The 114,269-nt window shown below is 41.4% G+C and overlaps 1 protein-coding gene across 1 annotated transcript; it reads left to right on the plus strand.

Annotated features, from left to right (window-relative positions):
- Positions 1-2,427: 2,427 nt before the first annotated feature.
- LOC121621899 (disks large-associated protein 2-like) lies at positions 2,428-113,921 on the plus strand. The gene is made up of 13 exons (XM_041958604.1): positions 2,428-2,542; positions 71,480-72,627; positions 80,807-81,024; positions 83,519-83,672; positions 85,061-85,280; positions 93,961-94,005; positions 100,140-100,196; positions 106,537-106,895; positions 108,265-108,350; positions 108,450-108,892; positions 109,163-109,254; positions 111,044-111,196; positions 113,706-113,921. The coding sequence occupies exons 1-13, from the start codon at positions 2,428-2,430 to the stop codon at positions 113,919-113,921; spliced, it is 3,306 nt and encodes a 1,101-aa protein (XP_041814538.1).
- The last annotated feature ends 348 nt before the right edge of the window (positions 113,922-114,269 follow it).

Genomic DNA, 114,269 nt, shown 5'->3' on the forward strand with positions numbered 1-114,269 from the left:
ACGTTTTAAACGTAGGCTAACGTAAGAGGCATGGGGGTGAAGAAAACAAGAGGAATATGTGTTAAAACATCTGCTGAGCCACATTTTCCCTTTGCTTGTCTGTTGGCACATTGTGCAGTAAAATCCAATAAGGTTGACAACAGCAGAGTAGCGGAAGTGAAAGTGACAGAGGAAAAAGTGTGTGAGAAGAGAAAGAGGATGGAGTAGCTGAGAGATGAGAGGAGTGGACTGTATGTTGCCAAGGAAAATAAATATAAAGATATTCAGATATTGAACAGATGATGGCAAAATCATATTCTGACCAACAGAATTTAAATGCAAATCAAATTAAACAGGCAAACGACTTTATTTGTGTGAGTTGGCTTATCAGGAAGAGAGTCTGGACTCTGGAGTGCTGCTCGTATGATACCGTTGAATGTTTCAGGACCATGGACAGAGCACAGGGAGGATGGTTGTCTCTGGCGCCCCCCAGTGACCAAATTCAATACTGACATGATAGAGGCAGTATTATTGCATTTATTCTGGAGTCGCTCTCACTATTTCTGTAAAGAACAAAACCGATTAAGTCATTCACAAAGATCAAAATGTTAAAAAAAGAAAAGAAATACATTCTTTAATTATTGCCCAAATTGATGGTTTACTGTGATGACTTGTTTAAAGGCTGAGTGAAGTTACTTAGCTGAAGTAAGTTGTGGATTTTACCAAACTCTTTTCACACTACAGTATTCTCAAAACTTCCCAGCTTTGTGTGAGTTTTGTAAGCTTCATGCACAGAAACAATGTTTTGGGGAGTTTTTTCCCATGAAAAATGTGTACTATCATCCTCGCACTTCTCGCCACATGCTGCAGTATCTCCGATTTCTCACTTAGTTGCTCTTACCTTCCAGACAGATACAGTTTTCTTACCATCTAGCTGAAATCTACTCGCACAGACTTGACATTTTCTGACTGAGGCAATCCATAACAGTGTTTTACTGTTGCCAAGGTTCTGTCATCCATGTTTGGGAACGTTGTAAGCGCGGATTGATTTGCGCTGTGTAAAATCTACTTGTCTCTGCACTGCGAGCAAAGGTTAAGAGATGCAGGCAGCTTTCAGCTCCTGGCTGTTTTCTGCACTGCACCCACATGAGTTCCCTGTGACCTACACACCACACCACCCTTCAAAATCAGTTTAGCATTAGAAATCAATCTCACCATGTTTCTTCACACTAATCCCACTCACTTACACTTCCATAAACATTGTCTCCAAAGCTTAAGGCACTTCAAAACAAAACTTCTTGCCCTTTTTCCTCCTCTTTTTGTTAGGAAACTTTCACAAAATTGATTTATTTATAACTATTAATATTGAGGAGGAAAAACAGGAATGAAGAATTATGAGTCTTTAGCTCTGGAGTTCTGGGCTGTTATCCTCTGGGAGGTGCCTGCAGGTAAAATGCAAAAAGAGAGGTACAGTGATGAAGGTGTGTAGGAGGAGACTGGGTGTAAAGGTGCAGTTTAGGATGTAGATGTCAATTATGAGGAGCTCTTTTTGAGGAGGCGCTGAGCTTGTGCTTGTGCCATTTCACTGCTGATGTGAAACCCAGCAGTCAAATCAGCACCGGACTGTCGTGAAGCGCTGCTGGAGGAAAGCGGCTCGCCTGAGGTCACGCCACTGGCGGCTGCTGGAGGACGGCACAGTCCAATCCAGAAGTATTCAGCAAGATGCTCACAGGTTGATTTTCACTTATTTCAATCAATCTTCTGAACTAATTGTGTATTTTTGGAATTGTTTTAATCATTCATATCTTTATGTTGTGGCTTTTATTAACTTTTTGCCTCTTTGACACTTTGTAACTTAGTTTAAGGGAGGTGTAACTGGAATAAAGTTATTATTCATACTGATAATAAGTTCAATTAAATAAAGTGACGAGCTAAAGGATATGCAAATGGTGTAACGATTATTTTACTTATTTTGTCTGTTGTTCAAGAAGTAAGAGAAAACTGCTGCAGCAGTGTAACATTTAATACATTTGGTTTATCAGATTAAATAAACCACTTTGGTTTTCATTGTAAGAGCCACGTTTGTTGTTATCCAGCAGTAACTGGACCGCATGTCATTCACCTGTGCTCTTTCACTCTGAATCATGTGCGTCATCAGTTTAAGTTGGCATGTTGAGAAGTTGCACGTTTTTTCTCTGAGCTCCTGTCAGTGCAAGTAGGATAGTGTCGGTGCAGACTTGGTGAAAATGGCGTCTGTTATTGGCCGCCTTCGCACGAGGAGCTGTGCCACCAGTGACCACAACAACATCAGTGCATTGTGATCCATCTCCAGAGAATGAAGTCTGCCGCCGCATCAGGGCTCGCGTCGGACAAGAGGACACAGACACGCCGCCGTCATCATGGGGAACAACGGCCGCTGTGCTGCAGATGTTTCTAACGAGCAGGGCAATGGACATTTTCACGGCTGCCAGGGGACATGATCGCCTTCCACCTATCTATCGCCCGTTCACCATCGAAGAAGAAGTGACCTTCTCTGAGGAGGAAGATGTCAGCGCTGAAAAAGGTAGGAGGGAAGATGCGCGGCTTCGGGTGCTTGTGCATGAACCGAGCCTGCAGCGGAGCCCGTTGTTCTTATTGACACATCTCAAGTGCACCTACATGGGGTGTGATGGAGGCTGCAGCCAGCGCGCCTCACCTGGTCTGAGTCAAAGTGTTAAACGTGGGAAAGTTGTGCAGAGCGTGGCTGACTCACTCGCTCAATGATTTCTCACTTGTCGGGGTGTTTTCCCTGCGCGCGTCAATCAATGGCGCCGAGCGATGCATGATGTGTGGGTGAGAATTAGAGTACATGCGTCCAGGAGGCGGAGGGAGGGTGGAGGTGCGCGTGGAGGGCGAGGGCGGGGTATTTGTTCCCGTGCTGAGAAGTCATTGTGAATGGAGGGGAGCCACAGCTTCGCCCTCAAGTTTCTTCTGTCTGTAAAATGCCCACACGTTCCCATTGTGCTGCTCCCCTCCATTCACTCTCTCTCTGTGTGTGTGTGGAGTGACTCAGCTGTATTGTACTATATCTGTCATCCATCTTTTCATCTGTCACAGGTGTTACCATGGCTACTGCAGACTCACTGCTGTCTTTTCTTTGAGAAGGACTCAGGTAAGAGGTGGGAGGGGTGATTAAGTCAAACATAATGAGGAAGATGTCATCCTCGCTAATGGGCAGCTTCCTTTTCATTTACATGTTGTGTAACGGCTTTATGTGTGCTGGCAGCATCCTCGTTCCCTGTCAAGCAAAGGGCTTTGCAGAGGAGGGTCAGGCCACTTTGCTTTGTTGACCATGTTTGTGTAGTTGGTCACAGTGTGAACCTTAAAACACAAATCTGGTGATATTCTGTGTTTTTTTTTTTTCCAGCAACAAATCCCATAAAAAGGCAAAATTGATCACACGAGATTCCCACGTAAACCATAGGCCCCTTTTTTGTCCAAAAATGATTAAAAATACATGTTCATTAAAAACACAGACTCCGTTTGATCATATTTCAAATTTAGCCTAGTTTTGACTCTCAGCTGTGTAATAAATTAAACCGACGTACTCATAAGCCTTGGAGGCAGGAAAAATAAAGTCAGCAGCAAACCAAATCCCTGTTAATCAACAATTGCACTTTTTAATCCTTTCTGAGCCATTTTTGCTTAAAACTACAATGCCCAGCGGTACATGAATAATAAATAATATAGCCTCTCTTTTTTTTTATTGAAACTATAGATTTGTGACCTGTTTAAAAGTGAGTTCTTTAGCAGGAATCAACAGGATTTGGGCTGTAAAGCTACAGACAAGCCAGGGAAGTCACGAAGTATTAAGAAATGGTTTAACACATTGTTGGTTTTGGTCTTTTCACGGGACACGGCAGTAAGAAAAACACAGAACAATGCCAACTTTACACTTCAGATGTGTTTCAAACTATATCTTATAGGTGCATTAATATATTTTTTGGCCACTTAGGGGGCAGTACAACAAGAAGTAAACTCAACACTGACCTATTATCACCTTATAAAGTTCATCTCGTGAAAATGTAACCAGACAACTGCCTATTAACACATCTTGCACACTTGAAAATAGGCTCAGAAACATTAGCATTCCTTCGGCGTCGTGTTTTTATCCACCTGACGGATGTAAACCCCAAATGTTTTTCTCTTCACCGACTCCTGAGAGAAATATCTGTCTCCAGTTCATAACGTTTCCATTCTGTTGACCAGTTGCTAACTTAGGAAGTGTCCAGCAGGCCTATCAGAGCTTTTTTCACGGTAAATATGCTGATAAAGGGAGCGAGTCAGAGCCAAAACAGTAAATTTGTTGGCTGTAAACATCAAGCTGCAAGATGCTAAAATGCTCCGTAGGTTTGAGGAGGTCACCTGGTGCATGATTAACACCCATAAAAAGAACAGGTAGGTAAAGACAGCAAATCAATCTCACATAGTGTGATGGAGGCGGAGGTGGGGGCTGTCATGATGTGTGGAGACTTTGGGCACAGAACATGAAGGAGATCATCGTTAATTAGCTGAACTCAGCGGGACTCCTCCTGTCAGCAGAGGTCAGAGCGCCGAGAACCATCCAGAGGAAAAGCTCGGCAGGGGTCTGCTGCCTTTCTCTTGGCGTTTTTTTGGGCATCACAGGTGATCAAATGCTGCCTCACATCAGCACAAACCTCAAATACTATCACTGTCACTGTGATGCTTTTTGAAGCCAAAGGCCAAGATGAAATCATGAAAGCTTTTTTTTTTCTTCTCATTTTAATTTTGTGAATTTTCATTTACGTGGTTATAAATACCACAGACTGACACAAAAGTACTCCCGCGACTTGTTTGTGTGTAATTCACCAACGAGCAAACATTTTGAGGTCAGGCCGGCTATTTTTACGCTGTTCTGCTCGTTCATATCTCAGGTACGTTTTGCACATTTAGCCCAACGTTAATTGCTAGCTTGCATCTGCAGTGTCGCAGGTTCGTTCCAAGTCACAACACGGAGATAAAGACCGCAGGATTATCAGAATTGGCTGCTCTCAGATGATCACATACGTGTTAATTGTGCTCTGAAAACGGGCTGACGGTGGAGGTTCAGCACAACCCATGAGAGATTATCTGTGAGTTAATCATGTGTAGGGTCCTACTGTGCTTTTACAGGCTTTGTTAGCACGGAGGCTCCAGCTGAAGTAAATGTGGATACAGGAGCGTCTCTGCTTGTTTGATGTGCATAACCTAAAGAATTGTTCCAAGTTTTTTTTTTCTACTTTATCAGCCATCTGCAGAACTTGCTCTTCATCGTACCTTACTCATCGTTTTCTCAAGGTTGAGGCAGAATGTTAACGACTGCGTGGATCACTTTAAGGGATGTAAAGCGAGCAGGACAAGTCGCAGGAGCAGTGAGGCCGTTTGGGACTTTTTGTGCAAGCGATTAAACTTTAAGAATGAGCATGATGAGGATTTGAAATGTCTGCTGTTTCCATGGCTTCCTTTTAATCTAGAACAGGATTCTACCATAAATATGTAAATCTCTGATATTTCCTCAAAGACTTCAGATCAGAGTCACACCACTAGGTGGGACTGTTTACTTGGTAACATATCAAAATGCTGCCATGACAAACATACTGGTGTATTTCAAAAACTGGCCATTTCAGAATCCACTACAGACCCTGCGCTGTGTTACTTTGGAAACGTGTATTTTAGCTTTCGTATGCTGCAGCTTGTGTGAGCAGCAGTGCAAGGGTGCATTTATTAAGACTAAATGCAAAGGAATCACTCGAGCACAAAGACTGTATCCTGCAAGGTTTTAAATGAGGAATCTTTTTATCCTCATATGCAAACTGTCAGAAGTATTTCAGGGCAGCAGCAGCAGCTCTTCTGTTCAGTCTCATTATTGGCTGTTGGGTGAAATAACCACCAGCAAAGTGTTATTCCACTATAGAATGAAATATCTGCCCATTTGCACTCTTTAGATTATGCTCTCAAAATGTAATACATGATACAGTATTCTAATGGCATTTGGCTACTGTACACATTTTTGAGTCTTATACCTATCTATAGTGTCTAAAAGCTCAACATGAGGCATAATTATTAATTTGAACAACTTTGTTCTTTATATTTAAATTATATGTCTTGCTTCAGGCCTCCAAAGTCACTGAGACAGTGATGTACACAGCTTTTTTTTTTTTTTTTAAATTTCAGCTTTATTTGAGTCATGGGAGCAGAGGCAGGAACAGATTTAAACAATTTCAAAACCTTCAGATGTAGCTTTAACTCATTAAAATCTGGAGAGGCTTGATCTGCTGGTTGGTGAGACTCCAGAGAGATATGCTTAAAATGTTTGTATATTTTTTAAAGAGAAAAGCCTTTGTTCCATAGGATACACACATTCTTTGACTGCAGCACTGTCAACACACTTCATGGCCCCCACCACACAAGAACTCCAAGTGCCACCGATCCGTCACAGCTGTTTGACTGCGACTGTGGGTCGAACGCCCTCGTCTCCGCAAACGTTCACCTGAAAATTACTGATCTGACGATACTCCGCTTATCAAGGGTTTGAGATCTTACACACACAAGGTTTGACATCTTTGTGTGTTAGCTTTGTGTTTCCGCGTCCGTGTCCAGTCCTTCTATCTGCTGATACGTCTTTTTCTTCTAGTGGAGGAGCAGCCATATTTCTCTTGAGTAGCACCTGGACTCCTTCAGAATGCCAATAAGTCTTACATTAGGCCTGAAATCAATATGATCCTTTCCAAATCTGTATTTATTCCTCTCTCGGATTGTCTCTCAAACCTCTCAAGCCGTAGGACGGTGAAGAGGCTGGTGGAGGAGGGAGGACGTGAGGGGAATGTGACCCGGAGATCAAGTGGTCTGCTGGTCCTTGGAATTTGCGGTTCTAGTTTGGATAAGAGGTAGTCTCAGGACTCTGAAAGACTGAAATGCGTTTAAGTCTCGTTGGGATCGCCGCAGTGTTTACGAAGTGGAAGCATCACTTTTGGCGAGCTTCTCTGTGCATCCTGTTAAGTTTCATGTAACTTTCTAATTTTTTTTTTTTTTGTTGGATGCCATTTAAACACCTGCACATGGCCCGAGAAACGTGTCTGATATCGGTGACGTCAACAGGGTCCCGACAAGACCAGGAAACGACTCCCTCCCTTTCGGCCGGAGGAGTGATGTCATCGCAGGGAGAGCGTGAGGTTGGCTGCGGCTTTATTGAGCTTGACGTTTTATTACCAAGACCACCAGACGTATGATCACATGCATCAGTCGGTACGAGGACACAGAGCAGGGAAAGTGGGAGCCAAATGACATGGGAACACATTTGTGACCTGTTATAAACCCCCAGAGAGGGAAAAGGAGGCAAAGGCACACAGAGAGACAGAGATGCAGATAGAAACCTAGAGGGGAAGAGGGACAGCATGAGTGTGCATGCTGATGGGGATAGGAGCGTGTGGAGCTACAGAGCTGCAGAATCCTGAATCCAGCAGATGGAGACTCCGTGTCCTTGTTTTGCGGTGAACTGTGGGAGCAACATGCAGCTCGCGCCGCTGCCTCGCACTGCTGCAGTGGAGGAGTAAATGCGGAGCCCAACACTGCTCCAGGTGATCCACAGCAGCCCAGCCCGGCAGACTGCTCCCTCCTCAGCCTTCCCTCTCCTCCTCCTCCTCCTCCTTCTCCTCCTCCACCTCCTCCTCCTCCTCCTCTTCCTCCTCCTCCACCTCCTCCTCTGTCAGTGCTCCGTTCCTCTGAGGGCTTTGAAAAAAATAACCAGAAAGGAACAGAAAAACAGAGGAGAAATCCTGCCTTCCCCCTCCGTTCTCAGATGTGAAACACCTCTGCATGACTGTCCACCGCTTCCCTGTCATCGCGTGAAGAAGCGCCGCATATGTGCTCCAATGTCTCCGGAACATAGACTCACTGCAAGGTAAGACTTGGACTTATCTGGCAAAACGTCTCTACTCTTTGCTTTTTTCCTCTTTTTTTTTTTGCTTTCTTCTTGAGACATTTTCTATGCAACTGTTTCAGCGTGTGTGGATTTAACAGGTAGATGAGAAGTTGCCACAGCAGGTTAGGTAATTAGTATTCATCGCAACGGATGGAAACTGAAAGAAGCTCTCAGAGGTAAATCTTTGTCGGATATGACCAAATACATCTGTTTCGGTTTGGGAGGAAAGGCATCTGTTCTCCCCCTCAATCACAGCGATCCGTGCAGGTGTGTGTGTGTGTTCTTATGTGTGTGTGTAACAGAATCCAGCAGGGTGGGAGGGAGCGCTCCTCAGCCAGGCTTCTCGATGGGCAACAAGGGGATTTTCATCTTGACAATGTGGCCAAACAGCTTTCCATCGATCCTCCTATGGCCACTAATGTCGGCAGAATCTCTGGCTTCAAAATAACTGACAGACTTGTCTTCTTTAATGGCACCAATCGTTAATCATTATGTAATCAATTCTGTTTAGTTATAGAGGGAGCAAGAGCCTCCTCCTGACAATTTATGTGTTTGTATTGATGCTTTATTTTTTATATACAGAATTAATTCAGGATGACAGGAGGAAACAAAGGGGAGATAAGGATAACGACAGTGGGTAGATGGGGACAGGGGCATGGGGGGTTGGGGTTGGTGGTGGTGGTGCTGGTGGGGGGGGGGGGGGGGGGGGGGGGGCTGGTTGTGCGAGAACTTGCTCCATCACTCTGTGATTTCGGAAACCTGCTAGCCAACAGCTGATGGCTGCGATTCCCCTCAAATCCTTCAATCTCTCAATCACATGTTGGGTCTGAAGCCTCAAAGCCTACACCTGTCAGTGACCTAATGAGGGTTCATCACTTTCTCCTTACACACACACACACACACACACACACACACACACACACACACACACCCTTCCTAATGCCATATTAAGAGATGGAGACTAGCTGGTGCTGCAGCGATAGCCAAATCCTGCATTCTGCTAGTTGACAGGGCTTTTTGTGTGTGTGTGTGTGTGTATGTGTGAGTTGAAACCTTTGACAGTGTCTTGCATTCCCGTTTAGCTCCTGTATGTGCTTGCCCAGAAGAACACAAATGTGTTGGTTATTTCCTGAAGTAAAAAAAAATTGTACTAAACATACCTTCATGCTCATTCATGCTTGCATACAGATCAGATAGCAGGCCAGGCTTTTTTTAATAACAGTCCTGTGATACGCAGTGGATTGACAAATACTCTGTCACTGGAGGCATTAATCCTCATGTCTCGACACATGTAAGTACACGCACAAGCTGTATGTACAGCATTTGCCCTTGCAACATTTCCGTCTCCTGACACACTGTACATACAGTGAGCTAAAGGCACACCTATTTATGCGGGCGCACTCGGACAGCTGTGTGGACCGAATCAGGCTGCTTCCATGTGTAGCAAGGTGTCTGGCTGAGGTGGTCGTTTGTCATGTGTGGCATTAGGATGCAGAGGAGGATCTCTGAGGAGCAGAGTCTCAGCTCCTCGCACCTCCCAGGCGGCGTCTTACTGCTCTGATTCTCCAGCAGATACACTGGCAACCTGCAACGCCTCATTTAGCCGCTATCCTGCAAAAGCTTGCAGCTCCCAACAACAATAAGAGTGGAGAGCCCCGCCAGCAGCCCCTAGAGGCTGCGATGTTTAGTACACACAGCAACACGGAAATGTTGGACAAAATGGACAACGTAGTCATGGACTGATTTGACTGAAGACTCACTGCTACAACTGTTAATTTAATTGTTCAGCATTTTGGGAAATATGCTTATTTTTGCAGAGACTCAGATGTGAACACTGATACCACTTTCCTGTCTGTACAGTAACTCTGTAGCTGGAGCCAACATATGGTTAGCTTAACTTTGCATAAAGGTTGTAACCAAATGTAGAAATGATAACTTGCGGTTTTATAGAGGGAGGTTTTGTGCAGGATTATTTCTTGGCCGGGACTGGTAATTAGACTTCAGGAGTGTTTGCTGGTTGCCTGCCAACACTTTAGTTTTTGTACAGATTAATCAAACAAGATAAAATCTGTAAGTCAGTGAGCTTCAGAGGTCCTGGTAGATTGATTTTGTTACCCTCGGACAGTGTTTCAAATACTATAATTTATTTTATAATTTCCCAAAATATAAAACTATTTAGTAATTTGGTGCCATCTAGTGGTGAGGTTGCACGCTGCAATCAACTGACAACCCTTTACCAAACCATCACTTTACCCCACCTTTCTATGCAAGTAAGAGAATCTATGGTGGCCTTCAGGTGACATAAAAACACAAATGCTCACTCCAGCCAGTGTTTGGTTTGTCCATTCTAGGCTACTGTAGAAACACGGGGGTGCAACATGGTGGACTCCTTAGAAGAGGGCCTACTCCCCCCTTAGATCTAAAAAGCTCATTCTAGGGTCACAAAAGCACAATGTTGTGTTCCATTTCTGGCAATAGGTTCCCCTAAATCCTACACATCTTTAAAAACATGAAGGGGTCAGAAGAAAATGACAATCTGGTCAATGACTTTAAAATGGTTTATCTCTTCGGGAGCATGAATGTGTTTAGCAAACTTCAAGGTAATCTGCTTGTTACATTATGAGATATTCTAGGTTGATGCAAAGCTAACATTAGTGCCTGAGAATAGAAGAAGAAGTAAATTTTGAGATATTTAACAGCATCTTTTTGAATTTTGAAAGTGTTGGTCAGTGGGATATCTCGGCACAATCATTTAGAGTCATCCCCTGAGGATCATGAATATCCAATCCAAATTTGGCTACCTGGCCAGCTGTTGTTGACATCTGGACCAAACAGCTAGACAGGCAGACAGACGAATGGTTCGACTAAGACAGAACTAATCGAATATTGTTAGAGCTCTTTTCTACATCATCCTTCATTGCTGACACTTGGCACTGGATTTGACAGTGGTTCAGTTTGGATGAAAAATCCTCTGCATGTTGAAGATCCTTTTATTTCACGTTCAAGATTTCTGTAGGACACTACTGTTTGCTTTTCGTGTCCTGTCTGGACAAAGGACGAGTCAGTCATTTGACAGTTTATGAAATGGCTAATTTGTTTATATACCCTCATCGTTTGACACACAGAGAGAGTGTGTGTTTGTTTTTAGGATTAATGCTGCAGTACATCTTGGTGTTGATGGCATCTTTTCTCTTTGTTTTGCTGCGGGGGACTGGAGGTCAGGATGGAATGATTAACCAGCCATTAACTGACGAGCTGATTCATTGCCGGGTGCAGAGTAGGACAACAATAGAAACACTAGTCATGTCTGTTGAATGTAAACTGACAATCCGCACAATCGTTTTTAACACAGCTTGTTGTCTTATCCACGCTGTTAAAGCAGTCAATGCTGTGCTGCATCGGTGCTGCATGATCAAGACATCACCTGAAACTCAACCTGGCACTGCTGGAATGATTTCTTACTCACATTTTCTGTTGAAGAAACTTGGCTTTCCGATGGTGGCACCATTTCTTTGTCTCTTCATTCATGGCGGCGATGATTGTGCATGTTAACCACAGAAGCTGGTGTTAGTTCTGCAAACATAAAACATTTAAAATTTGCTCTTTATTACGTCAGTCTGTCTACTGAGCCGCACAAAATTGCCGCCCCCCCCCCCACCCTTGATTTCAACAATGGAAAAAAAACAATAATTGTTTTTCCGTAACAGTGATAACAGTGAGAAATGGGGGTGTTAATGACAGCCACCTCAGGGAATGACTCTTTCCTGAGATCCTGCAATTAACTCATATTTTAATGATGCTTTCTTTTAGCAGCATACCTATTTAGGTACTAAACAAGTGACACCTTGGCATTTTCTCTGCTTAATGTCAGTGTCAACATTAGAAAAAGTAAAATTGAATTTCAGTTTAAAATAAAGCGAGAGCAGGAAACACTCACTTGTACTTCCAGCGTTTAAAATCAGTTTGTAAGTTTGTCTGACACATTTTTCCTGGTATTTGATTGTAAATATGACAAGTTAACTGTTAACAATGCATACTTGCATATCTTAAAGCCGAGTAGAAAAGCAGCATATCCTCACATTTGAGAAGCTGGAACAGAATATTTGAGTTTTTTTTTTAAAAAAGGGACTCAATCGAGAGTCACTTTACTGAGCGATATTTGTCATCTGTCGTATTCCTGTCTACAGTGTACCTTTATTCGGCTGCTGCTGCAATGACCCCAACGGGGATCATTTAAGTTTCATCTCAGTTCATCTCTGTTATCATAATGTTTCCCGGACACCTGATGTTCAGACCTGTAGATAAAAAAAAAAACCCAAAGAGAAGCTGGATGAAAATGACCAGAATTCTACGTCCCAGTTTTAATCCCTCCTAGCGGTGCTTGGTACAATACCATGTTAGGTAGCGAGAGAAGCTGTGTGGGTGTATGAGTGAGTGGAAGAGTGAACATGAGTTTGAATATAGAGAGCATTCAGAGGAGAAAGCTGGATATTGGCAGCAGAAAGCACGATTGACACTATTTATTTCTACGAGTGCAAACACGTACTCTGCTGTTCACATTTGACCGATGGCGATAACTGTGAATTACATACATTCCATGAGATGTGGTTCAGTGTTTTGGAGGCCATAAAAATGCTTTGTATAAACATGCATTTTGACAACAATGGTATACCATGAACGCTTGGTACCACGTACTACATGTGAGTCAACCTTGAATTTCTCTCTGTACTGTTAACACACTATATCTTATAGCACATGACCTACAGTGAGAGCCACTTGATCCAACTCTCAAGCCTTGAGCTCTGCGGGATTTCAGCAGGCAGCATCAACAGCGAATTCTTAGAGATTCAGGGAGTTTATTCAAATTCTAATTTATCAGTGCGTCATCAACGCTTCTGACTCCAGAATAATTGCGGCTTTTCACGTCAGCTGTCAGTTTACTGTTTGCAGGAGAATCAATGACAGGCAAAGACGACACTGCGTTAGCCGGCATGAAAGTCATACAATCTGGCATTGATCAGCCTGAGGAAAGTCTCTCCTGTTGAAGTCCAGTGAGCTAGTTGCAGTGTATCAGCTAATTTAAGTACGAGGAAACCCCTCATCCAGGTGTGTGTGTGTGTGTGTGTGTGTGTGTGTGTGTTTTCTGTGAAAAATCTGTTGCAATTAATAATGGAATCAACCTCCTGGTGTGTGGTGTGGTTTGGCTTCCCTAATGAGGAGTGGATTCATCCTCAGTCTCTGACAGTACGCCGAGTGGAATATGCTGCTCTCCAGCCTGTTTCCATGGAGATACTCAGGAGCTGTAGCGTTTTTTTTTTTTTCTCTCCCCCCCTTCTGCTGTACGTTCTACCAAACAGTGCTGCTTCACAAGAGGGATCTGGGCCAGGGTGTGCATGTGTGTGCGTGGGATATAGCGGCGCGTTAGCGGGCACACAAACACGTATCGCGCCATTGACGGATATGCTTATGCTATTGTGGTAGTATTAACGGCAGTGAACGTGCAAGTGTGCGTGTTGCAGCTCAGCACCTCCAGCAGTGCGATCGTACAGTGTGTTAGTGTGTGTCTGTGCGTTGTACTCTCTCTCTCCTGGTGTGTCATGCTAGTAGTAGCTGCTAATCCTGAAGCTCTGCTGTCGCAAATGCCCAAGTGTGAAGGTGATTGTGTGTCATAGTGTGTTACGAAGGCTGAATTATCAGGCGTGCATGATACTCTGAGTGGCCATTGACAGATTATTTGTGTGTGTGTGTGTTGTGTACGTGAGATAGTGAGTCAGAGTGACAGAAAGAGTGAGATCAGGAGAGAGGTTAGGAAGAGAGAGACGGAGAAACAGGTGAAAAAACATGATGATTTAATAAATGCAGAAAATGTTGGTTGTTGACTGTAAACCGTCAACAATGTAATCTCATTGAAAAAAATTGTCCTTCAGCATTCTGTGAGCCACATGTGTGCATTACTTTGTGTGTAGTTACTGTATGTATGTATCCCCACAGGGCTGTGAAGTCAGAAACTCAGGCTTCTGTGGTTCTTGCTTACAAGGTGATAAAAGTGACAAGTGATTTCTGGCCAGACAAAGAGACCACCACAGGGACGGAGCGTGTCGAAAATAGCAGCGAAAAGGGTCCTTTTGTCTTGGCAGAATGATGCAGTGCAGACCTGAGCAGAGAGTCCCTGCTGTATGGAGGCCAGGGCAATCCCTGTAGCAACAGGGTCTCTAATCCTGAAGCTCTGCCGTGTCAATACACAGCCTGCATCTGTTTGAAGGGTAGATCCGCCCTCTGATTCATCGACCGTATCTGGTCGTTTTCTGGGTGTTGCTGCTTGGTTTTGTCAGGAGGGCATGGTAATTAAGCTATGGCCTGTGCAAACTTCTCAGATGAACCTTTAATTGGTTACTTACTTAAACTGCTCATGCATACAGCTGCTAAAACCCAAAGATATTCAGTTTGCTATCACAGAGGAACCGAAAATAATCATATAGTGGAAGACAGAGCCAGGGAACTTTTGGAATTTCGCTTAAAATGATGAAATCAGTATTGTTACTCTTTACTTTTCTGTTGCTCGATTAATTAAGCAACATCAATACTGATTAATTACGCTCTGCATGTTAGTGAACATTTGGCCCAATTACACATCCAGCAGACACGGAGCAACATTTGCATTCATTTGGAGTCATGTTTCTGATCACCTGATTAATGTTCGTCCAGCATTCCCTCTCTTTTAGCTCTGTTTTTGGTCACTACCAACTTCTGAGAGAAATATCTGACAATTTAGCTGCAGCAGGTAGCAGTGTAAACTACCTGCTCAGCACCAAATGGCAAAGTTAGCAACACGCTGAACATAGTGGAGCCTTTAGCAGCTATTTCTCTCAGTAGCTGGTAGAGACCAAAAACAGAGCTAAAAGAGAGGGAACTCAAGAACCCACTCTAAAGCTTTGTAAAGCTGAAAATCAAGTGAGAATTCTCTGTAGGTTCATCACTATGGGTGACCCAAAAACACTGATTATAGCTGGTTTTAAAGAATAAATAAAAAGCAAAATTGTGTGATTATTTAAATAATTTGACAGTTTGTTTGGTGGCTAGTTCATTCTTTGTGGGAGTGGTTGGACATCTGGGTGAATAAAGGTGGCTACGGCCCTGTCTACATTACACAAACGCCCCCAAACAAATAGAGAAGATATTAGATAAAAACAGAAAACGGATACATAAAGCAATTATGCTCTTGATCTGGTACTCGATTTCACATTTAAAATTCTAGCAAAAAAAAAAAAGAGAATCAGCTTTTTTGACCTATGTAGTTTTAAACTGTATGCTGTCATGCATGAAATTGGTTTGTGTGTGTGTGTGTTCTCCCTGGCAGCATCCATAGTGAACATCTCCATAGCTGATAATAGGATATACAGTATGCAGGGTTGGCCTGTAGAGAAGCTGGGCGGCAGAAGTCATCTCAGTGTATCGCACTCAGGGGAGGGCTTATAGGATCAGTACCAGCCAGAGCAGGAGAGGAGCTGTGTTTGTGTGAGTTTGTGTGTGTGGACACTAAGGTTAACACTGCCACATGGGCTTGATCCTTCGCCAGTGCCATGGTACCTGCCGTGCGTTAATGGCCAGGGTGTTCTGACTCATGCGGCGCGGCGATGCCTGCCAGGTGGTACATGTCCACACAGGGACTTCAGAGTGCTAATACTAATGTGCTAAACCAGCGTCCAGTCAGGTAAAGGGAAACTGGTGGGGGCAGGGCATGCTGAGTGCCACGGTCAGGATAAAACCCACCAGCAGGGCATGGCAGGGTGCACCGCTTACCTGGTTTACTCAGCTGGAAGCTCACATGCTCTCTGTCATGCTCTGCCTCGTGTACATCGACATCTGAACACACATGCAAAGCGACAGACAGAAAGTCACCATCACAAAAGCTCTTTTCGCAGATGTTCAGTCAACACACCTGTTGAAATGCAGGTGTTTTTAGAGAAGAAACAACCGGTTCGTCATTCACTTTCATCGTAATAACTGTATGATGTCTAAACTTCATCACTTCACTGATAAAGTGGAGCTTTACTCTAAGCTGCTGTCCAGCATTGGCAGGAAGAACAGAGCCGCCACGCACAAACAGTGTTTCAACTTCTTTTGTATTTGATTTCAAACAAGAACGGGTCACACTCTTCAACCACTCTTTCAACTTTCAAATCACTTTGGCAAATCCTTACCTAGCCTCTAATCAGCAGGCTCTGCCCACTTGGAAACAGCCTATGTAAGAGGTTTTTACTTGACACTAGCAGGCTGCTGGCATACGGCACCCTCAGCCTGGCCTGAATAGCAAACCCTTGGCTCATCACAACTTGAGCATGGAAGTGGAATATTAATAAAGTTGGGATATTTCACTCAATAGGGATCCATCAAGCCTCTCATGGATGTTCTTGAGTTCACTTTTGAGTCCATCTAGCGTTTCATTTTCAAATCGTGGCTATGAAGAACTATTAACAATTTTAATAACTACTGAGATCTCTGCTCTCATGAGGTTTGGTAAAATGGACTTTACAATGTGGCGATGTGAATACAGCAATACTGTTTTCCCAAATGTGGCACATGCATGAAATCTAACTGTTAAGTTTGAAGCCTTTTAGCAGCCTCAGCATTCGCTAATCGTTTTACTTGCGTGGGATTAGATGGAGCTGTTTGTCACCACAGAAACACAAGAGGCTTAAAGATTGTGGCCTGTGCCCTGATGTGTCACGGCACACAGAGGTGAAAGCAGTGACAACGCAGTCTGGCATCCCGCTGGTGGTGACAGTTTAATTCAAAACTAATTATGGAAAATTCTGGGGCTTGTCTTAGTTTCATCAATGGAGTCTGCATGAGGTGAGAAGTGTTGACACACGCCTTTCAGTGGTTAGGATCCGACTGTGGAGCAATCTTTTATAACACAAATGACAGACCGCAATAGAGATTGTCAGCAAGATCTGTGACGGCATGCTGTAGTTTTTTTACATCCAACAAAACAGCAGTAAAAAGTGAAGGTTTGTGTGCAGCTGACCAGAATCAGAGCAGTCAAATCAAAGCGGCATTGTTGCTTCAATACTGGAGTCTAGCCAGATACCTCTTTGCTATTTTTCTTTGAGACAAGAAAGCTACCAGCAGAGGGCAACTCTACCACTTTCCTTGTCAAAATCTGCCAGAAAAAATCTCACACAATCCTGAGGAAACAGTGTTGATTTAGTAATAGAGAGTATTTGTCTGTCCACAGGGCTTTTAGATTGACCACTTTAGAGACCGGGCATGTGTGTGCTATGTGTCACGCTGTGTGCTGAGAAGAGGGAGAGATGAGTAAAAGCACGCACCTCCTCTCCAAGCCATTATTCCGTCAGCCCATTAAAACCAAAAATCAAAGCTCTCTGCTCTTTTGAATCAACACACTTGAGGTGTTTTGGAGCACAATATCAATATCCCACGATGCCGTTCAGGAAATGAAATGTGTTGAGTCGGAAGTGTCACAGTCAGCCAGTATGAAACCATCCAGTTTATTACCTCCTGGAAGTAGCTATGTTTTGTCGGTTAGTTAGAAGGATATTTCTAAAACTACTTCATTGGATTGGAAATTATCCATTGGATAAAGAAGCAATGTGTTGTTTTTGGTGTCCACACCATGTGGTCATCTATTAAGTATACGCTGATCTTATTAAGACTGATATTTGCACAGGGGCTGATGGATTGATATCTGGACATTCACCCAGAAAAAGCAAAAAGTCAATGCTTTTCATTAACCTTACCAAACTGCAACTGTTTCACAATGTTAAATAGTAGTTACTGGATGTAACTCTAGTTCTATGAGTACCAGCACCTGTTGCTCGTACACATTGTTTTTGTAGTCAAAGGCAAATGACCTATTCTGTCGTTCGGGTATGAGGACATGTTGCTCTCTCCCCTGCCTTTCCTGTCTCTATTTTAATAAAGCAGAAATGCCCCATCAAAAAAATCAAGTTTGGGAAAAGAGAGCACTTGGAACTTGATATCTGCAGATATCCTGACTTATGAGGTATCGGATCTGTGTCTGGAGAGGAAAGTTGGATCGGTGCCCACCATTTATGAAGCTCCACATTTAAATTCATTACTCTTGAACAGAGAGGCACACAAGCAACATTTGAGATTTTCTGCCATTCAAGCGTTTGGACTGAATATTTCTCACCACTTCTCTGGTAAATTCCATACAGTCTTCATACAATTTGGCACATACATGTTTGAACTTGAAAAGAAAATGTCGTTTTTTTAGTCGTTTGTGGAAATTGTGGAAAGGCCTTTTTGAGATATGCCTCCATTACCCTTGAAAGCACAGTGCACCTGCAGCCAAATTCAGAAAACGCATGCATGTATCGACTTCACGTGATGGCCATGTATCCACGGGTGGCAGTAACATGATACATTCAGATGGGTGTAAACCAGTGGTTACATTACATTATGTTCATTTAGCTAATGCTTTTATTCAAAGCAACTTACAGTAAGTGCATCCAACCATGTGGATACAATCCAACAATTTCAGGAGTCAGTGCATCAAACTCCATCAACTATGCTGATTGCTTCAAGGGCTACATTTAGAACAATAAGAGAATAAATACATTTGTCAGAATCTGAATTTGTGATGGATGAACAGTTGTGCTTTTGTTGGCTGTGACTCACTTGAATCTTATACAATACCAACTTTTACAAAGTCTCAATATTTGTAGATTTTGGGCATTGTCAAGATCACGGCCCTCATCAGCCAATCAACATGACATCTGGAGGTCTGCTTAGCCATTGTGGAGGCTGCTTTTCTCTGAGTGCTTTCTAGTTATGAATCACTCTCCTAGAAGCACAATTAAGATACAGTGTGTGTAGACATACTGTATTGATGCCAGATACTCGAATCATCTATTGTTTTGTGTGGTCTACATCTGAAGCTCAGTTTCTACGGCAGTATTTATTTGTAGAGGGGAAATGAAAATGCTTGAGCATCCTAATAAAATCTTATCTGGATCCGTCATATGAGCTGCTGCTCAATTTTGTTTGCATGAAAAAAGCAACTGTAGAACTACCTTTTGTGCTTTTTCTGAAAAGTTTGCATCTTTTACTTGCAAAATAGCCATTTAGACGAATCACTTAATGCCCTGAAGGGTCCTGATTGGATTTTAGTTCATCATATTTGCCTTTGGACCAGTTATGCAGGCTGTTATCCCCACATAAAACCACTCACAACAGCAACGCTACCACCCCAGGCGCTCTGAAACCAGGACAAAAGCTTGCTATTGTGACTGCAGATGGGAATAATAAGAAATATCGCTGTGTGAAATACCCAGTTTGTGCTTGTGTAATCTCCCTCAGCAGCATCTTTATTAAAATATTCTGTCACTGCAGTGTGCTCTTGGTGTCTTAAGAAGAGACAGCTTCTGTTGAATGTCAGACTGCTTTGACAAATCATGCTCCAGTGTGAGAACCATACTCCTGCTTGTGTACAGCGAAACACAGCTGATAGAAACACCTCAGCAGGGCATCAAAATGCTCATAATCAAAGTAAAAGCAAAAGAAAATAAACAAGGTAAAGCCACTGTAAATTTTAAACTAAATATAGACTTAATGTGCAAAATCTGTTATAAGTCTTTGCCTATAAACGACATGAATACCTCAGTTTGCAGACTAACCTCAGCTCATTGGTGAATAATATCGATATTGCAGACAAACAATCATAGAGAAAAATTCAAATGGATTTAAATGACCAGAAGTTCTGACTGACAAAGCACCTGCTCTCTCAACTACAGGTTCCTACCTGGGAATCTGTAGTTACACTTACTTTCGTGTGTCAGTCACCTGGCTACAGAAAATGCAGCCTTGTATTAAAAAAACAACATCACTTTTGATAGATGAAGAGATGAAGTTAAGTTGTGAAGGCAAGGCTACAGTTTACATTTCTTGGCTATATTTCTGTTGAGAATCGTGACTATAAAACCACATTTATTCAGTGCAACCTTGTGAGGAAAGAGCCATCCAGCAATCTACAACCTTTAGTAAACTATGATTAGGTAGATTTAACAGCGATGGTTAGAACACCCGACAACACTCCCATTTGGATACATAGGCGTGCAACTGATACAAGAAAGCTGTACCAATGCAATGGAAATGTACCTTCAAGTGTCTATGTCCCAAGCTTTCTATGCTCAGCACTAGCACCTCCCAATGACTCCTGTGCACTAAATAAACATAATGCTTCCTACATCTGGAAAAAACAACCAGGTAACTTAATCCAAGCAGCAATTAACCGGGAAAAAATCTGAGTATTACATAAATGTATTTTCTGTTGTAGGATTGTGAGGGCCAGAATGACAACATACAGAACAAAGCACCAGTGCTCTTCTATAAAAAGAAACGAAAACACAAAAGGCTTTCAGGCGTCATTCCAGTAAAGAAATGAAGAAATGGGAAAATACTGTATATTAACCAAGTGAGGGTTTCCTCCAGTGAGAGCCAGAAATTGAGTTTTGAAAGCTACAAATCTCAGCACCTGGCCAAGTAACCACTGAGTCACTAGCATTTATCAATAATCCTTTCAGCCTCCCACAGATATACATATATATATATATATATTTTCATTTTCCCACAAATACGGCAGCTAAAGTGAACAACTCACAGCAGCTCAGACGCACGTGGTTATACCTGGTGGTTATTAGTGCGAATGGTTTCAGTAGTGCACAAATAAAACTACATGAGGAGAGCTCCACACATACAGACATACAGACATACAGACACACTTGAGCATTGGCTGGATGCAGAATGTACATCTGGTTACACCAAGAGGCCAACGCTGGCTGAAGAAGACATCTTGCGCACACGATCTGACGCTTGTTTCTGGAAACTGATTAAGAAGTCAGTAAACAGAGCTAAGAGTCATTTGGTGGCATGACAAACTGTATTAGTTATTAGCCTATTTGATGCATTAAATGTATTATTCATACAGTGTGGTTGGTGGGTGCAAGCAAGTAGGAGGAGTATGACATCCTGTTTGTTTGCACACAATTTTGCTATAGAACCAGTCGCCTAAACTCTTTATGTGGCTGTTTGAAGATGTCCTGTTATATAATTGGATGCTGGTAGAATTTCTGTTCTACATAAATATTGTTTATGAATGTTGGGGTAAAGCTGGCCGGTATTTTGCATAACCTCATTTCTGGGTCAGACACAAATATGAATATAACCTCAGATGGTAAAATACAGCAGATCAGGCCCTTAATATCATTTAGAAATAACAATAATATAAGATGTGCCTTCCTGGTTCCCATTTTATTATTACAGTAAATAGTCAGGGCATGTAACATGACCATAAAATCAACAAGTCATGCGTATATCATTTAATTTTTAGAAATTCCAACTGGGTACGACAGCTTTTGGCCAACATTGCTCAACCTGGAGTAAATAATGCTTTTTTGGGTGGACTGTTTTCAGCCATGGATTAATACACATTTGGTGTTCTAGTGAGTATTTAAGGCAACAGTTTTGCATAGGTTGGATTCATGTCTAGTTCACACATGGGTTCACAGGTATTTTCTAAAATGTAGCGTTGGTTCCTACACAAACTGCGTTTAGGTCACTGAAAATTGACCTTTTTGAAAACTCCCTCCAGGGTGCAGATGATCAGAAACTGTTTTCAGTACTGACGTGTAGACAGGGAAAATGGAGATTGTGGCCTGTGACATCAGAGTGTGCACCGCAATCTGCTTTGTTTACGTGGGGCGACATTTTGTGCAATGGTTGGCGTGACCAAAATAGTGCTGGTTCCAACCTTGCCAACAGGACGTTTTAAATGTTTACACATAAATGTACAATTCCTCCTTCACTATATTGTGTAACAGAGGCATGAGAATGCTCGACAGAGGTCACTGCTACATAGTCCAACGCTCCCACGACACAGACTCCACCAAACGTCATCAGGTTTGGGTGAGACTTGGTCGCACCTCTTGTCGTAATAGCTAATACTGCTTGTAGTAGCGAATAGCTTCTGATTGGCTAACATGGCTTTAGGATTAGGGTTATATCGCCCCCTGTTGGTGAGGCATACACCTGACAGCATTTAATTTGTCTTTATGCCCTTTTTTTTAACAGTACTCGTGTGGACAAGATTTATTTTGAGAATGAAGGAAATGAAGGAAATCCCCCATTTTCATTCATTAATTAAATCAAATTAACAGGTATGAGCCAAAATGAACTACAGTTCAGGGTAGTCAACCAGGTGGCACAAAGGAATAAGCTTTATTAGAACTGGGCAACATATGCAATACTTGTTACTTGTTAAAGTACAATCCATTGTTGGTTTGGTCTTTAAATTTACTGCAGGTCCCCAAAAGAGGTCATACACCACTGAAGTGGTACTGTTTCTGTCACGACTCTGCAGATGCATGAAAAGTGTAATATAAAATCTCTCTTTTGCTGCTGTGTGAAATGCCTGAGATGACTATGTGGATGTTCCAAACACACAAACACACACACACAAACACATTCTATACTTGCAAGAACCCTCAATGCATTGCCTAGGCCCGAACTTTACTTACAATCACAACTAATTACCTAACACTAACGCTAACCTACACCTAATTCCAACTGAACCCTTAAAACTGTCAAGTACAAGCACACACACACACACACACACACACACACAGAGAGAGAAATCTTCCTCTTGCTACAGCCCTCTGCCCTGTTCTCCATCCTTCCCTCTCTACATGTGAAGCACCCTTTGCTCTCTCTCACCGCTCACTAAGCTCAGCTAAGTGTTGCTTTGAGATTAATACATGGGAGGCCCACTCTGTCAGATGATGTAATAATCGAGGTGGTTTGCTGTTGCCTAGATACAGGGAGACAGTGGAGAAAACACTCAGCCAGGTCTTGCTGTCTCTGTCACAAAGACCCTCATGACCATTTGAGTCAATCAGAACAAAAGCATTTTGGGTTAGCTGCTGCTGGAGCCAGTATGTCAAAAATATATAAATGAATAACATCAAAATAAAACTAGAATTACTGCCTCATGGTTGTAAGACTTGACCAATCGGTAAAGTTGCAGTTTACATCCATGTCTGTACAGACTCGTTTATGTAGCGAAGACTTTGAAGGAATTTGATAAAAGGCAATAAGTGTATTTTTTGGCAAGTTTTTAAAGTTTATTCTCTCTAAGTGTCTGCCTCGAACATTTCATGACTACATGCACACTCACTGTCTAGTCTGTTAAAAAATTTGATTTTCTCATTATATCATTTTCTTGAACGCACCCTGGGGTGTTGTTGTCGGGACTTGTTATGCTTCATCTTTGTACATAAGATTAGTGCTCTGAGGATGCAAAATCTCCACTAGCAACAAACTCGCTCACCCTTCAGACAACTCCTCTTCTGTATTCCTCTCCTTCTCCTTCATCTCTTCACTCACGCAGACGTCCCACAGCCAGAAAGGGAAACTCCAGTAGCCTGCTGAGATGCAGGTCACTATGTTTATCTCAGTGTATGTGTGTGTGTGCACGAGGGATTGAGGGAGGCGGTGACTAAGCTTCGCTTCTGTAACAGTGTTGCATTAAGTGCATCTCCATTCTGTTTTTAGCTCAGCAGAGCCAGATTCAATCTACTGGTTGCTATAGCAATAAAGTTTTTAACACTGAAACTTTTTTGTAGCTTTAAACTGCAGGGAGTTGGTGTGATAGCTGATAGACTTGAAATCTGAGATAGAACAGAAAAGTTTGTTCTTGTGCTTTTGTGCATGTTCTGACTCACAGGTTGCGTTTAGTTTAAGCATGGTTCAACAGAAATATTCTTGCACTGCCAGTTGAATCAAATCAAGGATGCTTTGGGAGCCGACCTGTGTGACCTCGGGGAAGACAAGTATCCCAGCATGCACTTCACATCAGCTAGCAGTTAAGATGGATGATATGAGCCAGACTCAGTACAGCAGTTACTCTGTCAGCAAAGTTTTTTGTTTTTTTTAGGCAGAAAGTTAAGGGTTTAGATTTGGGATTTGGTCAGGCAAGACCAGCCAACCACTGCAGACATTTGAAGACAAAAGATCACTTTGGACTCACTGTGACGGACTATGTTCTCATCTTTCTTTCTCATGTTTCAGAGACCAAAGAATCAGTCAAATTCTTGAGAAATACTTGTTAGTTAGTTACTTAGTTAGTTATGACCACTAAGTTTTGGCTTCACTGTGCAGAATGATGTATATTCAGAGTTAGACACTCAAAGGCTGTTTTCACATTCACTGCTGAAAGTGCAAAATTTCTCTGTGCTAACTGAAAGTCAGATTTTTAGAGATGGGCCAACAAGCATGATTTGTGACATCACAAATAGTTGGAAAGCCAATCCTGGTCTAATATTCAGCATGCACAAGTGTGATGAGGAAACCTAAAGCATCCAGTGCTCAAACACTGAGAATGGACTTTACAGTAAAGCAGTAGACATATTTTGTCCAGCAGTAAAATATTTGCATTTTCATTTATTCTGGAATTTGTAATGAGAGAAAAGGTGCCATTTTTTAATGTGGTGATGATATTTTTTTTCTGCAAAAATTATGTCAGACACACATTAGACACTTTTTATCTGTGCCTTAATACATGTGTGGAGGGGATCATTAACTACAAAGGATGTGACACAACTGCGACACATTGTGTTGTGGAAGGCCTCGACTTTTGGACACCTTCACCATCTTGGAGTAAACACCTCTGCAGTAACAAAAAGTATATGTGATCAGGGAAACATTCCCATGAAATAACTTGAGAACAGCAAATAGCAGAACCCCACCACGCCTCTTTTGACAAAGGACTGCCATCTTCCTCTGCTGGATGAGTAATGATAGACCATCATTTTGCCACCATCTGCTGCTCTGGTGCCATTGCACTGCAAGAGACTGGCTGTGACCTTGGGGAGAGGCTGGACTGGATGGGCCTGTCTGCATGACATGGACTCTTGCTGCCAGCTGTCCATTAGTTCTGGAGAAACACTCTGATGAGTCAGTGATCCCTTGCCTATCCTGCATCTACTGTAGATTTGGCTGCTAGATTGGCTATCATGGTGCATTTTCATGGCTAAAAAAGCATTTCAAGTGGTTTCTGTCCCATTGGGTGGTGTGAAGCACAGAGAGTAAGAGATGGAGCAGATTAGCTGTGATGTTGAAAAGGCATGGTTGATGGCTCAGTCCTCCGAGCCTTCAGTTGGCTTTTAAAATTTAGCCATTTTAAATGTGACGGCAGTAAAGTCTGACATTTTTGACACTGTTATGTTGGGAGGAGCTGTGCTGGTTTCGAAACTAAAAGTAGAACCTGTCACACTTTTTTCATTTTTCTCACACGCCAAAGACAAAAACCCTCACTGCAAACTGCCAACACTGCTGAAGAAGTTACACTGCAGATGGACAGTGTGAGACGTCTCATTTTATATTATTAAACCATGAAGCCCCAACTGTCAGCATGGCTCTTAAAATGCTACAAAACATTGCACTGACTGATTCATTCACATTACATTTTCACAGGTTGAGCTGACTGGTCACACAATGATTTCGCCTTGACACACAGGAGTTGCAATCAAGTCTTGAATGTTACTGAAAGATGGACAGTTTGAAGGGACATTAACTTATCTAGCTACCTCCATCAGGCCAGTGGGAGTTGTGACAGTGCAGGCAGAACATTACTCCTCCTGGACGAATCTCTGCAAAAGCCTCTCTCTGATCCTGCTCCCATGCTCTTCAGCTACAGCGTCCTGTGTTTGACACAGACAATTAAGTCAAGTCATGCACAATAGAGGTGGGTAAGGTAGCTAATTACAGCAGAGATTCAAAAGAAGTGACCACTGAAAAGGTAATACATCACAATGCTAAAAAGAGGAATAATGATACTGCTTTAACAGTCTCTTCTGCTTGAATTATTAGCCCTTGTAGCTGTGTTTCAATGGCAGTCACTTAGTCATGGTTGTGCAGTTAAGAAGCCAGTATAGATGGGGGGAATTAGGCGTAAAAGGTGCAGATTTTTTTTTTTTTAGCTCCCCTTTCAAATGACAGAAACTGTGTCATGAGACAGCTAAATGTCACCTCGAAAGATGACATTTTCTTCAAATCACTATGAGATTTGCTTGAGAGCAAACTACTATACGCATCTCGTGCGTTCCCTCGTTGATGAGTGAGCATACAGGCCGATTGTTGTATAGGTTGTACGGTGCATACATACTGCACAGTACATGTGACTGTGTGTTTTGAATTATATACTGCCTGGGGTAAAAGTCTAACATTACACAGTGCCCGAAGGCACATTTTATGCTGCAGAAGCAGAGACACTTGAGGTTTCTCTAGGCAGTCACGCACATTGCTGCATTGATACTCCAGGCCCATACAAACAGCTACATGTCAGCCCTTTCCACCTACAGTTATTTCTGCTCGCTGTACTATCTAAAAAAGGAGAAACATCATAAAAACCATTGGCACCTTAGCAAACAGATGTATTACATTAGATTTTTTTTGATATTGCTGTGAGTAATCCCAGTGTCCATCGCTGCTGTCTGAGTCTGTTCCATGGTGTCTATTTCTCCCTTCTCTGGGGTGGGGGGGCAGCTGCTCGGCTGACAGCCGAGGTCATCGCGCTTGTTTTTATCTTGGATGGTGCTGTCACAGGCTTGTACTTTCAAAAAAAAAAAAAAATCTGAATGCGAGGCCTGTGGAGTAACTTACAGCGAGAGCAAAAAGACACACAACACTGCTGGGTTGTCCTTTGAGGCACCGGCAATCAAATCCGAAACCTTTAAATCCAAAAGGCGATGCTGTTTGATGTTTGGGGAAAAAAAAGATGTAACGCTTAGTTCTTCTGACAAATCCTAATACCAGGATGGAGAGCATGCATGAAATGTGGGAGTCAGAAGTTGAAGGCAGTTGTGAGAATGAATGCAGATATGATGTACAGTGAGGTGTGTTTGATCATAAATGCCTGTGTCACCCTTTATGGCACATTTAGCATGTTCTTATGGCTCATTAATGCGCCAGCCGGCTCAGTGAACACCACAGCAGCATGTGGTTTAATTATCAAGAGGAACTGGATAATCTGTCAAGATGACTGATTTGGACGTGTGCTCCTCTTGCTGGATATATTTGGTATTTGCAAGCTGGAAAATGTAGTTGATGTATTGCTCCAATATGCTTGTTGTATTTATCTCTTTCAATCTCTTAATTTATGGGTGCTTGGTCCTCCTCTTAGGATAATTACAAAGTTGTAAGTGAGCCCTACCTTGCAAACACTCTCCCACTGACATATCTGGTGTTGCCTGGCAACCACTTGGCATTTTTGTGAAGGGTACCCTTATACCCGTATGCAAAAAAAGGCACGGTGAAGGCTAAGTTCCTTGAACTTCGACTGTGGGTGTTTGAATACTGAGTACATTATGTTTCTCACCAAACACCAGGAGGAGCATCGCAGTCCTATTCTTGAGCCAACATCCCTGCCCCGGAGTTTCCAACAAGGCTGCAAACTTTTTTCTCTTCGGCTGCAGAGCAGTAGTAGAAGTACAGCAAGAGATTACACACAGAGTTACAGATATACTTTTTGTGTGAGATCAATGGGCTACAGTGGCCTGAGGGTGGTTTGAAGCATGTAGTTAAATGGAATTAAAATGAATACAGTGTAACTGAAAGGTCATTTGCCGTCTTGGCTAGCATTGTTGTTTTTTAAGTATCCTGTTGGAATCACTGCAGGTTAAAACACAGAATTTATGTTCTATCTTGAAAGTAAGCACATAGCGCAAAGGTACTTTTTCCCTCTGTGTACAGTGGTTATTACATCCAGACACTGGAGTTGTGCCCAATTTCAGATTTGAAGTTTCCTGTATTAGTTTTTTCTATATCAATGAGCTATGACTCACTCTCTCCTGCTATTCTTGCCAGTCAAGCTTCCTAAAATTACTTTTAAATTACATATTAAATAACATTTAACATAAATCCCACAAAGAGTTTATTCTAGGGTGCAGCCCGACTGATACCATATTTTTGAGGCCGATAACAGCATTGCAGCCCAGTATTACCCCAAACAGTGTAATGGCTTGCAAATCTACTAGAGGATAGCTCGTCAGTGACATGTTTTGGCTTGCCTAAGCGTGAAAAGTTCATGCATGATTGAAGGTGCAGTAGCAGCAGGTTGCAATGATGATGGAAATAAAGGACGAAAGTAGCATAAAGAGTGACAAAGTCAGCATATGGAGGTGGTTGGAGTGGATGGGTGGGTCAAACACAGGATTTTCACCCAGGAGACCAGGGTTCACGTCCCATGTGATACCAAAAATCAAAAAAATACTGACGTATCTTAACTTTCATATGTAAGTTGACTTCAATAATGTACTTAATTAGGACATGAACATAACGTCCCGTACATATGTAATGTCTTTAACTTAGATAACTGTTTTATTTCAGTAGGAAATGTTCAATTTGGCCGGGGAAGTTCTAGAAGTTCTAGAAAGGAGAGGTTAGATGTGCAGTTTGTTCGAGAGGGGGAGAAAAATAAAGCTGCTAAGTCAGGGAGAAAGCAGGGAGGTGGCTGCCTGGTAGGGGCTGATGATTGGCAAATGCAGGTCGACTTGGGAGGACAGCTAGTTGTGCCCCAGGAAATAGTTTATAGTAATCTGAGGCCAGACATTGTCTTATGGTCCATGAGTAAAAAGACTGTGTATTTTATTGAGTTAACAGTCCCTTGGGAAAATTCAGTGGAGGCAGCTTATGAAAGGAAGAAGACTAAGTATGCAGATTTAAAGACAGAATCTGAGCAGAGGGGATGGAAGACCAGGGTCTGTCCGGTTGAAGTGGGGTGTAGAGGTTTTGTTGCAGGGTCAGCTGTTTCACTGTTGAGGGAGCTGGGAGTGCATGGGCAAAATTTAAGAAAGACAGTGAGGGAGATGTCAGATGAGGCTGCTAGGTCTAGTCAGTGGATATGGATCAGGAGAAATAATAGTAGTTGGGGGGTGAAATAGGGACAGTGGGGGGGCAGGCAGAGGACATGCATGCCTAACCCGGCAAGAGAAGAGGTTAAAGTCTGAACAAGACACCTCTCCTCTGCTCTGCTTTCCCCGCCCCATCTTCTCGCTCTGCCAATAGGAAGAGAACCAGGAAGTTTAGATAAGGTGGGGGTGTGGCCAGCTAGAGTCTCTCTTTGGGACCATGCGGCCTGTTCAGGTGAGTTTGCGTGGTAAGACACAGAGTTGGCTTATTTTTTTGATCTTTTTGGTTGTTTTCCTGTTTTGTCTGCTTCTTGAAGGAAATGTTAGGGTTTGTTTTCCTGCTCTGTTTGCTTTTTGAAGGAAATGGTAGGGTTTGCTGCTTCTTGAAGGAAATGTTAGAAGAGGCTGTTAAATCTAGTCTGTGGTTTAGGCCTCCACCTTCAGCACCTTCTAAATTTTCCACCCCCTACCCGAACAAGGGTCTGTATCCAATCCCTACTTTCATCTTTTGACTCTACCTCTTTATTTTCTATCCCCTACCCGAACCAGGGTTTGTATTCCCACCCCGCTTTTTTCTTGGTGCAGTTGGTGAGAGGCAGGGGTAGATGATGGTAGTGTGGCAATCGGCAGTTACATGTGGCATCTAGGCCTGTGGTAGCATTGTAGCAGCTAACAATAGCTAAAGCGGTGAGAGTATGATAGTATCTTAGCAGTTAGTATTGGTAGCTAGCAATTAACATTAACAGTATAGGTGAATCTAGCGTTATTGTCTTCTTCTGTTCCTCTTAGCAGGTAGCGGTTAGCACATAACATAAGCTAAATGGTAGCATCGGAACTGTATTGTCTTCTTCTGTTCTTCCTAGCGGTTAGCAGTAGCATTAGCAATAGTTAAATGGTAGCATCGGTACTGGCCACTACCTGGAGCATCTCTGGGTCAGTTGAACGTGGCGGTGCTGTTTGGATTGTGTAGGAGCAGTGTGAACTGGCACTAGGGGGGGTGACTCTGGGACGCCGGAGTTCACTGCCTAACCTCCTGGAGGTGTAGTGGGACTAAGTAGGCGAAACACTGTTGAAGGGAGGTTTCCACCTGATGACCCCCAGAGACGTGTTAGGAATCACTGCTCTTTGGCAGGTATAGAGGCAGATTAGAGCTCCAAGGTTCTTCACTGAGAATGAATCCTCTTTTTGAGCACAAGTATCTTGTGTTTAAATTAACTCACAACTAGCTTGGCTAGTGACTGTTGTGAATAGAGCAGCTGACAACATGGGAAAGACCATGTGACTGCTTGGAAAGACAGCTGACAGGAGGGAAAAGACCCCACAGGTGCTGGTATGGGCTAGCAACCCATGGCAGCAGTGGCAAGCCTTAACCTTGCTACAACCAGACTTAGCTACAACCAATATAAGGAAAATACCCCAAGAGTCAGCGAGAGCAGGGGTGGAAGATGACTCACAGGTGGATTGCATGGTAACGAACAGGATAACGGATATGACTATGCCTTGGATACATGACTCAGTGAGGGATGGGGGCACGGACCCATCTCTTAGGGCCAGAGGTAGCAGTACTCAGGTGACAGGGAAGGCAACTAAGGAGAGCAAAAGTTGTGCAGCAGAGGATAAGAAGCTTCAAGTTTGCCCATGTGGCTGGCAGAAAATAACATCAATCCGAGGCCTTAGAACTCATCAGGGAAGGAGGAAGTGTTTAGCGGTGGAAGGGCAGAGTGGCCGCATCGACCAGTATTTCTTGAGAAGTCAGTCGAATCAGTCGGATGAAGTCCAGCGACAGGTAGAAAACCACAGTTCGCAGGATATCAGTAACACTATCCCTGGAGAGGAGGAGGTACGGAGAGGGGATGCAGTTGGTGTTGAGGGCAACAGGCCAGCCAAGGAGAGAAGCATGGAGCAGAAAGCTAGAGTTAAGTGGCCGAGGGCTAATGATAGCAAAGAGTGGGAGGCAGTTGATAGAGATTTATCAGTCATATTAAGCAGGCTTAGAGGAGATGTAGTGGAGAAATTGGATAAAATTGGAGATGTGATCTACTCCTATGGTCGAGAGAGATTTGGGGTGCTTGTCAAAAGGAAAGGCGAGAGGGTGCAGGTCGGCAAGTCTAGGCGGCAAAGAGAAATAGAGAAGTTAGTAAAGGAAAGGAGGCAGTTAAGAAAGCAGTGGAGGAAGGCGACAGAAGAAGAAAGGGAGGGAATTAAGGTGTTGCAGGAGGAACTGAGAAGCAGGTTAGCAGTACTCAGAAGGGCAGAACACCTTAGGGAGAAGAGAAAGAAGAAGGAACGTGCAAGGTCAGCATTTTTTAGGAACCCCTTTAATTTTGTGAAAGGCTTGTTTAATCAAGAAAAAGGAGGGCAACTTAAGGCAACGAAATCAGAGATTGAACAGTATTTGAAGTCGACGTATTCAGATTCAAAGGAGAATAGGAACATAGGTCTTCCACCTGACATGCCACCATTAGGGGAAGTGGAGCAGGAGATGGATGTGAGCCCACCTAGGTGGAGAGAAGTGGTGGAGGTGGTTAGGCGTGCAAAGGCTTCTTCGGCCCCAGGGCCTAATGGAGTCCCCTACCGTGTCTATAAGAGTGCACCTGGCATCTTAAGGACACTATGGAGATACCTGAGAATAGTTTGGGAGAAACAAAGTATTCCAAGAGCATGGCGCAGGGCAGGAGGTGTCTTCATCCCTAAGGAGAAGGAGTCATCGGACCTTAGCCAGTTTCGGATGATTTCTCTCCTAAATGTTGAGGGAAAGATTTTCTTTAGTATCGTAGCACAGAGGCTGGCTAAATACTTAGAAAGGAATGGTATGATAGATACGACAGTGCAAAAAGCAGGGATACCAGGATTTGCGGGATGCTTAGAGCATACTAGCATGATTTGGCATCAGATTCAGACAGCTAAGAGGGAGAAAAGAGACTTGAATGTTGTATTTTTAGATCTGGCTAATGCGTTTGGGTCAGTGCCACATAACCTTATTTGGAGTTCCTTTGACTACTTTAAAGTGCCGGAGATAGTTGTTAACTTGGTGAAAGCATATTTCCAAGACATCAGACTGTGTGCAAGTATCGCAGAGCTCACAACAGGCTGGCAAAGATTGGAGGTTGGTATTATGGCAGGATGTACAGTGTCCCCGCTAGCTTTCACAATGGCTATGGAGGTAATTATTAGGGCTTCCAAGTGGGTCGTAGGTGGAGAGAGACGGCAGAATGGAATGCGTCTTCCACCAATTAGGGCTTATATGGATGATATGACACTGCTAACTTCAACAGTGCCATGTACAAGGAGGTTGTTAGATAAAGTCAATCAGAATCTCAAGTGGGCTAGTATGAAGATTAAGCCTAGTAAGTCAAGGAGTATTTCAATATACAGAGGGAAAGTAAGTGATAGAAAGTTTGCTATAGATGGTGAGGAAATCCCAACAATTAGGGAGAAAGCAGTTAAGAGTCTAGGACGGTGGTACAATGTGGACCTGAATGATGTTGAACAGGTTGTGCAATTTAGAAAGGATGTTGCAGAAGGGCTGGAGAGAATAGATAAATCAGGGCTCCCAGGAAAACTGAGGTTGTGGTGCTTGCAGTTTGGCTTGTATCCTAGGTTAATGTGGCCAATGTCAGTATATGAAGTCCCATTATCTGTAGCAGAGAGAATGGAAAGGCTAGTTAGCTCTTATATTAGAAAATGGTTGGGTGCTCCCAGGTGCTTAAGCAATGTAGCTTTGTATGGGAAAGGAATGCTTCAGCTGCCAGTATCCAGTCTAACAGAGGAGTTTAAATGCACTAAGGTTAGGACAGAACTTTTATTATCTGGGAGTAAGGACATGTTAGTTAGCAATGTGGTTCCGAATCCTTCTGGGGGGAGGAAATGGAACCCAAGGGCAGCAGTGCAGGAGGCAGAGGCAGCTCTTAGGCATGCAGAAATAGTAGGAAATGTTCAATTTGGCCGGGGAGGCTTGGGGCTTGGCCCAGGCAAACCAGTGTGGAATAAAGCAGGTCTAAAGGAGAAAAGAAAGCTTGTAGTGGAACAGGTGCGTAGGCAGGAGGAGTTGTTAAGAGGGGCAAAAGCAGTTGGTCAAGCCAAACAGGGACAATGGTTGAATTGGGAAGGTGTTGAGAAGAGGAAACTTAGTTGGAGGGACCTGTGGAATATGGAGGAAGGCCGTATTAAATTTCTGATAGGGGCGACATACGATGTGTTGCCAACCCCGCAGAACCTAAGTCTCTGGGTACAGGGCGATCAATCGTGCCCACTCTGCTCAGGTACAGCAAGTTTAAAGCACATTTTGTCAGGTTGTAGAATTAGCTTATCACAAGGCCGGTATACATGGCGGCATAATCAGGTGCTGAGAAGCTTAGCCGCAGGCATTGAGGAGAGAAGGAAGCAGGTGAATTCTGGAAGTTCTAGAAAGGAGAGGTTAGATGTGCAGTTTGTTCGAGAGGGGGAGAAAAATAAAGCTGCTAAGTCAGGGAGAAAGCAGGGAGGTGGCTGCCTGGTAGGGGCTGATGATTGGCAAATGCAGGTCGACTTGGGAGGACAGCTAGTTGTGCCCCAGGAAATAGTTTATAGTAAGCTGAGGCCAGACATTGTCTTATGGTCCATGAGTAAAAAGACTGTGTATTTTATTGAGTTAACAGTCCCTTGGGAAAATTCAGTGGAGGCAGCTTATGAAAGGAAGAAGACTAAGTATGCAGATTTAAAGACAGAATCTGAGCAGAGGGGATGGAAGACCAGGGTCTGTCCGGTTGAAGTGGGGTGTAGAGGTTTTGTTGCAGGGTCAGCTGTTTCACTGTTGAGGGAGCTGGGAGTGCATGGGCAAAATTTAAGAAAGACAGTGAGGGAGATGTCAGATGAGGCTGCTAGGTCTAGTCAGTGGATATGGATCAGGAGAAATAATAGTAGTTGGGGGGTGAAATAGGGACAGTGGGGGGGCAGGCAGAGGACATGCATGCCTAACCCGGCAAGAGAAGAGGTTAAAGTCTGAACAAGACACCTCTCCTCTGCTCTGCTTTCCCCGCCCCATCTTCTCGCTCTGCCAATAGGAAGAGAACCAGGAAGTTTAGATAAGGTGGGGGTGTGGCCAGCTAGAGTCTCTCTTTGGGACCATGCGGCCTGTTCAGGTGAGTTTGCGTGGTAAGACACAGAGTTGGCTTATTTTTTGATCTTTTTGGTTGTTTTCCTGTTTTGTCTGCTTCTTGAAGGAAATGTTAGGGTTTGTTTTCCTGCTCTGTTTGCTTTTTGAAGGAAATGGTAGGGTTTGCTGCTTCTTGAAGGAAATGTTAGAAGAGGCTGTTAAATCTAGTCTGTGGTTTAGGCCTCCACCTTCAGCACCTTCTAAATTTTCCACCCCCTACCCGAACAAGGGTCTGTATCCAATCCCTACTTTCATCTTTTGACTCTACCTCTTTATTTTCTATCCCCTACCCGAACCAGGGTTTGTATTCCCACCCCGCTTTTTTCTTGGTGCAGTTGGTGAGAGGCAGGGGTAGATGATGGTAGTGTGGCAATCGGCAGTTACATGTGGCATCTAGGCCTGTGGTAGCATTGTAGCAGCTAACAATAGCTAAAGCGGTGAGAGTATGATAGTATCTTAGCAGTTAGTATTGGTAGCTAGCAATTAACATTAACAGTATAGGTGAATCTAGCGTTATTGTCTTCTTCTGTTCCTCTTAGCAGGTAGCGGTTAGCACATAACATAAGCTAAATGGTAGCATCGGAACTGTATTGTCTTCTTCTGTTCTTCCTAGCGGTTAGCAGTAGCATTAGCAATAGTTAAATGGTAGCATCGGTACTGGCCACTACCTGGAGCATCTCTGGGTCAGTTGAACGTGGCGGTGCTGTTTGGATTGTGTAGGAGCAGTGTGAACTGGCACTAGGGGGGGTGACTCTGGGACGCCGGAGTTCACTGCCTAACCTCCTGGAGGTGTAGTGGGACTAAGTAGGCGAAACACTGTTGAAGGGAGGTTTCCACCTGATGACCCCCAGAGACGTGTTAGGAATCACTGCTCTTTGGCAGGTATAGAGGCAGATTAGAGCTCCAAGGTTCTTCACTGAGAATGAATCCTCTTTTTGAGCACAAGTATCTTGTGTTTAAATTAACTCACAACTAGCTTGGCTAGTGACTGTTGTGAATAGAGCAGCTGACAACATGGGAAAGACCATGTGACTGCTTGGAAAGACAGCTGACAGGAGGGAAAAGACCCCACAGGTGCTGGTATGGGCTAGCAACCCATGGCAGCAGTGGCAAGCCTTAACCTTGCTACAACCAGACTTAGCTACAACCAATATAAGGAAAATACCCCAAGAGTCAGCGAGAGCAGGGGTGGAAGATGACTCACAGGTGGATTGCATGGTAACGAACAGGATAACGGATATGACTATGCCTTGGATACATGACTCAGTGAGGGATGGGGGCACGGACCCATCTCTTAGGGCCAGAGGTAGCAGTACTCAGGTGACAGGGAAGGCAACTAAGGAGAGCAAAAGTTGTGCAGCAGAGGATAAGAAGCTTCAAGTTTGCCCATGTGGCTGGCAGAAAATAACATCAATCCGAGGCCTTAGAACTCATCAGGGAAGGAGGAAGTGTTTAGCGGTGGAAGGGCAGAGTGGCCGCATCGACCAGTATTTCTTGAGAAGTCAGTCGAATCAGTCGGATGAAGTCCAGCGACAGGTAGAAAACCACAGTTCGCAGGATATCAGTAACACTATCCCTGGAGAGGAGGAGGTACGGAGAGGGGATGCAGTTGGTGTTGAGGGCAACAGGCCAGCCAAGGAGAGAAGCATGGAGCAGAAAGCTAGAGTTAAGTGGCCGAGGGCTAATGATAGCAAAGAGTGGGAGGCAGTTGATAGAGATTTATCAGTCATATTAAGCAGGCTTAGAGGAGATGTAGTGGAGAAATTGGATAAAATTGGAGATGTGATCTACTCCTATGGTCGAGAGAGATTTGGGGTGCTTGTCAAAAGGAAAGGCGAGAGGGTGCAGGTCGGCAAGTCTAGGCGGCAAAGAGAAATAGAGAAGTTAGTAAAGGAAAGGAGGCAGTTAAGAAAGCAGTGGAGGAAGGCGACAGAAGAAGAAAGGGAGGGAATTAAGGTGTTGCAGGAGGAACTGAGAAGCAGGTTAGCAGTACTCAGAAGGGCAGAACACCTTAGGGAGAAGAGAAAGAAGAAGGAACGTGCAAGGTCAGCATTTTTTAGGAACCCCTTTAATTTTGTGAAAGGCTTGTTTAATCAAGAAAAAGGAGGGCAACTTAAGGCAACGAAATCAGAGATTGAACAGTATTTGAAGTCGACGTATTCAGATTCAAAGGAGAATAGGAACATAGGTCTTCCACCTGACATGCCACCATTAGGGGAAGTGGAGCAGGAGATGGATGTGAGCCCACCTAGGTGGAGAGAAGTGGTGGAGGTGGTTAGGCGTGCAAAGGCTTCTTCGGCCCCAGGGCCTAATGGAGTCCCCTACCGTGTCTATAAGAGTGCACCTGGCATCTTAAGGACACTATGGAGATACCTGAGAATAGTTTGGGAGAAACAAAGTATTCCAAGAGCATGGCGCAGGGCAGGAGGTGTCTTCATCCCTAAGGAGAAGGAGTCATCGGACCTTAGCCAGTTTCGGATGATTTCTCTCCTAAATGTTGAGGGAAAGATTTTCTTTAGTATCGTAGCACAGAGGCTGGCTAAATACTTAGAAAGGAATGGTATGATAGATACGACAGTGCAAAAAGCAGGGATACCAGGATTTGCGGGATGCTTAGAGCATACTAGCATGATTTGGCATCAGATTCAGACAGCTAAGAGGGAGAAAAGAGACTTGAATGTTGTATTTTTAGATCTGGCTAATGCGTTTGGGTCAGTGCCACATAACCTTATTTGGAGTTCCTTTGACTACTTTAAAGTGCCGGAGATAGTTGTTAACTTGGTGAAAGCATATTTCCAAGACATCAGACTGTGTGCAAGTATCGCAGAGCTCACAACAGGCTGGCAAAGATTGGAGGTTGGTATTATGGCAGGATGTACAGTGTCCCCGCTAGCTTTCACAATGGCTATGGAGGTAATTATTAGGGCTTCCAAGTGGGTCGTAGGTGGAGAGAGACGGCAGAATGGAATGCGTCTTCCACCAATTAGGGCTTATATGGATGATATGACACTGCTAACTTCAACAGTGCCATGTACAAGGAGGTTGTTAGATAAAGTCAATCAGAATCTCAAGTGGGCTAGTATGAAGATTAAGCCTAGTAAGTCAAGGAGTATTTCAATATACAGAGGGAAAGTAAGTGATAGAAAGTTTGCTATAGATGGTGAGGAAATCCCAACAATTAGGGAGAAAGCAGTTAAGAGTCTAGGACGGTGGTACAATGTGGACCTGAATGATGTTGAACAGGTTGTGCAATTTAGAAAGGATGTTGCAGAAGGGCTGGAGAGAATAGATAAATCAGGGCTCCCAGGAAAACTGAGGTTGTGGTGCTTGCAGTTTGGCTTGTATCCTAGGTTAATGTGGCCAATGTCAGTATATGAAGTCCCATTATCTGTAGCAGAGAGAATGGAAAGGCTAGTTAGCTCTTATATTAGAAAATGGTTGGGTGCTCCCAGGTGCTTAAGCAATGTAGCTTTGTATGGGAAAGGAATGCTTCAGCTGCCAGTATCCAGTCTAACAGAGGAGTTTAAATGCACTAAGGTTAGGACAGAACTTTTATTATCTGGGAGTAAGGACATGTTAGTTAGCAATGTGGTTCCGAATCCTTCTGGGGGGAGGAAATGGAACCCAAGGGCAGCAGTGCAGGAGGCAGAGGCAGCTCTTAGGCATGCAGAAATAGTAGGAAATGTTCAATTTGGCCGGGGAGGCTTGGGGCTTGGCCCAGGCAAACCAGTGTGGAATAAAGCAGGTCTAAAGGAGAAAAGAAAGCTTGTAGTGGAACAGGTGCGTAGGCAGGAGGAGTTGTTAAGAGGGGCAAAAGCAGTTGGTCAAGCCAAACAGGGACAATGGTTGAATTGGGAAGGTGTTGAGAAGAGGAAACTTAGTTGGAGGGACCTGTGGAATATGGAGGAAGGCCGTATTAAATTTCTGATAGGGGCGACATACGATGTGTTGCCAACCCCGCAGAACCTAAGTCTCTGGGTACAGGGCGATCAATCGTGCCCACTCTGCTCAGGTACAGCAAGTTTAAAGCACATTTTGTCAGGTTGTAGAATTAGCTTATCACAAGGCCGGTATACATGGCGGCATAATCAGGTGCTGAGAAGCTTAGCCGCAGGCATTGAGGAGAGAAGGAAGCAGGTGAATTCTGGAAGTTCTAGAAAGGAGAGGTTAGATGTGCAGTTTGTTCGAGAGGGGGAGAAAAATAAAGCTGCTAAGTCAGGGAGAAAGCAGGGAGGTGGCTGCCTGGTAGGGGCTGATGATTGGCAAATGCAGGTCGACTTGGGAGGACAGCTAGTTGTGCCCCAGGAAATAGTTTATAGTAAGCTGAGGCCAGACATTGTCTTATGGTCCATGAGTAAAAAGACTGTGTATTTTATTGAGTTAACAGTCCCTTGGGAAAATTCAGTGGAGGCAGCTTATGAAAGGAAGAAGACTAAGTATGCAGATTTAAAGACAGAATCTGAGCAGAGGGGATGGAAGACCAGGGTCTGTCCGGTTGAAGTGGGGTGTAGAGGTTTTGTTGCAGGGTCAGCTGTTTCACTGTTGAGGGAGCTGGGAGTGCATGGGCAAAATTTAAGAAAGACAGTGAGGGAGATGTCAGATGAGGCTGCTAGGTCTAGTCAGTGGATATGGATCAGGAGAAATAATAGTAGTTGGGGGGTGAAATAGGGACAGTGGGGGGGCAGGCAGAGGACATGCATGCCTAACCCGGCAAGAGAAGAGGTTAAAGTCTGAACAAGACACCTCTCCTCTGCTCTGCTTTCCCCGCCCCATCTTCTCGCTCTGCCAATAGGAAGAGAACCAGGAAGTTTAGATAAGGTGGGGGTGTGGCCAGCTAGAGTCTCTCTTTGGGACCATGCGGCCTGTTCAGGTGAGTTTGCGTGGTAAGACACAGAGTTGGCTTATTTTTTGATCTTTTTGGTTGTTTTCCTGTTTTGTCTGCTTCTTGAAGGAAATGTTAGGGTTTGTTTTCCTGCTCTGTTTGCTTTTTGAAGGAAATGGTAGGGTTTGCTGCTTCTTGAAGGAAATGTTAGAAGAGGCTGTTAAATCTAGTCTGTGGTTTAGGCCTCCACCTTCAGCACCTTCTAAATTTTCCACCCCCTACCCGAACAAGGGTCTGTATCCAATCCCTACTTTCATCTTTTGACTCTACCTCTTTATTTTCTATCCCCTACCCGAACCAGGGTTTGTATTCCCACCCCGCTTTTTTCTTGGTGCAGTTGGTGAGAGGCAGGGGTAGATGATGGTAGTGTGGCAATCGGCAGTTACATGTGGCATCTAGGCCTGTGGTAGCATTGTAGCAGCTAACAATAGCTAAAGCGGTGAGAGTATGATAGTATCTTAGCAGTTAGTATTGGTAGCTAGCAATTAACATTAACAGTATAGGTGAATCTAGCGTTATTGTCTTCTTCTGTTCCTCTTAGCAGGTAGCGGTTAGCACATAACATAAGCTAAATGGTAGCATCGGAACTGTATTGTCTTCTTCTGTTCTTCCTAGCGGTTAGCAGTAGCATTAGCAATAGTTAAATGGTAGCATCGGTACTGGCCACTACCTGGAGCATCTCTGGGTCAGTTGAACGTGGCGGTGCTGTTTGGATTGTGTAGGAGCAGTGTGAACTGGCACTAGGGGGGGTGACTCTGGGACGCCGGAGTTCACTGCCTAACCTCCTGGAGGTGTAGTGGGACTAAGTAGGCGAAACACTGTTGAAGGGAGGTTTCCACCTGATGACCCCCAGAGACGTGTTAGGAATCACTGCTCTTTGGCAGGTATAGAGGCAGATTAGAGCTCCAAGGTTCTTCACTGAGAATGAATCCTCTTTTTGAGCACAAGTATCTTGTGTTTAAATTAACTCACAACTAGCTTGGCTAGTGACTGTTGTGAATAGAGCAGCTGACAACATGGGAAAGACCATGTGACTGCTTGGAAAGACAGCTGACAGGAGGGAAAAGACCCCACAGGTGCTGGTATGGGCTAGCAACCCATGGCAGCAGTGGCAAGCCTTAACCTTGCTACAACCAGACTTAGCTACAACCAATATAAGGAAAATACCCCAAGAGTCAGCGAGAGCAGGGGTGGAAGATGACTCACAGGTGGATTGCATGGTAACGAACAGGATAACGGATATGACTATGCCTTGGATACATGACTCAGTGAGGGATGGGGGCACGGACCCATCTCTTAGGGCCAGAGGTAGCAGTACTCAGGTGACAGGGAAGGCAACTAAGGAGAGCAAAAGTTGTGCAGCAGAGGATAAGAAGCTTCAAGTTTGCCCATGTGGCTGGCAGAAAATAACATCAATCCGAGGCCTTAGAACTCATCAGGGAAGGAGGAAGTGTTTAGCGGTGGAAGGGCAGAGTGGCCGCATCGACCAGTATTTCTTGAGAAGTCAGTCGAATCAGTCGGATGAAGTCCAGCGACAGGTAGAAAACCACAGTTCGCAGGATATCAGTAACACTATCCCTGGAGAGGAGGAGGTACGGAGAGGGGATGCAGTTGGTGTTGAGGGCAACAGGCCAGCCAAGGAGAGAAGCATGGAGCAGAAAGCTAGAGTTAAGTGGCCGAGGGCTAATGATAGCAAAGAGTGGGAGGCAGTTGATAGAGATTTATCAGTCATATTAAGCAGGCTTAGAGGAGATGTAGTGGAGAAATTGGATAAAATTGGAGATGTGATCTACTCCTATGGTCGAGAGAGATTTGGGGTGCTTGTCAAAAGGAAAGGCGAGAGGGTGCAGGTCGGCAAGTCTAGGCGGCAAAGAGAAATAGAGAAGTTAGTAAAGGAAAGGAGGCAGTTAAGAAAGCAGTGGAGGAAGGCGACAGAAGAAGAAAGGGAGGGAATTAAGGTGTTGCAGGAGGAACTGAGAAGCAGGTTAGCAGTACTCAGAAGGGCAGAACACCTTAGGGAGAAGAGAAAGAAGAAGGAACGTGCAAGGTCAGCATTTTTTAGGAACCCCTTTAATTTTGTGAAAGGCTTGTTTAATCAAGAAAAAGGAGGGCAACTTAAGGCAACGAAATCAGAGATTGAACAGTATTTGAAGTCGACGTATTCAGATTCAAAGGAGAATAGGAACATAGGTCTTCCACCTGACATGCCACCATTAGGGGAAGTGGAGCAGGAGATGGATGTGAGCCCACCTAGGTGGAGAGAAGTGGTGGAGGTGGTTAGGCGTGCAAAGGCTTCTTCGGCCCCAGGGCCTAATGGAGTCCCCTACCGTGTCTATAAGAGTGCACCTGGCATCTTAAGGACACTATGGAGATACCTGAGAATAGTTTGGGAGAAACAAAGTATTCCAAGAGCATGGCGCAGGGCAGGAGGTGTCTTCATCCCTAAGGAGAAGGAGTCATCGGACCTTAGCCAGTTTCGGATGATTTCTCTCCTAAATGTTGAGGGAAAGATTTTCTTTAGTATCGTAGCACAGAGGCTGGCTAAATACTTAGAAAGGAATGGTATGATAGATACGACAGTGCAAAAAGCAGAGATACCAGGATTTGCGGGATGCTTAGAGCATACTAGCATGATTTGGCATCAGATTCAGACAGCTAAGAGGGAGAAAAGAGACTTGAATGTTGTATTTTTAGATCTGGCTAATGCGTTTGGGTCAGTGCCACATAACCTTATTTGGAGTTCCTTTGACTACTTTAAAGTGCCGGAGATAGTTGTTAACTTGGTGAAAGCATATTTCCAAGACATCAGACTGTGTGCAAGTATCGCAGAGCTCACAACAGGCTGGCAAAGATTGGAGGTTGGTATTATGGCAGGATGTACAGTGTCCCCGCTAGCTTTCACAATGGCTATGGAGGTAATTATTAGGGCTTCCAAGTGGGTCGTAGGTGGAGAGAGACGGCAGAATGGAATGCGTCTTCCACCAATTAGGGCTTATATGGATGATATGACACTGCTAACTTCAACAGTGCCATGTACAAGGAGGTTGTTAGATAAAGTCAATCAGAATCTCAAGTGGGCTAGTATGAAGATTAAGCCTAGTAAGTCAAGGAGTATTTCAATATACAGAGGGAAAGTAAGTGATAGAAAGTTTGCTATAGATGGTGAGGAAATCCCAACAATTAGGGAGAAAGCAGTTAAGAGTCTAGGACGGTGGTACAATGTGGACCTGAATGATGTTGAACAGGTTGTGCAATTTAGAAAGGATGTTGCAGAAGGGCTGGAGAGAATAGATAAATCAGGGCTCCCAGGAAAACTGAGGTTGTGGTGCTTGCAGTTTGGCTTGTATCCTAGGTTAATGTGGCCAATGTCAGTATATGAAGTCCCATTATCTGTAGCAGAGAGAATGGAAAGGCTAGTTAGCTCTTATATTAGAAAATGGTTGGGTGCTCCCAGGTGCTTAAGCAATGTAGCTTTGTATGGGAAAGGAATGCTTCAGCTGCCAGTATCCAGTCTAACAGAGGAGTTTAAATGCACTAAGGTTAGGACAGAACTTTTATTATCTGGGAGTAAGGACATGTTAGTTAGCAATGTGGTTCCGAATCCTTCTGGGGGGAGGAAATGGAACCCAAGGGCAGCAGTGCAGGAGGCAGAGGCAGCTCTTAGGCATGCAGAAATAGTAGGAAATGTTCAATTTGGCCGGGGAGGCTTGGGGCTTGGCCCAGGCAAACCAGTGTGGAATAAAGCAGGTCTAAAGGAGAAAAGAAAGCTTGTAGTGGAACAGGTGCGTAGGCAGGAGGAGTTGTTAAGAGGGGCAAAAGCAGTTGGTCAAGCCAAACAGGGACAATGGTTGAATTGGGAAGGTGTTGAGAAGAGGAAACTTAGTTGGAGGGACCTGTGGAATATGGAGGAAGGCCGTATTAAATTTCTGATAGGGGCGACATACGATGTGTTGCCAACCCCGCAGAACCTAAGTCTCTGGGTACAGGGCGATCAATCGTGCCCACTCTGCTCAGGTACAGCAAGTTTAAAGCACATTTTGTCAGGTTGTAGAATTAGCTTATCACAAGGCCGGTATACATGGCGGCATAATCAGGTGCTGAGAAGCTTAGCCGCAGGCATTGAGGAGAGAAGGAAGCAGGTGAATTCTGGAAGTTCTAGAAAGGAGAGGTTAGATGTGCAGTTTGTTCGAGAGGGGGAGAAAAATAAAGCTGCTAAGTCAGGGAGAAAGCAGGGAGGTGGCTGCCTGGTAGGGGCTGATGATTGGCAAATGCAGGTCGACTTGGGAGGACAGCTAGTTGTGCCCCAGGAAATAGTTTATAGTAATCTGAGGCCAGACATTGTCTTATGGTCCATGAGTAAAAAGACTGTGTATTTTATTGAGTTAACAGTCCCTTGGGAAAATTCAGTGGAGGCAGCTTATGAAAGGAAGAAGACTAAGTATGCAGATTTAAAGACAGAATCTGAGCAGAGGGGATGGAAGACCAGGGTCTGTCCGGTTGAAGTGGGGTGTAGAGGTTTTGTTGCAGGGTCAGCTGTTTCACTGTTGAGGGAGCTGGGAGTGCATGGGCAAAATTTAAGAAAGACAGTGAGGGAGATGTCAGATGAGGCTGCTAGGTCTAGTCAGTGGATATGGATCAGGAGAAATAATAGTAGTTGGGGGGTGAAATAGGGACAGTGGGGGGGCAGGCAGAGGACATGCATGCCTAACCCGGCAAGAGAAGAGGTTAAAGTCTGAACAAGACACCTCTCCTCTGCTCTGCTTTCCCCGCCCCATCTTCTCGCTCTGCCAATAGGAAGAGAACCAGGAAGTTTAGATAAGGTGGGGGTGTGGCCAGCTAGAGTCTCTCTTTGGGACCATGCGGCCTGTTCAGGTGAGTTTGCGTGGTAAGACACAGAGTTGGCTTGTTTTTGATCTTTTTGGTTGTTTTCCTGTTTTGTCTGCTTCTTGAAGGAAATGTTAGGGTTTGTTTTCCTGCTCTGTTTGCTTTTTGAAGGAAATGGTAGGGTTTGCTGCTTCTTGAAGGAAATGTTAGAAGAGGCTGTTAAATCTAGTCTGTGGTTTAGGCCTCCACCTTCAGCACCTTCTAAATTTTCCACCCCCTACCCGAACAAGGGTCTGTATCCAATCCCTACTTTCATCTTTTGACTCTACCTCTTTATTTTCTATCCCCTACCCGAACCAGGGTTTGTATTCCCACCCCGCTTTTTTCTTGGTGCAGTTGGTGAGAGGCAGGGGTAGATGATGGTAGTGTGGCAATCGGCAGTTACATGTGGCATCTAGGCCTGTGGTAGCATTGTAGCAGCTAACAATAGCTAAAGCGGTGAGAGTATGATAGTATCTTAGCAGTTAGTATTGGTAGCTAGCAATTAACATTAACAGTATAGGTGAATCTAGCGTTATTGTCTTCTTCTGTTCCTCTTAGCAGGTAGCGGTTAGCACATAACATAAGCTAAATGGTAGCATCGGAACTGTATTGTCTTCTTCTGTTCTTCCTAGCGGTTAGCAGTAGCATTAGCAATAGTTAAATGGTAGCATCGGTACTGGCCACTACCTGGAGCATCTCTGGGTCAGTTGAACGTGGCGGTGCTGTTTGGATTGTGTAGGAGCAGTGTGAACTGGCACTAGGGGGGGTGACTCTGGGACGCCGGAGTTCACTGCCTAACCTCCTGGAGGTGTAGTGGGACTAAGTAGGCGAAACACTGTTGAAGGGAGGTTTCCACCTGATGACCCCCAGAGACGTGTTAGGAATCACTGCTCTTTGGCAGGTATAGAGGCAGATTAGAGCTCCAAGGTTCTTCACTGAGAATGAATCCTCTTTTTGAGCACAAGTATCTTGTGTTTAAATTAACAACCATGAACTTTTCCTAAACCCAACCAAGTAGTTTTGGTGCCTAAATCTGCTGCAAGAGTTGCAGCTGAAATTTTTCTCAGCAAGATTTATTTTGAAAGTCCAACCAGATATTACATATTAATTACTGCTAACCTGACCGCAGAATGAGAACATGTTCTTTTCACGCCAAGGCTATGCAAAACCTATTACACTCTTTGGCGTGACACCGGGTTAGATAGACATGTGGAGTGGCATTTTATGGTTGAGGAATAAACTAGTGCTCTGTAGTGCACAAACTACAATGGAATTCTGAATTAATTCAGAAATCTGTTTGGAGTGTTTCTGGTCTGCATTTATGGCAAAATTAATACATCGGAAAATACTGCTGTGCTCCTCAGGGATGAAGTTTATCTTTCAAGACGTTGCATGTATTGCAACACACATAATATAGAGATGATACACATATATAGTAAATCACATAAAAGTTACTACAAACAGCAGTGTCTTGGTTAATAAAGTGGGCTAAGCAATGTACAAATTCATATTCTTTTTAAAGAGGTCAAAACAAGCATACTAAGTCCTCTTTATTCTTTTACTCTTATATTTCATGAAAGTGGGTCACTACCTGGGGCCCATTAACTTGAAGTCATTGTTAAAATGTCATGTAATCAAAGTGAGAACGCCTATTGTAGGCAACCGTCACTGGGGGTAACGTATGGCTGCCATATTCATAACTTCATTATTTGTCATGAGGAAAATTTGCAAGAAGTCACTGTCCCAGCCAAATGGCATGGTAATGGATTGAGAACAGAGGCTGATCTGCCTGTAACTGTAATTATCTCCACATCCTGCTTTTAATTTCATTAGCAGCCTGCCTCCATAGCGTGCTAACTGTGAGACAGCCAAATGAGAACAAATTAATAAGACTCTGGAATTGTCCCAACTCTCTTGGAGAGAAATGTCCATCTTATTTTGGAAAAGCACAACAATTGAAATAGTGAAAACTGTGTTGTGTGGCTCTTCTCTGGAGGAGAATACTGAAAGACAAGATAAGGGAATCCTTTAATCTGAGGTTTTTGGTAGAATCTCATTCAGTGCATTGCTAGATCCATTGAAAGACAAAATATACAATGTCAGCAAATGTTGCTTGTTTAATTTAATTTTTGTCTTGGCTTAGGATTATAAACACACTATTGTGAATCATTCTCTTGGTCTTGAAACAAGCTAAGTACCATTGAAACATGTGTGCAACATCCCACTCAGTTAGCAGCTTAATTAAAAGGGCAAGAAAGAAAACAAACTTGGACTTGGTTCAAGTTGGTTGCATTTTTGCAATGTGTGAAAGAATTTTTCATTTTTCCAGCAGTTGGAGAATTGTTTATCTAATGATGTAATTACGGAGGAATCGTTGGCATTCTTTCACACTTGAACCAGGACACCTGGGTTTGCAAATGCAGACATAATTTGTCTTAATAATGAAACCATTGATGGTTTATGTTAAACAAATAAAAGACACTGAAAAGAATCGTGCACATTTGTCCTCCATTGTAAGGGCAATGATTTTACTTAACTGCTCTATCTTGCCACAGTTTCCTGTGAGGATTATTTGCACATTGCAGGTGCTGTATGGCATCAGTCTCGGACATTTTTCAGTCATCTTGTTCCTCTCTACATTTCAGTTCCTTATTGCAAACAGGTTGGAGCAAACCCATGTGAGTTAAGGGACAAGTGGGGAGGACACAAGACAAATCACTCAGTGATACTTGTCTATAAATGAGGGTGTGTACATGCAGTCTTAAAGGCAGAGAGAGGAGATCTACTGAATTAAAAGAGGGCTGCACTGCCTCATTATTTATGCACATGGTGTCCAGCATCCTTGAGTAATTCTGATAAATCACTTTCCCTGCGGTAAAATCAATGTGTGGCACACACAACTCTTCAGCCCAAAACAAACCCAGATAATGCCCCAGATATGGAAGCTGTGTTTTCCCTCTCAAAGCCCGATATGCACAGTATCAATAATACATAAGGAGGTTACAGGTTGTTTATTTCTGTAATTACGTTAGTTTGAACCTCACACTATGGCGTCAATTAATCATTAAACAGAACATGATTTTCTAGCCAACTAGGTCAGCATGTGAGAGCGTAAGCTGCAAGGTAACATCAGGGGATTTAAAACAATTTTCAGTTGTAATTGAAGAAGAAAATGCCATGACACCTGAGAGCAGTTTAGAGCTGCACTTGACAAGATTTTAATGTCAAAAGACATCTTCTAAGCCTGCAGTGTAAATCAAACGAGGGACAGCAACAGAGCAGATGAACTGAAGAATCAAAACTGAAGAATGAGCAGCGTTAGATCGAGTGCTACTCTATTGTGTCTTTGGCATTCTCCGGTTCTTCTTTTTTAATCATTACACAGCTATGGGCTTGACCTTTATGCGGACAGTCTACATTCTGCTTCAGATACTTTTTCATAATCCACTTCATTGGTAAAAAAAAAAGTTCCAATAAAAATTTCAATTATACTCCGTAGCCTGAACAAATAGGTAAGAACATTGATTCTCTCTTATGGGACCTACACTGTGATAACAATGATCTTACAAGTTCACTGCATGTCACGCTGTGCGAGATTCAAGATTCAAGAGTCTTTATTGTCATTGCGCATGTCAATGAAATTTTCATTGCAACCCCCATGTTAGGAACAGATAGTACGAAAGATAAGAAGATTAGAAAGAATAAAATTAAGATAACTACAATAAAATAAAATAAACCAACATGCAATAAAAATATTCGTAAAAGCAATTAAAAATATACCAGAATGAAAATATACTAAGGCAATAAAATATACTAAACAATAAACAATAAAATATGCAAGTGAAATGTGCCAACAGGATAAAATATACAAGCAGAATAAAATATACGCAGTGAAATGTACCGACAGAAAAAAATATACCAGTGGAAATAAAATATACCAGTGGATAATGTGCCAATATACTAAAATGTATACAATTTAGTTAAGTATATGTGTGTACCTAAAAGTTAAGTACACAGAGGGTGCAGGTGGAGGTGGAGGTATAGGTGTAAAGTGCGGTGTGCAGTGCAAGATGGGTCTAATAAACTCTGTAGACTGCATGATATCAATTCTGAGACATGTGATAACTGAATTATAGCACTATAATGTACATAAAACAAGAAAAACAGATGCAAACAGAGAAATCAAACAATAAGTAATAAACAACAATATATAAAGCTTCACTACGTTGAAGTACCCCCTGGAAAATGTAGGACGCTAAGCTACACCAACATGGCAAAAGCAGTTTACAATATTGAAGCTTTTTTTTTTCCTACATTGAACCAGCTTCATTCCAGTGATCAATGAAACTGTCAGTCATAGCAGTCAAAGAAAAACAACAAAAAGTAGGTTTCCAGAGTGTGTGTATGTTCATCTATGTTTGTGTATGTGTGTGTGCACCTGTGCCTGCACGGGTATGCTCAATTTAGACTTGACTTCCAGGAGAAACACTTAACTTGGATTTTAATGACTCAAGACCCCGCGGCAAAAGAAGAGAAATCCCGACTCCACTGGGATCAATTCCTCTCCGTCCTCACCCTCTGCCGTATTTCCATCAAGTAAACTCAAGCTCGTGCGTCTGTATTCCCCTACAGCAGAGATGTTACAGGCGTGAGTCCAAGGATTGGTACGTGATGTGGAAGTGCTTCTGTCGGCTACATATACACACCCGTGCTCCGCTGCGTTTGAGCTTCAGAAATGCTTGGGAAAATGTAGCCTGTGTGGTCGCTACCACATTACCATCAGGATGCTACTGAAAAGCTATTTGATTCAGAAAACCATGCTACTGAGAAATGTCATTAAAGTAGCCACGCTTGTACTTGCAGTGCCCAACTGCACAATCTGATATCGCCGTGTTGGTGTTTTCCCCATACTATCATACTCAGGTTGCTCCAGCACCATCATTGCAACTGACCAATAAAATTGTTTTGATTCCTAAGCTTTGCATCTCTTTTACGAGAAGCCTGTTCACTCTCCATGACAAAACTGTCGGGACCCCGTGGTGGAGAGGACTACATTTACAATCAGATGCTGATTTGATATCCAAAATGTCAGCTGCCGCACCCTGTTTGTACAGAGATTTGTGTGCCTTTCCTCATGCCCCTTGATTACAAAAATAATGAATATTTTTGCACATTTACATGTTAATATAAAAACCTACCCGACTGGAACTCCTTTATCCTTCAAGATAGTTATAAGGAGTTCATTTGAGCAGCAAAAGCCCACGTTATGTGACAATGAGTATTTTACAATGTAATGCATTGTAATGTATACATAAATAAATGATCACATTTGCATTAGCACTTTAATTTAAAATACAATAATGATTAAGTGCCTTCTGGAGTGCACAGTGCAGAATATCAGGAAACATCAGCAAGAAGGGACAGTCAAATACATACATGCTCCAAGCAGTAGTCTGCAAATAAAACACTGCCCCCCAGATGATGCTTTTCCTCGAGGATCTGCTCTTGTTGACTCCACTGCACCTCAGCGGTTGTGCAGGGGATTCCCCAGCATCTCAGCATCACACTATGCAACATCACACTGTCATCACCTATAATGTAACATGAGGAGATGTTTCAAATCCCCACCCCTTCTAGCCCCCTCCACTACCACTCACAAATGAAACCATTTTTTCCCCAGTCTTTTGCATCACAGCCTTGAGAAGATGACGCAGACAAAAAAAAAAGAAAAGCGATCAAAGGAACTGAGAGTGAAACCCCGTCTGAGAGTTTTTCTTTGCATTTGTCACATCAGCGGTATTCCTGTCACTTTTATTTCTGACTCAACCGGAAATACTTTCATGACAAACAGACAAGCTAATAAATAATCTACAGGCTTTCCCTGCACGCTAACTGGAAAGAGATTACAAAGAAAAAAAAAATCAATAATGGATGTTGTGCTACCTTCAGATTATTTTTCCTTTGCGCCATTTTGGATGTATCCTTCACCAAATGGGAAAAAAATGAATCTTTGAGAAAAAAGGGAATTCATATTTGGGTGAGTGGAAAGACTATTTGACCTTTTGCTTAATTAGAGGTAACTGAGCCTTATCAGCCAAGGAGCTCATGGCTTCCTTCCTGAGTGTAGGGTCCCTGGGACATTGAGTGAAATCAAGCTCCATACATGGAAAGCGTGTAACACCCTTCACATTTTGGCAGCTATCAGCACTCTGGAGTCCTGCAGTAGCTAAGCAGCCTTGTGCATGGTAAGCTTTTTTGCAATAAGTCTCATGTTATACTGTGTTACTTACGCCCTAGCTGAGGGAATTGTGACCATACGTCTATAGATTATTGGCAATTTAAATCCCCTGTAAATCTAATTTGGAAAGTTACTCGTGACTCATATTCTTCCTTATTTTTACGTATGTATGTCATGTAAAATAGAAGCACTGGTGACGTCTATTTTTGAGTGCATTTTCAAGTAGCAGCTTCAGCTTGTCTGGGAATATTCTCAGTCATCCAGGTCGAGATACTTCTAAGTGCTTTATAACAGTGTTCCCCAACCTTTTCTGTACCATGGCCTAGTTTAATGTCTGACAATATTTTCACGGCCCAGTCTAAAGGTGTAGCAGATAAAAACAAAATAAACTGATAAAATCTGCATTAAAAACTGTGGTATTTTCTCTTTAATAATAATAATAACAGTAATAATGAACGTAAATCCACTTTTTAATCATGTCAAGAGGACCTGGCTGCAGACTGGCACTGTCAGGCACCACCTGTTTTTCAAATTATGTGAAAAAACAAAATAATGGAAATTATTTTTTCTTTCTGTGCGGCCCAGTACCAAATGACCCGGTTGGGGATCAATGCTTTAAAAGGCAGCTGGACTTGCTTTAGGCTCTGGAAGACGTTTCGCCTCTCTCTCTCGCTTCTTCAGTTCTAACTGACTGGTGGGGAGTCCCAGGCCTTTAGCAGGATCGTTCACACCTTGATTGTCGTTGAGGTCACACCCAGCCATCATTTGAGCCTTGGACTCCCCACCAGTCAGTTAGAACTTATGCTCTATCTGAGTAACTTGATTTTTGCTAATTTCATCATCAGATCTAAATGCCATTTAGGGCTGATACTAACTTTTAAATATTCATTGACTGATATGTTGATTATGTCATTCATCATTATTTCAATTAATCACTTTGTCAATAAAATGTAAGAAATCAGTAAAACGAAAGTGACCATCACAATTTCCCCGATCCTACAGCGACATATTGAAATCATTCATTTTCATCTGATCAACAGTCCACAACCCAAAGATTAAATTTCCAATCATATAACACAGAGAAACACAGCAACTTCACACAGTTAAGAAGCTGGAAGTATATGAAGTTAGAGCAAATTTTAAAGTCATTGTTCTAGCCCCATAGCACCAGAGTTTTTTTCAATTCATTTTTTGCTTGAAAAAAGTACTTAAACAATTGATATATTATCAAAATGGTTAAAGATTACTTCTGTCAAATTCCAAACTGGTTAATCATTTCAGCTCTAACACCTTTGTATAAACACAGGAGATGAGGGATGATTTATCGGCAGTGTGAATAATACTATTTCTACGTGAACACGGCTTCAGGCGATCGTTTAGGATCTCTTCTTACTGCAGTGTCAGCCATACGAAAGACATTTTTATTAAATGTATTTTACTCTGTTATTGCAGTATGACTCATTTACCATAGTCTTCGGTGGACATTAACATGTACAGTGCAATCGTCTAATGCAGTAACCCTTAATATGTACCTATCTGAGTTGTTAACAGCTGTCTGCTCCTTTAAGTGGAATGGCCTACACTGAAGATTTACAGGCACCACACTGACAGTCATGCAGGTGCTGTAGGCAAAGGAACAAAGTCCAGAGAGGATTTCCAGGGTTTTTTTTCTCACCACTGGCAGGTTGATACTTCAGCTATAAAAGAACACATTATCGCTTACATAACCAGAGAAATGGGAACTGGGGTTTGCAACTTGTCATCATAATTAACGTTCTCCTAAACCCTCATTAACCCTCATTAATTACTAAATAAGATGCAGTTAATCCGCAGTGAAATCAAGTATTCAAGTATCTCTCAGAAACAACTCAGAGACTAGATTTAAGAAATTTTGTGACTCATGGACATCTTTGGATGGCAGGGCCAGGATTTTCCTTCTTTTCTTTTTTTAGTTTTGGAGTTGACAAGTAATGAATTAGTTTGAAAAGTGGCGAGCAGCATGAGCAATGACAGTCACTGTGGCCGGACTGACAAAACACAATCAAGCTTCATCCATTATCAAAAGAAAATCAGAGGAAAGGTATGTCAAAAATTACTCAGCATTGTAGATGAACATGAACTCGGTTACCTCTTTGGACCGCTGCCTGTATTTTTATCCAGGTAAATTCAATCAATGCATGAGCTCTGCCTCATGTAGAGAATGCATATTTATACCCTAGTCTGTCTTAAGGATGACACTGCCAATCAATAAATGATTCTCTACTGACAGGCTGTGCACAGTGAAACTGACAGGAGAAGTGAGAGGCATAAGGTACAAGTAAAACAAGAATACCCGGAAAAGAAGTTTACCTATTCGGCTGTTCTAAAGAACTAAAAAACGTACACAGAGGTTTTTTATAAGTTGCTTTGAGCTCTGTCTTGCCATTTATCTGTATATGGCAATCAGTAATATTCAATGTCCAGTGATGCTGCTAGGCATAGGCATTTTTGAAACAGTCTGCTTCTCATTCCCACTGTTGTCTCCCACTAAAACTTGGTAGCTAACCAACAAAGGCAGGTAGGGAGCTAAGGTGATAAAATCGGAAATCTGTAAAGTCTGTTTAGAAATATAGTTTATCTTTATGGATTATATTGATGCCAAATTGACAAGAAGACTGTTGACATATGACGCCTTTAATCTTGTGTTTCTAGAGTAATGTGTTTTTGTGGACAGATAAGGATTAATAATTAATAAACCATATTTCTTAAAGGGAGTTTGTTATAATATTTTCCCTGGAGAGCACAGGGAGCTTCCACTTAACTCAGATACAGTACATACATTTTTTGTCATCACCACAGAAACACTTGGTAACTGCTGCAGTATGATAAGGTTATCTGACATCCATTGACTTTGGTTAGTTATTGCTTTGATTTATGGTTTACAGTCTAATAACGTGAGTTTGTATTGATAACTGACAGTGACTGATCAGGCTAATTATCAGCTAATTGTACTCAGTTTCTAACGGCAGTGTGCAGTAAATGGTTGCCCTATGTGTGTTTGTGTATTTTTAAGCTACTTTTCTAAAGACGATGTACCTGATGGTGTTATTAATGACTCCTGACTCCCTACTTAAAACCTCTGCAAACTCTTGTTGCCCTTCCTTAGTAACATCAACATTTATTCACCCAGAAAAAGCTCATATTTGTCTGTATAATATCTCTTTCTATTAACTGCTATGTGCCTGTAGTGTATCTACTGATGGGAACAGACGAGTCGTCTCACCTTGAGAAGTTTGTTTGTTGAAGCTTGTTCAGATAAATCTTGATCATCCTTAGCCCATTTATAGATTTTATTTTATCATTAAAATATAACAATGAGAATTAATATAATGAATTGTTCAGATTTTAATTCAATCAGACAGCATTTTGTCTTTAAGTTTTGTCATTCAGGTTACAGTTTTAATAAACCTGGTACTGTTTTTCAACACACTGACTCCTAATTGTTAATTGGATACCGTTTTGTCTTCATTATTATTAATAATTAATTATCAGTTATTGTTATTGCACCACTGGCTTTAGTTGTGATGTGCCAATACATTTGCATTTATCAAAGGCCAAAGTGGCCTTGTTTTAAAATGACTACTTAGTCCCACGACACCTCCAGGAGGCTAGGCGGTGAACTCCGGCGTCCCAGAGTCACCCCCCCGTAGTGCCAGTTCACACTGCTCCTACACAATCCAAACAGCACCGCCACGTTCAACTGACCCAGGCCTGTTTAGGAGATGCTCCAGGTAGTGGCCAGTACAATGCTACCATTTAGCTAATGCTAACCGCTAACTGCTAAGAAGAACATAAGAAGACAATACAGTATCGATGCTACCATTTGGCTAATGCTAATGCTAACTGCAAACTGCTAAGAAGAACAGAAGAAGACAATACAGCTAGATTTACATATACTGTTAATGTTAACTGCTAGATGCCAATGCTAACTGCTAAGATACTATCATACTACCACCGCTTTAGCAATTGTTAACTGCTACAATGCTAGCACTGGCCTAGATGCTACATGTAACTGCCAAGTGCCGCACTACCATCATCTACCCCTGCCTCTCACCAACTGCACCAATAAAAGCGGGGTGTGGAGATGCAAACACTTGTTCGGGTAGGGGGTAGAAAGTTTAGAGGGTGCTGAAGGTGGAGGCCTAATCCACAGACTAGATTTAACAGCCTCTTCTAACATTTCCTTCAAGAAGCAAACAAAACAGGAAAACAACCAAAATAAGAACAAAAAAACCAAACCTAACCTAAACCTACTCTTAAGTCATCAAACTTCAAGATGCGTTCTGGTAGAAGATAAATATCAGGTAAGTATTTGTAGAGATTAGTTGAGAGACTCTCTTTGATTTCTATACAGTTTGGATTTTGCAAAGATTATAAGAATCTACAGGCTTCATGCTGATGTTGTATATCTATGTTTTTAGGAGCAGATGGTGCCCCCGCAGGGTCTTGTTCTATAGTCTGTGATCAAGGTGAGCTTTAACCAACATGGTTGTCCCTCACCTTTTCTCTCAGCGCAACAACAAGCGTGATGTGTCTGTTGAAATGTTTGCACGTTCACGTCTATGCATATGTGCGTTTGACTTCACGTATGTCAAGTTACGTCCACGTTGAAGGTCGCAGCACAGCATCTGTAATCAGTCCCGGGACGTGGTGGTCGCACGTTCCCCTCAGCCAACGAGCATGTCAGAAACAGAGGGCTTGGGTTTCCTTAGCGTTGGGAATCATTTCCATTTTTTCAATTCAGATTCAGATTCTGATCGAGCTTATCAATTGCTCAAAAAAACAAAATGATGAGTTTTATCTCATAAAATTGCAAAAAACCTTCTAACTGATGTATAAGGGTAAATACAGTGCATGAATAGGTTAAATGTTCGCTGTTTCACACCTCATTGAAATTGGATGCACTAGCATTAGCTGATTATGACGCATTACAACAGCACACGTCAATAATCTGCAAACTCACTGCATGCTGCAGGAAAAGCATCTTCATGTAAGACAGCATGTGGCACAGCAAATCCATCTTTTTTTTTCATTTCATTTCATTACTCTTTTTTAAAGCTCAGCAACTCTTTTGAAAAGTTAGATCCAGTCTGCCATATTGCTAACACTATATATGGGAAATGACTTGTGTGTGCAGCAATCAGAACTAAGGAACAAATCAATACATGACCTCCTCCATTTTTCACAGTCCAAGTTAACTTTTTTTTCTCTTGTATGCTCAGAAAACCAAATCTGCAAAAATAGAAAACTTAACCCCAGAATGCAATTAGGGATTTGAGACAACATTCATGACACAACTGACAAGAGTTATTCCTGCAAAAAAAAACTAAAAAAAACCCTGCTGCTGAGGGAGATGCATCATTACCCAAAGCTGTTTCAAAATGTGCTTGATGATATGTGATATTACATATGACAGAAAGGTAACAACAAAGCACAAATGTGGGTCAAAACTGATCCACAGAATTTTCTTTCCCCCAGAAAAGCAGTAACAGATTTATTTCATCAGTCTTTGCACATGAAATTAGCCTGGTGTCTTGACATTTTTTAGTGGCCATGCATCGCAAAACTCTGCCAACAGTGAAGCTTTAAACTTGTCATGTGAACATGTTGACATTTTTTTGTCATTCTGTCTGCCCTCACTAAGCAGCCTTTCATCCCTGTGTCAAGAGACAGGTGGTTTCCACAGCAACAAGCCTTTATGCTGCTAACTTTTGAGTGTTAGGCAAATGGTGAGACTGGGCCTGGACTTCCTGCTGCAACCTCAGTGACTTCACCGTTATTCTTTTATCTGAATAAGTCAGAGTTAGAACAACAATATGTTTTAACTAAATGAATCTGGTGTGCTGGTGTGAGAGCCCTCATTATTCCCTTTAGTTTTATATTTATGATACTTGTACACACTACCACAACCGAGTACTTTTCTCCTAACAATCCATCCCGTCTGCTTGTTTAACCACTGGAAATTGTGGGAATAGGGTAAGTGTAGAGGCTAATCCTACAGATCCTAACAGGCTTTCCTTTTTAGGAACTGATTCTGAATTTCACTCGCCTCCTTTTCTGTTGTTTACCTCGACAAGCATCGCTGGGTGGGGCAATCATGCTGTTGCTGCCAAGTTTTACCCTCTTTATACAGCTTATTGTAAGACTCCTCTCATGGCAGTTTTTCTCTGCCTCTGCTTGAGCATCATGCAGGATCTTTTAATCTGTCTTCAGCACAACCATCAGGAGGAGGGCCTGTCCTCTATATTTCATGCGCTTCATATTTGGCTAGCCATCATTAAAGCTCAACTTTTCACACTGGGTGTTTGACAATCTGGTGCAGGCTGTACAGGTATTGGGGGAGGAGTTGTTCCCCACCCCATCCTACATCCTTTCTGTCTCTCCTTTCCACTCCCTCTCTGCTGCAGTAGGCTCAAGACAGATGGAGCGGTACATGACAAAACAGCCTAATTAAGAGAGTGGTGCACCTCTGAATTCCCACATGTGGAAACCCTCTCCAGAACCGTGACAGAACATGTTGGCAGTGGGGAAAGAAGAAAAACATTTTTCAATTTGCATCATCCATCTTTGTCCTCAAAGTGCTTAGGCTTTCTACGACGACCTGGAAGCCTCGCAATAGAGCGTGTAACAAATAGGCCATTAAAACGTGCGGTTTCCCTTGCATATCACCTGCAGTCAATGCAGAATGACAACATGAAAATAAATGAAAAACAATGAGCTACATGGCTGAATACATCTATGAGCTGAAGATGATTTAAACATGCATCAAAAAATGGCAAGGTGTTAGACCTGCACACCAAAGGAGGTTGTCGTCTTTCCTCAACATGAAGGGCCTACTGAAGATATACTGCTTCTTTGTGGGTAGCTTGAAGGAAAAAAGTAGTAAAAACTGGGCTTTAGTTAACGGATTAAACAGCTGCTCACTTTGACTTCACTACATATACACCTTTGCCACTGAAATATGGTTCAAGTGTAGGGCTGAAACAATTAGTCAATTGATTAGTAAGCCAATAACAGAAAATTAATTTGCAACTATTTTGAGGTTGTGAGGTTTTCCTGCTTTTCTCTGTGTTGCAATGGAGTAACAGCATTAATATTTGAGACGTTGCAAGGAAGCGCTCTATGCAACGCTGCAACTTTTAACATTTACATACCCCTTGTGTGTTTTGCATAATGCCCTGTTACTACATGTATTAGCCATTAATGCCTGTGTCCTAGAAGAGAAACCGCCTCTATTTAAGTGAAGAAAAATAAGAGCCACTGAGCAGCTGTTTTGTAAGGCACATTGCATTTTATGCTCAAATAAAAAGTACTACAAATTTTACAAAAGACTAGCAACTGATAATAATTTGTCACAAATAAAATGTCTTATTGTAAGGATCTAATAATACAATAGTACTTAGATACTATAATAACATCTATGAATATTATAAAAGTGACATTATAAGGGGTTGAAGTATAATAATGATAACAATAATTGTTTCAGTGTCACTTTGTGTTTTTATGTGTGGGAAGTCTGGATGACTTTGTTTAAACATGCAGAGAGTTGTCAATCATTGTCAGTGATGGAAAGGTTACAGAGAGTTACAGGGATTTGTTTGGCTTTTTGCCCTTGCATGTGGCTATAAAGGCCACTGTGGAACACATGGGAGGTGTGTTTTTCTGCAGAGGTACTCGCTGCAGGCTAGGGTAAGCTGACCCTGCTAATGCCTTTCCACATGCTGTATGTCACTTCTACAGATGCTTGTTAGTCAAGGTGTATTTTGCAAATATTTTGCAAGAGCATTACTGTTGTATTTCTGTAATTAAAGCCGGATAAAGTATTTGGTCGAAGTGGGCATTCTGAAATAAACATTTTTTAAAGCGCATATTGTTACTGTACACACACAAAAAAAAACAAAAGCAAAAAGTTGTTTCTTTAACTGTTATGATCATCGACAGGTATTAGTTATTAGAGACATAGTTTATGTAAAGGACTTTGCAATGATAAATGCGACATACATGTTAGTAAAAATTGAGTAAATTATCTGGTTACTTCCATTTCTTGCAGAAGTTTGGTAAAATGCAACGCTAACTCCAAAGTAAAAGTACTTTGACCTCTAAATCTTACTCAGCTGAGGTACTTCAATATGGTGATTTAAAGTAAACTTGTGTTGTCATATTAAACTGCAGTTCACTGTCTCTCAGTACTGCTGTGTGTTTAGCTCCCTTAGCTTCGTTGGCTCTGTTAACTTAATTAGCTGTAAGCTCTGTTAGCTTCTTTAGCCAAACACACTGCAGGACTCTGCTGCCCACTGGCTGCTAACAGCTAGCACTCTCCTGGCAATTTCAACACTGTTTTGTTGTTCACAAGGTAGTATTATCAGGGAAAGGATACAGACCTAGCAACATCACTGCACCAAAACATCAAGGACTCAACCTATTAGACCAACTAACAAAAAAGACCACAATAATGTATGGCAGTAACTATAGTAACAGCTTGAGAAGAAGCACTCTGTTGTAGTCAGAGTAGTCCATTCAGTTTGATATTTGCTAAGCGACAGTCACACATACATACATACATACATGAATACATACATACAAAAATCCCTTTCATCCCCAGAGGCATTCCTGAGAAGGTATCTGTTCATCCCAAACACATATGCTTTTGTACTCTGGATGATGGGATGCTGTTAGTCTCACGGCCTGGAGGATACACGGGTTATGCTGTATGGACAACATAAAACACAGCACATTTAACCTGTAATGCAAAAAGCAATGCTGCATCTCAGCTTCAGTTTTTCATGAGTCTTGTCTGGCACACACCTAGCTTGACAGTTTGTGCTTTTCTGGCTGTTTTCTGTCAGTGTTGTTGTTGCCACATTGGGATCTCTCTGCACTTGATATCTACATCTTAGCTATTCAGTGTCTCTGGCTACAACAGATGGTATATTTTTCAAAACGTGCTGAAAGCCAAAACAGTTTTATGCAAGCTGGGGGAATTTAGACACAGACTAATAATGCAGAAATGTATGTAATTTGTGTGCTATTTTAATGAGAAATTGCATGGATGCATTTTGCAGATTCAAAAGTATGTTGCAAGATACAGCTACTACCAGCTGAATTTTAAAGATCCCCTCCAGACATGTTTTAATAAGTATATAAGTCACTGTACTTACACTAATAACGTGTTTCTGATGCCTTTTCCACAAAAAAGTTATATATTGTTAAAATCCACAAACAGGTACCTAACTCTGAACATACATCATATGGTGCAGTGAAGCTCAAACATTCAACTGTAGGAGCTAGTGGGGGACTCTAAACTTGCTAACTTTGGTGAACCATTTCAGTAACTCTTACAAATGGTCCATCAGGATCATGTTTGCGTATTTGGCTTGTTATAACTGCGGATGCTACAACTACAAATTTGTGTAGTTCTAATTAGAATATTTATCTCCTTGTAGAATGTGGAATAAAGCAGTATTCTTCAGGAGGTCATATATTTCAAAACAATACGTTGAGGTAAACATTTTGTAGGCAGAGGCTTAAACACTCTATTTAAGTAAGAAGGCTAAAGTCCTCCAGATGATCTGAATATTCACACAGGCTGAACAAAGTGAGACTTCTGCAATGACTACATGCTGTAGATATGAGCAGTTTCCATGGAGATGTATCAACATTTGCTGCAAGACCTGAATGAGAGAAGGCAAGATGCCAAACCTGAGCCTCCTACACTTTCAGCTTTTTTTTTTTTTTGCTCCATATTGTATCATCAGCAGTGATATATTTTGATATATTGCCTGAAACATCGGAAAGGTTAGGATTAGTACATAATGAAAAGAGGCACACTTGATGCGGCAGGGATTAGACCATTTCTGATCATCTCACATGGCTTCCTTGATGTGTTATACACATTGTCATGAGGTCCTTAAGGCAGGTTTTAGACGCAAGTTAATAAATTTTGCTCGTCTTTTGAATGCGCTGCAATTCAACTCACACGTGTTACATACAATGTGTATGCATATCTATACATATATTCAGAGATACACATAAACCCTGAGGGAGTTGTATGCTACAGTTCTAGGACCATATCTTTTGTGTTAAATCAATGTAGTGTGGGAGGCTTTACAGGCTGCTTCACAGTGAGCGGTGATGAACCATAAGCTCCCTATTTGGCGTTTTCTTCCACTGAGGGGCGTAGAGAAGAGACTGAGGCTGTGTCCAGGGTGTGTGGCATCACTACAACATCAGCCAGTGTCTGCCTGCCGAGGAGAGAGCAGCAGCAGTGGGAGGGAGTGGGTGGATATATCAAAAGGTGAAGCGCAGCCTCTGCTGCAAAGCTACATCTGAATATGATTTTGTCTCCGTTGCAAGGTCTAACACCGTTTCCACTTATATAATGTTCACTGTTGTCCCTGTGTGTGTGAGCAAAAACACATTACCATTAAAAGACCTATCTCCTTCCTGCTGTATCTGCAGTTCTGCTAGAGTTATAGTACCTTTATTAGCAGTAAGATGCTTTGGTTATTTCATTCCAGTAGGTATGCATTTTGCTGCTCGCTGTTACCATTTGCTTTGTCACAATTTGAATCAAGTTATTGCCAGATCATGTCTACTTTTACATTTGATCATCTAAGATAATTCCCTTGGGAAAAAAATGTTTGTGGTTCAGCAGAAGAACTGGGCAGTTAAGGCTGGGTTATTCTAAAAAAAAAAAAAAAAGTTCGTATCACAAATTGTCTAATATCAAAGAGCTTCAATTTGGGCATAAAAAAACAGAATCAAAAGGCAGAAAATCAGAAACAATGTGATCGCTCATTTAATTACGCCATATTCTTGTGCCCTCTTCATCTGCAATTATTTAATGGCAACCGGAAAAATAACACCACCTGCTGTTTATCAAGACAAACCAACTCCTACTAATCATATAAGGGTAGTGGATGGAAACACACATTTGGATGCAAACCTAACTATAGAGAGGGGGTTGATGCAATAATTGTTCAAAAGCACAGAATCACACACATTTTCATACAGTCCTTCATAGTCCATTATGGCTTTTTAACCATGAAAAGTGATAAAAGCTGTTGCACAAAGAATAAAAAAGCTTCAATTAAGCAATCATTGTGTTTACATGGCACAATATCAAAATGTCTAGCAGAGTACTCCAGCCTGCATATCTAGGTTTCTCAAAAGCAGGAAACAGTGTTTGCAGGCCCAACGCATAACCAGGATATTCCAAACACTCGATCATAACCAGGATACTCGTGCAGGTAAACACAGTCATTCCTGTTATGGTCTTCAGTTTCTTCTCATATCTATGAAGTCAAAGGCAGCTTAATTTCCTATATATCACCACCCATCTCTCAGTCCAGTCCTCAAGATGTACACTCTTAACTAACAACAGGATTGACTTTCAGTGACGCTACCTTTCCATACATATCTTCCTGCCTCCCATCCAAAGCATGCTGGCATAGGATCTTTCTGGCAACTTGTTCTAGGTGTGGACGCAACACCTCATATTTACAGGAATATTCTGTTAATTGGTTTATTTATGGTAAAAGGGAGCTCAAATCACAAAAAAAACAGCTTAACTTGAATAAGACTGTGGCCAATCACAGTGTTGCCCTGCTTGCAACGGTGGCTAACTGTGTATGTTTTTAAGACTACACTGTATCTGTGTTTTACCTCCCCGTTGTAGTAAATTCTTTTTACCCTATTGAGGACATCGGGTAGTTACTCAACAGATCTTTTAACATTTCCACTTTGAGGTTGGTGTATCACCGGATTAGTTTTTTCTAACCAGTGATCAAACCACCAGTCATTTCCATTGAGATACACAAGGCATGTGATAGTTTGGTTCTTTACGTAGTACATATTCAACACAAAATGACTTGGCTTGGTTCTGCTATCCAAGACTGTGAGAGACTGAGACTGATAAAAGCTGGCAGTCCCTTCTCATGGTATTCATATCAGCTTCCTGCTTGTTTTGGCCCTCCAGTATAATTGTAAACCCTTAGACACTTTGAATGTGCGTAACTGACCTGATTTGATCTGATTTGTTTCCAAGTGGATGGTGGCTTGTTCTCACCAAACATCTGAGGTCGGACTTTAATTTCGGGGTCAGGCCTAGGGAAAGATCCAGGCGAGTAATAACGACTCATTAAGAACGGATGTTTTTGCTCAACAGTGATCAATAAATTATCTCAAGGATGTTATTTTTCAACACTGTGATTCATGCTCTACAGTTTGGCTGCCTGTTGCTCTGTTCTTCCCTGTGGCATTAGCTAGCTGTGCATTGGTGTGGAGGAGGAAGGCCTCATTTATTCCAAGTTATGCAACCATCTTGGGAAATGCTGGCCAGGCGCTGACTGTAGCATAGCAGCAGAGCTTTAACTTAGCAGCCAGCAGCACACTGGTTTCCCAGAGAGCAGAGCAAGCAGAGAGGCTTTCCCCTCTCTCTCTTTTTTTCTCTTCCGCAGTAGCCCTTATCTCCACACCCCCCCCCCTAGTGTGTGGCATCTCTGTCAGGAAGAGAAAAAAAGGTTTTACAGGCTGCATCAGGTGCTGACAGAAGCACATTTAAGGTACAGAGGAAACAGCCTGTTGATAGTGCATCACAATAGCTGTTGCATAAGCTGTGATACAGGAAAGCTCTCATCACTGTTTCATGGACTTGCAATGTGAACTCTTAAAGAGCCAAGAGGGACTATTTGCATTCACACAACATATAATAAAAATCAATCATGACAACTACAAACATTTGTACTCAGCATGACAGCCACAGCACAGACTGGCACCTTCATAAAAAGATTTTGTAAAATCTTTCATTTTTGAATGCAGTATATCAACTTCCACAGTTTGATTTACATTCAGAGCATGGCTTCATGTAATCTTCTGAAATGTTCCCTTCACCCCTAAATGGAAACAAGCTTGCTTGCTTTTCTCAAAAGCCTTTCAAAAGCTTAATTCTCTCCCCTCCAAAGTCCATCAATCTCTCCCACTCCACATCCCTTTCTTTTCCCCTTAGCTTCTGGTTTTAGCTTTCCTCTCATGCAATCAGTTTATACTGTCAGGAGATGAATATGTGCTCACAGATGTGCATGATTAGCTTTTTTGTAACCCATATTTATCCAAACACAACCGCTTTTCCACAAATGTCCCCCTCCCATCTGGAGGCTGCCAAGAACAACAATCTATTGGCCACTGAGCAGGTTGGGGTGAAGGGGTTGCCCAAAGGCACCTCAGTGGGGGTAGTGACATTCTGTACGTACTCTTCACCCTGCCTTATTCGTCTAGGGTTTGAATTGGCGCTCCTGCAGATCTACACATTGCAGACACTTGCTCAAAACTACTGCCTGACATATATAGAAGACATGTAAAAAAGAAATACAAACGAATGTGCTGGTCGTGTGAAACAGATTATGCCAAGCAGGGAACATATGCAGAATGGTCCAGTCCATGTATGCTTTGCAGGCTTAAGCACTTGCTTGCTAACTGAAACTGATGCTATTGTAGAATTAGACAAAAGAGTTGCGTGGCCACATGGAAGTCTGTTTGAATAAACACTTGAAACACTTCATGGTTCACCTCAGGCGGATGAGCTGGAGGCTAAAGGTGCTCCATAGATGCTTCAGCTCACTGTAGGGAGAGTGGGTGGTATTGTCCAAGATAGAGCTGAGGAGCTCATCGTCCCCTCTGCTACTGCCTGCAGGGTACCCAGACTCAGCCCTATGACACAGCTTTTTTTTTTAACCTGTTTGTTGAGCCTGCCGGCATCCCCTGCCTTCATGTCACCTCCCCCGCACACAGAGAGCAGCGCACTGGCCACTATGTATTAGTAGAAGTTGCCGAGCAGTCTGTTGCAAATATTGGATGACACAAGCCTCCTCGGGCAGACAGTCAGTGAGTGTTTGTGTAGCATACTAGACCAAGTTGTTATGTGATATGAACTCCCACAACTTGACTTCAGCACCTTCACATCCTCACTATTGATTGGTGACAGGTGTCACTGGTCTCTTGCTCTGCCAATCTGCTACAGGCTACTTTGTCTCCATAACATTAAACAGGGATGTTGCCAGTCAGAATGTTCTCAGGTAACAGGCAATTAATCAATATGTCAAGTCAAATCCTGAAGATGATCTCGAAATGTTGCTAAATGTATTGGGAGCTATTTGTGCAGTGTATGGATCCTTTGCCTGGTTCGTGACTTTAGTTTGAGTTTTTGATTTAGCACCTGTATAAGTATTTTGGATGAAATGACCTTCTATTATATTTAGCTCCCTTCACTTCGTCTTTTGTAGTGTACTGAGGGACAAACTTGCCGTACCAATGAGCGCACACATACAACATATTTGGTTCACGAGTTGTGCTGGTTTTCAAAATTGTGTTGATGAGACAAAATTGTCATAAAATCATTCTAAAATACCAAATATATGAGATACTAAAGACAAGTAACAATGTTCAAATTTGGCAACAGTAACCCTTGAGCAGCTGGATGTAGCTGCAGACCTATGGAGGAGGAATGTTCAAGTCATCTTTGATAATCACTCCACAGCCATAAGCTACATCTTTGTAATGACTGATCCATAATGTGAAAACATTTTAGCACTTTCTTGCTAATATTTTTTTTTCTTTTTTGTCTGTCTCGCTCTGGAAAATGATTTATGTCAAATTGACTCTACTTGAAATGAATTGGTTGATAGCTAAAGAGACCAATCTGAGTTGAAAGATTAGTCTCTAAACAGCTGATTATGGGGTAATCAAGCCACCTCAAGAGAGTGTATGTAATCAGAACGCTGGGATGATTGTTGAGAGAAAATGCAGATCAGGCTGACAGTGATACAGACACTATGTGGTAGGAAACAGATGTTTTGTGTCTTCTGAATGTGTACTTCAGATTACATGAAAATTATTCATGATGCAATGTAGCAATACATGATTGTTGAATTTGTCTGATTCTGGCTGGTATAAACAGGGGATTGTGGCCTGAAAACTTACAATACCATTACCTCTGAAAGTTTCCAAAATTCATACATGCTTTGCAAAAGGGCGATACTGCAGTTTTTTCCGAATCATTGTATTGAATTACATTACCCTGTAGAGGTTGTTCTCGTCTTCCTATCAATTTATTCTTTCACTGGTAAAACAGATCAATGGAAGTGATTCATGCCTGGAAAAGTTTCTCATTCCAGAGGGCTTTGCTAATTAATAGCAATTTGTAAGAGTAGTGGAGCCAGATACACAGCGATGGTGGCTGGACAACTTAGAAGGCCATGGCATTCAGATGAAACTGCAGAGGAAAAAAGTGTGAAGAGTCTTTTGAACAGGCAATTTCAAGCTAGCTGTAGTAAATCTTGTACTACCTAAATGAATAAATTTAGAGGGATGGAAAAAGGATTACTGTCTTGAGAGAAAAATGAATGGGTCTCAAACAAATACTGAAATGCTAAGACCACCCTGAAACTTGGAAACCAGGGTCTTACTGTATTGTAAATTATCTAAATTACACAGCTCGAATCAACCAGATAATGAAAATAGCCAAACATAAAATGTTTTGCCGGCCAGCTCCAGGTATTGATCTTGCTTACTATAAGGAGCATTGTTCATTTTCTAACTGGTTCAGACTTTACTGTGAAAGTGAAACTGCATGTGAACTACATGTTGATGGATGCTTAGCTTCTCCAGTGAATGCACAAGCATACTGACACATTGTCGGGTGACTGAATGGCTTTATGGTTGGTAGAACAAATTTGGACCACATTAAACTGTGCATAACAGATCATGGCGTGAGTATGTATGTCGACACCATCTCTGTGGCATTCATTACTATTGTTAGCTTTAATTTAAAGCATTTAGTTGCCAAAGCAACCAGTCGACGTCATCTACTTGCGGTGAATTTGAGAGATAGTGAAAGGGGACTGAGGGAGACAACAGAGAGCTGTGATGGCGGAAAAGAAATAAAGAGAGGAACACCGAAGTATGGCACTATATTCGCTGTACAGTGATTATTACAACAAAGCTCTCCAAAACAATACATCTACTGCTTCCTATAGTCACACAGTGCTTTAATATTAACCAACAGTGTAGAACCTCTGCTAAAAGACAAAAATGAAATGTGAAAATGAATCACATTATATGGATGATTACACCCTCTAATGAATAATAGTGTGTTTTAATGTCTTCTACAGTAGTTAAACCAAAATTCAAAGCAAGGCAATGAAATAAATGAAATTAAATGTTCTAATGAAAACAATAATTACATCCACTTGGTCATGTTCAAAGAAAGTCTGTAAGTTGGTAAAAACCTGCAGCACAACAAATCCCACTAACGGATTTTAAGGGTTAGTAATTCGAAAGTGTTTTGCTGCCCAACTTGTATTCATCTCAAAGGGAGATCATGCAAGTGTGGGTATCCCTCATTGAGACACATTTAAGTTCTGCAAGCCATATTATAAGACATATAGCAAAAAAAGCTAGGATACCGTGTAAAATGTAAATAAAAACAGAATGCAATGATTTACAAATCCTTTTTGACCTATATTTAATTGAATATAGTACAAAGACAAGATATTTGATTACTATGGCCCTCGTTTATGGAACAGGCTGCCTGAAGATCTGAGGGCGACATGTAATATTAATAGTTTTAAAAGCCAACTTAAGACCCATCTTTTTAGTCTGGCCTTTAACTAAATTTATAATTTAATCCATTTTAGGTGTCTTATTTTATTTTATGTACTATATATAATTAATTTGTTCAGTTTTGTTTTTATTGTTTTAACATTTCAAATTAATCTCCTGTGTTTCCACATTTAATTTCTTTTTAATTCAAGATGGCGTTTCCCCAGTACTTAGTTCATCATGACGTAACATGAGTGTTGATTGTGTGATTGTGCCTTTCAAAATGCAAACACATTTCGGGAGACAGGTCTGGAGTCGGAGCCAGTGTAGCACCTGCACTCTTTTACTAGGAAGCCACACTGTTGTAAGCATGTGTAGAGTGTGGCTTGGCACTGTCTTCCTGAAATAAGCAGGTGTGTCCCTGAAAGACGTTGTCTGCACCAGCATGTGACCTTTCAGCATTAATGATGCCTTCACAGCTGTGCAAGTTACCCATGCCATGGGCACTAACACACCCTCATACCATCACAGATGCTGGCTTTTGAGCTTTGCACTGAAAACAATCTGGATGGCCCTTTTCCTCTTTGGCCTAGAGGATACAACATCAGTGATTTCCCAAAAACAATTTCAAATGTGGACTCATCAGACCACAGCACACTTTTACACTATGTGTCAGTCCTTTTCAGATGGGCTCAGAGAATTCAGAGAAGTTGGCAGTGTTTCTGGATGTTGTTGATATTCTATATGGCTTTCACTTTGCATGGGGTCGTTAAACTATTTACCGATAATTGCTTTCCAAAGCCCATGTAGAAATATTCTTCATACAATTATGTAGGTTTTTAATGTTGTGCCACCTGAGGGACTGAAGGTCAAGGACATTCAATGTTGGTTTACAATGATATTATGGATTATAGATTGTGAAATTGTTAAATTCCTTGCAATTGTATGTTAAAAAATGTTCAACTGTTGGACAATCTGCTCACGCACTTTTTCACAAAGTGGTGAACCTCGCTTCATCCTTGCTTGTGAACGACTGAGCCTTTCGAGGATGCTCCTTTCATACCCAATCATGATACTATCACCTCTTACCAATCAACTTCTGTGGAATGTTACAAATAAGTGTTTTTGGACCCCGGTCTTTTGTTGACCCTGTCCCAACTTGTTTGAAATTCAGAATAATCTTTGTACTGTTTTCAATTGAACAGATGTCAAAAAGGATTAGCAAATGATCGCATCCTGGTTGTGCTTAAACTCATAAGTCACTCATGAACTTGACAAACTGTAGTGCAATTTGTAATGGTACACACAAGGGCTGAACAATATGCAAAAATAAATAAATATGTGAGCCATGGTTTTAGTGGGAATGGTAATTTTTGCATTTAAATTTCACTGAAAAAAATACCAAAATGATGACGATGTGACTTTTGCTGGAGTCTGTACCAAACAAGCATTTTAACTTAGGTCTGGAGAATATGGTTTGGAGGCATAGCTGTGTACCACAATGCTTCATTTATGATGGTATGTGGTGGCACATTTTACCTTTATCAAAAAATTGCAGCTCCTGCAATTTGGGTATTGCACTTGGCCATATTGCAATTTTGATAGTATTTTTATTAATTGTTCAGCTCTCCCCAACACAGCAGCCCATATGGTAAATGAAGCTCGAGTGCATACTGTATGTGTCTTTCAGTTCCTTTTTTTTAACCCGGGATCCACCCTAAACAACCTTGAAAATCCTATTACAGTTCCTGGGTTTTCAGCAGTGGTTGCCATGACAACTGTGCATTTTATTTCTGGCTCCTTTGAAATGGTGTGTGAGATCAGAGATCCCAAATGTTATGTAAGACGATGTGTGCACTGTTCCAGACTGGGGTTTCCTGCTGCAGAGAACTCAAAATAATTAATTACAGGGGAATGGCAGACGCTCAAGGCGCTTCAGCATCCGCTACGTTTATCCATTTACCTTACAGCTTTTATCACATACTGGCAAGATGTAGGCTCTAACTGTTATGCAAGAGGATGAGCATGATGACAGATGCTTTTAACGACCAGCTCATATTGTTAAAAAGTTTTGTTTTAGATGTCTTTTCTTGTTTCTTGATAGGCCACAGAAGAACAGAAATCATGATCATGATTTGTCCATCAGTCAGAGTGGGAGGAAAATGGAAAATAATAAATATTGGTAGTGCTTTTTGACGGTGGTACATTTAAAAAAAAAAAAAAAAAAGCAGGGCTCGAGAATAATGGATCAACTTGAATGGGATTACAGGACAAACTGGCGACTGTGACATGCAGTTAGAATTCAAATAAGTAGCTAATCACTCAAGTACTGTCAAACAATTACACTTACTTATTTACACTACACAACTTCAACGTAATTACATTTTATAAGAACCTGCTTATCAAAAATGTGTCTTTTGCTTTTGAAAGTTTTTTTTTTCTTCAAATCAGAAACCTCTTTCTCACAGTTTTTAAGAAAATGTCAATACATCCAAGAGAGTTTTCTGTAGTTAACATATAGCATCTGCAGTGCAAACTTTAATAAACTTAAAAAATGAAGTTTAAAGGCAGATTTTGGATACTTTGCTTGAAACAGAACACTCCAGTTTCTTCACTTTCCGAACATTACCAATGAGGTCCTACCAGCTACAGACACAAATAACTGATCCTATTGACTCATAGTATCTCTCAGATACTAATTATTAAACTCCTGTGTTGCATGCTGACACTGTGTCCTTGAAGCTTTGCAACTTGAAGTGCAGGTCTGTTGTTCATTCACCACAAATTGCTGCGCCCACAGCAATAATCAGAGGAATAGGAGACTTGTACTCACATTCTGTAGAACACTACAGTCTCCATGCTAGTGAGTAAAATGAATGGAAGGGAGTTGCCTTGATATGAGTGTATGCATTTTAACATACTGTATATATTTTTGAAAAGTTTAGTAGCGAGTGCATTAAATGTTGAATATATAATAAAATATGAGCATACTATGGTCACATTGTTTCAGCACTGTATGAACATGATAGAGAAAAACTCACAGGAGCCTGAGCAACATTCACCATTAAGCAGATTTAAGAACTTTTTAACACAGAAGCAACTTAAATCTCTCATCTTAAAGTCTGTTTGAAGCAGTATAAAATTTGTTGCTCTTTGTAATCACCACCCAGTGATGTACACAGCTCCTCTCAAAATAATTGGGCATACAGCTGATAACAACTGCTCCACCACCGCAGGGCTTAAGAAATAATGCTTTTATCAGAGATTCCAGAGGAGTTAGCTCAATTTGTTGAGAAAATCGGCTCCCTACTTAGAATACTGCTGTAGGATTGGTTTATGAAGAAATATATTGGATGAACTGTCGCAAAACTGAAGCTTTGCTTTTTAAAGAGGTGTTTGCAGGCTCCAGGTCAGATTCCTGATGTTTTGTATTTTTGATGCAGATGCAGTGTTACTGTATTTCATAGCCATTTTTAGATGTTACCTGCAATGGTCATACTGTATTAAGCAAAAGTCATTGTTAGCAATTGACACAGCATCAATCTAACAACACGCTACTATGAATACTTTCATCTTTCAAGCTCATATGTGCCACACTAATAAATATCTATAGCATATATCTGTATTTTTCTCCTGTGTAATATTCTCTTTATTGGCCTATACAGAGATGAAACTCTTCTGCCGATATTTGCCCTTATGGGAAACAATAAAAATCAGTTGTGTGCAAAAAATATTCATGATTGCTCAAGTCATCATAGCCTAAAGGAGAAAATTAGTTATCTATGACAAATTATACATTAGCAGTAAATTTCCTTTCACTGAGCTTTAAAACCTCCAAGCTGTTTTGAGGGTACAAGTGGAACTACTTGTTTTCAGATTTGACACATAGTGTGTCATTAAGTACAAAGTACAAACCCTTTGCCTGTAGAAGAAGAGAAAGGATTTCTATCAGACTGAAAAAGAGAAATATATTTCTTAAGAAATATATTTTCCCTCCACATTTTATTAAAAGCACTCCAGTGATAGTTGTGATAGTTGTCATGTTTGTCATGTGTGAGCGGGACGGTGGCTCAGTGGTTAGCACTGTTGCCTCACAACAAGCAGGTCAGTGTCTTTCTGTGTGGTGTTTGCATGTTTCCCCCAAGTTTGTGAGGGTTGCCCTTGACCAAAACACTGGTTTAGAACTGGACATGGTCCCCGGTCTCTGCACAGTGGCTGCCAACTGCTCCTAGCACTTAGGATGGGTTTAATGCAGAGAATGAATTTCCCTACGGGGATCAATAAAGGATAACTTGTCTTTTTATACTGCAGGGTTTTTTCTACACTACCCACATTACTGACTTCATTAGAAAGGTTAACAATTTAAGTTAACTTCAAAGCTCTATAATTAAGATTAGCCATTCTTAGTCAGAAATCATTATATTTCCATGTGTGCTACTGTAATAACTTCTCACTTAACATGGTCTCTCCTTTGCAAGGCTGTTCACTGGCATTATAGGTCCCTTGGGGTATACTGTGCTAGAAACGGCATTAAGTGTGAGGATGAAATATTAATATACTTTTTATGTACATGCACATAAAATGGCAGTGTTGCTGATATGTCTTGTAATAATAATTCTCTTTTTGGATATGTCAGATGAATGCAAAGAGTATCCCATTAGAGTGTTTAGTTGTCATGTATTTGCCTCCAATTATAATAAGAGCCATAACAGTAATGGTTCTTGTTATGATTGGAAACAGAATAACTATAACTAAAATTGTTCAGAGCAATTATCTCTCAAACTCACAGGTATCTTATTCCTTTATTTTCTTCTTTCTTTCCTCCTCTCTGACACAGACCAGAAGTTTTCACCTTGGTCCCCGTCTCGAAAGTTCAATGAAGGCAGACGCCTCCCTCCAGCCAGGAACATGAAGGGCTTATCGGGCAGCCGCTCCCAGCACCAGATCCCTTTACCCTATGGCTCGGACTATGACCCCCACGTCCATGACATCCACACTCATCATGGCTCTGACTCCCGCCACTCATCCTACCTGCTCAGCCCCACAGAGAGCTGCCCCATGGACTTCCACCACCGCTACTCGCCGCGCAGCTCCATCCACTCTGACTGCATGATGATGTCCCCTGTCATGATGCCGCCAGCTGCTGCGTCTGACCACATCTCCAGCAGCACCTTCCCCAGAATGCACTACAGCTCTCAGTACTATGACTCAGTCACAAGGGATGACTGCGCTGCCATCACAGCCTCTGCCACCTCCCCAGCCGTTGCTGCTGCTGCAGCTGCGGCCGCCGCCTCCTCCCATTTCGCCGGCACCAAGAGCAACCGCCTTCCTGCTAACCTACTAGACCAGTTTGAGAAACAACTGCCACTACACCGCGATGGCTTCCACACGTTACAGTACCAGCGCACCTCCACCACCACTGAGCAACGCAGTGAGAGCCCTGGCCGTATCAGACACCTTGTTCATTCTGTCCAGAAGCTCTTCACCAAGTCCCATTCCCTGGAGGGATCATCCAAGATGAACGGCACAAAAGGTGATATTGTAGGAGGAGCAGGTTATCACCATCATGGCCACCACTCCACCAAACACGGTAGCAAGAGGAGCAAGAGCAAAGAACGCAAGCACCGCTCTGGTGGCTGGTGGAGCTCCGACGACAACCTAGATAGTGACAGCACCTACCGCACACCCAGTGTCATGTCACGGCACCACGGGGAACCTGTCAGCCACTGCTACCCAGAATCCATGCACAGCCACCACTTTGGAGACCTGTCACTCAAGACCTCTAAGAGTAACAATGATGTCAAGTGCTCAGCCTGTGAGAGCATGGCCATGGCGCCTGAGGGCAAATTCATGAAGAGGAGCTCCTGGTCGACACTGACAGTCAGCCAGGCAAAAGAGGCCTATAGGAAGTCATCGCTTAATCTAGAAAAACCCATGATGCACACGGACCTCAAGCCTTCATTGCGGACATGTCACTACCTGCAGGTCAGTGGTACTTTACTAAATTAAACTAAAACTAAAAAAAAAAGAGTTCACATAGAGTAAGTGGTTTAATTTGCAGCAGTTTAAGAAATGAAAGAAGAGAATTTGGAACAGTTGTACAATGTACATGATGTACAATAAGGGTGCTGCTCTTTGTTCAAAAGTTAAAATATGCAGCCTACCTTCAAGGCATTCACCATGATTCTTGTCATTGTGGAATATACAGAACAGCATATAAAGTTTCAAGGCTGAATTTAAGTGGTATATTAAAAGGGCAGTGAATGCACAGAAACCCTGAACATCACTTATTGAAAATTTAACAAACAATAACTGAGATCAATAACCACTCATGCCTATAGAAGCCCCTCTGAGTAAAATGCAGTGATTGATGTATTGATTAAAAATCCTGCAAGGGAGGCCTTTCGAATTCCACCTTTCTTTCTGTTACTCTCCTGAGGGCAATTACAGTGTCCAGTGTGAGAAGCCAATATATTTAACCAGGATTCCCTTTTGTGTAGTCACCTCAGGGAGCTATTGTCTATTAAGATGCAGAGATCAATCAATGTCATGGTGGAAGACAGTGAGAATAAAGGGCTACCTGAGCTAGACTGCAATGTAGAAAACAAACAGATGTGGTGATGAGAAGTACATACTGTTTAGCCAGAGTTGATGTAGGAACGTTGCACATTATCATCTCCCTCTAAACGCTCTTCACAGCTTTTTGGGCTTCTGTCTTTGCCACCCCACTGACACATTAAGAGACTGAACTAGTTTAGCCACAGGTACTGGCTTCAAAAATACAGTCAAAAGCCAAGTGTTTGAGGTTTCGGCTATCTTTGATTCAATTTCTTTTCATTTTTTTATAATCAGGGCTTAGCAAATGCTCTCGTCCAGAGTGACTCACAATGAGTACAGCATTAGAATACTGTAAACCTAATAAATTCTCATTCAAACAGATTAACATGAAGATGATTGAAGATCTATAAATAATGGCAACATTGTGACATGAATTTCAGTGCCTTCTGAAATGTGAATTAAACAAAAAGAATTTGCCTTGATTACACATCAAGGTGATCTAGCTGTATGTTTGTGTTTTGAAACTCCGCACCTTCACATAACACATTTCAAGTTGGCTTGGGCTCACCTCTCAGCCCATTACAAAATAGTCTTCTGCTTGCGATAGGGATGAGAACAGCTGAAGTTATTGACCATTATTAAAGCTTGAGAGCACAAACTCCCCCTTGAAGATAATGCACAACTTCTACTTATATTAATTAACTACCTTGGCCACATTTTTCACATTAAACCCATTATGATTGCGCTTGAACCTCAAATTATCCCCAAAAATGTGTTGGCCACACTGCATTTACACTCAATTTTAGGAAAAATAAAAACAGAGTTGCATGCACTGTAACCGACCATCCACCTTATTGGTTTTACTAATAAAAGTGGAGTTGAATGGTGCCGCACTAATACAACCCATACATAGTTCTCTTAAGCAAGAGATGCATTCCTGTCCATGCACGGAGAGGGAAGAGAGGTTGAATTTTTGCCTAGTGCATGAACTCTGTTGCTATGTGGAGTGCACAAAGACACACAAACTGCAGTTGCCTGTGTGCCATGTGCACAGAAAGACTGTCAATAAAGAGGCTCTTTCACTGGCATTTGACAAGCTTATGTGTCAGCAGGCAGAGACCCAGCAGCTGCCACCTGAGCACATTCTGCACTGAGCGTGTCCACACTGAGAGTCTTATTCAGTGGAATAAGTGAGGGGGAATCTGTACACAGGTGTCGTGGTCAACACTCTGTGTGCTCATCGGATTTTATCTGTTTGATGTGTCTGGGTCCTTTAGGTCTGTGTTCACTTGTCATGAGGAGGACAGGTCTGCGTTGGGAAAGTTGTTGACATAATCTTGTTTCAGTAGGTGTCAAAGTCTTCAGGCTAGCTTCCTAAAGCCAGCAGCCTCTGTTGTTGGCTGAAGCTTATGTGAAACAAACTGTTAAAAAAATAAAACGAAAAGTGAGCATTACTGTGAAAATCTTAAGGATCATGAAACATCAACAGACACAGACAATCAATGAATCAAATTTGCATGCCTGCTATCAATCACTTTGAGTCTAAAAAACTAACTTGACAAAATATTTTCTTTCTTATGCCTCTGCACAGTGGCCAGAGGGATTATGTTTTCGGCTTGTCCTGTTCTTGTGAACGCATTAACTCAGGAGTAGCAGGAGAATTTCTTCATATTTGGCACAAATGTTTACTTGAAGTCAAGGATGAGGTAGATATGGATGGTCAAAGGTCACTGTGACCTCAAAGAATCATAAAATTCTGAAAAAAATGTCACACAATTGTCTCATAAGATAAAATGAAGCGATGACATTTTATCTTCAAGAGCTGGGTAAACAAATTGTAAATAAATGATGGTTTGGCCTGGTTCCAACATCTTGAGGCATGAGGCATGAAGGTGAGAAACAGTATTGAGTATGCACTAAATGCATACTGTGCAAGGTTTCTGCAATATTCTGTAAATCATCTAGCTTCAATCAATCATATGTTCTTGCCCTTCCTTGTCTGAAACACAGCCAGTGTAGTGCCTTCGCTTTAGTTTAATATTGAAACCTCTCAGGTCATGGCAGGGAATTTGAAAAGATTATCTAGGGAGGAACTTTGTCTCTTCTTGATGGCTCTGTTAGAGTATCTACTGTTACATCTGTAAAGGTTGAGCTCTTGTCCTCCTTATGATGAATAGCGGCCATGGCAACAAATTATGTCTCTTGGGGCACCTTGCATTTACAGAGTCTGGTAGTGTATGGCCAAATTAACCAAAAGGGCATTTACCTTTAAGTAAACGCTCCAATTAAAATTAAGGAGGCATATTTGGTCTTTGGAATAATCTGCACTCCGGTGTCAGGGGGTTTAACATCATGCACTTGCTTACTGCAAGTAGTTGACTAAGCTGTCAAAACAGAATTCACTAGACTGCATGCAGTGGCACAAATCACACATCCTACCTCTTCGACAGCCAACAACTAGCCAGCATACTGGGAGGAAATTACAGGACTCCTTCACTTACAAACTACAAATCTCACAGTTCTCACAGGTCAGTGTTTTGTGTGCTACAGTAGACACACGTTAACATCTGCTACATGGTCTTATGAAATCACCCTTTGTAGTGAGAATATGCTTCATCCCAAGGTTATTTTCATGCAAAGTATTCTCAGTGTTTAGTAGTAACTAATGAGGTACACCATCATTAGTTACTAGCCTTGCCTGTCTAGCTGCCTCAAGGGCACAGCTGAACATGTTCTTTCAGGTGCAGCATCAAATGAGCACAGAAATAAGGTAAATCTAATGAGGTAGCGCGATGCTTCCATGAGTGATGGCTGTCTTGTTAACCACAGCCCCAGACGATCAATGGCCGTGCATAAGGATGAAAATGATTCTTTTACTTTATTGCTGTCTTTAAGCCTGATTAATTTAGTTTCCAGACAATTGCTGCATTTTATTCCACCCATGTGGGAAAGGATAAATGTATGCACAGCAGATTAGTGTGCGTGATAATTTTACTGATAGGTCTTTGAAGGAAGACAGAAGCAGGCCAGCTAATTTTCATGTTACTTCCCAAGTAAGGCAGGGTTGGGATGAACTCCTTTACTCTGTTTTTTAAGCAGATGACACACAAAGATGCTGCCTAATATCATAATACTAGCAAACTGAATGATCATCATTCATTGTCCTACTTTGCTGTTGCATACTGAAACGAGGTGTTTCAGTGCTGAGCAGTGTGTTATGCTGCCTAAAAGAAGTTCATTTGTTTTAGCTTCAAAGGAGAGTTCCAGTAGCATATGGTCGAAATGCTTCAGAACCCCATTCATCTTGACTACAAAACGTTTGGGGAAAACATCTGAGTAAAATATACTTGATTAATGATGGTGGAACGCGATGGCTGCTATTATTAGCATCTCTAAATCTTTCTACATTTTCCCATTTGCGACCTCCCATAATGGAGAAAAATGTTCATTTTCATGTAAGTGCCTTATGCTGTCTAGTCCTTCACCTGTCTGCCCTACTAAAGCGGGCCATCAAGTCAGAGAGGATATTGGCTGTTAAAGGAAAAACCTAGAGTGGGGGAGATGGCAGACAAGAACAGATAGTGAGAACAGAAGTGATAGAGAAAGCATTACTCTACCTCTAGGTGTAAAAAAGAAAAAAAGAAAAAAGGGGGGATATCAGTCACTCGTTCTGTGAGAGCAGCACATCACAGAGAAACAGCTACAGTTTATGATTGGGCAAAGTTACTCACTTTGCCCAGTCAGATCATTAGGGACAGCCCTGTGCCTGGGGCTGTTGTTTCAAGAGCTAAGGCTGCACCATCCACTGGGACAACTGCTTCAGCTGCGCTACGCACTGACACTGTGTTGCACTTAGTACATGCCTGATCAATACTGTGCCACAGCATGTCGTGGGTGACACATTGCCATCGTTAATGGCCATTTTTAGCATTACAAAACCTCAGTGTGTCTGTTAAGGGCATTGATTTGGATCCTGAGGAGAATTTGATTTGTCAATATTAATCTTTATTTCAAGCTCTGCAAAGTTAGGTCAGCTAAAATGTAAACAGAGTATTCATATATGACAATCAGAAATAATGAGGGCAATTGCTTTTTAACAGTTGAACTGGATATGCTCTACCTTGATTTCTATCACATCAAAATCTAATCTAAATCTAAAACCTACTGGTTTTCAGTACATGAGCACTTGGTTATGTATAGACATTTGTAGCAGACCGCCACACAGTGTACAGTAATTAGTACACAATCACTTAATCACTATGTTAATCCTGGAGCTAAATGTTAAGAACAGTCACTGTTCACAGTTATTACACTACAAACACGAAAAGCTATTTATGCTACATGACGTCATGGCTGTGATCCTATGTATTTGAATGTTGATGATTTCTATAGTTTTTATCACAATCTTAGAATTCATTTTAAGGCACAGTTCGTCAAAATACACGCTGTGCTCCTTTGGCAGTCAATCAAAGCTAATTTAAGAGCTCATACGTTTTGTTTTTTATTAGCAGTGTTGCCGTGCCATTAATGACAGTGTGCTGATTTAAAAAGTTAGAGCCCTAGGCCTCAGGGGCATGAGTGGCAGCCTCAGCTGTGCAAGCATAAAACTACACCAACTGCATCACCATCAAGAGCGTAAGGCAAATTCTATTAATCTTTTTCTACAAATCCTTGAATTAAGTGTGCCCATGTTTTGATTTGAAATATGAGTGTTATTCTCAAAGGTTGTTTCTACCCATCCCATTCAACGGGTTTGATGATACTGCAGATGTAAAATAGTATTTGAGCTCCTCCTAGAAATGTGCTGATCAATCTCACCTGGAACGGCAGATTAATTTTCTTCCAAACCACAAACATGGACTCTATTAAAATGAATGAATGGAAGGGTAGATTTGGATACCATTAAAGTTATATAGTTGTTAAAATGCTGGCATACTGCAATTGGGAAAAACTGGAAAACTTGATATTGATCACAAGAACAAAATGCTACAATGCAATTATGTGATGGATTCACCAGTGGATCCAGCCAACTGTAAAGTATTTGTAGTGTCTTAAAATATTAAGTTCAAAGAAAGACGCAACTTTTCAAACCACAAAGAAAATGTGCTCAACTTACATGAACCTGGGGGAAACTTATGCAAACATACCAAAAATATACATTAAGCACATCCCACCAAGATCCTGCTTATAACCCATAGCACGATCAATGTATCTCCCTGTGTATAATAAATATCCACAGTACATGACCAGTTCTCTTACAGGATGCAGTGCTCCTTGTTATTACCACCTACTAGTCGAAAGAATACAGATGGGAAAGAGCCCTCACTTACACTCTCCCACACACTTCCAGGCAGCATCAGGCTAATAAACATTGGCTACCCACTTTTAATGTTTATTCCAGACAAATCACTGTTGCTGCTGTTGGACGTACAAAACCCACAGCTCTTAATGCAGCAGAGAATTTTACAGAAAAACAACTAGCTTATAAAGGTATTTGAACAGCAAGTAAAGTAGCTTTAATGAACCGGGGCTACCCTGAGTCACTGCCACATGAAAATATTGAAAATTGTAACTTAAATATCTAGCGGTGATTCTTTTACTTATTTGTCCTTAAAAAGCACAAAATGAGTTGAGGGATGCGTTGTAATTGAATGTTGGCCTGTAACGTGCAAATTACAGTAAGAGTTTCTCACAGTAAAGAAAAGCCACATATGCATAATTCTGCTTTTGGTTTTCACTTCCATGACCACTTTTTCAAGGCAACTTCAAAAAAAAAATCCATGCAAAACAAAAAAGTCAAACAACTGCACACATCTGAAAACATCTGTTGTGCCGTCTTGCAGCTTTTTCTCAGTTAATATCTCTTTTTTATTTAAATGATGGTGTACGTGTTACTGTAATGTTACTTTGTGTGTTCTAAAAGATGAAACTCTGCGCCGTCATTACACAACACAGCTATAGGTAAAAGTTGTCGAAACATAACTGTGAATAACTACCGTAAAGTTTCATTGCTTTGCAAAAAGAAAGAATATCTTTGTAGACACATATTCGCTTCAGTATGTGTATAATATATGATGTATCCATTATTGTATTGATGAAGCCCCCTTAAAGACAATCATACAGATAAATAGTTGTGAATAGAATTAAAAGAAAACCTTAAATGGAAGCCAGAGGAAAGACCGTCATTCAACATAAGAGCCAAAGATCAAGACAAAATAGAAAGAAATGAAATGTTCAGACCATTAAGCCTAAAAACATCATTCTTCACGTTAAAGCTGTTATCATATCAGCCCTGAAATTTGAATTTGAAATTTTCATTTCATACTAAATGCATGTGATTCAAATATTTGAAAATAGTGTTGATTTGTGAAAGATATTATCACTGTAAAACGCTGACAGACGTCTCTATTGGCTATTTTACCTGGGGCATATGCTGGCCATGCTTTATTTTGAGCAAACATAGCAACCAGTCAGCTAGAGCTTATTCAGCTGCTAATCTAATACGACTGTCACACTTATTTGGGTAACAATCAACAAGGAAAACTAAACTTCCTCAAGAAAACAGAAACTTCCTATATGACAAACACCAGGAAGACAAAATATATACATGCTTTGGATTGGACAGAATCTTGACACTTAATTGTGAATGTACACTGTGATATCAGATACGGCAAAAGGAGAGGAAGCGGATCAATGGTTCAGCATCATGGAAAGAAACAGAGAATTTGTTTGAATTTTTTCAATACCATGGACAGAGCACAGTGAAGCAGCATCTTTGAGGCCCTCCAGGGGCCACATGCAGCAATGACAAGATGAACGACAGGCAAACAAGTTCAGAGTTAGTCCCATGTCTGTCTGTTTCACTATTCCTGCCAAATACACAGAAAACGTGTTAAAATAATTACGTATATGCTAGTTAGTTACTACAATATGCGACGATAAGCTTCATGCAACTATTGAAAATTACACTGCAATGTGTTTCACAACTTCATTATTGAAAAAAGGAATGCAAGTACAGCAACATGTTACTTTGTGATGCTTTACTTGAGGTACGCACAGGAGTTGTGGTTCTGGTGGACACAGTTACTCCTGTAGCTGTCAAGTTCCACAGTTGCTGCAGTTTAAGCTATTTCACCAACAGTATTCAATGTTTTTCATACGAATGCGTGCCTGTCCATGGCTGCAGATGGGAAGTTTGCTTAACTCCAGCCACAAGAAGCTGGTCCAGTGGGTTTGTCGAAGGTTAAGCATTGAGCTTTAATTTGAGAGCTCAGAAGGGAATGAAACAGAGGTGGAGTTTGAAACCAGGGAAGTGAATCAGCTTAATTTTCTGTTTAGGGAAAAACCAGCCTGAGCTTATCCGACTAACTGCCTGATACAATTCTCACACTCTTTTGGCTAATTGGGCCCCATTGTACTTGCAAATAATATCTCCAGTGCAGCTGACTGTACCAGCCTGACATTATGTCTCTGAGCAGGACAACCCAGTGTCACATCTGTCAGCACAGACACTGGCTTGAGTAAACAAATAATTTCTTACAGTATAAGAACCTGATGGCTATGAATGTGTATATAGTATTCAAGACACGTGTGTTATCTCCCATAGGTGCCCCAGGATGAATGGAGTGGATACCCAGGTGAGAAGGATGAGGAGATCCCATGCCGGCGGATGCGCAGCAGTAGCTATGTCAAAGCTATGGGGGAAGTGGATGATGAAAGTGGTGACTCTGACACCAGCCCTAAGACCTCCCCACAGAAGGCTATTCGGCCTGATGCTCTTGTCCTGAAATCAGCCATGCAGAGACCCCATTTAGACTCCCAAAGGTAGGCCTGGCTGCCTAGCTCAATTTGCCAAAGCTTAAGCTATGTGTTGATTTCAATTTATTCTAACTCTTTTCATGAAACCATTAATGGATGCTCAGAGGGTATGCTGAAAGTAAGGCAAAGGAATGCATTGCATTTCACACTCAACATTTTAGAAATTTACCTCATGAACATTCTTTAAAGTACATTAAAATCAAGGAACTGGTGGTTGCTTTAGCACCAACAAACAGTTTTTTTTGTAGACTTACTAATTATCAAAGGCAAGGGCTTAGATTTTATCACAGTATGTGTCTTCTTAATTTTGAAGCTGTAGTAATTGGACTGCTGGACAAAGACAGTAGTAAATGATACATGAAGATCAGCCCAAATGGTACAGGTTTAGCTTCACAGTGTTGCACATTTACGCATGCACCAAACACAAACTCAAACAATTGTGGTGGTGGAGCTGTCATGCAGGGTGTTTCTCAAGTGTCAATACAGTCGGAAACATATGAGGGGAATCACTAAAGCTACAACAATATTTTCTGAGCCTTTCATCAGCACGCTTACAGTGAGCAATGATAATGCAAGTCAATACTGCTTTCTCTCAGAAAGGCAAACTAGTCCACACACTTCCATCGCTAGTATTAGAATAACAACTAGTATTTTAGTAAAAGGAATAACTAATAGCTTTTGGCGAATAACTGGAGTGTCAATTAGAAATAAAGAGGTTTCAGGCACCACTGACTTGCACTTTAACTGCGTTCTACATGCTTCTGTAAGTGTCTCTGCAACAAAAACTCTGGTAAAAGCACATTCAGTATTTTAAGTAGGGTTTTGAGCGAGATCAGTATTAATTCTAAACCTTACCTTCAATAAATGTTATAATTCAAGCCTCAGCCTTTCTGTTTCTGTAAATCGGAACCATCGAAGACTCACTGCTCTGGCTACATGCTGTCCAAGTAAAACTGCTGTTTGCTGATGCTGCTTTTTGCTCAGCTATCCCTGAGAGATTTGAAGACATTTTACATTATCTGGTGATTTCAAGTGAAGTTGCTTGGCAACAACACGATGGGACAATTTTTTCTTATTGTTTCTTATATCATTTATGCATGCTTGGACAATTGTGTTAAGCTTCTATTTAGAGCTGGGCTGTACTTGTTGGCTTGTTTTATAAGCACATTATTGGTCAGGCATTCAATCGACAACTGTTTCATGAGATCAGGTAAAGTAGTGCTCTGTTGAATGTTGCAGCACCAGATCAGCTTTTTGCTTGCGACCTTTTTCGTCTGCTAGTTCCAATATTTGCTCAACATCTTACACAGGCAATGGGCCTCATCACAGTGTTGTTGACAAGTCTGTAGAAAAACTGTCACATTAAAACAACGTCAGACTCAAGAGAGCAAGATTAAATGTGTCTCTGTGTACTGGATGGGTAAACTGTTGACACGTGGAAGGGCACACGGTAAAGTTACTGACTGTTGTGTTCAGGTATGTTGTATGATGAGAAGATCTTTAAGAGGTCATTTTAAAGGCTGCAGTTTGTGGTGCTGATCAGTGTCACAATATAAACAGCTGATTTTCCAAATTAAAAAAAAAATTGACCTCTTGGATTTCACTACCTTTTATTACAGAGTGACATAACATAGCATCATGACATCAGGCTAAAAAAAATGTCACTAGGTATTTTAGTCCATCTGTGCTTCACTGCAGCAAGGTGAAAAGTTAAACCACTGGCACTCAGCAAAGAAAAGCTTCTCAGGGGACATTCAGTTACTCTTCAATAATTTCTCTTTGTGTTGACATGTGTCCATTGCCTTGTAACCCAGCACTACCCAATATTCCAATAAGTGATATTGCTTCACCTACATATTCCTACTAAGCTTACTCTTTTTACTCAGTTTATTGCCCTCTGTGACTGTTACTTTTCAGGCTGTATGGTTTTCAGCTATACTCAAATTTTGTGAACCTGGGGAAGCGTCATGCATCCGTCATCCCTTCTGCCACTCACTGCTCTGTGCTATTTTTGTTATAATCATCTCAGCAGGGTTCTGAACACTTCAGTTTTTGTCCACAAACAAATCAGCCCTGTTTCTTAGCCTTGGGTGGAGAATGTTATAATCTGTTATTATTGCAGCTCCTAGCTCTCATTGTTTCTCTAGTAAGAACCAGAGACAAGCTGTACACATGCTCTCTATAGTTTTGGAATGGAAGGCTTACTGTTTTCTCTTAGGACACTTGGAGCTAGACTAGAAGCTTGCAACTCAAGTCATTAAAAATAGCTCAGTGTTGATCCCAGCAGTTCAGATACTGTCGTGAGGAGATGAGTCATTCAAGTGGCTGATATTCATTTTGGATTGAAATTCTCAATCATGAATTACACCAAAAAGAAGACACACCATGTCCATAGATGCTAGCCAGTAGATTTGTTCAGTACATTATCTTCTAGCAATGTTCCATGTGTGGCTTTTGAACTATGCGATCGTATCTATCCCTACCCCCTGTCCTTGTTCAGCCAGGGCTACCACTTGCAAACCACAAGAGATATGCGGCCCCACCCTAGTGTCACGCTGGACCCTGCCGCCTTTCATCCCCCGCCCTTCCGCTCTCGCAACCAGAGCTACATGCGTGCCGTCAGCACCCTCAGTCAGGCTAGCTGCGTCAGCCAGGTGAGTCTCAAACACAAGCATGGCACAGCGGCAACACCTGGAGACACGATTGAGAGCTTATGTGATGTTGTTGTACGTAGCAGCTTTGTGTAGAGGGGCATTACAGAAACACAAACATCATACTGGAGGTCCACAGCTGATTGTTTAGTAGACATAGCCTCTCTAAACAGAAGTCAATAAGCAAAACTAATCTATGCCGTTTTACACTAGGAATTGCTGCTTATACCTCTGAATCAGCTCTAGACACAGTTTATTGTTACGGTTTGTTTATGTAAGTGTTTCTTGATATAAAGAAATGTGAAATTGCACATAATTGAGAAACAAAGCTATCAGTTTCACATCAGTGGATCCTGTTTTGGCCTTAGGATGTCTGGAATAGGCCACTTAAAAACGATTTATCACTCTCCTGTTGGTGTGGCATGCCAGCTAATTAGCTAGCTAACAACACCAAAAGCAGCAGTTTGTTTTGATTAGCTGAAGCTTTTTTTTTTTAAACTACAACTAATGTTCAGAAGTAGAGACTAGGGCTAGAGAAAAAGCAACTTCATGTCTAACCAAACATGACACACCAACCTTTTCAGGTTTCCCTCCTTTGTCATACCCTGCTAAGATACTATACAGCTGGATAATTTGTGCAAGTCTGTTTTGGGCCTCCATGGTGGCACAAGACATGGTTGCTAAGGAGATTTGTCACACAGCAAGAAAGCCTCCATATGGAGAAGGAGTAACAAGAGGAGAGATTTTCTCCAAAAGAAGGGTTGTACGATCAGATCACTCCTGTGACTATTAACACAGTTTATTAATAATAATAATAATAATAATAATGATACAAAATGGTCTTAAATAATAGTGAAACCCAGTTCTCTTCTGTAAAATAATTTAGTGTTAAGCACTGAAAAGAAGATTATGTGGGACAGGAGGAAACGTTACAGGGTAGAACAGAATTGGAGGGTATCTATTTTAGAGCGACATGATTTTGTTGTATGATATTGACATCAACAAATACATTTATTTTTGTGTCAGCTAAAAGAATTTTGAACATTTCTAAGTGACTTGCTAGAGCTACACACAGAATTGAGAATGCAGTTTTTCCTATTTTCCATGTAGTAACATACGTTACAGCACATCTTTTTCAGGGGGCATTGGGGTATGTTGTGTATGGAATGCTATTTAACAAAAATCTCAATACTTTTCTGATTGTTTTTTGTTTTCATCTGCCTTTTTTCCATCTGATCTTGACATTTATTCAGTTTAAGGTCGGAATTGACAGTGGCATTTCCTTATGCTAACACTCCTTCATATTTGCTGTGCAAAGGGGAAGAATCAAAGTGAGAAAGAGAAAGGAAGAGGAAAAATTAAGGACTGCTATTCCTGTTTTTGTCTCTCAGGTGAGTGAGACTGAGATCAATGGCCAGTTTGAGTCAGTTTGCGAGTCCGTTTTTAGTGAAGTAGAATCCCAGGCCATGGAGGCTTTGGACCTGCCTGGTTCGTTCCGCACTCGAAGCCACAGTTACCTCCGTGCTATTCAGGCTGGTTATTCCCAAGATGACGACTGCTTGCCTTCAATGACATCCTCCACTGTCACTTCAACTCTCAGATCCACAACAGGTAAAACAATCCCCCCCCCTAAAAGAGAGAGGGCTTAGACTACATATCCTCATACATCCTATACATACGCACAAACTTGACATACCTACATACAGTGGGGAACCCTTGAGCTTCAGAGATGCCGGGCTGAATGATTCCAGTTATTTTCTTTGGAAGCTATGGTGTGCGTGTGTTTGTTTTTGCCTCTGCATACTCCCGATTGTTCAGATGGACTTGCTTGTGTGTTACTTTGCACGATTCATGCATCATTAGCCAAGCTTCTGATTGGTCACTTGTGGTGTTGCCAAGCTGTAGACTAGGATAAGGGTGGGAGGGTCACATTAACACTCAAATGGCAACACACGCTCACGGTACACAATATCACAACACAGCACAGCCACATAACATGGCATGCCTAAGAGGAACAGGCCCTACCCTAAGCATGTTAAACTGTGGTGTTATCTATGTGTTGTGAGAAGCGTGTGAGTTACTTAGGGAGGGGTGAAGACCAAAACGAGCCAGGGGTAGGGGAGCGGTAGGTTTTTGACATATTTGTGTTGAGAGGATCCACTGGAAAAGCCTTCTGCCTGTCCTCCCCCTGCTCTGTTGCACAACCATGCTAACATATGCTTTGTAACTGACCTTGAAATTGACCTCTTAAAATTAAAAAACCCAATCTTGTTACCAATTTAAGGTAAGTCAACAACCTCCAGAGACTAGAACACGTACACACACACATACACGCTGGTTGCACAAAGGAACTGTCCACTGATTGTGTACTCATCCAGTTTAAGAAGCACACCTCTGATTGTTTGCAGTGTTGTTGTATTGTGTTGCATGAAACTCAGGCTTTTGACCGGTGGACACAGACAAAATAACGAATGTTATGTAAAGTTTATTAAAGGACTTCCTTACGTTTCTTAATGACTGTCATCATCAGTTTCAAGTTTCCAACTGAGCAAACTTAATTTTATTGGTCATATTTCATTGCAACAATTCCTATATGACAGTGGATCCAAAGTCAACATGTTTTGAAACAGATTTTCTGAAAACAGTGAATTTTGTTCAGAGACTCTTACATATCTATTTGTGCTACATGCTGCTTCTTAATGCAAGTATATGAAGGTTTTGTGCAACACAGTGCAAGCAATATATCCCTAAAATTAGTATTTCAGGTTCTTTGTGCAAGCAGTCGTCTTTGCAGTAACTCCCTCACTAAGTGCATTTGGTGTTTACCTGCAAGAGTAAAGCTATGAACCCTATTGAAACATTTTTCTTTAATTGCGTGCATTTTTAAATATTATGACCTGGATTTTTATTGTTTTTGTACACTTTTCTGTCAATTTAATATTGGAGACATTTGCACTTTTACTCATTTTGTGGACTTTGTTTTCTTGTGCAATCTGGACTTTTGTTTTTGGAATCCTTTCATCTCCAATTGGTCTTCCATCTACGATTTCTTCAATGTGACAGAAGTACTGACGATAAAAGAGTGTTCTCCAATCCCACTGTCTTATTTGCTGAACTCTATTCATTTAGCTCTCTGCAAATCTGTCAGCTCTATACGGACAAAAACCAAAAGTTGACTGTACGATATGTTGTGAAGTTTTATTTTGAAGATTGGCATGATGCATCAATTACATTATCTCAGTTAAGTTTAAATAGCAACCCAACGGAAGGGTTCCCTGGAAGGTGATTAGTTATATACAGTACTGTCACCTCCCTGTTAAGCCATATTGTAAATAACATATCTGTTGTGGTGTACTCTTTGCACTGTTCTTGGGGAACAGTGGCCTTAAAATTAAAATAAATTAACTTATCCAGGCTATCTGCGCAAAGAAAAACAGTGATTCCTGAAATCATGTTTCTATATTAATATTCAGTACTAGTTTATAATTGAATTGTAAGCAGCTTATGAACCAAAACCCATGTGAGGCTAGTGGACCCTTGTGTGGGGAAGGGATCCCATGATGCTCCGTAGGGCAGACGAGCAGCAAACCCCTCTCCATTTGACCATCCATCTCTTGAAGGATAACCAGGGGGAAAGAACAACTGGAGGCATCAGTGATGATTGTTGCAGGTATTTTAATGTTGACACGCATACATATATCTATGTATATGTGTGTTTTTGCACTGCCTTCTCAGTAAAAATAATAGATACATAGAGTTTATATATGTAGTTGGTAGAAATATATCATTATGTTATCCTAAGTAGCAAACACGGTTCCAAACAACTCACAAAACCTCAGACACTTTGATTTCTTCTTAAAACCCTGCTACCTCTGAATATTGATTACAGTGATGAATGTGATGCTGGCTTTTGTGAGTTGTTTACCATGTCTCTATTTTAAGTGTGCTTAGACCATATTGTAAGTGTAAATGTATGAAAGATGTACTTCCCAAACATTTCGAAATGTTTTCATTCGTAACCGTAAAATAGCACTGAATGTGATCGCATTGCCACTGTCTCCAATCATTTGTGAGAGCAGCCTCTGTCTGCTGTACATGTGTAAACTTTATTTTTTCTTTCCATGAAAATCTGGCTTCTTTTACATGGCCACGTGTGCAAAGTCTAACCCTTGGCATTGAGTCTGTCAGCTGTCTTTGACTGTGGGATTGCAGCCTCTCCCTGGTGCAGCCCTGAAGGGGGGAGTGACCCCTCCCCTCCCCAGGTTACTTACTCCACATGGTCTAATCAGCCACCTTGGACCTGATATGTTCAATAGGGTTCATATCTGCTTCTTGGCCCCAGTGGGTTGTGATTCTTCTACTCCCTTTACATCTTTTCTTTTGCACAAAATGGCACAAATTTCAAGTCACTAAGAAACATTTTGATATGTTTTAAGAAAAGGGTTCTCAGAAAATGGATTCATGATTTGACAATGATTGATGTATTTCATGTTTAATTCCACTCTTTGCTGTGCTGTGCAGTGAAAAGATGGAAAGAAGCCTTGAGATGACTGAGAAGGCAGTGTAAAAACATTGTGAAAGGCCTACAGTATGTGAGTTTTATGACAATCACTATTGTCTTAGCTAAGTTAAGGCACTCAAGATCCTATTTAAAAAAAGGCGCTGTATAGTCTGTATTTGCTCCGGCAGGAATTAGTTGTTTCACTTCAAGCTGACCCTCTCACCTTTTACTGATAAGCAACTTCCAAAGACAAGTCTCAGATTGATCAAAAATGGACAGATGCTTTCTTCATATTTGTAATTTTGTGATTTTATGACACTACTCAGTTACCTCTTGGTTTTGTACAACTCTGGCACAGACATAGTTTGAACAGCACACCAGTCCATGGTGGGTGTTCACTCTAGATTTAAGCCCTAAATCTTTTGAACCAAATGGCAAACCATTGGGTTTGATGAACTGAATTGACTTTTCAAATTACCTGCCACTCACATACTGTATGTTTTCCATAGATATGTGTTTGTTTTTAGTTCAGAATCCAGATCAAATCACACTCCAGCTGTTCCTTTCACTTTGAATGTCCTTCTGTTTGCATATTCAAATTTTTCTTCCAGAGGGATATGATGTTGTGGATGGGACCTCTTTACTAAATGACGACATGATAGAGGATGATGACGGTGCTAGCTCCTCTGCCTATGCGGAGCTGGAGAGGCTGGAGAGAGAGACTGCTGCTGCTCGCAGCCAGCACAGTACTAGCTCCACTGTAACAGCCATCTCTGTCCCACCGGCATCCCCACCTTCATACAGGGTCCCTTCTGCCTCGCCCATATCCACCTCTGAGCCACCGGTCCCTCAGGCCATTCAGGCCTTTAAAGAGTCTGCTAACATGGTTGCTGCCTTCAATATGCAGTGGAAGGATGAAATCTCGGCAATGCGCTATGAGCTGGCAGAGCTGCGTAGAGATGTCTGTGGGGAACTGAAGACTTTCAACAGCAACTTCTTCAACTTTACTCAGTGCTACAACATGTGGACTTTGTGCCGGGAGCCTTGCAGCGATAGCACCACACAAACAGACGACAGAGTGTCCATAGGAATTCAAGCAGGCTCAAGTTGGTCCGTTAGACAGAACACAGAGGACAAGTCAGTGATGTGTCAACCAGAGCCAGCACCCTTCAGCATTATGGATTTGATGGACCCACCCCGAATTGAGATTATAGAGGGAACCCCTGAGAGCACACCAGAGGGGTCAGGTAGCCCTGCCAGCCCACTTCCAATAGAGGACTTTCCATGGGAGATCAACAAAAAGCAAAAGGCCTATAAGCAGGCAGACACAGGCGGTCACACTGGTGGTCACAGAAGCGCCAGTCTAGAACTGTGGAGCAGGAAGTACACAAGTGGGCCCATGTCATATCTGTCTATGTCATTTTAATCATTCCCATTCTACACATACTGTAAAATGAGACGAGGAAGCCAGGGTAAAAACCCGACATTTACCAAGAAAGGCAGGGAAGTGCTGTTGTTACGTAGATGTCCCTTTACTCTATGCAGACACAGAGTCTGTCATCCCTTGAACAGGTTACAATATTGTTCAAGCAATCTTTTAACAAGTGTCTTGCTTAGCCATGGAATAAAAGAGAATGATTTTGTGTTACACCTAAATGCGGTGACAAGAATGTGGGAGAGAATGTGGCTGATGTTCAGATCCTCAAGTGCCAACAAGTGCAGCATCATGTTCTGTCTTAAATACCCAACCTTCAGATAAAAAGTCAATTGACGTTAACGTGAGGAAATCGGAGGGTAATTTAATGATAAAACTCAATAATCAGCCATTGTGAGGCGAGGCATAAGTTGGTTTGTTTCTGCAAATGAATTTGAGTAGTTCATGTTCATTCCAGTTTCTCTTCATGTAGAAACATTCTCTTAAGCACCTGATAACACTGAAAAAATACTGTGAATAACTTTATAAACCCTAGTTTTTTAATGAATGCATCTAAGATGAATACATTATTTATGAATATATTGATATGTAATTTACTTTTAGTTATTCTAATCAAAGCATTCCTTTGCCATGGCCTTCATCCATTGTAGCCAGTTCCAGTTGAAAGGGGCATTCTGAAAATTTCCTACTTACAAAAGTAACTGTAACAACGTAATAAACAGTAGATAATGCTGACAACTTCTAATTATCCCTATAAAATTTGTAAAAGCCTAATCATCTGGAATACTGTGTGGATGACACTGTCTCAATGCTTTGTGGACTTAGTCCCTGGCTAAAATTGTTTACGTTGAATCATTTGTGATTGACTTGTAAGTCTAATAGCATGTGGCGAGAAAAAATGAAAGGGGGATTCACAGTGATCATGAAGTATGAATGTATTGGCTTCAGTTCATTCCTGCACAAACTGCGCTCATGTTCAAACTGTATATGTATATAAATGTACCATTTTGTATATAGAGAAACTTATATTCAATACTTGTACTGTTTGCAGTTATAGACATGCTGATTTCTGACAGCGCTGAGAGGGGTTATAGTAGTTATTGTGGTTCTAGACCAAACACAGCACTTTTTCCAGTCTTCAAGGTTTGTCTCCATTTATTTCATCATGCTCATAATCTAGCTGTGCACCTCATAAGGAAGTTGGTAGTTCATACCAGTGTTTCACCTATTGTTTTTCGTGCAGTGGTGACTGGAGGTTCTTAAATGTTTGGTGTCTTACTTATCCATTCATTTTTCTTTTAGAGGAAATGGTCTGATAAGATTGAATTGGATTTATTCTTTTAGTAAATTATGTTGAGAGATTTGGACTAAATTCTACCACATTCACCTTTTTTAAATGCCACATTTCTCTAGTAATGGTGGAATGTTTCATGCTGGGGTGGTTCATCACTGCTGAAAGATAACAGAGAAACATTGGTCCCTAAAAGTAGACAATCAGCCGCTGAGGGCCTCTACCTCTCTGAAATGTCCCCAGAGGTGCAGTATAGTACCACTGAATGTACTAACACCGCCTCACTAGTGATGGCTTACCTGGGCTCCAGTCAAACCCTAATGGGTGGGAGCCCTCAATCATCTGCTATATTTGGCTAATTGCTCATTTTGTCTGTTACTCATAAGATAAGAGTTGCTCATTTGCCACTGGCGTTCCCCTAAACCACTCATCTGCTCCACTGTCCCACTGTACCAACATGGCATACCAAAGTTAATTCTGAGGCCCATGGAACTGAGGCCAACAACAAACATCTCCAAGCCTGACAGCACTTATCTATGGACGATCACTGCAGCACAGGACCATGGGAAGCCTGTATGTATCAGACCCCTGACTGAAATGTGAACCTTTCAAAAGGACTTTAAATAAAGGAGAGGCATGGTCTCTCACTTTATAAAGAGAGTGGATCTTCTTCCCCCTTTGCAAGACCAAAAGACAATACTTGCAGAAAAAGTGGCATTTTGAAAAGATGATATTTATACAAAGGTTGTACTAGAGGTAAGATCAAAATTAAAGTTGAAGCCACAAAAGAAAAAAAGGCAGACATTTCTTTTTGAAGTTAATGCTGCAGCTCCACCTTATACACCTGTTACAATAACTCATTAAACCAGAGCTTAAATGCCCAGCTAAATAATCCTTTTGCCTCGATAACGTAAATACAAGTGTTACTGAGGAAAACTATACCGAGACATGCTTCGCTGGTTATTTTTGCCAGCAACTCAGAAATTAAGGTTTTGAGTTTTCTTACAAATAACAATAGGCAAGGAATAAGTTCATGTGCTTCAATTCAATTGTTGCCATTCTCCACTATTTACAATAGAGAATAATCATTTTTAAAAGCTTATAGCCTATTTATTGTTGTTGTAAACTCAAACATAAGAATTTCAAGTTTTTCATGACAGACCAGCCAAAGGCTGGGTTTGCATAAATCATAAAGTATTTAGGTGAAAGGCGTATGACTGTGACAACATTTAGCCTATAACCATTTTATTATAAAGATATACAGCATTAAAAAAGAAAAACTTTGGAAAGTCTTTTATTCATATTTTTGCTTTTCGAATGATTAAGAGGGGATTGCTGTGGCATTCCTTACTTACATCTTTTCCCATTGTTTGGGGAATGCAAACTAATTTAAAGGTGCTGAAGACTGGCCAATCGTGATGTCTCCAATCTACATTCATTCATTCTATGCAAGTCCTTTGTTCTTGGTTGTATTTATGTCATCTAAATATTTGCAGTTATAGATATTAGGTGTTTATGTTAAGCCTTCATGTAACTCATCAATGCCGGGAATGGAATGATGTTTTCAGAAAATATTGGTGGCTCTTAAAAATATATATATATATATTTTATTTCATTGTCTTTGCATGAGCCACGGGCCACACTAAAGGTTGTTTGATTGTTTCCTGCAAAACAGTAGTTTCATTCACATTTCGCCCATTTTAGCTTCTATGTAGACTAGAATCAAAGAGTTTGTTGGTGAGATTCTTGAGATTCCTGCTTAGTAGTAGCATCCGTGTGCTTTGTGATATCATATACACAAGAGATGAATAATCATCAGTGCATCACATATTGACAATTGATTTACTGACGGCAGCAAAATCAGAAAACAAAGCCTGCGAAAATATAATTGGAAATGCTGTACAAATGCTTAACATTCTTCCAAATTTATATCCAATTCAGCCGAAAATTGGTGATGAACTGATGCCAGGGAACTCACCCACGCTACAGTACAAATAGGTTAAATGTAGTGTTCCATTATTATTTCATCATTTAGCCCAAAGAAATTACCCTTCCCTTAAAACAAGTTGAAATGTAGCAAAAATACAGATATTGATCTAAATATTTTAAAAATATATAGAGTACATGAAAAATGTGCATTTAACAGAGACTGAAGAAGAAATAGACAAACGGTATTTACAATTATTTTTTAACCATGCAACCATATTTTGTGAAATGAAATATCTAATTATTTGTAAGAAATTATGAACTGTCTAATATGTTACAGTATGTAGTCAATTACCCCATGAGTTTTTGTTTACGTTTTTGTTGTCATCTAGAGATCTGATGCAACAACTGTGCCAACTCTGTGACGTCCAACTATGAGGACAAAGGTTTTTGGATGGTATCTGATCTCACCTGAACCTGTAACACTGCTTGAATATAAATCCTTTTCTACCCCTGTGTTCTCTTCCTACATTCATTCAAGGTTTCTTGGAGAAAACGTGCTACTCTGTTTTGCATCAATCATGTTGCAATTTTCAGGGATCTGACTGCATTGCTTAGTGAATTCAATTTTGTCAAAGTTCTAAAGCCTTTTTAAAACCATAGTTTAGCCTGCATTTGTTAGCTTCTGCTTATTTTGTTCAAAGAATGAAACCAGTATGTGATACGTTTCTTTTCCTTTTCTTCGTTTTTGTTTTTCGTTTTGTTTTTCTTTTTGCTTTTTGTGGTGTTTCTTGTAGATTTTCATTTACAACTTTTATTGGCCTTATGTATTTTTCATAAATTGATATAAAACAATGAATTAAAATGTTTATGAAGTTTATGTTTATGGCAATTTAAATGGAAAAATGGGGGTCATAGCTTTACAATGGCATCCAAAGAGGAAACTGACTTATAGTATTTTTTCTGTCCATAGTGAGTACACACTTGAACACACCACAAATACACAGCATGGGCCAGGCACAGTGTCTTTTACTTTGACCTTCTCAATGTGCATTGCTTTTCTACTAAGCTATCACCTTTTTGTTTTTGTTTGTTTGTTTTCTTTTCCTTTTTCTCCTCCCCCCTCCCCCCACTTTAGGCGCCCGTAGCTTAGCTGGGGGGCGTAGAGAGTACGGTAGGTCTGGTAGGGAACCGCTATATTATATCTTTTTTATATGTTGTTAACACAGTTTTTCATACATTTTGTCTGACTCATGAACATTTTCCACTACAATACGATAAACCATAATATGTAAATGCTGTCATACTCACTACGTACGTATAATACATTTAAATGTTTTCATCTGTTTGCACATTGAATCCAGTGGAATTTTTGAGATTATGCACTACTACTGGATAATAAGTTCAACAAACAAAAGAACATATCTAATAAAACTGTTGATTATTGTCACACATGTTGGCCTTGTGTTAGCACACTGCCATTTTTTGTACAATATCTACCGCATTTGAGCAGAGTGAGGCACAAGAATAACTGTTGCCTTTAAAATCTCTTCTGCACAACTGGAACATATCTTAACTGAGATGTGCATGAAGCCTTTTACACAATCCATAAATTTATTTGTTTTTTTTGTTTGTTTGTTTTATATTTTAATATTACAGTTTTGTTCAAATTCATTGATGAGTTGTATTAATAGTGATTCACCCTCTTGCTTTAACCATTTTATACATTTTCTTTAGTTAACAGAGGGAGATAAAATCAGCACACAGTAGTGTGTCATTATTTTAAATATCCTGGCATGCACCAAGGCAGGTTATGACCAACATAACAGCTTTGTTCTACAAACCACCACAAATCAATGCTGCTTTTGGATTATATCACCAACAAGGTTTTCGTACTCAAAGTTTTTTTTATAAAAAGACCTCAGATCTGCCTTCAGATCTGTAGTCAAGTCAGTTGTTTTCAGTAGGTGTGATTTTGACACTGATGTAATTTTTAACATTAGTTTTCACGGAATGATAGATACTACCGGTACTCAAACTTCATTTTAAAATGGTCGTGGGTGATTTCATTTTTATATTTTATATTTAAATTTATCACATGAATCTGGCATCCTGGAAAGTATGAGTCTCTATGTTTTCAGTAATTTAAAAGTGTAACTTTTTATGCAGTCTACACAATTCTACATACAGTGTTATACTTGTAGTCAAATATATTGGGTATAGGTACAGGTATGGTTGGGTCTTAAACAGTTCATCTTGAACATACTTAGTGCGGACTAAAATTATATTTAAAAAAGGTCTGTTCATAACGAAATGTTATATTTGGCAAAGATTATATTTAGTAACCACTGCCGTACTGTAGCAAACCCACTTCAATGGGCCCACAAGCAGCAGAACCCATGAATGGTGATGTCCAATGGTCTGTCAGTTGTTTTGTCTAACATGCTGGTATAAGATTATTAAAGACTGGTTGAGACTCGGATCGCCAAAGGATGTAGTGCCACCATCAGGCCAAAGTTTCCATGTGTACACATGGAATGGGCACATTTGCTTGAAATTATCTGACTATAAGCACACTCCTCAAACGAATTAAATGTTTACATTTTGGACAGAGTGTTTTTCTAGCACCATCCTCAGACCAAAATGTCATCTTTCTGACAGAAAATATTTTAACCTAGAGGCACCTTACAATAAAGTTTACTCTGTGATTCAATTATTCAGGAAGGCGAACCCTTGTCACATTTTAATGACAAAGAGCTTTTATAACATAACTACTGGTAAGGCTCTAACAATAGCAAAATTGTCTATATGTTCTTTGTTTTGTTCAACACTTGTGATTATGTGGTACAATGAACTTCAAAGCACCTAGAGGCTGCTAGCATGACATTTTTTAAGTTACTTTAACTTGTGTTTTGTATGCGAAGGCTGGAGAAGGTTACCTTTTTTGCAGATTTATTTGGAACACTAACCACGACCTCATCACTGGGGCAAAGGCAATGAAAAGAGAGTTTGTTGAAATGATACTTTCAGGCCATTGATTTGTATTGGTTTGTTGTGATATATCATACATAAAAGGTTAATCCACCTTGCATCCATGGGGGCATCACCACTGTATGTATATATGTATGTGGCTACGAACGACATGCTTGTTTTATTATACAGCTCTTTAAAGAAAAAAAAAAAAGGCTACACAAACCTACTTTTTAAATTCTGTAAATCCCACGGAATCTGCTGGAATAACACACCCCTAAATCCTGCTAGTCATCCAATGTCAAATCATCCATCCATTCACTCGTCCATTTATCGATCCAACCACTCATCCATCTTTGCAAACCACTAATGCCATGTTCAAGCTCAGTCCTAGGCCTGAGGAAGTATCTTCACCATGGTTGCATCAGGTACAGTAACATTGATAGGAAAAAAGATTTAGTCAATGCTCTTTTTTGCAAAGCACAGCAATTTATTTTGCCTGTGGCGATAGGTGTACTTAATGCTAAAAAGCTGACATGTAGGTGAGCAGAAAAATACAGATTTTGAAGGATTTCATTGAACCAAAATTATTCAAATGAAAAAGAGGTCACACTTAAGGTACACGTATTAACCATGAACTTGTTTTTTATTAGCATGGATATTAGTAGCGTATCAGCTTATTATTATCTAGCAGCAATTATAAAACACTTTTTAATTGTACTTTGGGGGTTAAGGTTATAAAGGGTTAGGCTATTAAGACCATAATTCATGTACAACAATTTACTATCAACAACAGTCGAGGAGGTTACTGAGGGGTACTCTTTGTTACACTCTTAGTGGCCTATTGGTTGTAGAATATGGTCATGCAGAATAAGCCATCAATAACTGATTTAATAATGATTATTAAAGAGTCAATATGTTATCAATATGCATGCTAATAAGAAAATAGTTAATGGTGATTATATGTATCGCAATATAAAATGTTACTAAAAAGGCCATTTTAGACTATGTCAGTACGTGAAAAACATTTGTTATGCACTTCATGTGGAAATGCGTCACTGAATAGGCATTTTTACTGATGCAGTGTACTAGCTGCACTAATCATCTAGCGTACGCATTTGTAGTTATTTTTACATTAAGGATGGTGTGATATAACTAGCAATAAACTACATTAGCTTCATGACAGAAGTTGGAGTAGGCCACATGCTACATTTATGCAATTATGTAAAACAGAAGCAATGTAGGGCCCTATGATTTCCACGATGCAGAAAGGAACACAAAGGAAATTGCTGAATTTAATTTTAAATAATGGATGGTTGAATATCACTGAAAATGCCAAAATATGGATGCAAATTATAGAAATCAGGGTTTTCCCCTACCATGATAAGTGTTTTTTCACAGTACCTCAGCCAAATTAACAGCTTTGCCTTGCTTTGGTGTCTCACACACACATAGCATGCAAGCAAGAGCTCGATGCTTCAACAAACTCTCAGAAGTACAACTACATCAGCAGGAAGACTTTGTGCCTATATGCACAGACATTTTGTTGTACAAAAATTAAAAAATGCTACATCCATTTCTGGTCAGACATTGTAAACAAGGAGAAGTGTTGCCTGAACGTGAGAGTAGCCTCCATCAGGTCCACTTACCCGATGTGTTCAAGCTGCATATGGAGGGTGTCCTGAAGAAGATCTGTTTGATAAAAAAAATTGTGCAACGTTGTGTTAAATCGATAGTGATCACATTTTGACACTTTTCTTATTGAATCATTGAAATTTTATCCATCCACCATACAATTAGACACTCTTTTAATGACAGAATGTGCTTAAATTGTACAACACAAAATTGAGAAAAATATAAACAAAAAACTCAGAATTTGGGAAAAAATAAAAAGGAATCTGCAAGAAAATAATCAGAATTCAAAGGGCCCAGGTAATCCTTTTCAGTTGTTTGTCCATATACACTATGCACTCACTGCTTTGGCAGGCTAACAGCCAGTACCACAAATTGTTAAAAGAAAGAGATAATGACTATACTGCAACTAGATAAAGCTGTAGGCTTTGAATTTTGACCTTCAGACCACAATGATTTTGCAATATAATTATTCAGCCTATTCTTTCTGTACCCTTGCTAGAATGAAGGGAAGCGAGACCCATTAAGACCTGAGACTTTACAATCATTCTGTTACATCCTCAGCCCCCATGCTCATACACGCAACTTGTCAATCACTGCATCATCATTAAGCCACAATCTACCCTTACCTGAGTAAGAGCAGCATCTCACCAGCCTCTCTGCCAGTCTGAGTCCACAACTAAGGCAAGAACGGCCTCTGACACAAATGGAGGGAGTCGGACGGAGAGGAGACGCTGTCAGAACTTTTCTGAAATTTAAGTGTTGACCACAAAGGAACAAAAGGTTTGAGGGTCTTGTTGAAAAAGCACGAGAGCGAAGGTCTGTTACATATTCTCTGTATCAAAACTACAATGAAATGGTAATAGGTCACACTTTACATAAAGTCCATGTAAGTACTATAGATTTTAATAATACCTCCATAATCAATCTGGAATCTCTGCTGCATATGGCAAATTGTGAACATGATAAGTTATTATAATTGCATTTTTCAGCAAATGCCCATATCACAATGATATTTTAAGTACATCCATGTACTTGTACTTTATGTAAAATATGGCTTAAGATCATGCAACCAAATACAAAGGGATTTAAAGGCGGTAAATGGTTATAAAAATAAGTGGGGTGGTCATACCCATTCAGTACAAGATATGAAAAATGTGAGACTTTATAAAGCTCCACATGCTGCAATACAGCATGCAATGCTTTTCGATATACTATACTGTTGTATCACCAGAGTTAGCCAGGAAATAAGAGAGCAAAACAGACTGTCTTGCTTTTGAGTTTAAAAACATGTTCTTTGTCTGGGTCTCTCAGCACATTTTGTTGATTTTCTTTGTTTCCCTACTGTCTAAACCGCATTTCTGTTAGTTCTACAAAAATGCCACTTTGACAGAGATTGAATTTTTTCCAATTCAAGCTCATGTTTGTGGCATTTTTCAACAGTTGTGGAGTGTTAAATTCAATAGTTGATTGTAAGGATTGTCTCTGTCTCTTCTTCTAAGTCTTTGTACATGACATTTTTGTCAGGCTTATACTCCAAAAATTACAATGTTCTGTGCTCCCCTGAGGAGACACACTGTACTGTCAATTAACCAAGTTCACTATTTCTCTATATAATATCCAAAGATCAGTGAAAAATATCTTGCTATTGAAAACCATTAATTGGAATAATTTAAAATTGGATTTAAAACATCCCCAATTTTAAATTTTGACTTGGTTTTCATATTTATGTTTTAATGATTTCTCCTCTGTGTCTTATATGTACATATAAATGATAAGATGTAGCTGTCTGTTTTCAGATTCAGATGATGCATGCTATCTCATGTTGTACGTTTTAGTGCATTAAGGACTTACCAACTGAGCCAAGATTGATGAGTACAGATTGATCTTTAGATCACAATACGTAGCTAACATATGAGGGCAATGCATATGGGCAAAATTCCTAACAACCTTGGCAAACACTGATTTGTCAAAGGCTTTACCCTTTGTTTTTGTGACAATGTAGCAGGCAATATAGGGTATTTCCATTTTGCTTACCAGTTTGGTCCACTTTGGATCATATTTTGTCCCTTGTTTGTTTTTTATCATGGTTTTGTTTTTGATTTTGCTGTAAAGTGCAATACAATGTTCTCGGACAATATTGGCAGCTGCAACAGAAGCAAAAGGGAACTAATACAAAATCTAGATAAATACATATTCAAATGAACCTGGCAATAAGAATCTTGTTATCAGGACACTTTAACAAGGTTGAGGCACCTCCTGAAGATTTCTTGCCTCTGAGAATTGCCCATCTGCATTTTGAGACAAAAACACAGCAAATGCTGGATGAGTGTTTCCCAGCAATCAGAATTTCGTCTGATTTTTCTTGTAACGTGGTAAATTAGTGTTTGTTACAGTAGGACTGTAAATGTGACTCACTCATGAGAAATTATAGGCCAAAGCCACTTTTTCTAAGTGCATTTAGCTCTGCACATTCAGCATTTGGGAAAATAAAACTGACGTGACCCATTTGTAACACTCTACATTGAGCATATCTGTGTTTCTCTCTCCATGCCTATTACTGGCTAACTTGATAACTGGATAAGCAAAGACAAAATATCTTGTACATTTCTAATAATGAGTCTGTAGTTAGTTGTGGTAGGTATTATTCATGTGCAGAAGTGTGTCTGATACCTGCATCTGTCCTTTCTAACTGGTGTTGCTTGCTCCTTGCAGGGATTCAGTTTCGTCTCCCTACTACTTGCAGTGTGGACCGCGCTCAGCCCCCTCCAGGTACGAGTCTGTCTCCATTCCTTCTCCTTTTCTCCATGCACTTATCTTCACAAACTACATTTCAGCTGCAGTCACACATCCACGGGAGTAGCAAAAGAAGTCTGGCTATTTTTGCTAATAAGAAAGAAAGAAAAATAAACACATAAAGACATACATTTTTACTAGGCTAACATCAATTCAACTTCCGTTTCCACAAATGCCTTTTTTTTAACATTTCACTTTTTTTCTTCTCCATTTTTCCTCCTTCCAAAAACTGAAAATAAGCTGTTCCAAAAAGCTATGATGTGAAAATTAAACCCTCAGCCTGTGTAGGCTTGAAAGGTGGTAAACTTTAGCAGCCCAAATAGGAGTTCTTCAGCAACCAAATTGGCTAGTTAACTTAATAATGGAAACCAACCATAATGTGCTTCAAAAAATGCATCCAAACATCCATAAAACCTTTTAAACCACATCAGCAACATTTCTCTGGCCGTTCACATAAGCTCAGTATGTTTCGAACAGCGAAAAATAGTCTAATATTACAAAATAGAGCTAAAATACACAGCCTCCGATTGTGGCTAGCATGTTAGCGCTGTTTGCATTCTTCCAGGTGTTAACGGTTTCATGGCTACATGGTTTCATGGACAACTTAACGCTCTGGCAGTAAATCAAAACATCCATGAAAAGTCGTAAAGCCGCTCCAACAATTCTCCTTTGTCCACTTGTAAGCTTGCTGTTTTCCACCTGTACAAACATAACTTCACTGATGCTAACCTCCCTGTTAGCATCGTTATGCTACCAGCAACCGTTGGCCCGACGCCATGGGTGGACGTTTGTCGCGTGCGCCGGTTACCATCAGACGCTGCGTAACCAGCCCGCGTAAATGTCGCTCATAATATAGATATAGAGTATTTGGAGCATATTAACAGTTACGTCCATCAGAGATTTTGCTGTTGTACTTACGCGGTTGAGAGTCCTTCTGCGAGTCTTGTCCAGGTAAAGTCCTGAATCTGCACCGGTTTTAACTTCGCTGCTCTTCATTCTCAGTCCAAAAAATAACCAGTCCACTAGGCATCTCTCGAGCCACTGTGCACCTAAAGTTCAAAATTGGCAGCCGTGACAGAGAATAGTCCAAATCAGTTGTGGGTGTGACACGCTCTTCTGACGGTGTAACGTTAAGTTCCTCAGCAAATGCAGGCGTTACTGAAGGAGGCTCGACCATTAGCTTATTAGCTTTAGTATTTTAGCTCAACCCAACATGGACCTGTTTGTCACGCAACAACCCGGGTGTGCTTGATTTATGTCACTTACCATGTTAGCCGGGTGGTGCATTAAATCAGTGATTAATCAGGGCACATGTAAACAGTAATAAAAATAATTCAACTTATTAACTCCATCCTTGAATTATTGTTTTATTTTCATAATCAATTATTCTGCCCATCATTTTCAACTGATTCAAAACAATTCAGAGTGTAGTTGAAAAATGTCTGGAATTTCTTAAAAGCAGTCCAAGTCTCCAGATCCCAGAGCCCCTCTTCAAATGTCTTTTATGTCCTACCAGTAACTAAAACATAGCCATTATGTTCGACCCACAAAAAGCTTTAAATTCTTTGATTTTAGTGCATTAAACATGTTTGCTTGATATTTAATTTAAACAATTGATTGATTATCAAAGCAGTCGTCATCATGTTCCTTGATGATCAGCTAGCTGATTAATCAGACTGATCGTTTAAGAGGTACTCTTAGTGTGTATTATGCACACTGCTGAATCACTGTGAGTGTTGATGAAGTTAGAAGGGCAACAAAAAGGAACTAGATTACAAGAGGATAAATTGTACGCAGGTTAGTTCATTTGTGTTTTGGTGCAGAAGCTTCTGTCTGCTTCTGAGCTGTCAAAATGCCTGTTTTTAAAGCATAAACCTCATTGTTTACTTGTCATACTGCAAATATATTTAAGCAGAGCAGCAACACAATTTCATAGCATGACATTCAGGTTCATTTAGTCTTGGCTGTGCCTCCAGTGTGTGGGTCTGTTTACCGAACTGCCCGGTGCAGCCGTGCTAAGCCAAACAATCAAACTCAAACACAGCCAGGCACAACTGACTGCACAGAGGACGGGATGCTCGCCGGGACAAACTTTCAACTGAGGCTGTAGCCCTTAAAAGGAAAAGTTGCTGTACAGTAGCTCTGCAAATCAACTCCGCTGATGTAAACACTTTTCCTCAACTTGCCTCACTTCTCAGTTAGGGCTTTACTGTGACCAAGGGCCCCCACTGCTTGCTGAACATTATTTAGCATTTGCTTAAACTGTGGGTCTTACATGTAGGTGGAGAGAGCGGCACAGGTCTCGTGGCAGTATGGATTTTTGAAGCTGTGTTGTCGGTGCCAAGATTTTCTTCTTCTTTGACATTTGAATTCCCTCTGTGTGATTTTTTTTTTAAAAGTCAGTGTAAAATGTTAAGTCTTGACAGAAGACATTGAACTTTGATCCTAAGAAACTGAGTCTATTTAGGACAGTGTTTTAAGCCTGTTTTAGATTGTTCCTCCCTGGAGTCACACCACCTTCAGGACAGTAACGGTTATTTTTTCATGTTGCCTGGACCCAGACTGGTAAGCCTTATACCTAGTGTATATTGTTTTAACGATGCCAAACAGAAGATTTGTACTAAACAAGAGACAAAGCCAAGCTATAAAGTACTGTACCTAGAATCAGTACTTGAGTATGGTACTTGAGTAAATGCACCGAGCTACCCCTCTGTCTCACCACTGTGCGACAGATGTCAAATGACAGAGGGCACATTGTCTCACATTTTCTGGCTCTGCTCCTCACTCACTGGATTCTGGCCCAAAATATTCGACTGGTACTCAAAAGCCCATAAAAGAAGCATCCAATTGGAAGCTGGACTTGCCAGCTCTTCAGCGGCTCACAATCCACTCTTTCCTACAGTCTTTGATGCTGGGGATGATTGTCGCCAAAAGACTCATTTTGAGGGAATGGAAAAATACCCCTCTAGCCCTTCCTCCCAGAGATAGATGGCTGACATTATTTCAGTCATACAGATGGAAAGACTCCTGACAACCAATTAAATTAAAAAAGTTCTCAGCTACCCAGGACCCATTTCTTGCCTACCTAGACGAGACCGGGGGAGGATGAGTAATTCACCCAGCCTATTTCTCATGGCCCCTGTTTGAGATCCAATGCACAGCACTCTTAAGCACTCCATACAAATGGCAGCCTTTAACTAGCATTTTATTTGCGTATTTTTTGGGTTATTTCATTTTATTTCTTGCACATGGCTGAGTTTACCTGTTGACTGCTATTGTTTAGTTACCTCACTGTTGTAAGAAAGCCTTAATGTTACAGTTTGAGCAGATGTAATATATACAAGGATGGAAATACACAAATGACACAGACACATATGGAGACGCAGTGAAAATCCTTCTCTTAATCTGCTGATGTGTTCCAGTGCTGCCCAAGTAGGTCTTTAAAGGGTTTATGCACAGTCTATAGGGAGACATCTGGTGTCCAGTCAGTGCTACTGCACGCCATTGCGATCTTTCTTTTTTTCTGACTGAGCTGGGCATTTCTCTCAGAAGCCTATTATGTGGTGATATGACAAACCAGGAGGAGTCAGCAAATTAAATGTCTTCACTAGACAACATTAACCTAAGAAAATACTTGTGTAATTATGCCCAACACGTAGGAGTGTAAGGCTACAAATGTGTTTCCAAATATCAATTCATTTAGGCAAGCATGAAGTACATGAATGAACTGCAGGGGACTGTGCAGTGCTGACTCAACTCGCAGCCTGATGTTAGGCTAATTTAGAGACTTTGTCATTACCCTACTGAGGGAGTAAAGTCACATTCATCACCTCTGCAAAGGAGATTATGTGACTGTATAACTGTTTGTTTATGTGTTAGGGCACGTTGCTACTAACAAGCGAATGTGGACAAACTCTCTGACCTTTCCTTTCAAATTTGCAGTCTTGAAAAGAGTCACATCTCCCGTTCATTGGTGATAAACACTCAGTATTTGCTCTGCATTTTCATGCTGTCAAGGGGAGAAACCTTGTTGTTTGAATGAATATACAGTCCAGCATATGTGATATAAAATGTAACTTAGGACCGGGATGAATGTCTTTAATCAGAGTAAGTTCCCAGGAGAAAAACTAATTAAGTATATGTGTCACAGGTCTTTAAAAAGATTGTAAGGTAGTCAAAGTTTAGCCTAATATTAGGATAATTTAATTTACACTTTTATGATCAGATGTTCCTGATTAAAACGATAAGGCTGTCTTGAAATTATTGAGAAAGCCCAATAAGCAAGCATGTTTTGTAAAAGCCATGGAAATGGAAATAGACTGTAACATCATCATGGTTGTCCTACGCATGCTAAAAATTAGTGAGCTGACTTTAATGTGTCGTATTGGCAAAGTCATGCAAGGTGACCACAGGAAACAAAGCTGCTGCAGTTAGGTGAAACACAGAGGCTTATGTCACTCAGTTTGTATCTGATACCGAGCAATCTGTAACAGTCAAATGGGTTGAATGTGTAAAAATAGAAGTTGCATACAGCCTGAGTCACTGTGCTCTTTTCATTTTGGTATCCACCCACTGTGTCTTGCAGAGCTGCAGCCCCTTCAAATTGGAAGGAAGTCAAGTCTGTGACAAGATTTAGCTTAACAGAGTTCCCTGTGGTTTCTTATTTCTTATTGCACTTAATTACCTGTAATTCGAAGTGGTTTGTGCATGAGTGTAAATCTGTTTGTGTGTGTGTGTGTGTGTGTGTGTGTGTGTGTGGGCTCTGCCTGCACCTGTTTAAACTGGTATTCAGCATGTTGTTTGAGTCAGTCCTGTAATGTATTCAGTACGCTGAACATTTTACTATAAAGATTTATATAAATACTAAATGCAGCAGCAGACATCACAAATGAATGACTAAAGGAACTAATCAGAAGCAAGTAAAGAAAGGTTTTTTAAAAAAAAAAAATAAACTCATGAATGAGGATCATGGATATTCAGACTTATGTTGGACAGTATGCTCAGATGTGGAGGAGTTAAATATTTTTGTCAGCCAGATTTGAATGAATGGATGTCATTTTCTGTCACTGAATGGAGGAAACTTTGTGTACTGCAGTCTCTTTAAAATAAAAATATTCTCATTTACTCATACATGCAGCTAAACTAGTTTAAAAGGATAAGTAGTGTTGGGTTAGTAAAAGATAAATATCAGAACAAAATACTATTCATTCAGCCAGGATTATAATACAATATATAATTATTCATATTTTCATTCTGGTATATTTTTAATTGCTTTACGAATATTTTTATTGCATGTTGGTTTATTTTATTTTATTGTAGTTATCTTAATTTTATTCTTTCTAATCTTATCTTTCTTACTATCTGTTCCTAACATAGGGGTTGCAATGAAAATTTCATTGACATGCTCAATGACAATAAAGACTCTTGAATCTTGAATCTTGAATTAGTGTCGGGCAAACTGATGTATAGCACCTTGTTATCCAGACTGATACAATACAATAAGGTACGGGTAGAGTGGGGGCCCACACACAGGAGACCTATGCTTGAATCCCATGTGAAACCAGTAGTCCAAGTTGAAATTGTGAAAGGTTTATCAGCACGCTTTATTTTGAAAGTGTAACCAGAGCTTGTATATTTATTAGTGCTAACTTGACGGCAGAATGAGAGGGTGTTTTCACACCTATTGCACACTTTGGCGTGACACCAGGTTGTCTTGCTTCGTGCATCTTACAACAGCGACACCCTACCACCCTTGAAACATATGATCAAAGTGAAATATATTTCTCTATGATTTATTTAGCCATTCATTTACTAAAATGCTCTTTTCCATGATCTAAACCCATAAAAAAAGAACATGAAACATGAAAACTATTTTGAAGACTTGGTGAGCGACTCCATGTGAAGTCCATGTTTTGTCATAGGTTTGAAAAAACAAAAGAAATGTGAAGAAAATGAAGCTGGTTCACTTCCAACTCTGCTGTGAGGTCCATCTGGATGGATTACCATCAGATTCTCATTTGCATTTGAAAGAGCAAATCTTTCCTGCAATCCTACATTGCACGTCCCCAATAAACAGACATAATACAAAGCTGCTGTTGCTTTTCACCTTACTGACATTTCCCTTGCTTTAAGTGGCCTGATGCCTAATCTCCCATCATGCCCTGACGCTCTTCTATCACACGCTGTGTGATACAGGTGAACTGCAGCACTTGGCCCTTGTCAGCTTTTGGCCACATTTTTCATTCTCATGTTTTATTTTATCCTCTACCCTTGTCTTGCCTTGTCCTCGTCCTCTCATCCTGCTTGTGCTATCCAGCGGTATCATATCCTCCCAGTTACAAGAAGACTCCACCTCCTGTGCCCCCGCGCACCACCACCAAGCCTCTTATCTCTGTGACAGCCCAGAGCAGTACAGAGTCCACCCAAGATGCCTACCATGAGGGCAGGCATCCACGGGGCGGTCTGTGGACCACAGACAGCCTTGGTCGTCCCATCTACAGCTCCATGGACAGCCTGGACAGCACCAAGGCGGTCACCATGGCCATGGAGTCAGCAGCAGGCAAGAGGCACGCGTCTTTGGGCAGTCACACCTCCGTCCAGACGTGCGACAAAGCAGTGCTGGTGTCCAAGGCTGAGGAGTACCTCAAAACCCCACGTTCCTCTATTGGGATACAGGTAACAACATAACTGAAGGTGTCACTGAAACTGCTCTGTTTTTACACTCACCACTCAGCTGTCGTGCTAATTATCACATCTGTCTTCTATCTGGTCCTGGCTGGAGGGTTAATTCCTTTATTCTCACTTTCTTAATATGTTGTCTGTTAAAATGTGTGAGAGCTGCCTGTCAGCTCCAGTCACAGTTAAAACCATCAGAGAAAAATCACCTTTAAAATCTGACAAATATGCTTTTTTATTACCAAAGAAGGACACAACAGGCACAATTCTAGGCAAAATGTTGAACTGGCAATAAAATGTGCAAATTAGATAATCTTGTCATTTTTTGGTTTAACAAATTCCCAAATGTCCCAATCTGTGTGAAGCACTGTACAAGGTTTTGGAGTCTTGTTGACCTTTACATGTGTCAGGCTGTACAATTACATGGACGCGGCCTATTCAAAGGCAGCAGTAATGAAGAGTGCAACGAGGATCCCTCTTACTCTCTTTGTTCTAGTTTATGATGTGGTTGCTCAACCTGTTTAGTTCTTCTAGAGCCGCAAGACAAGGATTCTGCTCTCTGTGCTAAGTGTCTGACTAGCTTAGGCAGCCGCTGCATCTCCTGGAGGCGAGTGTCCTGAGATGTTAGCGCCGGCGTTGGAGGTGGCTGTCTGTGCTGTACCTGCATGTTGCCCGCAGATGTCTCCTGTGGGCAACGCTGAGTATGGTGTCCAAAAGAATTGATGGTCCTCATGCAAATGCAGCTGTTGAGAGTGGACTCTGTGCCAGTCGTGACCCAGAGTTCCAGCTGGCTGATGATTCCATTGCCAACTTTCTATTTTCAGTTTCCTTAGTAGCAAAATCCTGGATACAGTTCAACTAATTTCAACCTCATTGACATCCATGCAAGAATCCACACTGCAATTGTCCATGCTTTTAAGTGCTGGTTTCTCACATTTGCACCAGCTGTTGGTTCAGCACCTCTCCTCCTTCTGCTGAGCATGAAGGATGGGTGGAGTGTGGCGATTCATTCCCGACTGTCAGCTTCACTTATGGTTCCTGTTTAGCACTTAAAAGACAGCTGTAGGTTTAAGCAGCATTATTAATAGCCCATATGTGTAAAATAAGCTGTTTTGCAGCTTTGGGAACTTTTAAACAGGTGTTTTTGTGTATTGTTCTGTAAATAAAGGCCCCAATCATAACCAGCAAACCCGCCAATTATATTCCTATTCCATCACAAAAATGGAAACTTGAATCTTTTGTGATAACTAAGAAATTTCTAAATGTCAAGCTGTTCTTTTCAGAGCCACACATATGTTTCTGTACTTTGTCTGTTCGTTTCAGTTGTTAACGATGATAATTTGAACGTTCTGTTGTCTGTATTTGTTAGGTGGAAACTGTGACAGACTCTGAGACTGAAAGTAAAGGCCTTCCTCAGTTCCATTCAATAGGGATCCAGGTGGAGGATCATAAGCGGTACGTGGCTCAGACAGAAGAAACAGTGTCCACAGTCTAAGTTTAACACATTTAGTTGCAGTTTTTTAAGCACTGTCCCTGTAAATTGTGCTTTTTTAGGCATGGGAGGTTCAAGCGCTCCAACAGTGTGACGACTGCAGTTCAGGCGGACATGGAGCTGGAGGGCTTTCCCTCCATGGAGGACAAGGGCCTGCAGTTTGGCGGTGCCTTCGGCCGCCACTCTGAGCCCAGCACGCCCACGCAGTATGGAGCCATCCGTACGGTGCGCACACAGGGCCTGTTCAGTTACAGGGAGGACTACCGGCCTTCCAGCGGGCCTTCCAGCCCACAGCCTGAACCCTGGCTTGTCGAACCCAGCCTGGAGAGCACCGACACGGGCCGAGTGTCCCCCCTTCGCAGGGACGGCAGCTGGTTCATGCAGCTCCTTCACAATGAAACCAAGCGGCTGGAGGGTTGGTGCAAAGAGATGGAGAGAGAAGCAGAGGAGCATGACCTGTCAGAGGAGAGTGAGTGTCCTGAGGGGAACTACATGCTTGTCAAAGGTGCTGCTTTTGTTGAATGAGGTCGATGCTTTGATGATATGTGCCCAAAAAATTCTGTATTTTTGCAGTATGTATAACAGGATTTGAAAAGTGAACATTCACAGTATTAGCCATCATATTGACAAGGAAAACACAGAGTCGTGAAAGGCGTTTCATGAGCAGATTGGATCCATGTGGATGACTGACTGAAAGACATTGCTCAACATGTTGGCCTTTGCCAAGCCGTCGTGATGAAACAAAAATCTTTCTCTCTGTCTCTCTGTCCACCAGTCCTGGGGAAAATCCGGAGTGCAGTGGGAAGTGCTCAGCTACTAATGTCTCAAAAGTTTCAGCAGTTTTACTGGCTATGTCAGCAGAATCTGGTGAGTAGTGCGTGTTTGCGAACGGGCACACTGTTATCGACTGACATGCTGTTCAAATGTTACACAGAAAAACACAAAAGATCGGAACTTGTTGATAGGCTGCTCTGTCTCAGAGCTCTGAGAAGGGGCTCGGCCTGACGCTGCACTTCCAGAAATAGACCACAGAGATCGATAGTGAAGCAGTCCCTCTGCCGCTATTGACCCCGCAGAAAACCAAAGGGGAATTCCAATAGGAAGCAGCACCTGCGCCGAGGCTTTCCATTAATGCACGGAGGCAGCAGCTTGAATGGGATGTGAGAGTCTGAATAATTGACAGCCACACTGTCTCACTGTTTAGCCCTCATGTCACGTCGACTGGAAACTCATACCTGTTCTAATGCTACCTCTCCACAGAGTCAGCATATATTAGGAGATGATAGCGTCATAAGTGGAAATGTTTCTGCAGATACAGTAGAGAGAGACAGTGAAAGAGACAGGCAGGCACTTAATCACGCCTTCGTAAAGCGTAGCTAATTTTTTAAATGAAATGCAAAACCTTGTGGAGGTGGTTGACATCTGCCTGCTCTCTCACTGCCTTGTGTGTGTGTGTTTTTTTTTCTTTGTGCGTTTGTGTCTTAACTCGGTGTGATGCTCTCCTCTGGATGGTTTTGGGCCGCACTCTCTCCCTCTCTCCCCATAGATAATGGGATGATGAATTAAGTCTAACATTGGTAGTGACAAGCCTTAGATTGCCCTGAGCTTTCAGACGAGTCTGAATGAGAGAACGACTCCGTTTCCCTGCTGGACGGAGGAGGAACTGCACGATGTGTCCATTAAAAAACTCTGACGGCCTTTGAAGTTTGACTCGACAGACTTTTTCCTTGGTCTGGGATCACATTCAGTCTGTTTGTGCTGTCCGTGGTAATGAGCACATGGCTGATTGTGTGAGTTGTGGCTTGCTGTCGACACATCAGCCAACTGGGTGTGGACAGCAATGCACCACAGAAATGCAGCAACAACGGCACCAGATTTTCTGTCATTTAAATTCCACAGAATAATGATTATCACTCAAAATTAAAGTAGAATGAAAATAAAAATCATTTGAGCGAATGACAACTGGTGGATATCATGTCTCTAGCTTCTGTTTTACTGCATGTGACCAGAAAAATGACCTTTGATAATCATTCATTATTGTTGTTGCTGCAGCACAGAACAGACCAACACTGCTGTTATTAAAAAGGAGCAGGTAAAGGCAGTAAAGGATGTTCCCAGAAACTGTCAGTGGAGGTTCTGAACCGTTGTTGGTGCTCTACTGCCACACAGTGGTGGGAACGGTGCGGTTCAAACGTTGAAGTGGCTACGAGAGGCAGCAAAATAGTAAAAGGAAATAAGAAATAGCTCAGAAAATATGTAGAAATATCTACACTATACTACAATATAAATCCACCATAGATAATAAACAATATGACAAATGTAAATGCAAACGTGTAAATTATGTGTATCATGCTGCAATACATAGCAAGTGTCTATATAGAAATAAATCTATTGCAATATTCATAGAATACTAGAATACTACTACTGCTAATACTAACAGTATTATAATACCAATAACATAATATATAGTTTTATATAATAATAATAAATAATTTTATTAGTAGAATAATGCAGTAAAAATAACAAACATATAAACCATAATGTTGCAACACTAAATTATTGCACATATTGATGAAACAATAATGGGAAATCATTTCACATAAATACAGACCCCCCGCCCCAAAACACTGTATTTTGTTGTCGTCTGTCTCTTCAGGACCCCAGTGCCATGCCCAGACCCACATCTCAGGACCTGGCTGGATTCTGGGACCTCTTGCAGCTTTCCATCGATGACGTCACTGCCAAGTTTGATGAGCTGCAGCAGATCAAGAGCAACCAGTGGCAGCTGGTGGAGAGCCCAGAGAAGAAGGTGAAACTGGGAGCTGTTGTAGCAGCGCTCCACACACTCATAATAATCAGTCTTAATGGGCTCCAGATGAACTTGCACAGCGTTTGAGGAAAACTGCAGTAACAACATTTGCCTTCTTTTTAGGCTTGTCACCAGCAGGAGGTTAATCATTCTTATCATAACACTGCAGGGGCAGTGTTAGGACGCAACATCAGTTCAGCTTAGACAGCAAGTAGCATCCTCTAAAAATGTTAAAATCACCATCTGTGTCCTCAGAATAACTTGTTTTATCTGTCCGATCCATGCTGTCACTGTAATTCATTAGCTGCTTTAGGGCTGCGGTAATGTAAGGTAAAGCCATATTTCCACAGAATTTGAAGGCACAGTTTTCTTCCAATATGCACATGACATGTAGTGCATGTGACACTGCTTTAAAGGAATAGTTTGGATTATTTGAGGTGGGGTTGTATGAGTTACTTATCAACAGTCTGTGTATTCCCTACAGTAGATGGTGGTCGGCACGCCCTCAGTGTGGCAGTGTAGAAAGCTAAGAAATGTCCTGCTGCAACACGTATTTCTGTCACCTAAAAAAGGCCCACCTTAAAAGATCACTGTCAGTTTATGTGTATGCTATATTTAGAATATTTTCACAACTTTCCTTTCTGTCAGACAGCCCTTTGTGACGGGAAATGAAGCTATTAACACCACTCTCCAAAACCATGGTCCAAACCAGACTCCATTGACGAAAGCAGTCGTTTTACCTCACAGAACAAGGGAGCCGCTGGTCTACCGCTGCCTCTATTGGTTAGTTAGTTTGTATTATTGTGTGACCTTGGTCTTTTAAAGGGTGAGTTTGGATTCACCAAAGTCCCACAATAACACAAAGTAACTGATCAAGACAGCGGTAGACCAGTAAATAACATGTTCTCAGAGATTAAATTACTGTTTTGTCAAAGGAGTCTGGTGGCTTGGAAGAGAGCGATATAATGGCCTCAGTTACATGCAGAAAAGGGCTGTCTGATGGCCAAGTAAAGGGGTGAAAATATTCTAAATATAGAGTACACTTAAGCAATTATTCATTTTCTTAACATGTTGCAGCCGCCCTCAGTCTCCGACAGCACATTTCTTATTTTCCTACACGAGACTGCTGCTGCTTCTCCAAACTGGACAACCAGTGTCTGCAGGAAAACGCCACAACAGCTGAAATTAATGAATAGTTATCAACTTAAAAACAAGAAAACAAAAACATCAAGGTGACAGTATGACTGTACTGGAATGAAAACACATGATTAGATTCATTTCAGATGAGACGTATGCATATTAATGACCAGAAAACAGGAGACAGAAAACATCCCAAACACCCAGCAGCTGAAATAAAAGCACGCTTGTGAGAGCTGCATTTGTAAGGAGCACGTTTAGACGGTAATGTGTTTTTAGAGATAGACAAGATCCTTCAGGGCACTTGGATAATTATCTCCGTGCTACAGTTGTAGTTGTGAGGGACTTATTTACCTCCAGCAGTTAACAGACACATTGCAAGCTCCATGAAGCTGGGCCCTGACAGTGAAACAGATGCTCTGTATTGGCTTTCTCTCCTCGAAGGCAGGCTCACTTTTGCACAAACACCGATTTGCCACACAATCAGAAAAGCACGCCTCGCTTCCAGAAGTTGTTGTGTATCAGTGTGTTCAGCTTTGTGGCTCACGACGGCTTCACAAGGAGAGTGTTAATGCTACATGATCAATAATAGCTGTTTCTGTTGTTTGAGCAAACAGCTTCTTGCTCACATTTCGTTCATACAGTGTTCTGGTTCTGCTGCAGAAACACACGGCGCCTCAGCAATAGGGAGAATTCTGATGGTAAATTCCTTAATTGGGGCCTCTAGTGGAAATTTCTTGTCGCCTGTCCATGTAAGGCACATGCAATACTGAGGGCTCTTCTATTAAAAGCTTATAGCCAAATTTAGTCAAAGCTGCACACTCCATAGTGAATAAAACTCCTATTAGCATTTAATTCATGTGCTCTGATTCATCATTTATCACTTCCTGCCTGATTTCCTCGCAAAATTCAGCTCCTCCAGCAGTGTTTCGTCAGCTGCTCAACCATTGCTCTCTTTCCCTCATAACCCTCAATTATGAGCTGAATGAGCGGCCCCTCTTGTTGTTCCATGATGAGATAATATAGAATGACCAAGCTAAATACATGTTATAAAATTGCCATCGATAGAATGGAAAAATATTGCAGTTGTCAGTATTAGTATGTGTCCATAAAGGGTGTGTGATGCTGTTTTCTGCACTTGCAGCACACAGTTATCAAACATGGCGGATTAGATTGATTCATCTGTTCAGAATCCATTAGATTTAAGGGCTGGAGGATAATTTATATTATCCGGCACACATGGACACTCCTAACGCTGATCTGAGCTGCAGACCATTGATTGAGACGCACTGTTTTACACTGGCGGTTGCATTGCTATAATAATAAGCCCCACCTGCTTCCCTTGTTTAATCATGTCATTCTGCATCCTAAGGAGCGGAAGTGGCCACCACCTATGCCAAAGCGGCCAACCAAGGGACGTGGCGGCATAATGCGAGAACGCTCTCTGGACCTTCAGGACCGCCAGCGACAGGAAGCCCGCAGACGCCTCATGGCTGCCAAGCGAGCAGCCTCTTTCAGACAGAACTCAGCCACAGAGAGGGCAGACAGCATCGAGATCTACATCCCCGAAGCCCAGACGCGGCTTTGAGGTCCACGGATTCACCCTCAGCTCCCCTCGTCCACCTCCGCCCAACACCAGCTCGTGGCGTCACGCGCAGCCCCTCCTCCTCCTGCTGTCATCACCTGTCACCGCTCGTCCGCTCGTTTCATCACCTGTTGCCATTCTCTGGGTTGTCCCTGCTGAAGCTACACTAGGCAAGATTTCAGTTGAAAAAAGCATCCTTTTCCTTTCTTTATCAGCTCTGATGACAGTGTGGCACTGCCATAGGGAAGAACGCCCCATTTCCCCTCAGAGAGAAGTCAGGTGAGTCAGGTGTGTTTTCCTGCAGAGAGTAAGAGATAAAACATTTTAACGTGAAGCCCAACACTGAGAAAA

This window comes from Chelmon rostratus, chromosome 18 (assembly GCF_017976325.1).
Source record: "Chelmon rostratus isolate fCheRos1 chromosome 18, fCheRos1.pri, whole genome shotgun sequence".
Lineage (NCBI taxonomy): Eukaryota > Metazoa > Chordata > Actinopteri > Chaetodontiformes > Chaetodontidae > Chelmon > Chelmon rostratus.

Bases quoted from the DNA above. Each gene is read 5' to 3' on its own strand.
- LOC121621899 (XM_041958604.1), top strand. From the start codon at position 2,428: ATGGACATTTTCACGGCTGCCAGGGGACATGATCGCCTTCCACCTATC. The intron at 83,673-85,060 runs GTGAGTCTCAAA...TTTGTCTCTCAG, and splicing joins AGGCTAGCTGCGTCAGCCAG to GTGAGTGAGACTGAGATCAA. The intron at 109,255-111,043 runs GTGAGTAGTGCG...CTGTCTCTTCAG, and splicing joins GGCTATGTCAGCAGAATCTG to GACCCCAGTGCCATGCCCAG.